This window comes from Malaclemys terrapin, chromosome 1 (genome assembly GCF_027887155.1).
Source record: "Malaclemys terrapin pileata isolate rMalTer1 chromosome 1, rMalTer1.hap1, whole genome shotgun sequence".
Classification (NCBI taxonomy): Eukaryota; Metazoa; Chordata; order Testudines; family Emydidae; genus Malaclemys; species Malaclemys terrapin.
This window is the reverse complement of record NC_071505.1, coordinates 148,593,085-148,733,637: the sequence shown is the minus strand read 5'-3', so window position 1 is coordinate 148,733,637 and position 140,553 is coordinate 148,593,085. Positions and strand designations below refer to the sequence as shown.

Sequence of the window (140,553 nt, the reverse complement as noted above, 5' to 3'; positions counted from 1 at the left end):
TGTCCCTCTAACATTTCTCCTCCATGCACTGGTAAACCCTGTCCCCACGAACCTTTCTCAAGCCTTTGTGCAACCTGCCCCCACGCTCCACAAAGAACCCCAGTCTGACCCCTTCTCCCTGGGCTCAGTCCTTCCCTCTCCTTGCCCACCTTGTACCTGCTTTAGCCAAGCACAAGTTATTGGATTCCATACAGGGCTAAATGGGTGAAATATAGGGGCCTGTGACAAACAGGAGGTCAGACTAGATGACCCAATGGTCACTGCTGGCCTAAAACTCTATAAAGCTATGAATAAGCCACCAGCCTGCCTCTTGGAGACATCTACACTGCTGTTGGAGATGTGATTGCAGCGTGGGTTGGCATAGCTTTAATCTAGCTAACATGGCTAAAAATAACAGTGAAGACATGGCAGCACGGGTCTCAGCACAGGCTGGGAAGATGAGTACATACCCAGAGGAATGGGGCGGACTTGTACAGCCCAAATCTCTGCAGGTTCATTTAGCTACTTTTAGCCACGCTTGCTAGATTAAAGCTAGCGCAGGTATGGCTCCCCAGGGTACAACCACACCTCCGATTGCAGTGTAGATGCACTCTTCCTTGACACCCGCAGATGTGTGCTCCTGGTTTCCACACTTCAATGGCAGGAAATAGAAAAGTTAAGGCTGAACATGTGATCTTAATGCTTCCTGTAGGTGTGCATACCTTGTGACAATCTTTCAGTATGAACAACGAGGAGTCGTTGTGGCACTTTAGAGACTAACAAATTTATTTGGGCATAAACTTTTGTGAGCTGTAACCCACTTCATCAGATGCATGGAGTGAAAAATACAGTAGGTAAGTAAGCTTATGCCCAAATAAATTTGCTAGTCTCTAAAGTGCCACAAGGACTCCTCATTATTTTTGCTGATACAGACTAACAGGGCTACCCCTCTGAAATCTTTCAGTATGCAATCACACTTTAAAAAAAAAAAAAAAAAAAAAAAAACTTGACTGCAGCTAGGTATCTAAAATAATTGGTGATCTCTTAATTAGAGCCAGCAGGCTACTGCCTGGTCACCCACTGGCAGACACAACAAACATCCCAGGGGAGATTCTGTTTGAGTTCCCTGGGATCAGTGCTCTCAGCTGGCAGCCATTCTAATTCCACAAAGAAAATCTGATTAAAACTCTCTAGGCAGCACCAGCCACAACCTGCTCCTTTAATCTCAGTAGGGAGAGGCAAGGGGGGTAGCCAAGTTTCACACCCCTGCCAAAACTCCCTCTTGGATCAGTGTCCCCAAGACCCAGCGTTCCCACAGGTGCACTGAGAGTTGGAGATGAAAGGACTGCAAAATGCAGACAGCAGTCCCTTCCATGATTGCTGACAGTAGGCCAGGATTTAGGGTGACAGCACAGGCTGTGTTAGTCAATCTGGGAGCTAAAGAGCTAGAAAGATCCGCAGGGTCTGTCTGTGTCCAGTGGCCTCAGTGAAGGATCTCCTCTGTATTCATCACACCCAAGTTCTGCCTCTTCTCTACCCCACAGGATGCTACCACACTAAACAACATCGGGGAAGCTGCTGCCTCCTGAAATTGGGCAGGTCAAGATCTTGAGGAGTCTGGGGAGATGCTCCCTGGGAGCTGGCTAGCAATTTTTGATCCCCCATCCCTTATTTCATAATTGTGTGATTAGTTTTTTATGGAAAGAAATAGTCCATAAACCAGACAACAAGGGACAATGTCTCATGGCTTGTGTATATTCTCAAATACACACCCGCATTGCTAAGACTACTCGTGACAAAAACAATGCCCTTATTTTTAATAGTGCTCCCCTCTTGCCTAAGCACTTGTGTCTTTTTAGTTCCTCCCCGTGCTTTCCATAGCCTGATTCTCTCAGGCTTGTGTGAACCTTTATTCCAAGCTGACCTTGTAGAGAGGGCTTTGCTGCTCCCCAGGCCTTCCCTGGTACATGGGAGGTGCCCTGTGCTGCTGCAGGTGGTTCTGCAACCAGTGCATGGTCAGAGGCAAAACAGGACCAGGACCAGGTTGTGGGCTTTCCTCCTGGACACATGAAAAAACCCAGGGCACAGGGCGCATAAGAGGTTAGTGGTCTATTACAGGAGTGAGTGACGTTCTGTGGCCTGCGATGTGCAGGAGGTCAGACTAGATGATCATGATGGTCCCTTCTGGCTTTAAAGTCTATGAGTCTGAGAAAGAGAAAGCAGGGCAGTGCTGCTTTAGAGAGCACCCCTTGCAGTTCAGGCACAGAAACCGTAGCTCCAGGGAAAGTCGCTATGGAGACACCCAGGGATGTTGTCTGCACAGTGGCCTGTTGCTTCTGGACATCAGTTTATATGTCTGCAGGGGCCAGCTGGGGCAGTTAAGCTTGGCACAGAGAATTACACAACCCCTATACTATCTGGATAGAGAGGGGTCTTGGCGTTGGTGTCTCACCTTGAACCAGCCTGTTGGGGAGTGTCTCTTTCATTCAGTAGGAGGTGCAAGCACCCATCCCACCTGTTCATCCAGCTATTGCAAACTCGCCAGACCTCCTACACCACAGTCGTTCTGTGGCCCACCATCTCAGACTAGAAATAGAGTTATGACAACACCTTCACTAGTCATATGCGTGGGAAATAGGGTTATGGGGGGTGCTGCACTACAAGATGGGGCAGGATAACAGTACGGGGAAGGGTCATAAGATGAGGGTACAACCATGGTGCCACCATCTGGGGAGTGCCTGGTGCCCCACGTCATCTTAATTCAGCCCTGAGAGCAGCATAGTTTCGGATGGGAATGGAGAACAGGCAGCAGAAATGATCTCATGCTGCTTTGCTGCAACACACTGTGGGGTGCATCTTGTTTCCTGTCCTGTCTTCAGGCCTAATGGGTGAGAGCCTGGAGATGCACCATGCTGGCAGTTCTCCACCAGCCCCTGAATTAAACCTTCTGGAAGGGGCCTATCTGCCCAAGTCTACAGCTTGACGGCTTGAAGCACTAGCACAGAGAGAGGCAAAAGCTGCCCCATTCATCTCAATGGGCATCACCTCCGAAGCTTAACGATGACCACGTGAACCATTTAATGTCAACGTTGCTCCGGGGCTGTGGCCGGTTCAGGTTGAAGAGAGACCACTGCTTTTTCTGCCACTTTGACCCCTGCAAGTAAGGAACAGTGGATGAGAAGGAGAGAAAAAGAGAGAATGAGGATGAGCGTAAGTGCAAAATGGGGGAAGCAGAAGCAAATGAAACAAAACACAGACATCACCCCCGTTGAAAGGGACTCAAGTGCAGCATCTCGGCTGCCACTTGCTGAGCGTACAGTGTCATTGAATCCCGTGCCTGGCCGGGGGAAAGCAGCCCTGTAACTGTGCATTGTGATGGTGAAGGAGGATAGAAGGGCAGCTGATCCCAGTTGGGTCAGTATTGCCCAAACGCTCACAGGCAGGCCATTGTTCCCGCCGCTGGGACAAAGAGCTCTGTTCTTGCCTTACTGGAGTCAAGTTGTTCATTGACATGCCGTCACGGCACATTGCCAAAGAATAAATCAATTACAGCTCAGATGACATGGCCTTTCCCCTCCTGCCCCCACCTCATCTCCTGCCCCCTTTGAAGCATGCTTGTACTGTGCTGGAAAGTCATGGATCCCAGCTCTGACCTCCCTGGAGAGACTCAGGCTAAGGTGTATCTTGTTATCGTGGAGTAAGGCTGCTCTGTGTTTGGAGCCCATTGTTACTAAAAGGCAGGTTGCAAACCCTGCACTGACACTGGATCCCCTATAAGGGTTTCATGCGCCGAGCTCTGAGCATATAAAATGTTAATCCAGACACACTGCAATTTCTTGTTTCTCTGCTTTCTCCTCTATGATCTCCTACATCAGCTCTCTAGATAAGTGGATTTACTTGCCCCTACCAGCAGGTGGCTATAAAGAAGTGAGGGGGAATCACAGACTTCTGCTGATGTGAGCCCTTCTTCCCACATCAGACTTTACAAAGCCACAGCATTGCCTCTGCCAGCAAGGGAGCCAGCGTTGCAGCTACTTATTAACTCCAGTTTAAAGTGCTCACCTTTCAAGATGGCATCAGAAGAGGCAGCTATGTCCAACCTCAGGAAGATGTTTGTGCGAATGAGTGTAGGGGAGACCCAGGTGGCTGCTCCAGCCCTCTGCTCTCTCTGCCCACAAAACGGCAACTGCCTGGCTGAAATGCACATTCACCACCGCGTGGGGGAGCGTGGTGACTCGTGTCTAAGCTGGCCTGTGTAATGTAATTGCCTTCTTCCAGCCAGAGAGAGGCCATGCCCTTCCATGGCCCCTGAGTCCATCTTGGAAGTCCTCAAAGAGGACAAATAGGTGGCTCAGTCCTTCAGAGCTTCTCACATCAAGCTGCTTCTCCTCATTCTGGGCATCTGGGACTGACCACAGTGGAGCTTGCTAAGTGGGCCCAGTTAAGGTGGCACAGAGATCCTGACCTGACCTGTGGGGTGGAGGCTGGTTCTAATGGCTAAGCGGCCCTGTAACCCAGCTAAGGGAGCTCCTGAAGGACAATGCCTGAGTTTGCTCCCTACTTCTGGCAGAAGAACAGGCTATTCGGGAGGCAGTATATTCTTGTGCTTAGGGCACATGACTGAAAGTCAGCATTCAAGAGTCCTGGCTTGTTCTTTGGCCTTGGAAAAGTCACCTAACCTCTCGTTGCCTCAGTTACCTCATCTGTATTAAGGGACACCTATTTCAGGAGCAGTGTGTTGAAGCTTATTTCAATAAATGCTTGTAAGAAGTGCTTTGAGAGCCCCAGAGGAGAGGTGCCATGAATTACTGTCATTATTTCAGAGTCTGCCATATCCCCATGGCACAAGATTAGAGCCTGACGTGAACACTGTACTGAAGGCCAGCCACCTCCCTGGCACCACCTTCAAATCCTCTTTTGGCACATCTGCTAAAGGAGACTATCATAAAGTGAGATCGGCTGCCCTGCTGTGGGGGCGCCATGGCAACAGAGCCAGAATCCAAGGCCTGGCATGAGAGCTCTTCATTTCCTTGTGGCTCACAGCTGAGGCTTCACATCCTGCATTGTGAACCCTGCTGGGACCCACAGTCGACACACAAGTGTGAACTTGGAATTTTGGTCATTTGCCAACAGCTGAGTGGAATGATTTTTTCAGGAAGGCAATAGCAGAAGAGGGGAGTAAATGTTATTGCTGCACTATGGGGACCTTGCTGGGATCTGGTATTCAGACCAAACCTTGGAACAGGGAGATTTTGCTGCTTGATTGAGGTTGGCAGCTAATGAACCCATCGCTGCACATACAGTTACATGGAGAACATGGTCAATGTGTCAAAATTTGACTAATTAAAGGAACATTTACAGACCTATTTTATATTATCCCAGCCATTTTACAAGTACCATTGTTTTGTGCTTAGGGGAGGAAGGGAAACTGCACAGCTCTGATTCGTCTGAGGACAGACAGGATTGTTCCAGCCACATTTGTCATAGTCTTAAATTTGGCAGATTGATGGCGTGGAATCAAACAGGAAGGAGGAATAGAAGAATTAAAACTATTTATTACACTTAGCTGTATAATACAGATCTGCAAACACATGTGCCCCCAAATGCACACAGGAACCAAAGTATACATGCCCAGAAAGACTGCTCAGAGACGCATATACAGAGGCACACAAAGTTGCCTGCTCAGAGATGCATATGCAGCATGTATGCACAGACACATGTGTACACTGGCCCACACATACATGTACCCGCACAGCCAGAGGCATACATACACACACACAGACCCACCCATACAGAGCGGCACTTGCACCAAAACACATACTCATATGGGGTCAGACTGATAGAGACAGACAGGCACACATGGCACTCACTGGGATCTCAAAGAAGTCTTGGCTCTGTTGTTACTCCAGGGTGGAATGGTATGAGTGGAGACCAGAATGTTAGGTAGTGCATTTCAGGACTTTGCCAAGACTTCCTGGAAAGGGACAGCCCCTTTTAAAATATTTGAAAGCAGCGGAGGGACTGCCATGGTGGACTGGTCTGAGTGTGCCATTTGGGGGGTGGCATGTGTTTGGACGAGCCTAGAACAGACATTAAGCCGAGCCTGCTGTGGCCTTGAACCCTGACCAGCACTCAGTGCTAAAACCACACCCAAGAGATCTTCAATCAAGACAAACCACCATCAATGCGTGAGACTGGTTTCCCCTCTGAAATGCACCCAGACCCATCCCCGGAACCTGCATCTCCATGCCCCAGTCCAGTCAGAGACGTTACCGCACCAATGCAAGGAGTCTCCTGTCCCGAATAGAGTAGGAAGCTTAAGGGACGGAGGCAGGACAGGCCACATTCCCTGGTTGCCAGCAGGAAACAGCTGCTGCCGACTTGACCACATCATACAGACCCAGAGCTCCGAGCCCCTCCTCTCTCTAGAGCTGCCTCAGAACCATCATTTTTCTTGGGTTGTATCTGTGAGGCCAGAAGACCCAACCCACTTTAAGTGCTGCAGGCACATGCATGTGCATAGCAGGATGACTCAGCTTCTGCCCTGAAGCCTTTGTAGGAAACCCTGGCACCCATGGCACAATAGCTCCTTCTCTCCTCCTGGCCCCCACTATAACCCTTTGGGGCTTTGATCCCTATCCTTTGAGTCACCGGATGGGCAAGGTGTAGATGTACAGAGCATTTTGTCCAAAAAGCAAACCTGGGAGAACATTGAGAGAGAGAGGAAGACAGGAGGGAGAGAAGGTATTTAGTGAAGCAATAGCTCCTGCTCTGGAAATTACCCAGGCATGTTCATTTCACCCACCTCTGTTATGCTGGCAGGCTGGGCTGGCCAGCGCCTCATCAGAAGCTGTAATAACATGTCCACTTGCATCCAAGAATGCACAGATGTGCCAGCTGCAACTGGCGGTGCTGAAAGGATATGTTTCCTGGAGGGATCTGCCATAGCCTGCAGAATTTACTGGTCCAGGAAGAGCAAGAGAAGCCTCCACTTCTTGTTTACTCTCCTTCTAGATATAGGTCTGAACCAAGCTAGAACTCCAGAAATAGTCAGACCAGGGTCTGTATTCTGCAGCACTGTCTGCACCAGGCCAAACAAAAATCAGCAATCTGCCCCTCCCTGCCATATCGTGGGGAGTTTGGATCTGGAGCCTGTCTGGGGGTGGAGGATCATCTACAGCATGGCTGGGCTAATTTAGTTGTCTGCAAGGAGTGCTGTAAAGCTGAGATGAGGACAAGGGGTACAGGTATGGGGGAAAGGTATGTTTTGGGGGTGGTTACTGGGAGATGGGTCGGAGGAGATACAGGTGTGACCCAGAGAGGGTATTTATAGCAATGGGCTGGGGAGAGTTTACACAGCTCCAGGTCTTCCTCTTACTAGTGAAAAGGTGCAGGAAGGGAGAATTTACTTGCCTGCCTCCGTTCTGCCATATTGTCCCCTCTCAGAGGCTGTGGCAGTGCAGATCTGAGAAGGATCTTGGGCTGCCGATTGCACAGAGACCAAGGATCTGTGGGATTAAGAAGGCTAAAGCTTATGGATCTTGCCCCATCCACCTGCTAGGAGCCTGACTCCATACATGCACCCTGGCCTGTCAGAAGTGCCTACCAGCTGCAGCACATACAAGCCCACCGAGTCTCCCCAGCTAGGTACTGGCATTTCTAGCCCATGCTGACCTCTGTGCCACTCCAGCTTCACTGCTATTTTGAGCTGTGCTAGCTGGATTAAAGCTAGGGTGGGTGTTCCGCCCCAGGCTGCAATCCCATCACCAACTGCAGTGTAGATGTACCCAGAGACAAGGCTGGGAACAGAACCGAGGAGTGTTAGCTCCCAGTCTTCTGTCCTATCCTACGTGACATCCCCCCTCCTACTCCCCAACCTAGGAATGGAATCCTACCTCCCAGTGCCCTCCCCTAGCCAATACCCACAAAATCCATCCAAACAGCCATAACATCTAGCATTAGGTACAACTAAGACCGGCTCTGCACCTAAAACTTAGGTGGTTCTAGCTGTATAGCTCATGTTTTCACACCCCCGAGAGACATAGTTAAACTGACCTAAGCCCCAATATAGGCACTGTGAGGTTGCAGAAGAGTTTTTTCATTTGTGACCCTGGCAGACCAGGTGCCAGCTCATGCCAAAGCCACTGGGCCTTGCTGAACACTGACAAATTCATAGCTGGAAACCAGTCTGGCTCACCTGTGTGTTAGTGTTGTTAAAATAGATTTTAGAGTTATAAGAATGTGTTTAGACTTTATGAAATGCTTGTAGGATGCTGCATGTATTGATCTTACTTCCAATACCTGTATCCCATGGTATAAGGTAACGTGTAAGGGTTTGCTCCGTAACTATTAAAGTGTTTGCTAAAACTCTAAAACCACCCCCAGCAAGGAGAAAAGCATTACCAAGTGTAAAATACTAGTTTACCACAAGAGGCGTCATCTCCTCCCCAACAAAAGAAGGCCTACAGCCACCAGACAAACCACTGTGGAACATCAGTGGATAAAAGACGTTGTGGATTGGTCCCCACACACCTATGAAGAAGGGACCTGCACAAGCCCTCATCCCATCACAGATTGAATGCTAGGGGAAGGGAATAAAAATCCCTGATAAGGAGAAATTGTATCCCGATGCTGCTTGAACTCTGAGGGGTGAAGATTTCTAAGCATAAGCAAGGGGTCCCTAGAGGTTTAGCTTGGATTATCTCTAAAGGACATATAAAGCATATATACCAGCTACTATCATCTTTTGGAACCTAAGACTGTAAATCATTTGTGTGTGCGTGTTTACCTGCTTTAACCTTGTAAATAACTCTAGTTCTTCTTCCTAGTTAATAAACCTTTAGTTAGTTTATTATAGGATTCTCTTTGGTGAGAGATCTAGGTTGCACTTGACTGGGGTAAGCGACTGGTCCTTTGGGACTGGGAGTAACCTGAATATTAGTGTGCTTTTTGGTGTAAGGGACTCTCTATCACAAAGGCAGGCTCGCCTGGGTGTCAAGACAGACTGGACTGTCTCTGACTCCATGTTAATGCTGTTATAGCCCTTGAGGAGTTCACAGACGATACTTGGTTGGTGAAATCTAAATAGAGAACTCACACCCAGTTTGGGGTTCATGCCCTGTTTCTTAACAGTCTGCCTGGAGGTTGGCACTTATGGTCATGAGCCATTCCAGACAGTGTGACACCATTGACCTAGCTACCGCCTCTTAAGTGGGTGGATTTACTACAGTGATGAAAAAAAAAAACTCTCCATCACTATCACAGGTTTCTAGATGACAGCAGCATAGCTGCAGCTGTCTAGACATAGCCTTAGTCCAAGCACAGGTTAACAATCACAATAAAACCCACAGCTAAATTTACACTAGACAGCTCAAGGTGCCAGTGCTACATATTAAAGCCCTGGGGACATGCCATGCTGTAAACCCCAGAGTCCCATTCACGTGCTTTTCTACTCCTTCAGTGTAAAACTGTCAGTTCCTTTTCATGAATGCAAATCACAGTAGCAAGGAACACGCTGCAGACTGACCGTATTCCAGCTACATCAGGAGAACAAAGCCCAACTAGACGGACAGTACCCAGATTGGATTATTACCTAACCCATTTATAAACACTGTGACAAGCCCGTATGTGTGTCTCTCTGTATGTTCTATGTCTCTAGCACAGCTGAAAGGCTTCCTATATTGACAGCCTGGAAGATTAGCAACCTGCCCTTAGCCACAGAAAGGGGACAGAATGGGCAGTAGCAAGGCAATCTCCCCCATACACACCATCCCCGTCCCCCAGCGAGCCTCCCTGGAGGGGATCCTCTGTTGGGTGAGGGGGAGCTCACTCTCCACAGCCCTTTTCAGTCCTGGTTGGAGACCTGATTCCTGGGGGGGCTATTGGTCGTAGGGTGTTTTTGTGATGTGGATCCCTGGCCACTGGGTATTGAACTGATTTTATTTCATTCAATCCAGTGAAACAGGCTATACTCAGAGTGCCATTGGCTAATTAGGAATGTGTCAGGGCACTGAGTCAGTCCCTGATCTCTCCTACTAACGGGTGACAGAAGGTCGCTTTGTCCCCAGAGAAGGCAAAGACCACTGAGCCTGCCCGCCTGGAAGCATTTATTTTTAATCTTCGCTGGTCCAGGGGTGTATCTGTGCCTTATTCATTGCCCAGGAGCCTGCCTGGCCCCTGGTGCTAGTCAGTTTTTTTTCATTTGAAGAAAAAAAAAAAGATGAAAAAGGGCTATTTTAGGGAAATGAATTTTTTTTCATAGAAAATCATCATTTTGGCCCACATTTTCCAGGTTTTTGACAAAAAATAAACAAATTTTATCCGTTTTTCCAACAACAACAACCCCAAAAATTGCCATGAAAATGTTTAGGGGAATAAAACCTCCACACATTTTTAAAAAATAATTTCTTATAGATATTTTCGAGGAAAATAGTTACCATTTTCCAACCATGCTCTGACGGCCCATATCAGCGCTGACTTTCACCGGTGTAAATTCCGTGTCAATTGATTGACCTCAGTGGATTTACTCCAGGGTTATATGATGGTAATTACAAACAGAATTTGCCCCAAACTAAGGCAGGGCTGATGCTGTGTCAACAGGCCTGGGTGCCAGCAGAGAAGCTGTTTACATATGCAGATTCCCACTGGGACTTATTTACAGCGTGCTACCAAGAGCCATCCAACTAGCTCTACAGCTCTGGAGACCATCCATATCCACCTCCCCAGACCAGCAATTAACGGATTATGGAGAGAATAAAATACTGAGCTTTCAAAACAAGGGCCTCTGATCTTGAGCTGAACAAACAATTCCCCTTGTCTATGTCAGCTCCTCCTCCACTTTGATTTCTACCACAGGGGCCGATGGCTCTAGTAACGACACCCACACTGCTAAATTGTCTTCCTGCTTGCCAGCAGCAGCTCCCCAATGCTTGTAGTCCTGCCCTCTCAGTCAAGTCACAGTGAAAGTGCCTTTGGCAAGTAGTAAACACAGAGAGAACTCAGAGGTGGGTCTCCCGGCTCCGATCTCATAACCTCACAATTAATCCTTACATACACACAATGATACATCTCCGTGGTTGGAACATGTGATCGGAAGGAAGGGCGCTGACCGTCGAGGCAGCTGACCGGAACACAGTTGCGTAATGTGACAGCAATGCTTAAAACACCACAGAAGCTAGAACTGGGTTTTCTCACAATGGGAAAGGGCCTCTAGATGGAGGCGGGTTAGTTGCATTTATCTGTACGTTTTTCAGGCTTCTTCATGAGTCAACCATGCAACTGCTGCCCACGCAAGCAGCACACAGGGATCTCATGATATACCAGCTGTAGGGGCATTCTGTATGGAGTGCCCTCTAGTGGTAGTTCTACTTACAGTACTTCTTAGTACAGGAAATGCCTACTGCACTATGAACAAGGAGTACTTGTGGCACCTTAGAGACTAACAAATTTATCTGAGCATAAGCTTTTGTGGGCTAAAGCCCACTTCATCAGATGCATGCAGTGAAAAATACAGAAGGAATATATATATATATATACATATATACAGAGAACATGAAAAAATGGGTGTTGCCATACCAACTCTAATGAGACTAATTGATTAAGGTGGGCTATTATCAGCAGGAGAAAAAAAAACTTTTGTAGTGATAATCAGGGTGGCCCATTTCAAACAGCTGACAAGAAGGTGTAAGTAACAGTAGGGGGGAAATTAACATGGGGAAATAGTTTTTATTTGTGCACTATGTCACCCAGAATCCTGGGAGTGCAGCTGGGCACGTCCGTAGACCGAAAGCATAAAGCACAGTGGATGGTTAAAACTCTGTGTCTTTCTCTATACAAATAAAATCGCACCCATAGCCAATATATATCACTCCATGCAGCCCCCAACCCCACCCCCAGGGCTCCATTCACAAATGATCAAATCTCGCTGAAAAGCCTTCTCAGCGGAGCCCTTAATTTGGGTGCATTCTTGCGTAGCTGAGTTCACCAGAGCCCGTATGCCACTCCAGCCTCTGCAGCGGCCGGTGGTTCATAAGCTCCCTGCCGTTGGGAGAGCAAAGTCCTGTTGAGCGGGGCACTGGCTCTTTCTTCCTTCGCTGATAGCAAGAGATCGACAGGAGCGAAACTTGGCAGCCCTCCAGGAGCCAGCAGGAAGCTGGAACGGCAGGGCTCTGAGCCTGTGAGGCATGGCATTGTTGCAAGTACAGTGCACTGCTCACAGTGAGATGAAGACATTCATAATCAGCTCAAACTAATATTTGTTCCTGTCCTTTCTGGCTAGTGAAAGAACCACATTAGAGGGTCACTGGGCAGGATTCATCACTGCAGTGACCTCAAAGATGTCACGGGAGTAACACTGTGGCTAACTTTGGCCCATTATATTTGCAAGCCAGAACAAACCACTATTCCCATCGCCCATTCAGGGTATGTCTATACTGTGACAAAACCCATGGCACGGGAGTCTCAGAGCCCAAGCCCCACCCCGAGCCTGAACATCCACACTGCAATTTGATAGCCCGCAGCTCGAGCCCTGCACGCCCGAGTCAGCTGACCAGGGTCAGCCAAGGCTGTGCTGCGGGTCTTTTATTGCAGTGTAGATGTTTTCTGTCTACTTGGGCTGAATCAACAGGGCACGTACAGTGCCCGAAACTAAGGAATTCTAGAGACCCTAAATAAAGAGGAAGGGGAGCCCAAGTGCACACAGTTTTATTCCACTCTGTTCCGTTTGCATACTGAATAGCATCACTGCATCCCAACGCAATGTCCAACATTTGCCATATGAAACCTTATGGGCCCTTGGATCCACTACAGCTGGGGGGATTAGAGGCCAGGTCTGTTAAGCTCTCCTCTCTCTCTCACACTCTGGGGATGTCTACACTTGAATTCCCAGCTCGAGGAGACATACCCCAACGAGCCAGCGCATTAAAAATAGAGCGCAGCCATGAGGAGTGAGCGGTGAGAGCGGCTAACCACCCTGACTATCTACCTGGTGTTTTGGAATTTACATCTCCAGCTTGGAATGTAGACATACAATGGTTAGTGGACAGAGGTAATATTACTACTGGCTTGTCTACTCCTCAGTCCCGTTCCTGGACTCCACCATGGTGCAGCACTTAGGAAAGGCAGGATCATTCACTCTCCTTTGCTTCTGCCATTTCCACTCTTTGATGAGAGTCATAGCTCTGGTCAAATGCCCCGATAAAGCTAAGAACCTTGCCCTGGCGAGCAGGGAAACAGGGCACGTACAGTGCTTTGTGCCCGGGCTCACTCCATCATACTGCTGGGGAAGGAGAAACAAAAGGAGGAACAGATGAACAGAACAGGTGACTCCGCAGAGCCTGGAAAAGCCTGTGTAGTCTGCCATGCTCCAGGCCCTGTTCCATACCTTCCTTCTACACTCCCCCCCCACCCAATCTGTGACCCAGCATAGCCCATCCAGTCTTGCAGATGGGCCCCGGGTCAGTAACGCCATCAGCTAATTTGCTCTGTACGCTCCCCTTTGCTCGTATCATCTACTGTCTGCTCAGCCTTTTTCATTGCTTTCATTGCTACCATTGGATTGGTAGTTTCAGTGTCCACACTGTAATAACTCCATCAACCATTGAGGCATACAGCTTGTACCCAAAGCACTACTCAAACTTACCATGTGCTGTATTGTATTCACCACATATCCCCTAGACATTAATCCCTTGCCCACAGGCTATTTACTTACTATTGGTCTAGGCTGAACTGTATTTTTCATATGCTGCTTAATCCTCCAAACAGCCCAAATCCTTTGGAATCCGATTGTAGTGTCTGTCCCTCATTATGTGCTTTGTCACCAAGTTTAGCATTACCTCCGGGCCTTGTTTTTAATATCTCCCTATACTCCCATTTCCAGCATAAACAATTTGTTTTTTCTCTGCCCTATGCTCGTAAAACAGTTCTCTCCCCAAACTAGGGTGACCAGACAGTAAATGTGAAAAATCGGGATGGGGGTGGGAGTCCTATGTAAGAAAAAGACCCAAAAATCGGGACTGGCCTTATGAAATCAGGACATCTGGTCACCCTACCCCAAACCAACACCCTGTCCCATCCAAGGCTCTTCACCTCAGCTGCTGATCTCATTTACCTGTCATTCGCTTGTGGAAATTCTAAGTCTACAAGATTCATCAAATTGAGTTTATAACCTCACAGCAGGCGTATCTTTGAAGCCATGGGGAGGTGTAGTTCCCAGCTTGGGTAGACATATACACGCTAGGTGCTAGCTAGCACAGGGCTAAAAATACCCACATGTCTGCGGCGGCACAGGCAGTGGTTTGGGCTCGTGGCCAGAGGACAATCCTGCTCAGCTTCCTGGGTATGTAGTCAGGTGGCTAGCCCAGCCCACCGTCGGGCCAGCTTGGCCACATGGCTATTTTTATGTGCTAGCTAGAGCAGAGGTAAAGCAGGTACATCTACTTGAGATGGGAATGACCTCCCAGAGGCTGTGTGGACATATCCCTGAAGTTCTGGCCCTCCCATCTCTACCTACCAACCAGCACTCCCTCCTTTTAGACAGTGTGTTAAATGTCCATTAAAGATTAACCGATTTTGTTATTCTCATTTTGTGGGTGGGGGTTACCAGGACGTGGTGCTTTGTCCACTTTCAGTGCAGCGAACCTGTTTAGAACCAGCTCGGGTGTTTGTTCACTGCTGAGCTTGCCAGTTATTGACTTCCCTGAGGAAGCACTCCACTGCTGCCTCCTTAAAGACGGGAACAAGGTAACCATTGAATAACTCATCCCCCAGTATAAACTCTCTGCACTCATTTTCAAGAGGCCCAATGGGCTTCCTTTGAACCTTTAGCGGGTGCCCAGCTAGCTGAGCAGTAGGTCAGTACCTGCGAATTAGATCTGTATCCAACACTAGCGGTTGAAATTCACACTGAACAAAGGCTGGTTCTTCATGGCAGCCGAGCCGTCGTGAAGGCGCTGTGAGGCACCAAGGAATCAGTGGGGAACACTTTCAATCAAGGTTGCACAGAAAGCCCTCAGAGCCAAACACAGCCCAGACTTAGTGTCCCCAGAGCTCTCCTCCCAGCATCGATAAAAAACAGCTTCAAGCGCATGCTGTGTATTGGCTATTTCCATAACATTCAGAGAAGCAGCCAGTCTCATGGTTAGATCAAGGGACTTGGGAGTCAGGACTCCTGGGTTCCATGCTGAGTTCTGCCACTGGCTCACTGTGTGACCTTGCCCAAGTAACATCGCCTCTCTGTGTTTCTGTTTCCCTTCTATGACACCAGGCTGGTAGTAACCCCGGCCCAGCTCAGAAGGCACTCGTGAGGTTTGCTATACAGAAGCGCAGTGTCAGTCGGGATATAATTGAGGTTACCTCCATGACCCTCCCAGCCTCACAACACAGGGTCTCTTCAGTTTGGCATCACCCATAGGATATCCCTCTGCTTTGAGAACACCAGCACAGGGCCACTTCAGTTTGGCATTACTCAACTCAGTATCCTGGGGATCTCAGTTTTGTGTCACTCATCTATGATTCTTCCGCCCACCTCAGATTATAGGCACAGGGCTAGTTAAGCTTGGCATTATCTACCAAAAAAAAAAAAACCAGGAAGCCCAGCACAATAATTCTGCAGGTGCAAAGAGCCGGTCATCCAAGGATCTCATAACACAAGCCCTAAGGAATTAAATCCTCCCCAGAAAGGGCCACCCTAGGTGGGTATCTCCCATCTGTGACCTCTCACCTCTGCCGACACAGAGAAAAGAAAATGCCCAAGACCTTAAACTGGATTGAAAGCTGCTGGCCCCTGTGTAGCCTCTCCCTTTCTCCACCCTGCAGCCAGGCTTCTCATTCGCCCTGCAAGGTTGCTGCTTTACAGCCTGCCGGGGCCTTTGTACCCAATACAGAAGTTAATATTTCATCTTGAGACTAGGAGAAATTGTGTTAGCCTTGAAATGCCAAAGGTAGGTTTAAAATATTCCCTGGTTGGCTCATAAAGGCTCCTATTAGGAATGTACTTTCTGATAAGGAAATGGCTCAGTACCCGGAATAACAGCTCGGGAGGCTAGTTGTGAAAATCAATGTCATTTGCATATCTGTATCATTTTCATCTGGCTGCTCCAGTCTCTGCTTTTATGGAGAGTAATCTGGTTACTCAATCAGCTGCAGGGAGCGGCAAAGTGCAAACTGTCCCAGCTCAGGGCAGCTTCCCAGCAGGAGGAAATCAGGTCACGGTAAATGGACTTGCTTGTTCCTATTGCACACGGATCCCATCTCCGCTCCCCAGCAGATTTATATGGAGATCAAATTATAAGGATGGGATGAATAATTAAATCTCCCTGTAAAATAATTAAGCACAACCTGTTCATTTACCGAGCAGCATTCATTCAGGAGAACCCCGAAGGACTCTACTGAGTATTAGGCAGTGGGAGTTAGAGAGGTAAGCACAGAACAGGGAGTCAGGAAGTCCCAGCTTCTAATCCTGGCTCTTCGGCTGACTTGCTGCGTGTCCTTGGCCAAGACACTTTGCCCCTGCCTCAGTTTCTCCATCAATAACATTGGATTGATCGTAACACCTGCCTGCCTCGTGAAGAAATATTTGTACAGCACTTTGAACGTGTAAAGCACTACATATGTTCAGAGTACTATCTTACAGAACCACTCAGCATCCAAATGCAGCCACCGTTGGGCTGCGTCTGTATCCAGAGGACTCCACGGGAGGAGTTTTAGAGAAGAAGAATTCAATCTGCCAAATAGGAATCTTGCAAGAAAACCAGGACTAAATACCCCTACTCTTGCCCAAAACTCCATAGCACCTTTAATGACCCTTGTGACCATTGTCTTAGTATTATCTGAACGAATGTGCTTCCAGCAGCACCAGCACCCCTGGGGGCCACCAGTTTTCTACTGAATTAGAGTGACCACCATGGGGCCTTCCAGCAAAGTACTAACCAGGCTCAAGTACTAACCAGGCCCAGGCCTGTTTAGCTTACAAAATCAGAGATGATTACACATCAAGAGGAACAATCTAGCAGCAAGGCCCTGTGCTACAAGTACTGCAGGCAATTCCTCCAGCTGCAGTGATGTTCTCTGGTTAAGGAGAGCGGATGTGTTTGACCTCTGTCATCTGCACATCTCCCCATCACTACCCTCACCAAAAATATAGTCTGACAGCCCATCCTGCCAGTAATGTAATTCCACATGGAAATTGTCCATTCAGTCCAACAGATTTTCTACTGAGTTACTGCCACTGGGAAACAAAGAAACAATCCAAGCAGATACCAACTGGCACCTCTGTCAGTACTGCTCACTCACCACAAGCAGGGTATGCTACAGGTAGGGTGACCAGATGTCCCAATTTTGTAGGGACAGTCCTGATATTTGGGGCTTTTTCTTATATAGGCTCCTATTACCTCCCACCCCCGTCCCGATTTTTCACACTTGCTGTCTGGTCACCCTAGCTACAGGGGCATCATTGATCGTGCTGATTCTAAACCCACCCCAAACCCGGGTGTATTTGTAGTTCTGTGGCAACCTCAAAACTCAACCCAGATCAATGAATGTGGAATGAACTTGGGCTGATGCTGCTCACACACCCTGCACCCGCTCCCATTCTCCAAGCACTGGTTCCCCCAGCCAACCCCTGCCACTTACATTTCTTTTCTCTTTCGTGGGGCCTATTAGCTAGATCCCTCATCCCTGCTAATTCCCTGGCCCTTGGGTCCCCCTCACTGTTTGTCAGGGGTGCCAGATAGCTGGTCCCTATATCTTGAGGCTTCTGGGGTGCTGCCAGGTAAACATCACTGCCCTACTAAACAAGCTCAATAGACTGAAGCAGGTTATTCTGTGTCTAGGTTTGGAAGCCTGGTGGATGAATGTAAAAAGTGAAAGTGAAATTGGGACTGGTTGGGGTTCATTCTGCTAAACCTCATCAGCTGGGGTTTCGTTTCACACCCCCCCCAAATCAGGAATGATGTAAAGCCAGGACCCAAAATTCCAGTGTTTTTTGGAGAGGTCAGAGAAATGATTCCAGTTCAGGCTCAGATAAGGAGGGACAGAACCAAAGATCAATTTGATTCTGTTACTGCAAAATGTCTTTGGTGGGGGGTTTAGTTTTGGGGCCAGATCAGGATCCTACTTTCACTAAACTACAGGGGGAGCAGTGGCAGCCGGAATGAGAAGAGAACTGCAGGAAGTGGCCTAGAAAAGAAGGACCCCCCTAAGCTTCACCCCCAACCCACTGCCCTGATGCAGGTTTTATTTTCCATGTGACTGCTGCATATTGTCAAAGAGCCGCCTCTATTTATCAACCATGTAACCTTCCAAGGCCAATCCATAAAGCTGACACCGCAGGCCCACGCACTACTGGCAGGGCATTAAGGTTTTATGGCTAAACCTTTTCTGGTTAAGTCCTAGAACAAGCAAAGGTTTCAGGACCTTTTTCTCCCAGGCCCGTCAAGTTCAGTGATGCGCGTCTAACCCCTTCATTGAGTGAAGGCCGCCTGCATTCCTGCCTCCCTCATGGGACCCTTACATAACTGCCATCTCTTTAGTTAATGAGTGGCGCTTGAGAAATTTCCACTGCCCGGGGCCCTGGGAAGCTCACGTGAGCGCAGTCTCCGCCTCTCGTGTGCTGGCGTGGGATTGGCCTGAGGATTAGCGCAGCACAATGGACTATATTTTTGCTGCTCAAGAAGTTAATAAATAAAATTCTATTGTGGCAGCTCAAGGAATAAAAGAGAGCCGGAGGACACAGGAAAATCACCTGGCTGCCTATTAAGAATGAGGAGAGAGCAGACTGGTTTGATCAGGCTGGGCTCTCATCTGCGCCTACGAGCGGAGCAGGCTCAGGCTCATTCAGCCCTTGGACATGAGGTTGCTCTGAGAAGCCCAGGGGTTACAAAAAGTGACGCTGGTTACTCAGTAAGTTCATAGAATGATGATTCTATGATAAACACCTGTACCATGTCTACCTTAGGCCTTCAGTAGCTATGCTGGGGCTAGTGCAACAGTGAGAGATGTCCTACACAAAGTGCTTTTGCAAGCACTGGGTTTGTGGAAGCTAGAAATGCCAGATTACTAGGAATGCAGCACTTGCTGGTCCTTGAAAATATACATTGGAACCAAGGTGTTTGCATGGGGTGCCAAGGTGAGCGTCTTAAAGGAGGAACCAGAAAGCTTATAGATTTGGGGCCAGATCCTCATCTGGTGTGAATTGGTGCAGTCCCAGTGAAGTAATGGCACTATGCTGATTTACACTAGCTGACGATCTGGTCCTTGGGCTATCATGGCAGACAGAGTTTGGAGGTTAATATTTGCTGGGCACCCTCCAGTGCCTGGCTGCAGCTGGTTTGTGGTGTCATTTTTACTTGTGTTTGATGTGAGAGAAAATCCAGTTTATATGCACCGGTAGCCTGGCTGGCTGTCATTGCTATTCTGTATGCAATGGGGAGTGAATATTTAACCGCTGGAGGAACATTTCCTTCCAGGGATGGAAGCTGCCAAGTTAATCAGTTTCCACAATACAGTAAAGACGCAGATTACAGGAGGATAAAAGTTCAAAACCTTGAGGATGTTCAAAGTCTTCCACCACCACGTCTGGAGCAGTGATGGGTATGACAGCTGAGCGCTAAAAGAAGGCACAAACCACTGGTATAGAAATTATGATGATTGACTCTCCCAGCGGTACATGTCAGAGAATGGAGGGGCAGGAAAAGGACTCACCTGATGGCCAGTTCAAAAGTCCTCCCTGCCACCCTCACTGGTCACTCATCACATCCCACTGGATCCCTATGACAACCAGTGAGGTTCTTCTGATCCCATGTCATATACAATGAGGGTTATTAGCCACTGGGACAGTTTGCCAAGGGTCGGGGTGGATTCTCCATCACTGACGTGCACTAGTACATAGGGAATTATTTGGGGGAAGTTCTATGGCCTATGTTCTACAGGAGGTCAGACTAGATGCTCAGAATAGTCCCTTCTGGCCTTGGAAGATTCAGTCTTCGGTTCCTCGCCAGGACTTTGGACAATCTAAAGTAGAGAGAGATGCTGAAGAAGCAACAAGTTGGGACAGGCCACTTTGACAGCACTTAGCCAGTTCTGTGTAGGCATCCAGCCAGGCAGTTCTTTACCTTAATATATATACAAGATCTCCTATAGTCATTGAGATCCTTGGGCAGAAGGTATGATTGGCTGCAGATCTCTTTGCATGTGCAGGGGTGTTCAACTTCTTTTGTTACACAATCACGTATTTATTATTTAGATCCAATATTATTAAATTGTCTGTGTCTTTCTTTAGCTCACAGAGCTGATCTAATTCCCATTAAACACCATGAAACAGATGGGAGCAGGCCAGGGTTATATATGTCAGACATTTACATTGAATCAGACTCCTCCAGGGAGATATCCTGGACCCACAGGAAGGCCTATGGCACAGAAGTCTGCTTTAGATGGTGTACTTAGTGTCTAGCATTTATATAAGTCTGTGTTGGGGTCTGCTCCCTAGCAGCTCCAGTTTGGAGAAGGGTTGTACCACTGAGTATGAGATGCCCTGCTTCAACTTGAGGAATGGGTTGACTTGCCAACCTGAAAGGGGCACCGCTTAATGATATTTGGATAGAAGAAATTACATGATTTAGAAATTATGTTGCCCATGGCCCTTCTGTCAAACCACACTCCATTCCCTAATGCACGTGTCCTTTGGAAGTATGGGAGAAACGGGCAGCTGCACTTAAGCATATTTGGATTGCGATTCGTCAGTAATGAGCATCACTTAAATGTTTCAGCCGAGAACACTGCATTTACTTTAAGTCATTTTTACAGGTAGGAAGGTAAAGATTTTGCTACCTCCTAGCGTATTGGCCGAGGCTAAACCCCTCATCCAGCAAGGACAGACTGGAAACCATGGCATGGATACCATAGACAGAAATCGCTGTTGTTACTATTTCTCTTTAGATTTAGGTACATAAGATACTATGGACAGAACAGTCCTAGGCAGGGTCAGAGCAAGATGCTCAGGTGCTGTGTAAAGTTGTTCCTGAAATAAGAGGAGTGAGGTCAAAGGCCCAAGATAATCTGACTGACATGGAGTTGCTGCTTTACACTGCTACAATGGGAACGTATGGGTGATCAGTGAGGCTTCCTGCAGGGGAATGGGGATGGGGGAATGACCGGAGAAGCCAGACAAAGTAGGTTAGCATTGATGCAACCAAAGGAAGAATTTTAACTCCTGGAGCTGCACTGGATGCTTCTAGTGGAGATACAAGATCAAATACAATTTTAATTCAGTATTTCTCCTCAAACACCATTTTCAGTCGGCTCCACCCATAAATACATTCTGGGCCATTGATCCAGCTGGTTCACCACTTCAGAGGGAGTTCTGGCCACCTTCAGAGCTCATAGCACTTCCTTAACGAGGTGCTAATGGGCAATCTTATCTTCACTGAGCCTGTTATCTTCCTGAAATTGAGGGCATGTCTACACTACAATCTTAAATCAAGTTACGTTATTATATTAGGTAATTACTGCGGTGGCAGATGTCCACTCTACCCTCCTGTCAGTGGTGTGTGTCCTCACTAAGAGTTCAGAGTGGTAGCCGTGTTAGTCTGTATCAGCAAAAAGAACGAGGAGTCCTTGTGGCACCTTAGAGACTCACATATGTATTTGGGCATAAGCTTTCGTGGGCTAAAACCCTTCACTAAGAGCTTCCACAGACTGAAGAGGGGCAGTGTGGGGTGCTGAGTGTCAGGGCTTTCAGTTCCGTGCAGCTCCCCACCAGGAGCCCAGCTACACCCCGGGCTTCTGACCTTCCCCCTCCCAGCCAGGAGCTGGGGGAAGCCACTCTCTGGTGGGGAGATCTGCACCTGGAGTCCTGTCAGCTGCCGTGCTCCTGGTGGGGAGTGGGGAGCCAAGAGCCCAGGGGTACAGCCAGGGACGGTACAAGGAAGTTTCGCGCCTTGCCCCCCCCCACCCTGCAGCAGCTCCCCGCCCCACCCTGCCATGAGGCACCCCCCCCATGGCAACCACCCCCTCTCCCCCCACGGAGCTGTGCGGCAGCTCCCCACCCCAGCTCATCTCTGCTCCGCCTCCTCCCCGAGCACGCCGTCCCCGCTCTAATTCTCCTCCCCTCCCAGGCTTGAGGCGCCAAACGGCTGATTGGCGCCGCAAGCCTGGGAGGCGGGAGAATTGAAGCGGCGACCACGCGCTCGGGAGGGGGCGTAGGAACGCGGTAAAAAAAATTGGGGGCATCGCTTTTTGGCACCCCCAAATCTTGTGCCCTAGGCAACCGCCTAGTTTGTCTTAATGGAAGAACCGGCCCTGGGTGCAGCTGGGCTCCCAGCCAGGAGTCCAGAACCTCAGTGCAGCAGGACTCCCAGCATAGAGCCAGGACCCTGGGAGGCAGCAGGATTCCCTGTGGGGAGCCTGGGTGGCAGCCAGGCTTGGAGTGGAGACCTGGCAGCAGCCCAGATGGGGAGCTGGGAGCCGATGTAAGGATCCCAGTGTCTACACAGACCCTGCGTTGCCCTAACTATGCCAACATAAGCCCTATGCCTCTCGTGGAGGTGGAGTTATTATGTCAGAGTAGTGGGGCACTTACATAGGCGGGAGGAAGGCTGTAGTGCAGACACTGACGTAATTAGGTTGACATAAGCGGCCTTATATCAACCTAACTGTGCAGTGTAGACCAGGCCTGAATACCACTATCTCAGGCCTGGTCTACCAGTATAATTAAAGTGGTACAACTCTCCTAGTGAAGATGCAGTTACATAGGAATAAAGGTGCTTATGTTGGTAGAGCTATTCCTGTAAGGGAAGGAGAATCACTACTGGTAGAAAGCACCTTGATACCTGTATAACTGCGCCCATATTAAGGCTTTTACCAGTATAATTGTATGAGTAAAAACCACCCCCTCAGGGGACACAGATATACTGGTGTAACTTAAGTGCAGACCAGCCCGCAGAAATTACATCCAGCCTGCCTCAAATCAACCGAACACTGGATTCTGGTAACTCATTCAGAGGATTTATCTGGCATCTGGCTGCTCAATTCACTCAACCAACTTCTGTGATTTTCAGCTCCACGTGGTTATTCAGCAGACAGCAACTGCATCAGTTCAAATAGCAATCCCGCCCTTGTCCTAATCCATCTAGTGACCTTAGGGCCCTGCCTCAAGCCTCCTGGCTGTGACGCTCAGCATGATAAGAGTGCAGCGCCACGGGCTGAGGTACATTCCCCTACCCGTGCAGCGTGAGTTAGGAAGGATGTTAACAATACTACACAAGCAAACATGCCTCATGCACATGGGAAGCACAACTCATTCTACATAGTCGTGTGCCTGCATTAGACTTTCTCAGGAAACCTGCTAGGGATGCAGCTGCACCAGTGGTAGCTATGGTGGAGGAACTAATCGTACACAGACATTTTGTGCCATCATGTCACCAGAGCAGGGTTAGGCACTGGTGATGCTGGTAAAAACATCAATGGCTGCAAATGTCTGGTCTACAGTGACCCTCTACAACTGGGGCTGCATCAGATAGGCCGTGAAAAATGCTAGTGCAGACAAGGGCGGCCTCTGGGATGTCCAGCTACTGACTGCGGCAGGAAAGCAGGAGTGGCAGACCTGAGTGACTGGCCCAGCTGATGGAAGTGTTTCTAAAAAAAGCCATCGTCTCATCGGTGGACAAGGCTCACAGTTACACAGCTTGTGTGTATAGTTAGCTGGTGAACAGAGACAAGGCTGGCTTTGTTGATGTTTCCTCACTCCTGTGCCAAAGCAATGGGAAAGCCACAGCGTCAGCAGGTCCCACGGGCGTAAACTGCACTGGGCTGCTCAGTGGCTAGTCTCCCTTCCAGTGCGTTACTAAGGACTTTGCCCAGCTAAAGCCCTTCCCCGCTGAGGGTCTGAGGGCAGGACAGACTTTAATTAAACTTCACAACCTCCTGTAGAGGGAGATTGTTATTGTTTCCTGTTAGGAGCTGGGGAACCCAAAGCAGAGAGAAGTGATGTGATTTGCTCTAGGTCACACAGCAAGACAGCTAAGGATCAAACCGAGAAGCCTGTGATCCCACTCTCTTTGCTCTAACTACCAGACCGCACTCCTTCCCAGAGCCAGAAAACAAGATCTGGATTCCTAGTCCTAATCCCTTAGATATTCTGCATGTACCTGCCACCAGGGTGGCTAGTCTCCCTCTCTAACCACTAGGCCACGTTTCCTTGTGCCAAGAGAAGGGAAAGAGAAAACTAACCAGGATTCCAGCAGGACCCTCTGTCTGGGCCTGTTATTTATGATCCTCAGCTCCCAGTTGCAAGGTTAAACCATAAAGGGACCATCAGCACAGAGGTGGGAGGGATGACAGCAGCTCCAGCCCACTTTAATCTCACAGCCTCATTTTTCCACCCCCACCCCTGATTCACTGATCTCATCGGGGCAGAGAGCATGTGACAGGGACTGGGCTCTGACTCAGTTGCTAATCTGGGAGGACAGAAATGGTATTGTTCACACAAAGATTCAGGCAGCCAAGCATCCGTGGTGAGGTATGTGGCTGGCTGATGGCCCTCTCTAGCCAGCTAACTAACGGGGTCACTTGATAATCACAAAGTACTGGTCAAGAACCCAGAGAATCAACTAAGGCCTGGGAGGCAGAACTGGTTTCTATTCCTAGCTCTGCCACTGATTCGCAGTGAGCTTGAGAGAGTGCAGCAGGGTGGACTCACCCCCAGGGCACCTCCTGCTGGTCTCTCAGGGAATTAGCTCGATTTCCAGCCCAGAGCACCCTCTGCAGGCCAGTGATCCACTACCGCTTGCCCCCCGTGCCCCTCCCTGGACTCCGGTGCCCTGTTAGCTGGGGTGCTGCCCCCTAGCAGTAACCCCTCAGCCTCAGGGTTTCCCCACCCAGGGGAACCCCCACCCCCTATCACCACCTTGCCTCAGTGTAAGGCTACTGCCAGTCACAACAGTCACCCTGTTCCCTGGGGCAGATGGCAGTGTACAAGTCACTCATCACTGGCAAGGGGGGTTTGGCCTGCTGCCTTCTTCCACCCTCAGTACCTCTATGGGCCTAGAACCCGGCCCTACAGCCTGGGGAGTCACCAGCCTGGAGCTCCCCTGCTCCTCTGGCTTTTCCCCAGCCCTGCCTCACTCCCAGGTACCTCTCAACCAGCAGCCAGTCCTGTCTCCCTCCACAGCTAGAGGAGAGACTACTGAGCATCTGGTTGCCCTAGCCTTCTTATAAGGCCCGGTCAGTCTGTTTGGGGCATGGCCCCAGCTGCAGCCACTTCCCCCAATCTGCCGGGGTTTTGCTCCCTTCCCCAGCCCCAGCCCTCTCCAGGGCTTTTCCAACCCCTTCCAGGCTAGAGCAGGTGCCCACTTCCCGGAACCCAGTAGGTACAGGGAGTCATTGTAATCTGTCTGTGCCTCTGTTTCCGCATCTGTGAGTGCTAGCAGTCTGTGCTTTACCTACCCATGGGCTGTAGAAATGATGTAAATCAGTGTCAGCTCAGCCACTGTAATGAGACTGATAGGCCCTGTTCATCCACTGGAAAGTGGCTCTGGGCTTGTCTTCACAGCAACAGTTAGCTTGAGTTAATTACACTTGAATTAGCTCGAGTTAATTACACTTGAATTAGCTCAAGTGGGAATGAAAACACTGCAGAGCAACACTCCAGCTTGGCAGGCTGACTAGCTTAGAGGCTGACCAGTTGTAATTTGAGCTGCAGCATCCCCACTGCATCACTAGCTCCAGGATCAACAACAGCTGAGGTCCAACCCAGCTTCTCCCGACAGGCCAGCTAGCTGCCGTTTAAAGCAGCAACTTAACTCGAGGTAGAGATTTCGGCAAGTACATTTACACTGCAGCTGAGAACGTGCTTCCCTGCTCAGGCAGACAGACAGGCACTAGAGTGCTAAAACTAGGGTTACCATATTTAAACAATCAAAAAAGAGGACAGGAGGAGCCCCGCCCCATCCTGCCCTAGCCCAGCCTCTGCACCTTCCACTCCGTCCCACTTCCCGCCCCCCTCAGAAGCCCCAACCCTCCCCCTCCACTCCTTGTCCCCTGACTGCCCCCTCCTGAGACCCTCCCCCCATCCTAACTGCCCCCCTAGGACCCTACCCCCTACCTGTCCCCTGACTGCCTCAACCCTTATCCACACCCCCACCCACAGACAGACACCATGGACTCCCACGCCCCAACCACTCCCCACCCCGACAGCGCCCCCCCAGAACTCCCGACCCATCTAAACCCCTCTGCTCCCTATCTCCTGACTGCCCCCTCCTGGGACCCCTGCTCCTAACTGCCCTTCAGAACCCCACCCCCTACCTAAGCCTCCCTGTTCCTTGTCCCCTAACTGCCCCCTCCTGAGACCCCCCCCACCCTAACTGCCCCTCTAGGACCCTATCCCCTATCTGTCCCCTGACTGCCCAAAACCTTAAACCCCCAACCTCCAGACAGCCCCCCCAACTCCCGACCCATCCAACCCTGCTCCCTGTCTCTTGACTGCCCCCTCCAGAACCTCCCTGTCCCTTCTCCAGCCCCCTGGCCCCCTTACCCTGCCGCTCAGAACAGAGTGCTGCGGAGCGGCGCACTGGGCAGCAGGGGAGGGGGAGCAGGGGGAGGAGCTCCAGACTGCCGGAGGCCCAAGGCGAACGGCCCCGGCGATCTGCGAATGCAGGGACGGGGAGGGAGGGAGAGAGAGGAGGGGAGTGGTCTCAAGTTGCAGGGGAGAGGAGGGGAAAGCGGAGGAGCGGCTCTGGCTGCTGGAGCCCCGTGTGAGTGGCAGGATCCGGCCCCATGGAATTGGGCCTCATAAACGAGATTGTTCCCTGGGGCTTCAAAAGGGCAGGGTACCCATCAAGTGATCCATCCCCTGTCGTCCAGTTCCCGCATCCATCAAGTGATCCATTCCCTGCCATCTAGTTTAATATCAAAGAACAGAGATTCAAGAGACAATGAGTAAGAATACTGGGAACAAATGGTTATCTATATATAAAAATCATAACACACCTTCTAGAGACTAAACTAACAGGTTAACCTCCTGTCTAAAGAAGCTTATCTGAGCCAAAGTGCTCTGCAGCGTTTTCAACCAACCCCAGTTGAGGGGCCCTTTTTCAAAAAGCAAACTGGCTGTTCATTTACTTCCGCAGTGAAGAATGACGGGGCGTCTTCTTTGTCTCCCAAATATATGACAGCCAGCCTTTGATGTGCACCTCAAGCTAGGGCTCTCCCCTGCTGTTTGCTTCTGCCTGTTACTTTTTTTTTCTCTTTGAAGTTATCACAATCTTTCAGTAGAATTCAGTTCAGACTGGTGAGCTAGACAATACTTAATTTACATGTCAACACCCAGCCAGATAAACATTGCTAGTCTGACAGGAAACCTGTTTTTCACCTTTGCCCATGATCAATCCCTAGAAACAGACTTTAAGAACATAAGTTTCAGTGTAGACACACAACTCCTTACACAAGGTATGTAATGTGTGTTTTGTGAGGATATCGATGACCAGTGTGACACCAGCTTTTATTAGAGACCTCACACAATGCTTTAGTGAGCTTGAAAGTACGTACTAGACCTGGGAGACCCCTGTAACCCCTCTGCACCCCCATGTGGTTGTCACTATGAGGTTCTTGGGTCACAAGAGGCATAGGTGCTGTCAAGGCTGATACCCCACTCTAGCACTTCGAGTGCGGAAGGTGGGGGCCTGCAAGGATTCTAAAAATTAATACTGGCCACTCCAGGCTTGTATTAAACTCCCAAGGTTACAGCTTCTCTCTGACCTCGGATGGGTAGATGCTGCCACCACCCAAGTGCAGAACCCCTTTGAGAGCCCAGGAAGGTGCACTTGGGAATTCCTTCATGTGGGGTACCCTCAAGCCCTTTCACCCTCCCTCGGGGAAGAGCTGGGGGGGGGAAGGAAAATCAGCTGTTGCCACCAGCTTATTAAACATGTGCACAAACCTCTTAAGACACAAAAATCCAATTCTGTTCTTAAAAAAGGTAAATTTTATTAATTAAAAAAAAGAAAGAAAATACATCTGGGAACTCAGGCTGTTGCTAGATTTTAAAAGAGCAACTACAAGGATTAAGCATCAAGAATAGTTTTCTTGAGGCCCAGCTTAAAGGTTTCAAGCAAAACAAAAGCACCTGAGGTTAGCACAGGGGAATCCACAAGCTATAATGAAATAAAAGGGGTAAACCTAATTGTGTCTTCCTAGACATTTCCTGGTCTACTTACATATCTGGGGTTTTAAATGAATAGTTTCTAGGTATGATTCTGATGATTTTTTCATACCTGGCCCAAGTTTCTTACAGCACAGCTCTGCCCTGTCCGTCTCTCCCGGGGAGAACAACAACAGACCGACAAAAGGGGAGTCTTGTTTCAATTTTAAACAGCTCTAGCCTTCCCATTGGCTCTTTTGGCCGGGTGCCCATTCACTTGCTTTTACCTATGCATAGCAGTAAGATTTTTTAACCCTTTACAGGTAGAGCAATTAGAGAACAGCTACTAAGAGGGATTTTATAGCTACTGGCTGGCTTGATGTCCATAAAAGGGAGCGACCTCCCCCACCCCCCTTTCCATTTATCACAAGCACCTAGGGAACTTTTACCCTGAAAACTGAGTTTAAGTGCCTACAGGGTTCAGCAGGAGTTTTTAACTGGGATTTAGGCACCTAAGCCCCTGATTTAGGTGCCTAGGTATCTTTGTGGATCTGCCAAAGTGATGTGCCAAAGGTCACACAGTTTGTGGCAGAGTTGGGATTAGAATCCAGGAATCCTGACTCCCTGCTTTAATGAACTATGCTTCCTCATGGGTTAATCCACTCATGTTTGTAAAACACTATAAGGCCCATGGAAGAATACTCTGGCAGTGTAATAGTATCCAGTGTTTCTCGAAGCATCAGTGGCTCTTTAGTGCCTGTTCATGGCTGCATGAAGGCAGTTTCAAATTGCGGCTCACAGCCATCCTCATAATGCAGAGATGCAAGCTGCAGAGACGAAAGACCCAGCATGCAATGCTCCACCTTCATATGAGTGCTGCTTATCACTTTGTTTTGTGAAAGAAGAGAAACTCCCAGGCTCCTGGCAAGTGGCCAATGCCCCCCTCAGTTGAGCAAAGTTTGTGCATCATCCCAGAGCTAAAAGGAGGGAGTGATCTGAAGAGGGGATATGAGAAAGGACTAAAGTGCTGTAGTTTGGGAGCTGGGAAGATGAGATTGGAGGCCAGTGTTCAGGGCTGGATTAAGTCTCATGAGGGCAGGGCCAGTGCTACCATTAAGGCAAACTAGGCGGTTGCCTAGTGTGCCAAGATTTTTTTTTTTACCACGTTCCTATGCCCCTTCCCCGAGCATGCCGTCACTGCTCCACTTCGCGCGCCAATCAGCTGTTTGGCGCCACAAGCCTGGGACGGGAGGAGAATTAGAGAGGGGGTGGCGTGCTCGGGGAGGAGGCGGAGCAGAGGTGAGCTGGGGTGGGGAGCTGCCACACAGCTCCCCGGGGGGGGCACCTCAGGGCACGGGGGGGGAGATGTCGTGGGAGGGGCGCTTCATGGCGGGAGGGGGGCGGCGCAAGGTGGAAGTTTTACCTAGGGCGCGAAACTTCCTTGCACCGGCCCTGCATGAGGGCCTGGGGCTGTCATAGTTTTGGGAACCCCTTTTTGCACATTCAATTCCTTCCCTTCGCTGTTTTACTGCCGCCCATGCCCAATGTCAAACCCACTATTGTTGAATTATTGCTTATTTCAATTCTGGTTTTTAAATGTGATGTGCCATTTGTAAAGCTGGATGCAAGTAAAACAAAGAACAGCATTTTAATTTGGGCACATAACTTGCGATAATACACATAGTGATGGCATAGCTTTACATTTGCTGGCAGGCTGGATAAGGGAATGCCCAAATCTTAGCTCTCTCTAGGGCCAAAGGGGTGTTTGCTCTCTCGTGAGCCTGCCCCTGGTCAAAGGTCACAACCTTTCAAGAGTGGCGTGCTGGATTCTATTTATTAATCTAAAATAAGAAGTTGAGCGTGCCAGCAGACAACATTTCAGCAAATCTTGCAAACAAGTAATTATACAAATACACAGCACTGCTATTAAAACAGCATGCCATTAATATTAATCTAATAAAACTACAACATTAATGTCAGAAGTTAAACTCCCAGGAAATGAACAGACATCTAATTTTCCTTTCTAATTGTCTGAAATTTTGACTCTTGCTCACACTGCCTTTCCCCCCACCCCCACCGAAAAGTATTGCGCAGAACACAGTCAAGTTAACTAATGAAATCAGTTCAATTGCTCATCGCTTTATGTTGCGTAAGCATGTGACTAAGTACCTGATTCAAAGGTTACCACTAGGGTGACCAGACAGCAAATGTGAAAAATCGGGACGGGGTGGGGGGTAATAGGAGCCTATATAAGAAAAAGACCCCAAAATCGGGACTGTCGCTATAAAATCAGGACATCTGGTCACCCTAGATACCACTGTCAGTTGAAATGTACTCACACAGTCTAGCGCAGGGTTTCTCACAACAAAGTTTTTGGTGGCCTCAGAGTGCGGCCATCAACTCTTGCTGGTGGCCACACTCACAATTTTTCCTAAAATACTTAATGAACTTTTGGAAAAACAAACACATATGCACATCTACATGTCCAAATCATTGTAATTTATTTATGTAGGGTTTTTTTTTTTGCAGACTCAATATTAAAAATAATGTACAGTTGTCTTCATTCTTTACTGGACCTAAACAGCATAGAAACACAAATAAGGTGCTTCGCACGTTCTTGCCTGTTTTCTTGTTTCTTTTTCTTTTTTGGTTGCTTTTTTAAAGACTTGCTAGAGTGTAAGTCTCTTGTGAAAAGTGCTATTAACAAACACACAAATATCACTTTTCACAGCAGACTTTTCACAGCAGTCTCGGCAAGCCTGGGGACAAATTAAGCCCTGGATGGGGAGGCGGTTACGGTGGCAGCAGAGACCAGTGACGATGGGTCACTAAGGGAGCAGCAGAGGCCAGGGTGATGGGGGGAGGGTGTGAGCTCGGGGCCAGAGCCCGCCACCACATGGCCAGGGAATGGAGCCTGAAGCCCCATGGCTGGAGCCTGCCACCCAAGAGCTGAAGCCTGTCCCCACTGCCCTGGGGAAGGTGAGGAACTCACTGGCTGCCTGCTTCTCCAGCTTTTGTCTCCAGAGGAGGGCAGGGCCCAGCCACTACTGACGGCCCATGTGTCCCCCTCCCCCATCACTGTCCAGGAGGCTGTGGCCGCAAGAAAAGCCCCCGGTGGTCGCGTGCGGCCATGGTGGCTGCATTTTGAGAAACACTTTTTCAATGTAATTGAAGAGTTCCCAACTTAAATACACAGTATGATGGTAAACAGAGGGCAAATAAACTGCAGTTCTTCTGCCCAGCCCCCATCAATCCAGCCCCGCATCTGCCCAGCTCCCAGCCCCCCTTATCTGTGCCCTGCCCAGCCTCATCTCTGCTCCTACAGAGGTTCTTCACCCCTGTCAGACTAGGGGGGTGGATCCCCTATCCCCCTTCCAGACAGGAGGGGGGAACCTCCAGGGGTTCTTCATTCCCCCCCCCCTGCAGCCAGGTGTTACAGGGAGGGGTGGAGGGGGGAGGTGCTATCTCTACTCACAGGAGGGGGGTGGGGAAGAGGGAATGGAGCCACCCTGAGCTCTTGGGCTCTTTCTGCTCCCTCCTCCCCTCTTGTGAGCAGGGACAGCTCCTCTGCTCCTCCCTCCTGCTGAGAATAGGCTGGACTTCCAAGGGGAGGGGAGAAAGCGCTGCTGCTTCCTGGACAGCTCTGATTGGCTGCTGCATCCCAGGAGTCAGGAAGGAAGAGCTGATGCCTAGCAGTGGGTCATGGCCTTTGCATGGGATCTGGCCCATGGGCGCCAAATGAAGAACATTGCAGTCATTTATATATGTGTATATATATATATATATAAAATAAATGACTGCATTTTATATATATTGTGTATATATATATATATTGGCTGTCAAGCTATTAAAAATTAATCACAGTTAATCGCACAATTAAAAAAAATTAATTGCACTATTAAACAATAATAGAATACCATTTATTTAAATATTTTTGGATGTTTTTTACATTTTCAAATATATTGATTTCAATTACAACTCAGAATACAAAGTGTACAGTGCTTACTTTATATTTATTTTTTATTACGAGTATTTGCACTGTAAAAAAACAAAAGAAATAGTATTTTTCAATTCACCGAATGCAAGTACTGTAGTGCAATCTCTTTATCATGAAAGTTGAAATTATAAATGTAGAATTATGTACAAAAAAACCTCTGTATTCAAAAATAAAACAGTGTAAAATTTTAGAGCCTGCAAGTCCACTCAGTCCTACTTCTTGTTCAGCCAATCAAGTTTGTTTACATTTCCAGGAGATAATGCTGCCTGCTTCTTGTTTACAATGTTACCTGAGAGTGAGAACAGGTGTTCTCACAGTACTGTTGTAGCTGGCATCGTAAGATATTTATGTGCCAGATGTGCTAAAGATTCATCTGTCCCTTCATGCTTCAACCACCATTCCAGAATACATGCGTCCATGCTGATGACGGGTTCTGCTCGATAACAGTCCAAAGCAGTACAGACCGATGCATGTTCATTTTAATCATCTCAGTCAGATGCCACCAGCAGAAGGTTGATTTTCTTTTTTGGTGATTCGGGTTCTGTAGTTTCTGCATCTGAGTGTTGCTCTTTTAAGACTGCTGAAAGCATGCTCCACACCTCATCCCTCTCAGATTTTGGAAGGCACTTCAGATTCTGAAATCTTGAGTTGAGTGCTGTAGCTATCTTTAGTATCAGAGGGGTAGCTGTGTTAGTCTGGATCTGTAAAAAGCAAGAGAGAGTCCTGTGGCACCTTTAAGACTAACAGATGCTATCTTTAGAAATCTCACATTGGTACCTTCTTTGCGTTTTGTCAAATCTGCAGAGAAAGTGTTCTTAAAACAAACAACATGTGCTAGGTCTTCATCCGAAACTACTATAACATGAAATATATGGCAGAATGCGGGTAAAACAGAGCAGGGGGCACACAATTCTCCTCCGAGTTCAGTCACAAATTTAATTAACGCAATATTCTTTTAATGAATGTCATCAGCATGGAAGCATGTCCTCTGGAATCATGGCCGAAGCATGAAGGGGCATACGAATGTTTAGCATATCTGGCATGTAAATACCTTGCAATGTTGGCTACAAAAGTGCCATACAAACACCTGTTCTCACTTTCAGGTGACATTGTAAATAAGAAGCAGGCAGCATTGTCTCCCGTAAATGTAAACAAATTTGTTTGTCTTAGCGATTGGCTGAACAAGAAGTAGGATGGAGTGGACTTGTAGGCTCTAAAGTTTTACATCGTTTTGTTTTTGAGTGCAGTTATATAACAAAAAAAAATCTACATTTGTAAGTTGCACTTTCACAACAAAGAGATTGCACTACAGTACTTGAATGAGGTGAATTGAGAAATACTATTTCTTTTATCATTTTTACAGTGCAAGTATTTGTAATAAAAATAATATACACTTTGTATTCTGTGTTGTAATTGAAATCAATATATATGAAAATGAAGAAAAACATCCAAAATGTTTTTAAAATGTCAATTGTTATTCTATTGTGTAACAGTGCGATTAAAACTGCAATTAATCGTGATTAATTTTTTTAATCACGATTAATTTTTTTGATTTAATCGCGTGAGTTAACTGTGATTAATGGACATATCGATATATATTGGGGGGGCATCAAAACCCAAGGCCCTGGGCTGCAGCCCCTAAAGCACCTGCATTAATCTGGCACTGAGTGGAGTGAGTTATAGTCTGCACAGTTTTAGAGGCAGGCTGTGCACTTGTGTTGAGTATGGAGGTGCAGCCCTCAGCAACTACAGGTGCGAGATGCAATACTCTAGGCTGCATTGCATGCTGGAATCTGGAATCTTCCATAGCAAAACCTCTCTATTAAAGCCGAAGGGCTGCCACACTATTGGGCTGTGTGCAGCCTGTTGGCCATGCTCTGGGCACCTTTGCTTTAGCACTGTCAGGGTGTAAATCCCAGGTGATGCTCTGCTCTCAGTGCAACCCCACTGCACTCAGGAGGAATTGCACAAGCACAGCCCAGGGCAGACGGTGGCCCCGCATCTGTTGCTTGGCTGCACTGTTTTTCCATTGCGAGCACAGCGCCAGTCTGCCATTACCTGATGCTCCAGGCCTGCCAGATCCACCCAAGCCAATGCTTTTCCTGTATTGTGAAACACTCTAATGATGTCCCCTAGAATTGAAACAATGCTTATTTTGTTCAGCGGAGAGAACCTGGGGCCAATTAACTCTGCTATCAACAGCAGGTGTCTCAGATGGCAACAAAAAACCAGCATCAATAATGGATAGGACAGGGAATGAGATGCAATGAAGTGGGGAGAGGGAAGCCAATCAACTTAATGAAATAAGGAGCATGGGTAACGAAGGGCTATTTATAGACGGCCACTTGTTCAGCCTTGTGCACTTAGATTCTAGCTCAAACTGGCTCCTTAACAGCACTAATAATCATTAAAGAAAAGAAAGGGGGGGCGGGGCGGTGAAAGCTTGGAAAAATTTACTGCCGGAGGTAAATCTTTAGAGCCAGGGCTGGCTGGAGTCAGCAGTAACTGCATTACAGAAAGATTGAAAGGTTAATAGGAAACCAGCTGACACTGAAAGAGAACAATTAGAGAGGTTAAGGGGCTTAATATTAGATTAATGGCTGCCTGGAGGAGAAAAATCAGAGATTCCAAGAAAATGGAGCTTGCGCAGAGAAAGCTTCTCATAGACAACCCTGTGTCTGCTGCTGTCACCACTCCGCAGGGCTGAGGTGGTTCTCCTCCTCTTATTCAGTCTCCCCAGTCCTCTTTCTCTCCTTTTCCTTCTGTCTCTCTCTGTCTCCCTCTGGGTTTCTTCTTCTCTCCTGCTCACTCTCCATCTTACTTTGCTTTCCTCTCTCTATCTTTCCCCTCGTATTTTTCCCCATCTCTCAGTTTCTCACTCTTTCTTAGATAGGAATAAATAACAAAGTAACACTTAGCCCTTCTGTAGCTCTTTCCATCCAGAGATCAGAGTGTCACTCTTCCAGGTGGGTCAGTATCACTCATCTCATATTACAGATGGGGGAAACTGAGGCACAGAGAGCAGGAGTGAATGGCCCAAGGTCAGTCAGTGGCAGGGCCAGGTCTCATCTCCCAGTTCTGTGTCCTAGCCTCTGCCTCCCTCTGTCTGGCTGTGCGTACTGACATCATGCATCTCCAGAAGCCCTGAGTGTTGGGCTACCTGTAGTTGTTTCCGAAGGACCCTTAGCAGGAATGTGTTTGCCTATGGCCTGGGGCACTGCCTTAGGAGAGGAGAGGGAGAGAAGAAACCAGATAGCATATCCACACCAGGAAGGGGACATTGGGATACTAAGGGGGGAACCTCAGTGCAGGGGTGGCTGCAGAGAAGAGAGAGACCATGGGGCAGCCAGGGAAGCGATCACCAGGACAGGATTCAGATGGGTATGCTCACATAAAAGGACAGAGTCTTGCTAGAGATGGGCCTATCTGCGTGCTGTCACTTGGCCCTAGCAGAGACACAAAGGAGACAAGGTGTTTAAATGGGCCTCATGGAGGCAGACAGCAATCTGAGGAGGGATTTTCATAAGGCTTCAAGATTTGCTTTGGCAGCTTCTCTGAGACCCCATCGTATCCCTTTGCTGTAGGAACCCTGGCTGACAACCTCATGGTAGATTTTGGTGTCTCTAGCACAGTCAGCCTTGCAGACAGTCTCTCTCCTAGTTTTGCATTACTGGTGCCATTGGTATTGTTAGCACCTACGTGACTGGCGCTTTTCCTGAAGAAGGTTAACTTGGGCTTTTTCTAACGTCAAAAAAGGTTCAGACTCAGTTAAGTTCCCAGTGATGGGTAAGGCTCAGCCAACTCTTGCTAAACCCACTGTTCCTTTCTATATCAAACTTCAGACAGCTCAGGGCCTCTGCTCAGCTATCGCTGCCTGAAAACTCCAGTCCCCTCTCTTACCCAGGGCTCCGGCTGGATTTCACTCTCAGGGTCAAACCCTCGGGAACGGAGCAAAGCCAAGAGAAAGGGCTTTGCTGTATGGGTGGATGTTCTGGAGCCAGGCTGTGGGCGCGGCTACCAGTTGTAAGGGCTTGGGTAGCAGATGGGCTTTGCTGCTTCCCCTGCCCTATGCAGGGGTTTGGCCTGGCAGATCTGTACTGTTCAGAGACCCACCGGCCATGCTCCTGGCTTGCCCATGTTCTCTCCATCAACAAGAAGCAATGGAGCATTACTGTGGCAATTTTCCCTCAGCTGCTTTGCCCTGCCCCCTCTGCCCATCCTGACACAGCGTTTAAGATGTTACTGGGTCTTAACTGCCCACAGAGGGCACCCCAGGATTCGGTTCAAGTTTTGGGCACATCAAAGGGAGAGTAGCGTCCTAGGGAAGCACCTCCAGACCCATAGCATTCATCCCATCCCAGGGTTGGATTTTACACAGAGCTCAGTCTACGCTGGGCAGGGCTTTAGGGGAGCTCAGCCAGGTGCTGCAGGGATGCCCCTGCAGTGTAAATAAGACCAATAACGCGGATAACTCTGTATTTCATGGGTGACTCTCAGCCTTGGTTCAAGGAGGTCCCAGTCACTTGGCACAAACCACCCGCTTCTGCTCTGTATTCCCAGGGTGATGTTCAAAGCCCCACAGAGAGTCCCCCCCACCGCCCCTCGTATTTCAACTCCCAGGAATTCTTGAAGGACAATGTGAAATTCTTTCCCACTCTGCCACCCCCAGCCATTGTGTTTAAGAATCTCTTGGGTTGCTTGTGCTCCTCCCACACAGCAGAAACCTTGCCCGAGTGCCTAGTACTTGCCTGCCACTAGCAGATTCAAACAAGCGCAAGCTGGCTGAATCCAACTAGTTCCTAAGCAGATTCCTGAGGCGTACAGCCTCACCTACAGAAAATCCTGCATGCAGATTAGAGAGCAGTGCCGTGCAGGCGGCAGGTCCTTCCTTGACTGCTGAATCCAGGGCAGAATTTACACACTGTAACTACACAAGATTTTTTTCCCCTAAAATTTCCCACTCAGTGAGGAAATCAAGGTTCTGAGACGTACCAGAGCTTTAGTGTAAACAGGCTGCAGGTTATTGTTGGCATGTCAGCCACCATGTCATCTAGGCTTCCTGGGTGCAGGCTTAAATGACATGGTGCTTCAAATGCTGCTGGCTGGTCAACATGGCTGCTACCCACTGTTGCCACTAGTGCTGGGGCTGTACAAGTGGTGGAATATTTTAAGAAGAAAAGGCTAGATACAGCTAAGGAGACCCTATGTGGGGCACTGCTGGGCAGCACAGGCTGTGTTAGTCTGGGAGCTCAGCTAGAGAACCAGAGGGTCTGTCTGTGTCCAGTGCCCCACTGAAGAATCTCCTTTATATTTGTTGCTTCTGAATTATGTCTCTTCTCTACCACATGTGACACGACAAAAAGAAATATTGTTGCTCTTCTCTCTCCAACATCTTTCAGGGATTCCTGCTTAGCCTCCACATCTTCATAGGGATAGAAGAAGGCATCTGAAAGGATAGAATTTCCTCCATTTGTTATTTTCTATTTTGCATAAAATCATTTTCCAATTGTAAGACCTGACACCAAACAGAAAGTTGTTTTCATTTACATTGTTACATTGGCACTGCGCCTGAGTTAGACGTTTCAGATCCAGAGATGATCTTCCCCAAAGCTGGGGTGGGTTGGAGGGGAGAGTGAGCAGGATGGGGGATGTTGACTCATCCCCATCCTGATTAATTAATAATGTTCTTGCCCTGGAGACCACCTTTCACTTGAGGATCTGAGTGCCTTGCAAACATCCATTAATCCTCAAATCATCCCCAGGAGGCAGACAAATATTTCTTTCTTGTATATATTTTACACTTTATCCTATGCACCCATCACACTGTCTTTTGGGGCAGATACAAAATGTAAAACAATACACACAAGTTCATAGCATATGGTAACAAGTGACTCCAGCCCAACCATTAAGCATGTTACGTTCCCTGTAATCACCCCCTTTAGGCAAAAACCTGAGAAAAATCCTAACAGCAGCAGTTATTATTTTACCGATGGGTAAGTAGTAGTGGCACTGAGAGGTTACGGGACTTTCCCAAGGCCACAAAGCAAATGACCAAAGAAAACTGAGATGAGAACCCAGGAGTTCTGGCTCTTGATCTCATGATACTAGATATTCTCCCTCCCTTCAAGGCAGCCTCCAAAGAAAAAGAAATTGAGCTTGTTCCCTTGTTTTTTTTAGAATGGTCTGAAAGTGGTTTGTTTAAAAAAATAAGTTGCATTTTTCTGTTTGCTTTCTTCCATGAGAAATGCAGGACTTAAAGAGCCCAGAAGACTTAAGTCTATCTAGCCTAGAAAACTCCTGAAATTGTATCAAAATGAGAGAAGAGTGAAAGCCAAGCAACAGCGAGGAGAGGGAATTTTTGTACTCTGCCAAACTCTTATTTTTTTGTTTTGTTTTGTAAATGGCACTTTAACCCCAATGCCTAAGCAACACCGGTGAGAAAGGATGTCTTCATTAAAAGACTCGACACTACCTTCCTTTCAGATAAGGTATGAGGGCTCCCAATATTTATGTCCTCCTGAAAACACCAATAGATCTCCCAGAAAAACATGGGAATGTCAGATATCCCTGATATTTCTAAGATAAAAATAAAGCGGACACCTCCCCTCTCCCTTCCCCCCACCGCCCCATGTAGCCTCCTTTTATCCACTACACAGAAGCCAAAAAACATTTTTTTTAAAGCTCTTTGCAAATTACGTTTAATTCATCCCATGGTTTGATCTGTGGAGAAAAGGGGACAGTTTTCAAGGTCCATTTCTTTGCTTATCATCACTCTGGCAATTGGGGCTCTGGCAGCGCATTCGGTTTGCTCCATTGGCCAAAGCAATGCATTAGTTGCCTTTTGTGATCCAGACAGTCAGTAATAATTCAGCTGAACTATAAAGCCTGAAGCAGGTCTTTTCTTTATGTAATGGGGGATTTGGCAGAGTACATCTCCATCGTGTGCAATTAGTTTCTTTTGCACATGGCCATTTTCCAGCCTGGCTCCGTGTGCAGTTATCTTACTGAAAGCAGAGCCTAAAATGAAAGAGGTGGCAATGGCAAACAGTTAGAACAGGAAAGTAGGACTTGGTGCTCTCTCTGGCTGTACCTCAGATTCAGTGTGGGGTGTTGGCCATGTCATGTACCCTTGATGGGCCTCAGTTTTCCCACCTGTAAAATGGGGATGATACTGACTAAACTACCAAACAGGAGACGGATATTATTATTATTCAATATACAATATAAAGTGGAACACCACCTGTGTGTAGACATGTAAAGCATGGTGGGATCTTAGGATTGAAGGCGCTATAGAAGCACAAATATTATTGTTTACATGAAAGGGCCTTCTCCAGCAAATGTACTGCCATAGTTCTCTGACCAATCCATTACCGGGGCCTTTTAGCAGGAAACCTTTAAAAACTGGTCTGTAAAATTAAATCCATCCCCACCCCACCTCTCCTAAAATCCCAGGTGTTATTTTTATCTCCTGAAATACAAAAGTGCAGGAATCTTCAATGACATTTGTATTTAATCCCCCACAAACACCTGTCTTCAGAGCAGCACCTGATAGACACACACCCCAGAGCTGCCCAGGTTTGCTCTCATTGTGAGCTAAGAAGGAGCTTAGCACAATAGAAAATCAAAGTTTGTGTGGCCGAGTAATTATATGAAAAACAGCACCACTCCCTGTCCTGAGAAACTACAGCAGGCAGCCTCTCACATCAGAGAGATGTCTTTTGCCAGCTACGATATGGCTGCAAAATAATCACTGATACCAGTGAGACCCCTCGTGGACAGTTGTATTATAGGCATCACACAACATCGGCACACAGAAGTGCACAAACTCCTGGTTGAATTTATGAACAAATTCCATTTAATTTGGCAAAAAAAATTGCAAGAGTTGCAAAGGCCGATTTCTAGCTGACACCAGTTCAGTCCTTGCCAGAGATCAGCTCATTAGAGTTCCTACCTGCTCAAAGGGAGGAGGACCTGGGCTCAGACCAACTCAGCATGGTTTCTATTTACTCAGCCAGGGGGATGCTCCCAGCTCAAATCTCTGCTGTGGTAACTTACTGGTGATCTTTGTTCTAGGGGTCTGGCTAGCAGACGCTAGGTTGCCCAACCAGATGATGTACTTAAGTATTATTCCTATTTTAGAGATGGGAAAAGTGAGTAAGAGAAGTTAAGCCCCCCACCCAAGGCTACAGAGAGCTACATTCAGAACTGGATAGTCCTGGAATTAAGACTAAGTTGGACTCAGAAAACCTGGGTTCAATTTCCAACTAACACAAATGCCCTGTGTGACATTGGGGGCAACTTAGTTAAACTCTCTGGGGCTGATTTACACATCTATAAAATGGGGTTGATAATACTGCCTTTGTCCATTTATACTATAAACTCTTAAGGGCAGGGACAATCTCTTACTATGTGTACATACCCCTCTAATTTCCCCCCACATGTGCAGAATTAATTTTGTTATGTGCACCAATATGGAGGTGAGCTGTGACACATCACCTTCGTATTGGTGCACATAACAAAATTCACGGGGTGGGGGTGGGGTTCGGACTGTGGGAGTGGGCTCAGGGCTAGGGCAGAGGGTTGGAGTGCAGGGGTGTGAGGGCTGCGGCTAGGGGTGCAGGCTCTGGGCTGGGGATGAGGGGCTCAGGCAGAGGGTTGTGGGGGATGTATGCGGGGGTGAGGGCTCCAGCTGGGGGTGCGGGCTCTGGGGTGGGGCTGGGGATGAGGAGTTTGGGGTGCAGGAGGGTGCTTTGGGGCTACAGCAGGGAGAGAGGTCTCCCCCCAGCTCTCTCTTCTCACAGCAGCATCTGTGCTGGGGGGGGGGGGCGCCCTCTCCCCGCCACAGCAGCTCCGGGGCTGGGGCTGCGGAATAGGCACCCCTCCCCCGGGAGGTCCGGGCCAAGGAGCTGGCTGTGGGCCGCCCCTGCCCTGGCTGCGGCAGGTCCGAGGCTGAGTTGGGGCCGGGGGAGGGGTGCCCCTCCCCCAGCCGCGGCAGGTCAGGTCCAGGCAGGTTCCCTGAACACCTGCATGGCACTAAATAGGCTGCTGCGTGACTGCGTGGCCGCGCAGCTGTGCAGCTTATAGGGAACTTAGCATACAATGCCTTGTGGTAGGGCCCTGATCTCATCTAGGACGTCTGGGTGCTACCATGAAACAAAGGCCTGGTCTACACTACGAGTTTATCTCGAATTTAGCAGCGTTAAACCGAATTAACCCTGCACCCATCCACACAACGAAGCCCTTTACTTCAATATAAAGGGCTCTTAATATCGATATCTGTACTCCTCCCTGACGAGGGGAGTAGCGCTGAAATCAGTATTGCCATTTTGAATTAGGGTTAGTGTGGCCGCAATTTGACGGTATTGGCCTCCAGGAGCTATCCCACAGTGCACCACTGTGACCGCTCTGGACAGCAATCTGAACTCGGATGCACTGGCCAAGTAGACAAGAAAAGCCCCGCGAACTTTTGAATTTCATTTCCTGTTTGCCCAGCGTGGAGAGCACAGGTGACCACGCAGAGCTCATCAGTAAAGGTAACCATGCAGTCCGAGAATCGAAAAAGAGCACCAGCATGGGCCATACGGGAGGTACTGGATCTGATCGTTATATGGGGAGAGGATTCCGTGCTAGCAGAACTACGTTCCAAAAGACAAAATGCCAAAACATTTAAAAAAATCTCCAAGGGCATGATGGAGAGAGGCCACAATAGGGACTCACTACAGTGCCACGTGAAAGTTAAGGAGCTCAGACAAGCCTACCAGAAAACCAAAGAAGCAAACAGAAGGTCCGGGGCAGAGCCACAGACATGCCGCTTCTACGCTGAGCTACATGCAATTCTCGGGGGGGGCCGCCACCACTACCCCACCTCTGACCGTGGATTCCGAGGCAGGGGTAATCTCAGCCATACCTGAGGATTCTGCGGACGGGGAAGATGAGGAGGAGGATGATGACGAGCTTGCGGAGAGCACACAGCACTACATTCTCCCCAATAGGCAGGATCTTTTTCTCAGCCTGACTGAAGTATCCTCCCAATCCCCAGACAATGAGACCATGGAAGGGACTTCCAGTGAGCGTACCTTTGTAAATATAAAACACGGTTTAAAAGCAAGCGTTTTTTAATGATTAATTTGCCAAGGACTTGGGATGCATTTGCGGCCAGTACAGCTACTGGAAAAGTCTGTTAACGTGTCTGGGGATGGAGCGGAAATCCTCCAGGGACATCTCCATGAAGCTCTCCTGGAGGTACTCCAAAAGCCTTTCCACAAGGTTTCTGGGCAGTGCAGCCTTATTCCGTCCTCCATGATAGGACACTTGACCATGCCATGCTAGTAGCAAGTAATCTGGTATCATTGCATGACAAAGCCTGGCAGTGTATGGTCCCGGTGTTTGCTGGCATTCAAGCAACATCCGTTCTTTATCTCGCTGTGTTATCCTCAGGAGAGTGATATCGCTCATGGTAACCTGGTTGAAATATGGGAATTTAATTAAGGGGACAGAGGTGGCCGTTCCTACTGAGCTGTTTGCCTGTGGCTGCAAAGAAATCCTTCCCTGCAGTTAGCCAAGCGGGGGGAGAGGGGGATCATTGATGCTGAGCTTTTCGCGTTTGGCTAGCAGGGATCTTCCCTGATATCAGCCACGCAGTGGAGGAAGGGGTAAAGCAATGGGGGGGGGGGATTAGTTGGTTTCTGCAGGGATCTTCCCTGACACCAGCCACATGGTGGGGGGTGGGGGAGGGATAAAGCTATCATCCCAGAGAATTGGATGGTGGGGGGGGGGGGGGAGAGGTTGGTTTCTGCTGCTGCACGTTAACAGGAAAACCACAGCACTCAATGGGCTTTGCTTGGTATGTGGGAAAGCAGGGCGCTGCTTTTCTGAAGGCTACAGAAGCCGAAAGACAATGGCTTACCATGGCCACATGCAAGCTGAATTCTGTTGCCCGGACCTGCATCTGTGCTCTCGAATACCAAAGCCGCAGGCACTCAATATTAAGATGCAAAATATGACCTTGTACCGAAAACACGTGCTATGTAATGTGAATAGTGTTGTTCACTGTGAAAGAGTATAAGCATTATTCTATAAAATGTATCTTTTAAAATACTTCTCTACCTTTTTTCCCTCCCTCCCGCAGCTGCAAATTTTTCAAGCCTCCCTCCTCCGTCCCGAAGGTTATCTCCGATAGGGTAGCAAAAAAAAAGGACGAGAGACTAAATGTTCTCTGAAATCATGGAATGGACCCGCAATGAAAGAGCTCATCTGAATGTGTGGAAGGACGCGGTATCAAAGTACAGGAAAGATGCCAGTGAATGTGAGGACATGAGGGATCAACGTGAGGAAAGGAGAGATGCTCGAGATGAGAAGTGGTGGCAGGAAGATCAGAGGAGGCAGGATGCAACGCTGGGGCTGCTGCGTGAGCAAACGGACATGCTCCAGCGTCTGGTGGAGCTTCAGGAACGACAGCAGGATCACAGAGCGCCGCGGCAGCCCCTGTATAACCACCCTCCTCCATCACCATGTTCCATAGCCTCCTCACCCAGACGTGTAAGAACGCGGGGGGGAGAGGGGGGGGAACTCCGTGCACCCTCCCACTCCACCCCAGTGGACAGCCCAACCAAAAGGCTGTCATTATTTTAAACTTTTTCAGTGGCCTTTTACTTCCCTCCTATCCTCCTCCCAAACCTCATCCGGGTTACCTTGTCGGTTCTCTCCCTATGTTTATAATCAATTAATAAAGAATAAATGATTTTTAAATGATAGTGACTTTATTTCCTTTGAAAGCAAGCTGTGATCGAAGGGGGAGATGGGTTGCTTACAGAGAATGAGTCAATCAAGGGGGCGGGTTTTCATCAAGGAGAAACCAACAGAACTTTCACACCATAGCCTGGCCAGTCATCCCCAACAGTTATTTTCTGGTCCGGGAAGTAAGTCCCTTGCTGCAGCCGTTTAAACAGAGTAGTGTTCCTGAAGACGCGAGCATCATGAACCCTTCCCGGCCAGCCCACGTTGATGTTGGTGAAACGTCCCTTGTGATCCACCAGTGCTTGCAGCACCATTGAAAAGTACCCCTTGCAGTTTATGTACTCAGAGCCCAAGACCTCACTTCCCTCTTGTTGAGAAACTGAGATATTTAGACTAATAGTGTTAAAAGTTAGTCTGCACGACTGGTTTATGCACAGGTCAGTTAGAATAAAGAAATTATGGTACCTACTTACAACAGTCTGTGCCTGCAATGAGGATCGTTAAGCATTAGTGTACACTGTGCACATGTGGGATTTTATTTTTTGTATAAGAACCCCCCAGAGTTTAAAATTTGCTACTAACAATCCACCCGTGTTTATACTTTCAAACTCCTGGCACACGCCCATATGGTGCGAGCAGCTCTCACACTTTTAGTGCCAGGGTCATGGTGTTTTTCTTAAAGCCCCAGCTCCTGGAGTCCTGCATAAGGATCTCAGCTTTCCTGTAAAAAGACTAAACATGTTTCTAGCTCCAGTACTTGCAGACAAAAGGTTGGAAACAAACACTAAAGGCTCAAACACCAGAATGTAAATAAGCCCCATCCCCAACATTTAAAAGAAAATCTAGTGATTTTTAAGCCAGTCGCATGATTTTAGAAGGCGTTGGCAACACAACTTCCTGTGAAAGATTCTAGGTAGTGTAGTCCAACAGGCATTCAGTTTGAGGGCTGTAATTGCACCTGTCACCAGGGGGCACTAGATACATTATGTGTGCATATTACTACAGCACACACACTGCCACCCAATAGCTATGAAAGCGACATTGCCAACTAGCCAGCCCCGCAGCTGGTGTCAATTGGGGTAATTCCGCTGATTGTGCTGGACCACTGATGGTTTACAGCAGCGGAGGAGCAGGCCTGGCATTTCAATACTGTTCTGAGTTCTTTTTTAACGCTTTACAAACCCAAACACAACAGCAGCTGCTATTGCAGGGCAGGAGTTATGAAAATCAGAAAGTGAAACTGAGCCATTGCACTGTCCAAACAGAGTGAGAACACACCCTAAAAACAGCACAAGTGGTGAAACGTATACTGCATTTTACAATGCTTTAAATTGTAATTATTTTGGACGTCACTAACAACAAAGACAGGAAGACTTGTGTGTTCAAGTCATGTTGGCTCTCTGTGCCTCTGTTTCCCCATTTGTAAAGTGGAAATAATAATATTTAAATGGATTAATCAGTGAATGTTTTTAAAGTGTTTTGATGATAGAAGGCACTATATAAAATGTTAAGTAATCAACAATACAGTCTTATTTTGTATTAGGTTATTTTTGCGGTGTCCCTTTACTAGCCATTTACAAAACCTTTGATCATTTTGTTTGGCTTTGGACCCCTCCCTGCAAGGGAAGCAGCATAGGGCAGTCAGGCCAGTGGACAGGGCACTAGACAGGAAGTCGTGATGAGAGATTAATTCTGTTCTTGGCTCGCTCATTGCATGACCTTAGGCAAGTCACATCACCTCTCTGTGGGTTAGTTTCCCCATCTCCATTAATGCAGGTCATGTGATTATATGCTATAAAACATCAAGTGTACATGACACTAAGGAAATTGGCAAAAATCAGTGGAGGAAACTCTAAATACTGTCCCAAATGTTATATACAGGTGGATACATCTTTCCACGGATATGCAATGCAAACCACAAATATGACCAAGAATTTCAAAAATGACTAGTGATTTTGGGCATTCCACTTGAAACACCTTAAAGGGGCTTGATTTTCAGAGAGTTGGTGCTCAGCTGTTTCTGGAACTCCAGCCCTTTTAAAAAGTCTCAAGCTGAGCACCCAGAATCACTAGTCACTTTTGAAAATCTTGACCAAGATTTTTGCCACATTAACAAAAGATGACAGGTATTGAAATGCCAGCCACACCAGAGCTACGTATACTAACCATGATGGCTGGGAAATGTTTGGATGTTGGAGCCTTTGCATCTCTCTCCCTCTGTTAACAACCAAATGAGGACTTGCTATGCACCTGATGAGAATAAATGGAACAGGTGACATACAAGAAAAGAACTAGTATGGGAAGATACCCTCAAATATGGCCCAAGTTCACAAACTATCTTATGAGAGAGAACAAAAAATAATTATTACGACTGGTATGGGGAACAACAATGGAGCCTGGCTCGGGATTTAAACTGCACTTTGATCTAAACCTGAGAACACCGGGATAATTTAAATATGGACAACTGAGGAAACACAATGTGTGGTCTAATTCGTGACATTATAAAAGAACAGGACAAAAACGGATGAAGATCAGTGTATAGTACCGTAGCACCAAGAGGTCCCAACATGCTGGGTGATGAACAGACACATACAAAGAGACAGTCACGGTCCCCAAAGAGCTTACAGTCTAAATAGACAAGACAGACACAGCGAGGAAGGAAATAGAAGCCTGTGAGGGACAGAACCAGGAACAGAATTCATCTCTCCTGATTCCCACTCCAGTGCCTTATCATTGGATTATGCTGCCTCATTTTATGTTATAGGCAGTGCGGGTAGCGATGCCTGTAGTAAAAGGCACCTAACACTTTTCATTAGAAGTAAGGCTACGATTCTGTCACAGATTCCATGACTTTCTGGGACTTCTGGGACTTCTTCTGGGGCAGGGCTGGAGCAGTTGTCAGCCCCAGGAACAGCTGACTGGCGACCAGCCAGGGTGTCGCAGGTCAGCTATTTCTGCGATCCAGGGGCTGGCTTCTGGTCAGCTGTTCTGTGACCTGGGCTGGCTGCCAGATAGTTGTTCCTACGGGCAGCCAGAACAGCTGACAGGCGGCCAGCGACAGGGCCACCAGAACAGCAGTCCCTGGCCTGCCAGAGAAGCCACTGGTTTTGGGTCAGCCCCCCCGGGGCTGCAGCAGCAGTCATCAGCCCCTGCCACAGAAGCAGCAGTGGGGCTGGAGCAGCGCTGTTTGCCCCCTCTCCCAGGCATTGTAGTAAAAGTCAGGGAGAGGTCCCAGGCTTCAGTGAATTTTTGTTTGACTTTTACTAAAAATACCTGTGACAGAATCATAGCCTTAATTAAAACACCCTGTTTTCAATTGCTTATAATTTTAACAACCTTTAACATCAAGCTGAAATTTTCCATGCTGGGTGTCTGCCTCTGCCTGGTTAGGGGCAGGAAGGAAGGGTAGGGGAATAGAGACAGACTTAAGGGGTGTAAGGGGGACAAGGACAGAAGGGTCTATAACCTCTTGAGCACACTGCCCTACAGATCCTGGAACAGAACCCAGTAGTCCTGAGTCTCTGCAACCCTCTGCTGTCAGCAAATAGTTGTGAAACTCAGCCTACTGCTACTACCAGATACGCTGACAGCTCAACTGGGCAAGGTCGATGTTGTGGCTCTAAAGGTCTGAACCCCCCCAATGACCCAAAATGGGGGTCAATGTGTTTCCATGTGATGGAATTTCTGTTGTTTTGAAAAACTTCAGAAATTACATCCTAAAGACACCTACATTACAAGAGCACTAAGGTTGCATTGTCAAAGAATCCAAAGTTAGGAAATGCCAGCACTGAGATTGCCCGTGAAACTTTAATTCAGCCCCCGTGTTAGAGTGCATTATGATAGTCTTAACTGCATGACCACAAGCTATTTTTTCCCCACAGAAAACCCTGACTCATTCAGTGCACAGGATGGACAGCGATAAGGGTTGGGTAGTGGCTGTTGTCCGCAGAACTTGCTGTATTAATTGAGATGGAATATAGGGCCCAAAGATGTTAAAATAACCCAGTCACTGTCCAACATTAAACAATGTTAAACTAGGTTTGGGATTTTATAAACCGAGACCTCAGCCTGCTTCATACCACAGCAAACACGTCATTAACAATTCTTGTAGCCTTTTATTAAAGATAAAAATAAGGAAAAAAGCAACAAAGCAATTGAAACGTAATTTTAAATAAGGCTTTCATTTAACAACATCCTTTGTTCCCTTTAGCTGGAAAGGGATTTTAGAAGAAAAAACCCCCAGTCTCTTAGATGGTATCAAAAATAGTAATAACTGTCTTTCTGGGGAAAAGAGAATAAGTTAGCTGAGATGGGCTGGAATTGTTATTAAAGTCTGATTCTGTTTCATCAAAGCTGCTATTTGGGATTCAGCTGGAGGTAGGAGAGGTGGTGATGCTTTCTCTGTGGCAGACGTGTAAAACTCATTCACTGCTCTAAAGGTGCGTCTGTACAGTATACATATAAACAAAATCTACTGCATTTCAGCAAGCCCTCTGCTGGGATGAGAGTACTCACGTGACTACCATCTCTGTGACATAATACATCGTCCAGTGCTTTTCCTTGCAAATGAAAAAGGGATGTTACCGTGGTATTTGCGTCTGGGTCAGGCTTTGGGGTGCGAGACTGTGGCAGAAAACTGGAAAACTTGGGAAACTTTGAGCTTGTGAAACTTTGGATGCTGGCAAAGTTTGTATGAAACTGGCAAAAGCCTTCCTCTCAGGTAGACAGAGCCTGCAAGTGGCTGGAGGCCAGGTAGTATGGTTCTCACCCACAGGGTCAGATGACCTGAGTTCAAATCCTGCAGGTGTTGGTCTCCAGAGAGTTCTCCAGGAAAAGCAAAGATGTTCCTTTGCAGACAGCTGTACGGTTCCAGCTTGGGAGGTGATGTGTTTTATTTCTTGTGTCTGTTGTGAAAATGTCTGTCAAACTATCAACTGATAGAGTGTGTCTGATTTCCAACTGCCTAAAAAGTAGTTCTCAACTGCTTCCCAACAGCAAGCAATGTCTGTGTGGAACACACATAGAACTCATCCACTGCTGTACAGACATGTCTGGGTGGTACACATGAAAATCAAATCCACTGCATGTCAACAAGCCCTCAGCTGGGATGAGAGCATTCACATGACTTGAAATAGTACGTAGTATGAAATAGTACATCAGACACACTTTTCCTTGCAAAGACCAAGCACGATGCCTCCATGTATATAGGTCAAATTCAGGCTGTGGTGGTGTGAGAACCTGCCAGAATGCATTCCTATGCAGCCAAACTTGGGGTGCTGCTCAGTTTTTAAAGGGCACTTTCTACCTAACTGGCGAAGGCCTTCCCTGGAGTAAGAAAGTCCTGCCATAAAATATCCAAATGGCCTAGCTCTCCCCTACAGTGCATTTTTTCATTCATAATTTGCCACTCAATTTTCCACTGCATATTTCTGACAATTTTACATTCTTGATTTTTGACACTTAGGTTTTTAGATTCACTTTTACATACTCCCATTTTTGACATTTAATTTTACATTTTTGATTTTCCACACACAATTTTTCACATTTGATTGTTCTGTCTCCATTTATAACATTCAATTTTTGACCATCCATTTTCCATCTCAATTTTTGACATTCCACCTGCACACTGTAGATCATAAGCTCAAGGGGATGTTTCCGAGGAAGCCCCTAATTAAAATAATGACAGCATATCACTAAAAATAGTCAATGGGTAAGGAAGAAATGTGGTGCAGTGTTAGCGTGCTAACCTATGAGTCAGAAGATGTGGGTTCTGTTTCTAGCTCTGCCACCAATTTGCTGTGGGACCTTTGGTAAGTCATTTGTGCAAGAATCCCCTAAAGCAGAGGTTCTCAAACTGTGGTCCATGGGCCACCAGTGGTCTGCGAGCTCCATTCAGGTGGTCTGTGGATAGTTCCCTCTAAGGTGCACGCCTGGGCGGCCACACATGAGAAAACAAAGGGCCACCCACCTAATTAGTGGAGCCGCTAATTGGGTGCCTGAGACCCTGGAGAAGACGCACATGTAAGGTGATGTGGTGGCCTTGTGGGGAATAGGGGTAGGTGGGAGGGGGCAGTGGGGTGAGAAGAGGAGTGGGGGGAATTTGGGACGTGTAGGGCTGCAGCGGCCAGAGAAAGAGGCAACTTTCCCCAGCTCCAGGGCTTCGGCTGCCAGGAGAGGCGGCCCTCCTTCCCAGCCCCAGCTTGAGGGCGAGAGGGCACATCCATTGCATTAGAAAGGTAAAAGACTACTGATATTAAAATATGAGTTGTGTGCTTTTATTTGTAGCACAAAAAAACACCTTACTAATTTTTTTTATATAGTTCTTTTAGCCAAAGCACTTTACAACAGTTAGCTAATGGTACAAACAACATTTGGAAAGATCATTAAGTGGTCTGCCGAGACCCTCAGCAATTAACAAGTGGTCTGTGGGGAAAAAAAAAAAAAAGTTTGAGAACCACTGCCCAAAAGTATGTAGATTTTTTGGGTCCCTAACTTCATACATCAAAGCCCTGACTTGCAGAGATGCTGAAGTGAGAGCTGTGGGTGCTCAGCATGTCTGAAATACTAAGCCCCACGTATCTCAAAAGGGCACCCTAAATTTGTGGGATCTTTGGAAAATACAGAATTTTAACTTTTTTGCCTCTCTTTTCCCATCTGTAAAAGGGGGATAATATCGAATTCCTGTATAGCATCTTTAGATTTTCAAGTGTCGTGCAAAAATGGGTGAGCATTAAGTAAGTAACCAGCTCTATAATCACAAAGGAGTGCATCAAACAATCTCGTTATTAAACTTGGGCACCCTAATGGCATGAAAGGTAAGATGTGTACTTTTCCTAGAACGTTAGCAGTTGAAAGTCTTGCTTATAGGAAAGGATAACCTAGGTTTGCACTATGAGTTTGACTTTCTCTTATGACTTCAATATCATATCAATTTGGACACTAATTTGGTTCGTTGTCAAGTTAAAGCTCATGGGCTATAATGCAAAGCAGCTGGAACATACCAATAAATCTGGCCTTATTTATAAAAATTCTTTATCGGTGTTACTAAAAACATTTTAGAGTAATAAAATGAAACAATATTAAAAATGGAATGCATTTCTCCTGGTCAGTTGCTGTTTCTTTACTTTTTGCACAACATCCAGTTGGAGGGACCAATGCAAGTGGGTGCCACTATTTCTTAAGAAAGTGACTGTTAATGGTTTCCTTCTTTGGGAAGAAGATTACAGAGGGAAAAAAGAACAGGAGTACTTGTGGCACCTTAGAGACTAACAAATTTATTAGAGCATAAGCTTTCGTGGGCTACATCCCACTTCTTCGGATGCATATAGAGTGGAACATATATAGAGGAGATGGAGTCCTCCAATTGCCTTGACTCTGGTCACACCAGTTTGAGACCTGGGTTTGGCACAGAGACTGTAGTGATTTCATCGGTTGATAATCTCCTTCTGATAGTGAATGAAGTGTCTGTGCTGATGCTTTTAAATCAGCTGTTTTGACACAATTGTGGGTGCCACAGATGCAATTGCTCGACACTTACCCTAGAATCTGAGGATACATTGTTTGGCTAACAGGGGTTCTCAAACGTCATTGCACTGCGACCCCCTTCTGACAACAAAAACCGAAGCCTGAGCCCTGCCTCCTTGGGTGTGTGTGTGGGGTGGGGGGAGAGACACTGTAACTTGAGCCCTGCTGCCCAGGGCTTCAGCCCTCGGGCTTTGGCTTCAGCCCCACTCCTGGGGGGAGGGGCGCAGACTTTGGCTTCAGCCCTGGGCCCCAGCAAGTCTAACGCCAGCCCTGGCGACCCCATTAAAACAGGGTCGTGACCCACTTCTGAACCCAACCGACAGTTTGAGAACCGCTGGGCTAGAGTACATAGCGGAGTTGATACCATCTCCATTGAGCAAGAAGGTGTGCCTGCCTTTTGCTATTCAAAAAAAAAATCAGAATTTGGTGGTGATGGTGGTGCTTTCTGGAAGGACAGATAGAAACAAGAGCCAGGAAAGCTGTTGCTGATCTATGCATGGACAGTGTTGTTATGGCCTTTTCTTTCAGATAGGGAGGCGGAGAAAATGAGAGTTGCCCTTCTGAACGCTCTTCTCTTCTGAATTTAAATAATGTTACAGTTAGAGTTTTATATCATGTCCATTCGTTTTTGATTTGTCCACATTCACTTGTGTTAGTTAATATCTGGAAATATTGACATAAATAAACCTGGATCCTATGTTTCATGTTCGCTTGCTTGTAAAACAAAAGTACAAAAAGGAGCACGGATGCAAAAGGATTTGCTCCTTGACTCACTCTGTCCATTTTCAAAATAACTGACATCGAAGAAAGAGGACATCTGACCTGGAAAGATAAAAGTGGGCATTGGTGGAAGGGATAGTTCAGTGGTTTGAGCATTGGCCTGCTGAACCCAGGGTTGTGAGCTCAATCCTTGAGTGGGCGATTTGGGGATGGGTCCTGCTTTGAGCACGGGGTTGGACTAGATGATCTTCTGCCGTCTCTTCCAACCGTGATAGTCAATGAAGCTTGAGAACAAATAAATGAATCTTCAAAACACATCTGTTAGGGAGAACTCCAGCACTCGTGGACGACAGCCACAAGATATTTCTTCTCCCAGGGTCTTTTGTCACTCCGCAATGGAGTTTAGTCCATAGCGTTGTTAGTCTGTCTCACTTTCCAGTTTAAGATCTGGAATAAAAGATGAATTCATTATATTTTTTATTTTAGTTTGCAATGTTTTATCAGTTACCCAAGACCACTGCAGATTATAAACACTAGCAAACAATAAGTATGAATTACTAAGATAATGTAGCATTTTGCTATGTCATCTTTGGTTTATGTTAGTAGCAGCATCAGCTGATACTCGGTGTCGCTCCTGGGTATAATGCTGCAAGGATTTTTTTTCCTATGGTAACATTATGCATTTCTGAAGCGTCTTTCATCTGAGGATCTCAGAGCTTTCCTAAGGCAGGTAAATATCATCATTTTACAGACAAGGAAATTGAGGGACAGAGAAATTATAATGAAAAAGTGTCAAGACAGAATATCTAAAGTATTTACATCATGTGATGGGCATCTAAATAAAACCAGGCTGATTTTCAGAAGGGATACTTCACTGCCACTTAAGTCAACACTTCCTTCTTAGTGCACCGGACACCAGCAACACGGGGAGACCAGTCTGTAGGCACCAAGGCAGACTGTGCCTCTCCTCCCAGGGCACCATTCCTCCCACCCCAAATCTCAGCCCAGTACCATTTCCACCCACTCCAGACCCCAGCAGGGGAGCTAGTCTAGAGACCTGAAGCAGCTGGCACAACTCTACAGTTGCACTGGTACTTTTTTGTTGAGCTCAGTTACGCTACATTGAATAAGGGGAAGTAACTCCTGTGTTTGTTACATTTCCAAAGTAGCCTGTGTCTGAGATGTTATCCGACTGTATGGGTGGGTGGTTTGGCGTTGGTGGGGACTGTGGTTATTTAGATAAGGGAAATTCCCCCCCTTCCCCCCGGAAAGGTGAGACCGCCAGGGCAAAATTTCAAAAGGGAACATTTTAAATTATTTTCTTTGCAAAAGTTTGTATCCCAGATCCATAGCAGCTTTGTCTGCTCTTGTCATGTCCAATGAGGCCAGTCTGAACACAGGACAAAAGAAGGTGATGGAGCAGCGTAACAAAACAACAACGTGGGAACCTCAGACTTGGTGTTTCTGGTGTCGGATGTTTTTCAAGGCCCAAATGGTAGGGTGAAGATCCCCTCCAAACATGGAACTAATGCACGTCTCCTGCCTACAGCTGTGACAGACAGGGTCAGTTCTTACACTCCCCTAGGTAGTTCTGACAGGTCACACAGCCTGTGAACAGCACTGAATCAAATGCTGCTGCTACTGATTCGTTCCTCTGTGGTGAGATGTAACAATAATGCAAGTAGAACGGTTACTTACCTTCTGTAACTGTTGTTCTTCGAGATGTGTTGTTCACGTCCATTACACATTAGGTGTACGCGCGCCGCGTGCACGGACGTCGGAAACTTTTTCCCTTAGCGGCTCCCGTCGGGACGGCGGGCCCCCCTCTTCCCGCCAGAGCGGCGCCCCGCTCCAGGGTATATATATATCCCTGCCGACCCGACCACTCCGGTTCCTTCTTGCCAGAGACTCCGACAGAGGGGAAGGAGGGTGGGAAGTGTAATGGACGTGAACAACACATCTCGAAGAACAACAGTTACAGAAGGTAAGTAACCGTTCTTTCTTCTTCGAGTGATTGTTCACGTCCATTACACATTAGGTGATTCCCAAGCTTACCATTGGAGGTGTGAAGGAGTCAAGATACAACTGACTGTAGCACGGCCCGACCGACCATCGCGTCCTCTCTGGTCTGATGATGGATCGCGTAGTGGGCTGTGAACGTGTGCACCGACAACCAGGTGGCTGCCTTACAGATGTCCTGGATAGGGACCTGCGCCAAGAAGGCCGTTGAGGACGCTTGGGCTCTAGTCGAGTGGGCCCGGATCTCCGGGGCCGGAACATTGGCGAGCTCGTAACAAGTGCGTATACACTGCACAATCCATGCCGATAAGCGCTGTGACGAGATAGGCAAGCCTTTCATAGGTTCCGCAATAGCAACAAACAGCTGGGGCGATCTGCGGAACGGCCTGGTCCGTTCCAGGTAAAAAGCCAACGCCCTGCAGACATCCAGGGTATGTAGGCTGCGGTGGTGAGGGTCCGTATGGGGTTTAGGAAAATACACCGGTAGGCAAATGTCCTGTCCCATGTGAAACTGTGTTACCACCTTTGGGAGGAATTTGGGGTGCGGCCTCAGTTGCACCTTATCCTTATGGAGCACTGTATAGGGTGGTTCCGAAGAGAGGGCTCTCAATTCCGATACCCTTCTGGCCGAAGTGATGGCCACGAGAAACGCCACCTTCCACGAGAGGTGCGTAAGGGAGCAAGTGGCTAGGGGCTCAAAGGGGGAACTCATGAGTCTTGTTAAGACTAGGTTCAGACTCCACGTCGGGACAGGAGGGCGCGAGTAGGGAAACACCCTTTCCAGCCCCTTGAGAAATCGGGCCACTGTGGGGTTGGAGAACACTGACACTCCCAACTCTCCCGGATGGAAGGCCGAGATTGCAGCTAAGTGAACCCTAATAGAGGCGGGCGCAAGCCCTTGATTCTTTAGGTGCAGAAGGTAATCCAGGATCGACGGAACCGAGGCTTGTAAAGGCTGCATGCGATGAGGCTCACACCAGTGGGAGAACCTTTTCCACTTTGCCAGGTAGGTCGCTCTTGTCGAGGGCTTCCGACTATTAAGGAGGATTTGCTGGACTTGGTGAGAGCACCTGTGCTCTGCATCATTCAGCCAGAGAGATGCCATGCCGTGAGATGTAGCGAAGACAGGTTCGGGTGGAGTAGGCGACCTTTGTCTTGCGTGACTAGGTCGCGATGGAGGGGGAGGGTGATTGGATCGGCTATTGACAGCTCCAGCAGGGACGTGAACCAATGCTGGCGTGGCCAGGCCAGGGCGATAAGTATGATCGTCGCCCTGTCCCTGCGGATTTTGAGGAGAACCTTGTGTATGAGTGGGAATGGAGGGAAGGCATATCCCAGGCTCCCTCCCCATGGAATCATGAAAGCGTCTGCTAATGACCCCCGGCTGAGGTTCTGGAACGAGCAGAACTGAGGGCATTGGCTGTTGTCCCTGGTGGCGAATAGATCCACCCGGGGAAAGCCCCACCTCCAGAAGATCGAATGCAGGACGTCTCGCCTCAACGTCCATTCGTGCATTCGGTAAGATCGGCTGAGGCGGTCTGCTAAGCCGTTTTGAATCCCCGGAAGATACGTCGCGATGAGGTGTATCGCATGGGCTATACAGAAGTTCCATAATTCTAATTGACTATTGCTAAGGGACACTCTCAGACGAGAGACAGAGTTGTTCCAACGCCGCCACGGATGGTAAGAAGGAACTGGAGTGGTCGGGTCGGCAGGGATATATATATATACCCTGGAGAGGGGCGCCGCTCTGGCGGGAAGGGGGGGGGGCCCGCCGGGAGCCGCTAAGGGAAAAAGTTTCCGACGTCCGTGCACGCGGCGCGCGTACACCTAATGTGTAATGGACGTGAACAATCACTCGAAGAAGAAACAAATAATGCAATTGTATATTACAAATCCCCAAACCCCTGAACATGGCTCAAACACCACGACAAACCCCAATGGCCAAATAGAGCATCCTGTATAGAACAGAAAATCATAATAGCCCATGATCTAGCAACAGCCAGCAAACCTCACAAAAACTTACGGCTTCAGCCTCACACATCAGGCTCACTGACAGCCTCTGGGTCCCCGTCTAGCTGATCCAAAATGCCACTGCTTAGATCAGCTTCCCCTTCCAGCCACTTGGACCATGTCACTGGCCTGCCTCAGAGTGTCACACTGCTGCCTCTCTTCGTGTGCATCAAATTCAGGTTTCTCACCCTGTCCCTCACTTAGGCCTGGTCTACACTCAAATGTAGTTCAACTTCCAGGCCTCTGTTTCAGCCCTGCCTACACCTTCACTCTCATTTCTCTCTATTCCCCCTCACTAGCTATCCTCCTAAGCCTCCCTTTTGACTGCTCCCTCGGTCTCCAGCAAACACGGCTTGGTTGGTATTAAATAGAAGAGAAAACTCTGCATATTTCTGATAGCCCCTCCACCCAGATTCCTGTGGAGCCTAGGAAGCTTTAATGTACTATCAATGTCATGGGAAGGGAGAAACCCTTATAAAAAAAAAAAAAAAAACAACCATACCACAGTACTCAAGGCTTGTACAGACACACACTTGAACTATACCAATACAATAAAAACAGTGCAACCCTCTACTATGAACTCAGCAACACCTTTTTAAACCTCAGTGTTTTTGATCCACTCCCAGACTATTCCCATCTAGTACCTGATCTTTAACTGTTTGCACCGTTTCTGTCGAAAATGCAGCAGAGCCTTTTTCTTCCCATGTTTTTGGAGAGCCCCAGTATCTATGTGGTGCTATATAAATACGACTCAAGGGCTAAATACTGAGCAACTTATTCAGAGTTTTACTCAGGTCTCATTGAGACAGAGTCAATGGGAGTTCACCTGAGTAAGAGCAGAGTTACATGTTCTGGGACACTGTCAGGCTGTTTAGAGCTCACATTTAGGCTTTAGTTGTAGCTATTACAAAACCTAGTGTTAATACAAATACTTTGTGAAATAACTTGCATCTCCCCCTTATATACACTAGAAAGGGTTTGCTAGCATAGCTGGACAGATCTACCAATATTGGCAAATCCTACTAGTGGAGACGCAGCTTATAACAAGTCCCTGAATGAAACAAGCTATACAGGCAAAAGGAACGTGCCAGTATAACCGCATCTACACTAGGGTTTTTGTCAACAGAGTTATGTCAGTTAGGGTGTGTGATTTTCTCACCTTCCTGCCAGCCAGCAAAACTTGTGCGTGTAGACCAGGGCTCAGTGTTTTCAGCCCCAAGCACTGTGGCTTTGGATTAGTGCCTGACAATCAGAATGTGATACTAATTAGATATACGAGTGAAACTCATTAGTTTGTTCTTGGACATGTTCTACACTAGAAAAGTTTTACTGGAACAACTATTGATTAGGAGGCTGATTCTTTACTAATATAGTAGACCCAGTATAAGCCTGTGCGTGGATGCAGTTATGCACAGATAAAGGTGCCTGATAACAATATCATTTATTTTGCTTTGTGAACCAGAATAAACTATACCAGTATGAGCTCTTTTATACGGGTATAAGTGAATCCACATAAAGGATCTGTTTTGTTTTTTTGCCCACTTTAACAATGCCAGTATAGTTAAAGCATGAAGGCTTTCTAATGGAGACAAGCCCTTGTCCAAATGGAGTAAAATGCAAAAAACAAACCACCAACGTAAATGGAGAAGAGAACCTTGATTACTAAAACCTTAAACTCTGAAGTGTTCTTAATAAGACTGGGAAGGCAATTTGTTTGTTTTTTTTTAATGGTATACTCTTTCTTTACTCTCAGGAACTCCTGCGTAAAAAGGGATAAAAAATGTGACACATGGGATAGCATCCCACGGAAACCTGGTTTAGTAGCAACCTAATCAGCGATTTTGTGATGTGTGGGACATGTTTGTTTCGGTGCACTGCTACATAGCTCACTTGCATTGAGTGGAAAGGCAGGGCAGTAAATTAACCAGCCCTGACTCATTAGTGCTCTACATTAATGTAACCTGACTGCACAAAAACCCGAACCCATCAGAGTTGATGCCCAGGTGTAAGACACTGACTGAAGAGGCCAGCATTCAGGAAGGCTGGGGGGTGGGGGGGTGCTACTCTACCCAAAGGAAAAAGAGATGAGACTTTGAAGGAGGTTAGTGAAAACAAGCTACTCATAACAAGAGCATGTGACCGGCTTAACAAAAGATAGAGTCACAGAGACAGGAGATTCCAACTGCCCTTTAAGGACCCATCCAGCTACCACTGGTGGCAGCAGGAATCTTTCCAATGACTTTACTAAGAGTTGGATCAGCCCCTGAAGGAGTATTAAAATGTGCAAGACAATGCACGACCACAACCTCAACTATTATGCACAGCACTGGCAGGATAGTTCTTGGAACATACCACTGGTCTGCCCTGTTACACCCCCATCATACCTCCAGGTGCAGCTCCCTCTAGTCAGGGCAGGATCCCAGCAGCTGGGCCAGACACTCCCTGATGGCTTCAGTAGAACTGTGCTGATTTATACCAACCTGAGATCTGGCCCATTGCTTTTAAAGCGGTTTCATTCAATTTATGTGCTTGTTACACTTTCTTGTTACCTAGTTTGTATAGTCAGATGTGTCATTCAATGAATGCTAAGGGATCTGGTATCCAATATCAAAAGAGGAAAGCAAGTTTTGTGGTTATGGGTGTCAAGAAATCTGGATTCTGTTTCTGGGTCTGTCACAGACTTTACATGTAACTTTGGCAAGTCACTTTGGCTTACATTTTAAAAAGTGGCCACTAAGTTTAGATGCTTCAAATTTTAGGTTCCCAACTAGGGCCAGATTTTCAGAAGTGCTGATTACCAGCAACTCAACCAACATTCAATGGGAGCTGAGGTGTTCAGCACATCTGAAAAGAAAAAAAATCAGGCCCAAAGTGTGTCAAAGTGCATGAAAGTAGAACTGAAGGGAAGAGATTTTACTGGATTATTGACATGCCTTATTTAGGTGATGTCATATTGCTTATGGTACAGATTTGGTTTTTGATTCATGCTTTGCAAAAAACAAGGAAAATAAATACATTCCTTTCTAAGTCTGCTTGGCAACTTTCATGGAGCTCACCAGCACCCCTTTTCCAGCAATGTTCTCAAGCCATCACTTAGTGTGGTGAAGATGAGATTTCTCTTTCTAAAACTTCTAAGGTGATGTCTCCACTGCAGCTGGCGATGTATCTTTCCAGCTCGGGGAGATATGATTGAGCTCAAGAGCTCCGATTGACCTAGCACACTAAAAAATAGCAACACAGCTGTGGCCATGTAGGCGGAGAGATGGGTTAGCTGCCCCGAGTACGTAGGTAGGCTCTCAGACAGGACTGTACTCAGGAGTCTAGTCCAGGCCACCGCCCATGCCACCGCAGGTGCACTCTATTTTTAGCTAGCTAAATCGATCAAAGCAAGTGAACGCATGTTTATCCGAGCTGGAAATTACACCTCCAGCTGCACCATAGATGTACCCAAAGAAAAGGGAGAGTATAGCATGGCTAATGCACTGGACTAGGAGCCAGGACCTATCATAATACTTTATATTTCCTCTTTCACTGGAGGTTCTCTAAGCATTTCATAAAGATCATTTTATTATCCCCATTTTACAGACTGGGAGTGTGAGGCACACATAGAAGTAGAAACCTACCTAATAAGATCACACAGTGAGCAAGTGATAGTCAGGAAGAGAACCCAGGTCTCCTGATTCCCAGTTCTGTGCACTGATTCCCAGACACACTGTCTGCCTCATCTGAGTCTAATCTAAGGTGCCACAGAATTGTAAAGAGCTGTTATTAAACCTTTGGAATGCTGCTTTATGAAGCACCACACATTTATAACAGATTGCACATAAAAAAAAAACCACCAATAACCCTTAAACCTCCTCTCATTCCTGTTTCTCCACTCCTTGCTGAAACCCAGGTTATTGGTATGGATAAAGAGTAACTGCTCTTTCTTTGCTAAGCAGCCTACCCTTCTCTTTGATTCACCTGGGAACAATCTTCAGCAATTGCACAAAAATACACAGGCTGTAGAAAAGAATTACAGCGAAAGTACATGCCAGTTACTTGGTAGTTTCATAATCTTTTAAAATAATTACTTTCCAGAGTGTGTAACAAGTTTGTGCCCTTTCTCACTTCATTATGATGTATAATGGGGGCCTGATTTTTTTTTTAATTCCACATGTTAATTTACATGGCACATTCAGGTGGAAGAATTTGTAGGATTATGGCACCATAGACACCATGGAAGTGAAACCCAATCATTAGAAGAGTGCTTTTCCCCCCAGACTGTTTAAAATTGGTTGCTGTTTGTATTAACTAAAACATTTTGGCACAAAGCTCTCATGTCCTAATATCACATCACGCCATGCCCCTTTCCCAGGGCAGGTTTTCAGTCTGCACTCTTTAGAGGGAGAACAATATTGTTACCAAATTGAGCCAGCCCAACAATGCAATGCAACATGTTCAAGCACTGAAAGAACTTCTAGTGAATTCAATACCTGAGTCACCTCATCCCCTCCCAACACTTCACAACCATTTCACTCCACTGGCCACTTCACAGCCATGCACATCTTCTTCCTTGGCAAGCAGCTAGTCATTGCCAGGCAGCACATGTGCCTCACTTCCCCCACTTAACTCTGGCCTGAGTGTGATGGCCACAAACCTGGATTCTCTTGATTGGAGCGAGGGTCAGGCAGGTTCATTGATTTAGGCTCGAGTTCTTCTCTTCCTCTACACGGGGGAGAAATAATTGTATAAACTTCAGGTGTACATAACATGATACATTTCAACAGGATTAAGTAATTTCAGCCAGACCATTTGCTGTGCATTAGATATCATCTGGGATTATTGAACCTATCAGCTTCTCCCAGATGGTTTAAGTCCCCAACAAACACCCCCAACCAGCACTGATGCACTTGGATGTTCTCTGGACAGTTCACATGAAATTATCTGGCTAAAAAGAGCTGTGACTATTTTCACATTTTACAACTTCCATGCCCGATAGTCCCTGAATAGCTTCACAAAGGATCTCTGTGCAGAGCTGCTGAAACACAGCCACCTCTGGGGTGGACAACAGCAACCCACCAGCATACAGACAGTTGTACAACAGTGGAGTAAGGAGGGGAAATTTTGAGCTGGGCTGGGAGGAGAGGGAGTAGTGCAGGCTGCCGCCCCAGCCAGGCTCTCAGGGAGCAGCCGCACTGCACAGAGTCAGCGACTCAGAGTAGCCAGCTTCAGCTGGCGTAAGAAGCGTCTCCCCCCCGCACCCTGCCCAAGCCCAGCTGCCAGGGAGAGCGGCTGAACATGCTGGGGGACTGAGAGAGGCGGAGACGCAGTGAGAGGACAGAGTCCCCTCTCCCTCGCAGGTAACACTGGTGGGGTAGGGAGACCGCAGCGGCCTCGGGCTGGGCACAGGGCAGGCGAGGGCGGAGGTTGTTGGGCAAAGGAGACATGTGGGGTGGTCACGTGTCCCCCCCCCCCTTTTAGATTTCTGTCCCCATCCCGCCCCCCAGTATCAGGAGGTACGAGTCATCTATGGCTAGAGCAATACTGTTACCAAACTGAGCCAGCCTAACCATGAAACACAACATGGTCAAGTACTGAAAGGTGCAACTTTTAGTGAATTCCATCCCTGATTCATGATTTAATCTGGAATTGGAACGTGAGAAGCCGAGGTTTAACCACTTCATCTACAACCACTGATTTGCCAACCAATCCCAGTCCTTATATGGATGTCTGTGTTAATCTGCTATCTACAGCTCCAACATTTAGGGCTATTTGGCACCTATGAGACACGCCTCCATCAGACAGCATTTACCACTGAAAGCCACGCCAACCGTGAGTACTATAACCTGAGGAGATATGTGCACATGTCACATGTATGGTCTTGAACGTTCAGGGATGTTTGGAGCTTTTAACTGTGGACCGACTCTAGCAACCCAACGTACTTTCCCCACACGTGATCATACTGGGGTCTAAAACGTTCCTGTACTTTTCCATACCTGGCTTCTGAGTCTCCTTTGAGATATTTTCATAGTCTGAAAAATAAGATGCGAGCGAATTGGAGTTAGCACCAATTATTACACACATCATTCATGGTCATCATTTAGGGGGTAAAATGCTTTCCTAACCTATCCAAGGAGCACTGGGGGAACAGAGGGGTAGTGGCTAGTTGGCGTCTTCCTGGTACAGAGCAGGATGGGTCATGGGAGAGCTGAAGCATAACGTGCTAAAATGCACCCCTTACTGCTACTCCAAAAGGTAGCAGTGCTCCTCTTCCCCCTCAGCCCTTTTCCCAGGGCTTGTTGCTTACTGCAGCTTCCAGCCGGGGGCCTAGCGGCTTGCTGTGTCCCCCAGCCAGCTGTTCAAAACCCTTGTGACTCTTGCAGTGTGAACAGCACAACCACCAACCCCCCACTTAGCCTTCAAGAGAGCACCAAGGCCCACGTCCTGAAAGGTATTTATGCTCCCAACTGCCACTGAAATAGGTGCCTAAATACCTTTGAAGATCTGGGCACAGGAGTCTGTCCTGGCTGAGGATGTTATAGGTATAAGAGGGCTTAACCGAGCACTGCTCTAGTCACCCTCATTTTAACATTTTGCCTGAAATTTGCAGGGCAGCAATCATACATCTAGTCCAACATGGTGTCTGGGAAGTGTGGTATTGTCATAAGATGACTGAGACGGAGAGGGGTAGGCTAGTATTCTGAGCACAAGACTGGGAATCAGGACTCCTGGGTTCTATTCTCTCGGTGATACTCTGTGGCTGATTCTCTACCCATTTTCACCCTTGTAGCTTACATGGAACCACTAGGATGATTCCTGATTGACAGCAATGTGAGTAGAGACTCGGGTCCTGTGTGGCTCTGGACAAACCATTTCACTGCTCCGTGCCTCAGTTTTCCCAGGTGTAAGGAGGAGATAACACCCACTCTGAAAGGGCATAACGAGGTTTATGCAGTAATGTTTGGATGGTGTTTGAGGATGGACGTGCTGATGATTAGAAATGGAACGGTAAAACAGAGGCTGATGGGCAGGGAAGTGGCGCTCTACAAGTGCCCTGTGTGCACAGAGGAGGAGCACATCAGCAAGTAACCAAGTCATTATGCACAGCAGAGGGCAACCCGAGGCAGGCTGGAGAATAAAGAAGATCTAAAATTGTTCTGTAGGAGCCTCACAGAGAATTCTCTTTATTCTCCTTTTGCAGAAAATCTGTCTCCAGTCCTCACCCAAAGTCCTCACTTCCAGCTACATCAGCAACCTTCAGGCTCCCTTCATTTCCCCTGTGAACAACAAGCGACTCTCCAGCCAGAGACCCCTCCCTCCTTCCCCCAGCTCCTGTGACAGTGTCTCTGTCCTACTCTCCTGTGTGTGCAATGGGCACCTCATCCCGTCCCAACACTTTACAACCATTTCCCTCCACTGGCCACTTCACGGCCATGCACGTCTTCCTCCCTGGCAAGCACCTAGTCACTGCCAGGCAGCACATGTGCCTTGCTTCCCCCACTTAACTCTGGCAGAGTGTGATGGCCACACACCTGGATTCTCTTCATTGGAGGAGTTGTCAGCCTGGCTCGTTGATAAAGTCTCTTCTGAGTTCTTCTCCTCCTCTACAAGGGGGAGAGAGAATTGTATAATCTTCAGGTATACATAACACGATACATTTAAACAGGAATAAATAATTTCTGCCAGGCCATTTGCTGTGCATTATTTATCATCCGGGATTATTGAACCCATCAGCTTCTCCCAGGTGGTTTCAGTCCCCAATAAACGCCCCCAACCAGCACTGATTCACTTGGATGTTCTCTGGACAGTTCATATGAAATTATCTGGCTAAAAGGACCTGTGACTATTTTCACATTTTACAACTTCCATGCCTGATAGTCGCCGAAGAGCTTCATAAACTATCTCTGTGCAGAGCTGCTGAAACGCAGCCACCTCTGGGGTGGACAACAGCAACCCACCAGCATACAGACAGTTGTACAACAGTGGAGTAAGGAGGGGAAATTTTGAGCTGGGCTGGGAAGAGAGGGAGTAGTGCAGGCTGCCGCCCCAGCCAGGCTCTCAGGGAGTGGCCGCACTGCACAGAGTCAGTGACTCAGAGTGGCCAGCTTCAACTGGCGTGAGAAGTGTCTCCCTTCCGTGCCCCGCCCATGCCCGGCTGCCAGGGAGAGCGGCTGAACATGCCAGGGGGCGGGAGAGAGGGTCGCAGTAGGACGACAGACTCCCCTCTCCCCAGCAGGTAACTCTGGTGGGCTGGGGAGAGTGCGGCAGCCCCGGGCTGGGCACAGGACAGCAGAGGGCAGAGGTCGCTGGGCAAAGGAGACATGTGGGGCAGTCACGTGTCCTCCCCTTTAGATTTGTGTCCCCACCCTGCCCCCAGGATCGGGAGACATGAGTCATCTATGGCTAGAGCAGTGAAATTATCTGGCTAAAAGGAACTGAGAATATTTTCACATTTTACAACTTCTATGCCTGATAGTTACCGAAGAGCTTCACAAACGATCTCTGTGCAGAGTTGCTGAAATCCAGCCACCTCTGAGGTGGATAACAGCAACCCACCAGCATACAGCTAGTTGTACAACAGTGGAATAAGGAGAGGAAATTTTGAACTAGGGCACCCAGGAAATACATGCATCTGCTGCAGCAGTTACAGCAGGATTGTAACTGCCTTTGTGGAAGGAAATTCTCAGTATATTTTTGAAGTTTAGAGTTTTACCTCTTTCCCTGATTTAGTCCGTTTTCTGACATATGCCTTTAGTTCCACCAGAGTTCAACAGGAGTTGAAATTCTGCTTCAGATGAGTCCAAACACCCTTATGTCATATATAGCAGTCTTTTTGCTCTCAAAGTGACCGTTTTTAAACTTAAATATTCTTAAAGGAAGTCTTTAAATTTAAACAGTCATCCAATAAAACACTGTCTCTTCTTAACAATTCTTGAAGAGGGGACTCTTGTCCTTCTGACTTCTATAAGGAGTTGCTTAAGTATCGCCAGATACTATTTAGTTCCCCAATATCACTATTCTATACCCAAATGGCTTCTTATTTAATAACCAGCTCTAGCATTAGATGACCCTGCTATATTGTACATAAACATCTTTCCATTCACATAGCAATAATATTAGGAAATTACATTAGATGCTTTACAAAACATTTGCAATAAACATTACAAAAAGAGCTTTGATCATCTTAAGCATTTAAGGAATAAACAAAGGTTTTCACCTATGAGTGGATACATGAATTTAGAAGTAGCAAAGATCTTCTATAAAACATTTTCCAACTGTAAATGTTCTCCTTAACAGTTGAAGGATAAAGACTTTGAGCATTTATAAAAAAATTAAACTAACAGGAAGTTTTCTAGAATCCTTTGTGAGATGGAGGCTTTGAAGCAAGGCTTTTACATGCAAAGGGGGGTTGTTTAAAAAAAGCCCACTTTATGATGTAGTTTTTGGCTCTTGGTAACACATCCCTGAACATTACTTCTCTGAAGTATTCTGAATACAGCATCCTTACTTTTTTTTTTTTTTTTTTAAAGTCAGGACTCTTTCTAAAATAAATATCCTACAAAGTTTGTTCGCCTGGGATAGTCTTATCTCTATGTCAGACCTGTAGCTCATACCAGAGGGATGTGCCTTGGTCTTTGATAAGACAATCTTGTTAGAGTGGTTTGCCTTTTTGACCAAAAGGTCCTTAGATTTAACATCTACCATTAGTAGTACATTTACAACTTGAAATTAAAGATTTCTATCAAATATTCTGTACAAAGCATGAATCACAACAGTTATATACATCTTTCAAAAATATAGTATAAAAAGTATAGTGTGTTAAAACAAAATAGAAGTTATAAGCGACATTTCAAAGCCTGAGTAAACACATTTGAGGTAAAAAACACCATGTTATTTTCCATTGACACTCTGGGATCCTGTTACTAGTTCATAGAAAGCAGATTTCCTAGGAATCTCCTTAGCATGAACATTTCACATAATTAAATAAGCAAAACAAACAAACAAACATGGAAGTTGTCATATTCTCCAAGAATAATGTGTATAAAAATAATTGTACATCTCTCTCAAAATTCAGTAAAGGTACTGGGAAATTTGTAATGACCTGACATAAGAATAAATTATAATTTTATTAATTTTGCAGTCTCCTATCTACTGCCTCTAGAAAGCCTACGCAGCCAGTCTACTCTGGGACCCGATTCTCTGCTGCTCTGCACCTTGTGCTACCACTTACACCTGTGCACAGTGGGTGTAAAGTACTATTCGTTCTGATAGATTGTGTTTTACAGGCACTTTGCACAGATGCAAATGACTACACTAAGGGGCAAGACAGCGAAGAATCAAGCCCATTACCTTCCACACGACTCTGGATCTGACAACCACCACAGAGAATAACTTCTCTAAAGACAGAGGCGATCTCCATGCCTGGCAGCACAAACCTAGCAGCTTTCCCCTCCTTCCCCCTAAGCATTCTGGCTAGGGCACAGCAGGCTTTATCCCTGCTCAGCAGTTCCTAGTCCCCTCCCTGTATCTTCAACTCCTCAGCAAGTGATAAGAGCCCACCGCTGATGGAGGAAGTTAAAGGAGCCATCAAGCAGCCGGGAAGTGCAGTAGGCTGGAAGGTCCTCGGTTGCCTTAAAGCAGAGAGATGTTTTATGCTGACATGATGGCTCAGATTCAGCTGCCAGTGCATCTGTGGGGGCAGGTGAGTGTCCAGCAGAGAGACACACCACATCATCTCTTTGCATTTCAGCCAGCCTGAGCTCATGACAGGTGCTGGGCTGCTGCCTGCTAACTGTACCCTGTACACCTCACGGATAGTGAAATCAAGAGGGGAGGTACTGGATCCATTGTTGGGGCCTCCATACCTGAGAGTAGGGGGCTAGATTCCCTCAAACACAAACGTGACATTTGGGGTACACAAGACAAATCAGACTCCTGAACGGGGTCCAGTAATCTGGAAAGGTTGGGAACCACTGCTTTAGCTCCATCTGTGGAACGGATGGTGAAAGCGACAGGGTAACGAGCAGAGTAATAATGCTCCAGAAATGCCCTGTACACCCAGAGCAGAAGCACATCAGCAAGTAACCACATGAACACACCAGAGCAGAGAGGGGAGCAGAGACAGGCTGAAGAAATCAAAGAAAGTGCAGCACTGTACGATAGGCACCTCCCGTAGAATTGTCTTGTTTCTTGTTTTGCAACTTGCCTTCAAACCTCCTCTCCTAGTCCCCACACCCAGCTTCACCATCACTGACCTTCATGCTCCCTTCCCCTCATTCCCTTGCTGAGCAACAGGCCACTTCTCTCCCAGCAATGGAAACCCCCTCTCCTCCCCTTCTCCGATCTGCAAGGACTGGAGCCACAAAGGGACAGAGGGGTGGCAACACGCAGCTGTGCAACCATTAACTTTTAGGGGCCTAGAAAAATCACTGAAACAACGACGGGCTCAATAGAGGCTGAGTTAGGCACCCAGGCATCGTACACAATGCGTGGGGAGAATTCAAGAACGGGAGCCACAAAAACCAGCATGCCAGGTGGAGGGGGGAGGCTTAACCTAGCCAATGGGAGATGGGGAGAGAGGGCTGTATCCTAAGCCACACCCTTCTCAACCAATTTGGCACCTACATCCAGGCAGCAGGGAGGCCGCCTCTCCCTGCTTGCAATCCACAGACAGGAACCCCTCTTCTAGTGTCAGAGGGCTTAGGTGCCCTATAGGTGGCAGACAGAGGCGGGCAGTGAACCAGTGAGTACCTTAACCACTGGGCTAAAGTTTATGAGGACGGACACTGCCACTTCCTCCCCACACCCATTCTGAGTAGAGCTTGGATGCTCAGAGGCAGAGGCAGCTAAAACCAGGACTTTGGTGGCTAAACCCTAGTTACAGGCACCTAAGCCCCTTTGTGGATCTAGCCCAAACCCTCCCTCCCACTCCGCTTTGCAACAGTGATAGTTTCATCCCCTCCCATCCCTTCACAAGGACCCTATTACTATCTCTACAACCCTGGGCTTCTCTCCCTGGCTGCTCATTCCCCCACTTCTGGCCAAAATTTGACAGCCACACACACCTTTCTCAGCTTGGCTTTCGTTACTGTCTTGGAGGCTCGTTCGCACACCTTGTTGTATCTCCTCCGACTTTGCTGCTTCACCTGAAAGGGGAAAGACAATGATATAAACTTCAGAAGTACAGAACACTAACAGTTTCAATGGCAACTATGATTTCTACCTCGGCCACCTGCTGGGGACTGGTTACCAGTTGGGATTAATGAACCCACTAATCTCTCCTACTTTTCAGGCCCCAGGAAATGGCCTTGATCATTGCTGCTGCACTTGGCCATTTCTTCACAGTTCATATGAAGTAATTTGGACAAAGGAAGCTGTTACTATTTTACATTTACATTCAAATGTTGTATTTGACATGCCTGAAAGTTCCGGAAACCCTTCACAAATTACACATGTACTGAAATGTAGCCACCTCTGCGGTGGAGAGTGGCAATTAGTTAGCACACATCATCTTGCATGAGTTGTGGAAGGAGGGGACATTTTGGCCTATTGTACCTGAGCTAACCCGTTCTTACCAGAATTGCCAGGTGATCTTTTAAAGTGTAGTTCTATTCTACAGAGCAGCTAACAATGGCATTTTGGGTTCCATGTTTTAAAGATTCCTAATCAAATCCTCTCATTTTACATGACAAGGGCTCTGGGTGAGATCCTGATACTCGCACCAGCCCCCCTTTAGCAGGGCTACAGTGGTGTAAAGGAGTACTACCCCGCCACCCCCCATTCTGAATCGAGGAGAATTCTCCTGATTTAGGTACTGCAGAGTGCAGCCGTTCGGCTGTCCTTCAATCATGTTCTCTCAGGCCAGAAGCCTGAAAGCCCTGGGAGAGTCGACTAATGGGGGGGCTCGGCTCCCAGTTCTGTGTGCCCTCACAATGAGCGGCGGGGGACACCTGCCAGCTCATAACAGGACCGGATGCACGAAGTGATCCGGTTGGAAAGCTTCTAGGTGGAGATCGTCTGGCCCCTCGCGCGCTCAGCCGAGGCGACAAACAGTTCCTGAATGGCTTAGTCCACTCGAGGTAGAAAGCCAAAGCCCGCCGCACGTCGAGCATGTGGAAGCGGCGCTCCTCACTGGATGCGTGAGGCTTGGGGCAAGGACCTGTAGAAAAATGTCCTGACCCATGTGGTATGCGGAGACCACCTTTAGGGAGGAACGCGAGGTGCAGGAGGAGCTGGATGTTGTCCTTGTGAAAGACCAAGTACAGGGGTTCGGAGCTCAGAGCCCTGAGCTCCGAGACTCGTCTAGCCAACATGATAACAACCAGATATGCCACCTTCTATGAGAGGCGAGACCAGGAGCACATGGCCAATGGTTCAAACGGGGGCCCCATGAGACGAGCTAAGACCAGGTTTAAGTCCCACTGTGGAACCGGGGGTCTAGAATATGGGAAGAGGCGTTCCAGACCTTTAAGGAACCGGCCAGTCATAGCGTGGGAGAACACCGTGTGATGGAAGGCGATATGGCTGCCAGGTGCACCTTGACCAATGAGGGCGCCAGGCCCTCAGGTGGAGGAGGTAATCAAGGATAAGCTGGATGGGGCGCACACCGGGGAGACTCCCTGGTCCGTCACTTAGAAAATCGTGACCACTTAGCCAAGTAAGCGCGGCGAGTGGAGGGACGTCTACTTTCGAGGAGGACGCACTGAACCTGTTCTGAGAACGCCCTCTCCTCTCCCCCTAACCATTGAGCAGCCACACCATGAGATGGAGAGCAGTTAGGTTGGGACAGAGGAGGCGGCCCTGGTCCTGTGAGAGCAGGTCCGGGCGGAGCGGTAACAGCCACGGCGGAGCTACCACCAGGCTCCTGAGGGTCCCGTGCCAGTACTGCCTGGGCCACGCCGGGGCAATCAGGAGGACCTGGGCCTTGTCCAACTTTATCTTTTCCAGGACCCTGCTGATTAGAGGGAATGGGGGAAAAGGCGTAGAGAAGCCTGCCTGACCAGGACAGGAGAAAGGCATCGGAGATAGTGCCCCTCCCCAGGCCCCCGGGAGCAGAACCGGTTCTGTCGAGTCGTGAACAGGTCCACCTGGGGAGTTCCCCATCTTTGGAAGAGCTGGTGGGCCACTTCCGGGTGGAGGGACCACTTGTGTTGCGAGGAGAAGTCCCTGCTTAGGTGATCCGCCTTCTCGTTCCGGGTGCCCAGTAAATGGAAGGCCTTCAGGTGGATATTGTGGGCTATACAGAAGTCCCACAGCCTGAGGACTTCGTGGCAGAGGATCGGGCCTTGCCTTGCCTGTTGATATAGAACATGGAGGCTGTGTTGTCCATGAGGACCTTGACTACCTTGCCCTCCAGACATGAGCGGAAGGCCATACACGCCAGCCGCACCGCCCTGAGTTCTTTGACATTTATGTGTAGGGTCAGGTCTTGAGCTGACCACAGACCTTGGGTCTGAACGCTCCCCACGTGGGCTCCCCAACCCAGTTCCGACGCATTGGACACCACCTCCAATGACAGGGCCTTGTCCTGAACTGGACCCCTTGGAGCATCTTGCTTGGGGTGGACCACCACCTCAGGGAGGTGATCACCAAGTCTGGCACTGTGAGGACCTTGTCCATCCCGTCCCTGGCTTGGGAGAAATTCGCGGCCAGCCAGAGCTGGAGGAGCCTCATCCTGAGTCTGGCATGACGGACCACGTATGTGCATGCTGACGTATGACCGAAGAGCTGCAGGCAAACCCTGGCTGTTGTAACCGGGAACCTCATAACTGAGTCGATGAGACCCTTTAGGGTCTCGAACCTGTCTGGCGGGAGAGAGACCCTGGCCGACTCTGCGTCCAGGAGCACCCCAATAAACTCTATGCATTGGACCACGACTAACGTGGACTTGGTGTTGTTTACCAGCAGGCCCAAGGCGGTGCACATGGACAGGAGGAGCGCCACATGATCCCTCACCTGCGACCAGGAGGTGCCCTTGACTAACCAATCGTCCGGATAAGGAAATATCTGGACCCCCCGCCGTCTGTAGTAGGCTGCTACCACCGACATGCATTTTGTAAACACCTTGGGGACAGAGGGCAGTCCAAACTGGAGGACAGTAAATTGGTAATGATTGTGTCCCACCACAAACTGGAGGAAGCGCCTGTGCCCCTCGAATATGTGCATGTGGAAGTACGTGTTCTGTAGATAGAGGGCAGCATACCACTCCCCGGGATCCAGGGAGGGGACGATGGAGGCCAGGGAGACCATGCGGAATCTGAGCTTCTCCATGTGCTGGTTTAGGCCCCGTAGGTCCAGAAGCTCCGGCCACCGAGTGAGCTCCCACCGGGGGCTGCGTCGGAGGCCATGGTGCCCCCTGGTACCACTGAGCCGGCCACTACACTCAGTGCCACTGCACTTGCTGTGGCACCGGCAGGGCCGGCTGTCCAGGTTCGCCAGTTTGGCTCGTCGAAGGGCGGCTACGAACGGAGACCTGGCTGGTGTAGGATCTGCTGCTGTCACTCGACCGAGAGGTGCGGCGGTGCCGGGATCTGCGAAGGTCACGGGACTGCGATCTCCACGTGGAGGACCAGTACCGACAGTAATAGCTGCTCCGCAAACGGCCTTGACTGGCATACCCATGACAGCGAGACACCAGCGATCAACGCCTGGGGCTGCCATGTCTCAGCGGAGACTCGGAGCTGGAGTCCGAGCAGGAACGGCATCGACAACCGTGCCATGACCATGGTACCCTCTCCTGGATGAGGACTGACGATGACGTCCGCTGTGGTCTCGTCGATATCCGCTCTCTGAGGAGGACTGATGAAGCAAGTCCCGGCCGGCCGGAACCCAGCCGACAGTCTAGCCACTGTTGGGGGCGATCCACATGTACTCTGCCCCGAGCGAACACTGGGCGATGATCGGTGTCGGAAACGTTCCCTCCACCAAGACCAGTACCGAGCCAGGGGCAACATCGGTGGAGATCCAGGCACCGGCATGGACATGACGTCCTGGACCGCCTGGAGGGCTTCAGGTGTAGAAGGAATCCGGACAGGCCTGTTACTAGTTAGCACACAACATACTGCACAAGTTGTGGAAGGAGGGGACATTTTGGACTCACGTACCTGAGCTAACCCTTGTTCTTACCAGAAGTGCCAGAGGATCTTTTAAAGTGTAGTTCTAGTCTACAGAGCAGCTAACAATGGCATTTGGGTTCCCTGTTTTAAAGATTCCTAATCAAATACTCTCCTGACATCGGCAGGACTCCGGGCACCGGCATGGACATGACGTCCTGGGCGACTTCAGTTGTAGAAGGCATCCAGACTTCCGGACAGGCCTGTTACGAAGGGGCCGGGCTACTCCACTCTATGTGAGTCGGAGGCCTGGGGCCCGATGGGGATCGAGGACTGCCGAACATGGGCCTAGCCTCTTTCCCAGACTTCCCTCAGTGCCGTTGCGAGGAGGGACTCTTCTTGGCGTGTCCCGTGGACGGGGAGCGGTGCCGACAGGTTGATGGCACCGGCTGATCACCGCGTACCGACACCGCAGTGTACGGTACTGGCTCGGAGTGGCGTGCCGGGGTCAGCGCCGACTCCAGCAGAATGGCCTGGAGCCTCAAGTATCTTTCCCTTTTGGACTGGGGCTTAAACGATTTGCCAATTTTGCACCTTTCGCTGTTTCTCCCAAACAGCGCAAACAGTCTGTGTGCAGGTCGCTTCTTAGCATACAACACTGACAAGAAACGCATGACTTAAATCCTGGGGCTCGGGGCATGCCCTGGCCCGGGCTCACTGACTAACTAAACTAACTACTCAGCTAACTAACTACAGGTACTAAACAAACGACCAGTTCTGGTGACGAGCTTCAGTGAAGTTGGGGCAGGGCAGTTCCAAAGCACCTTCACTGGCGGTAAGAAGGAACTGAGGGTGCGGGGAGTGCACAGCTCCCCTTATACCGTGCCCGGCAGGCACCACTCCAGGGGCAGGGGACACTCCCCGGGCAGGGGACACTCCCCCCTATGGGTACTCCTATGGGAAAAACTTCCAGCACAGGTGCACGTGGCGAGCACGCACACCTACCGTGGAATACACATGAGCAATCACTCGAAGAAGAACCACTGCTTTAGTGGACAGGCTAATGAACAGTAATGTTCCAGAAATGCCCTGTACACACAGAGCAGAAGCACATCAGCAAGTAACCACGTGAACACACCAGAGCAGAGAGGGGAGCAGGGACAGCCTGAAGAAATCAAAGAAAGTGCAGCACTGTACGATAGGCACCTCCCGTAGAATTGTCTTGTTTCTTGTTTTGCAAGAAACTTGCCTTCAAACCTCCTCTCCTAGTCCCCCCACCCAGCTTCACCATCACTGACCTTCATGCTCCCTTCCCCTCATTCCCTTGCTGAGCAACAGGCCACTTCTCTCCCAGCAATGGAAACCCCCTCTCCTCCCCTTTTTCCGTCTGCAAGGACTGGAGCCACAAAGGGATGAAGGGGTGGCAACATGCAGCTGTGAAACCATTAACTTTTAGGGGCCTAGAAAAATCACTGAAACAACAATTGAATCAACAGAGGCTGAGTTAGGCACCCTGGCATCGTACACAATGAACGGGGAGAATCCAAGAATGGGATTCACAAAAACCAGCATGCCAGGTGGAGGGGGGAGGCTTAAGCTAGCCAATGGGAGATGGGGAGAGAAGGGTGTATCCTAAGCCACACCCTTCTCATGGATTTGGCACCTACATCCAGGCAGCAGGGAGGCGGCCTCTCCCTGCTTGCAACCCACGGCCAGGAACCCCTCTTCTACTGTCAGATGGCTTAGGTGCCCTATAGATAGCAGGTAGAGGCAGGCATTGACCCAGGGTCTCCTACGTTCTGGGTAAGTACCCTAACCACTGGGCTAAAGCTTCCGAGGATGGACACTGCCACTTCCTTCCCACACCCGTTCTGAGTAGAGCTTGGCATGCTCAGAGGCAGTGGCAGCTAAAACCAGGACATTGGTGCCTAAACCCTAGTTACAGGCACCTAAGCCCCTTTGTGGATCTAGCCCAAACCCTCCCTCCCACTCCGCTTCGCAACAGTGATAGTTTCATCCCCTCTTATCCCTTCATAAGGACCCTGTTTCTATATCTACAACCCTGGGCTTCTCTCTCTGGCTGCTCATTCCCTCACTTCTGTGCCTCAATTCTGGCCAAAATTTGACAGCCACACACACCTTCCTCAGCTTGGCTTTCGTTACTGTCTTGGAGGCTCATTCGCACTCCTTGTTTTTTCTCCTCCGACTTTGCTGCTTCACCTGAAAGGGGAAAGACAATGATATAAACTTCAGAAGTACAGAACACTAACAGTTTCAATGGCAACTGTGATTTCTACCCCGGCCACCTGCTGGGGACTGGTTACCAGTTGGGATTAATGAACCCACCAACCTCTCGTACTTTTCAGGCCCCAGCAAATGCCCTTGATCATCGCCGCTGCACTTGGCCATTTCCTCCATAGTTCATATGAAGTAATTTGGACAAAGGAAGCGGTTACTATTTTACATTTACATTCAAATGTTGTATTTGACATGCTTGAAAGATCCGGAAACCTTTCACAAATTACAGTAGCAACTAGTTAGCACACAACATATTGCACAAGTTGTGGAAGGAGGGGACATTTTGGACTCGCGTACCTGAGCTAACCCTTGTTCTTACCAGAAGTGCCAGAGGATCTTTTAAAGTGTAGTTCTAGTCTACACAGCAGCTAAAAATGGCATTTAGGTTTCCTGTTTTAAAGATTTCTAATCAAATACTCTCCTGACATCAGCGGGACTCCGGGCACCGGCATGGATATGACGTCCTGGGCTACTTCAGTTGTAGAAGGCATCCGGACATCCGGACAGGCCTGTTACAAAGGGGCCGGGCTACTCCACTCTATGTGAGTCGGAGGCCTGGGGCCCGATGGGGATCGAGGACTGCCCGACATGGGCCTAGCCTCTTTCCCAGACTTCCCTCAGTGCCGTTGCGAGGAGGGACTCTTCTTGGTCCTTTTGGCATGTCCCATCGACAGGGAGCAGTGCCGACAGGTCGATGGCACCGGCTGATTGCCGTGTACCGACACCGCGGTGCCCGGTACTGGCTCGGCGTGGCGTACCGGGGTCAGCGCCGACTCCATCAGAATGGCCTGGAGCCTAATTTCTCTTTCCCTTTTGGTCCGGAGCTTAAACCATTTGCCAATTTTGCACCTTTCGCTGTTTCTCCCAAACAGCGCAAACATCTGTGTACTGGTCGCTCCTTGGCATACAACACTGACAAGAACTGCACGACTTAAATCCCGGGGCTCAGGGCATTCCCTGGCCCGGGCTCACTGACTAACTAAACTACCTATGCAGCTAACTAACTACAGGTACTAAACGAACGACCAGTTCTGGGGACGAGCTACAGCGAAGTTGGAGCAGGGCAGTTCCAACGCACCTTCACTGGCGGTAAGAAGGAACTGAGGGGGGGGGGGGGGGGAGGAGTGCGTAGCACCCATTATACGCCGCCAGGCAGGCGCCACTCCAGGGGTCACGGGGGATGCTCCCCCGCTACGGGTACTGCTAGGGAAAAACTTCCGGCACCGGTGCACGTGGCGAGCACGCACACCTACCGTGGAATATACATGAGCAATCACTCGAAGAAGAACTAGTAGGATTAGGGCATCACAGACACCATGGAAGTGAAACACGATCATTAGAAGTGAGTATTTTCCCCAGACTGTTTAAAATTGGTTGTTGTTTGTATTAACTAAAACATTTTGGCACAAAGCTCTCATGTCCTAATATCACATCACGCCATGCCCTTTTCCCAGGGCAGGTTTTCAGTCTGCTATCTTTAGAGTGAGAGCAATACTGTTACCAAACTGAGCCAGCTCAAGAATGAAATGCAAAATGTTCAAGTACTGAAAGATACAACTTTTAGTGAATTCAATACCTGAGTCACCTTGTCCCCTCCCAACACTTCACAACCATTTCCCTCCACTGGCCACTTTACAGCCATGCACGTCTTCCTCCTTCACAAGCAGCTAGTCATTGCCATCAGCATATGTGCCTCACTTCCCCCACTTAACTCTGGCAGAGTGTGATGGCCACACACCTGTTTTCTCTTGATTGGAGGAATTGTCAGCCTGGCTCGTTGATTCAGTCTCTTTTGACTTCTTCTCTTCCTCTACAAGGGGGAGAGAGAATTATATAAACTTCAGGGGTACATAACACAATACAATACAAATTTCTGCCAGGCCATTTACTGCTCATTATTTATCATCCGGGATTATTGAACCCATCAGCTTCTCCCAGGTGGTTTCAGTCCCCAACAAACGCCCCCAACCAACACTGATTAATTTGGATGTTCTCTGGACAGTTCATATGAAATTATCTGGCTAAAAGGAGCTGTGACTATTTTCACATTTTACAACTTCCATGCCCGATAGTCCCCGAAGAGCTTCACAAACGATCCCTGTGCAGAGCTGCTGAAACGCAGCCACCTCTGGGGTGGAGAGCAGCAACCCACCAGCATACGGCTAGTTGTATAACAGTGGAGTAAGGAGAGGAAATATTGAGCTAGGGTGGGGAGGAGAAGGGGCGGAGCTGGCTGCCACCCCAGCCAGGCTCTCTCAGGCAACTGCTGCACTGCACAGAACCCAGAGTGGCCAGCTTCAGCTGGCGTGAGAAACATTTCCATCCCTCACCCTGCCCAGGCCTGGCTGCCAGGAGAAGAAGCTGAACATGCTGCAGGGGGGAGGGGAGCGGGAGGCACAGTAGGACAGAGTCCCCTCTCCCCCACAGGTAACTCTGGTTGGGTGGGGACAGTGCAGCGGCCCAGGGCCGGGGAGGGCAGAGGTCACTGGACAAAGGAGATATGTGGGGAGGTCATGTGTCCTCCCCTTTACACGTGTCCCCATCCCACCCCGCCCCCCAGGATCGGGAGGCACAAGTCGTCTATGGCTAGAGCAATACGGTTACCAAACTGAGCCAGCCTAACCGTGAAACGCAACATGTTCAAGCACTGAAAGGTGCAACTTTTAGTGGATTCCATCCCTGATTCATGATTTAATCTGGAATTGGAACCTGAGAAGCCGAGGATAATTAGACACATTAACCACTTCATCTACAACCACTGATTTGCTACCACAAGTGCTGTCAACCAACCCCAGTCCTTATATGGATATCTGTTAATCTGCTATCTACAACTCCAACATCTAGGGCCATTCAGCATCTTTGAGATACCCCCCACCATCAGACAGCATTAAACACCGAAAGCCACGCCAACCGTGAGTACGATAACCTGAGGAGCTATGTGCTTATTGCAGCTTCCAGCCGGGGGCCGAGGGGCTTGCTGTGTCCCACAGCCAGGTGTTCAAAACCCTTGTGACTCTTGCAGTGTGAACAAGAACAACCACCAATCCCCCCCTTAGCCTTCAAGAGAGCACCAAGGCCCAGGTCCTGAAAGGTATTTAGGCTTCCAACTGCCACTGAAATAGGTGTCTAAATACCTTTGAGGATCTGGGACAAAGAGTCTGTCCTGGCTGGGGGTGCCATAGGTATAAGAGGGCTTAACCAGACACTGCTCTAGTCACCCTCATATTAACATTTTGCCTGAAATTTGCAGGGCAGCAATCATACATCTAGTCTGACATTGTGTCTGGGAAGTGTGGTATTGTCATAAGATGACTGAGACGGAGAGGGGTAGGCTAGTATTCTGAGCACAAGACTGGGAATCAGGACTCCTGGGTTCTATTCCCTCTGTGACACTCTGTGCCTGATTCTCTACCATTTCACCCTTGTAGCTTACTTGAAACCTCTAGGGTGATTCCTGATTGACAGCAATGTGAGTGGAGACTCGGGTCCTGTGTGGCTTGGACAAACCATTTCACCTCTCCGTGCCTCAGTTTCCCCATGCGTAAGTAGGAGATAACACCCACTCTCAAAGGGGCACGAGGATTTATGCAGTAATGTTTGGATGGCGTTTGAAGATGGACGTGCTGATTATTACAAACGGAACGGTAAAACACAGGCTGATGGGCAGGGCAATAGTGCTCTACAAGTGCCCAGTGTGCACGGAGTAGGAGCACATCAGCAAGTAACCAGGTCATTACGCCAAAGCAGAGAGGGCAAGCCAAGGCAGGCTGGAGAATAAAGAAGTTCTAAAATTGTTCTGTAGGAGCCTCACAGAGAATTCTCTTTATTCTCCTTTTGCAGGAAAGCTGCCTCCAGTCCCCACCCAAAGTCCTCACATCCAGCTACATCAGCAACGTTCATGCTCCCTTCATTTCCCCTGTGAACAACAAGCGACTCTCCAGCCAGAGACCCTCCCTCCTTCCCCCAACTCCTGTAACAGTGTCTTTGTCCTACCCTCCTGTGTGTGCAATGGGCACCTCATCCCCTCCCAACACTTCACAACCATTTCCCTCCACTGGCCACTTCACAGCCATGCACGTCTTCCTCCCTGGCAAGCAGCTAGTCACTGCCATACAGCACATGTGTCTCACTTCCCCCACTTAATTCTGGCCTGAGTGTGATGGGCACACACCTGTTTTCTCTTGACTGGAGGGAAGGTCAGACTGGTTCATTGATTTAGTCTCTTTTGAGCTCTTCTCTTCATCTACAAGGAGGAGAGATAATTATATAAACTTCAGGTGTACATAACACAATACATTTTAATAGGAACAAAAATTTCTGCCAGGCCATTTGCTGCGCATTATTTATCACCTGGGATAAATGAAGCCATCAGTTTCTCCCAGGTGGTTTCAGACCCCAGCAAATGCCCCCAACCAGCACTGGTTCACTTGGATGTTCTCTATACAGTTCATATGAAATTATCTGGCTAACAGGAGCAGTTAAAATTTTTACGTTTTATAACTTCCATGCCTGATAGTTCCCAAAGAGCTTCACAAACGATCTCTGTGCAGAGTTGCTGTAATCCAGCCACCTCTGAGGTGGACAACAGCAACCCACCAGCATACAGCCAGCTGTACAACAGTGGAGTAAAGAGAGAAAAAATTGAGCTAGGACATCCAGGAAATACATGCAATCTGCTGCAGCAGTTACAGCAGGATCGTAACTGCCTTTGTGGAAGGAAATTCTCAGTATATTTTTGAAGTTTAGAGTTTTACCTCTTTCCCTGATTTAGTCCGTTTTCTGACATATGCCTTTAGTTCCACCAGAGTTCAACAAGAGTTGAAATTCTGCTCCAGATGAGTCCAAACACCTTATGTCATATATAGCAGTCTTTTAGCTCTCAAAGTGACCATTTTTAAACTTAAATGTTATTAAAGAAAGTCTTTAAATTTAAACAGTCATCTAATAAAACACTGTCTCTTCTTAACAATTCCTGAAGAGGTGACTCTTGTCCTTCTGACTTCTATAAGGAGTTGCTTAAGCATTGCCAGATACCATTTAGTTCCGCAATATCACTATTCTATACCGAAATGACTTATTTATGTGAGAGTTTGAAACCAAGGCTTTTACCATGCAAAGGGGGGTGGTTTAAAAAAAAGCCCACTTTATGATGTAGTTTTTGGCTCTTGGTAACACATCCCTGAACATTACTTCTCTGAAGTATTCTGAATACAATATCCTTACTTTTTTTTTTAAGTCAGGACTCTTTCTAAAATAATTATCCTACAAAGTTTGTTTGCCTGAGATTGCCTTATCGAAGACCAAGGCACATCCCTCTGGTATGAGCTACAAGTCTGGCATAGAGATAAGACTACCTTGTTAGCGTGGTTTGCCTTTTTGACCAAAAGGTTCCTTAGATTTAAGATCTACCATTAGTAGTACATTTACAACTTGAAATTAAAGATTTTTATCAAATATTCTGTACAAAGCATGAATCACAACAGTTATATACATCTTTCAAAAATATAGTATAAAAAGTATAGCGTGTTAAAACAAAATAGAAGTTATAAGCGGCATTTCAAAGCCTGAGTAAACACATTTGAGGTAAAAAACACCATGTTATTTTCCCTTGACACTCTGGGATCCTGTTACTAGTTCACAGAAAGCAGATTTCCTAAGAATCTCCTTAGCATGAACATTTGACATAATTAAATAAGCAACAAACAAACATGGAAGTTGTCATATTCTCCAAGAATAATGTGTATAAAAATAATTGTACATCTCTCTCAAAATTCAGTAAAGGTACTGGGAAATTTGTAATGACCTGACATAAGAATAAATTATAATTTTATTAATTTTGCAGTCTCCTATCTACTGCCTCTAGAAAGCCTACGCAGCCAGTCTACTCTGGGACCCAATTCTCTGCTGCTCTGCACCTTGTGCTACCACTTACACCTGTGCACAGTGGGTGTAAAGTACTATTCGTTCTGATAGATTGTGTTTTACAGGCACTTTGCACAGATGCAAATGACTACACTAAGGGGCAAGACAGCGAAGAATCAAGCCCATTACCTTCCACACGACTCTGAATCTGACAACCACCACAGAGAATAACTTCCCTAAAGACAGAGGCGATCTCCATGCCTGGCAGCACAAACCAAGCAGCTTTCCCCTCCTTCCCCCTAAGCATTCTGGCTAGGGCACAGCAGGCTTTATCCCTGCTCAGCAGTTCCTAGTCCCCTCCCTGTATCTTCAACTCCTCAGCAAGTGATAAGAGCCCACCGCTGATGGAGGAAGTTAAAGGAGCCATCAAGCAGCCGGGAAGTGCAGTAGGCTGGAAGGTCCTCGGTTGCCTTAAAGCAGAGAGATGTTTTATGCTGACATGATGGCTCAGATTCAGCTGCCAGTGCATCTGTGGGGGCAGGTGAGTGTCCAGCAGAGAGACACACCACATCATCTCTTTGCATTTCAGCCAGCCTGAGCTCATGACAGCTGCTGGGCTGCTGCTGCTAACTGTACCCTGTACACCTCACGGATAGTGAAATCAAGAGGGGAGGTACTGGATCCATTGTTGGGGCCTCCATACCTGAGAGTAGGGGGCTAGATTCCCTCAAACACAAACACGCTAAAAAAAAAAAAAAACCTCGCTTGATGTTGATAGTGTTGCTAATTATCATCCTTTCTCTAAGGTGGTGTTTGGGGCAAGGTTGTGTTAATGGTGACAGCAAGGCAACTTCAGCGCCATCTGGAATCCTCTCGTGGCTTTCTTCAGGATCCGGTTGGGTCTCCTCCCAGCAATAGACAAAGCTCAAGTGTCTATGCTGTAACTTTGATGCTGTTGACCACAAGGTTTTGTCTCAACTGTGGAGTCTGGCTGGGGTAGACTGTATGGTAACTCACCTTCCCTTTAGGTTGTACGCAACATTCCCTTTAATTTGGTACCTACCGCGCATCTCACATGGCTAGGAGCACAGCCAGCACCTAGAACAGCTCCTCTTGGTGCTGGGGACCAGCAGAAAGCCTTGAGCAAGCAGGGAGGAGGGATAAGGAGCAGAGGTGAGGGAGGAGCCAGCACCTGGGTCCCATTCTGTTTGACAGGCCCCATGACAGAACCTCTCAGAGCTGCTGGAAGCTTCAAGCCAACAGGGAAGGGTGAGGGACTGAGTGCCTTTCTGTCTAACCCCAGTGTGTTCTGAAGAGAGGTAGAGGAGCACCTGTCTTGTGTGTCCGGCCCGATCTGACCCGATCAATGTTCCCTCTAATTTTTTTCGTCCATGTGTGGAATAAATTTCCCTCTTTCTTGTGGCTTCCTGTGAAAAAATAAAAATTAAATATAATCAGAATTTATTCCACTCAAGTACTAGTTCAATTGATGGTTCTATAGAAGTGACAATGTAAAAAAAAGTTAGGGTGTGATTTGAAAGGGGACAACCATTTGAGCTGTTTTTGACCAAAAGCTACACACATCTGTTTTTAACTAGTGGTGCTTCCACTGTTCAACCCATTTTCATAAGCCTTCATGGAGCTTCCATGCACATGAGCAAGAATTCAGACTGACCTTTCCACCCCCCTTGGGATTACAGGGATTGAATTTTGCCCTCCATCCTCACACTGAAGAATTATGTAAGCCCCATAACGGATATGATTGGTAGGCCTGGCACTAAAGAGAAGACTACATTTGGGAGTCTGCTCATCTCATCTCATCTAGTGGTACCAGAAGCCTCCAAAATCTCATGCGTTAAGAGAGTCTACAGAGACTCCTGTGTCATCTCCCCATCTAAAAATAGGGGATAATAATAATGACCTCTGACCAAGGAAAGTGATGAGGTCATTAATGAGACATTAGTATTTTGACCATGCTTTCAGGATGTAAGTACTGATTAGTTCTTTCGTTCAGTGGTTCCAAACAAGGGGTACGCGTCTTCCAGGGGCTACACCAACTCATATAGATATTTGCTGAGTTTTACAACAGGCTACATAAAGAGCACTAGCAAAGCCAGTAAAAACTAACAAACATTTCATACAGACAAAATGAGACAGTAAGTAATTTTTCAGTAAAAGCGTGCTGTGACATTTTTGTATATTTATGTCTGATTTTGTAACTAAGTACTTTTTAAGGGAGGTGACATTTGGGGTACACAAGACAAATCTGACTCCTGAACGGGGTCCAGTAATCTGGAAAGGTTGGGAACCACTGCTTTACCTCCATCTGTGGAACGGATGGTGAAAGCGACAGGGTAACGAGCAGGGTAATAATGCTCCAGAAATGCCCTGTACACCCAGAGCAGAAGCACATCAGCAAGTAACCACATGAACACACCAGAGCAGAGAGGGGAGCAGAGACAGGCTGAAGAAATCAAAGAAAGTGCAGCACTGTACGATAGGCACCTCCTGTAGAATTGTCTTGTTTCTTGTTTTGCAAGAAACTTGCCTTCAAACCTCCTCTCCTAGTCCCCACACCCAGCTTCACCATCAGTGAGCTTCATGCTCCCTTCCCCTCATTCCCTTGCTGAGCAACAGGCCACTTCTCTCTCAGCAATAGAAACCCCCTCTCCTCCCCTTCTCACGTCTGCAAGGGCCAGAGCCACAAAGGAAGGGAGAGGTGGCAACATGCAGCGGTGCAAACATTAACTTTTAGGGGGCCTATAAAAATCACTGAAACAAGGATGGGATCAAATGAGGCTGAGTTAGGCACCCAGGGGTCCTATACAATGAATGGGGAGAATTCAAGAATGGGATTGACAAAAACCAGCAAGCTAGGTGTGGAGGGGCTTAAGCTAGCCAATGGGAGATGGGGAGAGAGGGCTGTATCCTAAGCCACACTCTTCTCATGGATTTGGCACCTACATCCAGGCAGCAGGGAGGCCGCCTCTCCCAGCTTGCAATCCACAGCCAGGAACCCCTCTTCTAGTGTCAGAGGGCTTAGGTGCCCTACAGGTGGCAGACAGAGGCGGGCACTGAAGCAGGGTCTCCCACATCCTCGGTGAGTACCCTAACCACTGGGCTAAAGCTTCTGAGGATGGCACTGCGATTGGGAGCGGTGCCGCAAGTATGACCAGCGCTGCGATGGGGAATGGTGCCAGGACTCCGAGCAGTGCCAGGACCAGGAGCAGTACCAAGGCTCGTCCAACAGAGCCTGTGGTGCCGAAGGCCAGATGAACGCCAGCTTGCCTCGAGATGGTGCCATCTGCTGAGGCGCCGGAGACTTGGCATGGAGCAGAGGAGACCCCGGTGCAGTCATGGTGACGAGGTCCCTCACAGCCGCAGAGGTGTCCGGGGTGGAAGGCAGCTCGATTTCCACAATGCTGTGGGATGGGGCGTCAAGCAGCACCTGACTCAACGGGTCACCCAGCGGGGCCGAAGTCGATGGTGCCGCATCCATGACCTTCGCTCCCGGGAGCTCCCCTCCGGGACACACCAGTGTCTTGGCCAGGGGGGCGAGTCTCTGCGAAGCAGAGCCACACTTCTCCGGCTTCCAGTGCCGGGTTGATGTTGCCGGCTTTGGTGCTGGGGAGTGGCAGTGCCGTGGGTCTCACCCAGAGTCCATCCAAGGTGCCGCCTTGGTGCTGTGCACCGAAGAGCTTGGTGCCGGGTCCTGCCGCGCTGAAGGAGGCTGGGGCCTAAGAGCCGCCTGCATAAGGAGTTGCTTCAGGCAAAAGTCCCACTCCATTTTAGTCCGAGGACGAAACCCATTGCAGATCCTGCACTTCTCGGCTTGGTGAGCCTCCTCCAGACAATTTAGACAAGAGTGATGGGAGTTGCCCATAGGCATGGGCATAGAGCAGGACGTGCTGGGCTTGAATCCCGGGGACTTGGACAAGAAAACAGTCGAGGTGGAGGGTAAACCCCCCAACCCAACTACCACTAACTACAACAAAAACAAAGAACTACCAACAAAAGCAAAATCTACAACGCTAGGAAAACGTGGAGAACTTGCAGAGCAAGACGCCACAGTTCCAACGACCGTCATGGGTGGTAAGAAGGAAATGAGGGGGCACCAGGTCGGCAGAGTCATATATTGAGCACCATGGAAGCGCCACTCCAGGGGGCTCCACAGCCAACCCGACGGATGCTGCTAGGGGAAAAACTTTCCAACGGCCGTGCACGCGGCGCGCACACCTAATTGGAATAGATATGAGCAAGCACTAGAAGAACCACCCCCTCTTCTAGTGTCAGATGGGGTAGGTGCTCTATAGGTGGCAGACAGAGGCGGGCAATGAACCAGGGTCTCCTACGTTCTGGGTGAGTACCCTAACCACTGGGCTAAAGGTTATCAGGAAGGACACTGCCGCTTCCTCCCCACACCCATTCTGAGTGGAGCTTGGCATGCTCATAGGTATTATACCTAAAATCAGGACTTAGGTGCCTAAACCCTAGTTACAGGCACCTAAGCCCCTTTTTAGGTCTAGCCCAAACCCTCCTTCCCACTCCGCTTTGAAACAGTGATAGTTTCATCCCCTCCCATGGACCCTGTTTCTATCTTTACAACCCTGGGCTTCTCTCTCTCTCTGGCGACTCATTCCCTCACTTCTGTGCCTCAATTCTGGCCAAAATTTGACAGTTACACACACCTTTCTCAGCTTGGCTTTCGTTACTGTCTTGGAGGCTCACTGGTACATCTTGTTGTATCTCCTCCAACTTTGCTGCTTCACCTGAAAGGGGAAAGACAATGATATAAACTTCAGAAGTACAAAACACTAACAGTTTCAATGGCAACTATGATTTCTATCCCGGCCACCTGCTGGGGACTGGTTACCAGTTGGAATTAATGAACCCACCAACCTCTCGTACTTTTCAGGCCCCAGCAAATGCCCTTGATCATCGCCGCTGCACTTGGCCATTTCCACCATAGTTCATATGAAGTAATTTGGACAAAGGAAGCGGTTACTATTTTACATTTACATTCAAATGTTGTATTTGACATGCTTGAAAGATCCGGAAACCCTTCACAAATTACAGTAGCAACTAGTTAGCACACAACATATTGCACAAGTTGTGGAAGGACTCGCGTACCTGAGCTAACCCTTGTTCTTACCAGAAGATCTTTTAAAGTGTAGTTCTATTCTACAGAGCAGCTAACAATGGCATTTGGGTTTCCTGTTTTAAAGATTCCTAATCAAATACTCTCCTGACATCGGCGGGACTCCGGGCACCGGCCTAGACATGACGTCCTGGGCGACTTCAGTTGTAGAAGGCATCCGGACAGGCCTGTTACGAAGGGGCCGGGCTACTCCACTCTATGTGAGTCGGAGGCCTGGGGCCCGATGGGGATCGAGGACTGCCCGACATGGGCCTAGCCTCTTTCCCAGACTTCCTTCAGTGCCGTTGTGAGGAGGGACTCTTCTTGGTCCTCTTGGCATGTCCCATGGACAGGGAGCAGTGCCGACAGGTCGATGGCACCGGCTGATTGCCGTGTACCGACACCGCGGTGCCCGGCACTGGCTCGGAGTGGTGTGCCGGGGTCAGCGCCGACTCCAGCAGAATGGCCTGGAGCCTAATTTCTCTTTCCCTTTTGGTCCGGAGCTTAAACCATTTGCCAATTTTGCACCTTTCGCTGTTTCTCCCAAACAGCGCAAACAGTCTGTGTGCTGGTCGCTCCTTGGCATACAACACTGACAAGAACTGCACGACTTAAATCCCGGGGCTCAGGGCATTCCCTGGCCCGGGCTCACTGACTAACTAAACTACCTATGCAGCTAACTAACTACAGGTACTAAACAAACAGCGCAAACAGTCTGTGTGCTGGTCGCTCCTTGGCATACAACACTGACAAGAACTGCACGACTTAAATCCCGGGGCTCAGGGCATTCCCTGGCCCGGGCTCACTGACTAACTAAACTACCTATGCAGCTAACTAACTACAGGTACTAAACGAACGACCAGTTCTGGGGACGAGCTACAGCGAAGTTGGAGCAGGGCAGTTCCAACGCACCTTCACTGGCGGTAAGAAGGAACTGAGGTGGGGGGGGGGGCAGGCGCCACTCCAGGGGTCACGGGGGATGCTCCCCCGCTACAGGTACTGCTAAGGGAAAAACTTCCGGCACCGGTGCACGTGGCGAGCACGCACACCTACCGTGGAATATACATGAGCAATCACTCGAAGAAGAACTAGTAGGATTAGGGCATCACAGACACCATGGAAGTGAAACACGATCATTAGAAGTGAGTATTTTCCCCAGACTGTTTAAAATTGGTTGTTGTTTGTATTAACTAAAACATTTTGGCACAAAGCTCTCATGTCCTAATATCACATCACGCCATGCCCTTTTCCCAGGGCAGGTTTTCAGTCTGCTATCTTTAGAGTGAGAGCAATACTGTTACCAAACTAAGCCAGCTCAAGAATGAAATGCAAAATGTTCAAGTACTGAAAGATATAACTTTTAGTAAATTCAATACCTGAGTCACCTTGTCCCCTCCCAACACTTCACAACCATTTCCCTCCACTGGCCACTTTACAGCCATGCACGTCTTCCTCCTTCACAAGCAGCTAGTCATTGCCATCAGCATATGTGCCTCATTTCCCCCACTTAACTCTGGCAGAGTGTGATGGCCACACACCTGTTTTCTCTTGATTGGAGGAATTGTCAGCCTGGCTTGTTGATTCAGTCTCTTTTGACTTCTTCTCTTCCTCTACAAGGGGGAGAGAGAATTATATAAACTTCAGGGGTACATAACACAATACAATACAAATTTCTGCCAGGCCATTTACTGCTCATTATTTATCATCCGGGATTATTGAACCCATCAGCTTCTCCCAGGTGGTTTCAGTCCCCAACAAACGCCCCCAACCAACACTGATTCATTTGGATGTTCTCTGGACAGTTCATATGAAATTATCTGGCTAAAAGGAGTGGTGACTATTTTCACATTTTACAACTTCCATGCCCGATAGTACCCGAAGAGCTTCACAAACGATCCCTGTGCAGAGCTGCTGAAACGCAGCCACCTCTGGGGTGGAGAGCAGCAACCCACCAGCATACAGCTAGTTGTATAACAGTGGAGTAAGGAGAGGAAATATTGAGCTAGGGTGGGGAGGAGAAGGGGCGGGGCAGGCTGCCACCCCAGCCAGGCTCTCACAGGCAACTGCTGCACTGCACAGAACCCAGAGTGGCCAGCTTCAGCTGGCGTGAGAAACATTTCCATCCCTCACCCTGCCCAGGCCTGGCTGCCAGGGGAAGAAGCTGAACATGCTGGGGGGGGGGGGGGGGGAGAGGGGAGCGGGAGGCACAGTAGGACAGAGTCCCCTCTCCCCCACAGGTAACTCTGGGGGTGGGGACAGTGCAGCGGCCCAGGGCCGGGGAGGGCAGAGGTCACTGGGCAAAGGAGACATGTGGGGCAGTCACATGTCCTCCCCTTTACACGTGTCCCCACCCCACCCCGCCCCCCAGGATCGGGAGGCACAAGTCGTCTATGGCTAGAGCAATACGGTTACCAAACTGAGCCAGCCTAACCGTGAAACACAACATGTTCAAGCACTGAAAGGTGCAACTTTTAGTGGATTCCATCCCTGATTCATGATTTAATCTGGAATTGGAACCTGAGAAGCTGAGGATAATTAGACACATTAACCACTTCATCTACAACCACTGATTTGCTACCACAAGTGCTGCCAACCAACCCCAGTCCTTATATGGATATCTGTTAATCTGCTATCTACAACTCCAACATCTAGGGCCATTCAGCATCTTTGAGATACCCCCCACCATCAGACAGCATTAAACACCGAAAGCCACGCCAACCGTGAGTACGATAACCTGAGGAGCTATGTGCTTATTGCAGCTTCCAGCCGGGGGCCGAGGGGCTTGCTGTGTCCCACAGCCAGGTGTTCAAAACCCTTGTGACTCTTGCAGTGTGAACAAGAACAACCACCAATCCCCCCCTTAGCCTTCAAGAGAGCACCAAGGCCCAGGTCCTGAAAGGTATTTAGGCTTCCAACTGCCACTGAAATAGGTGTCTAAATACCTTTGAGGATCTGGGACAAAGAGTCTGTCCTGGCTGGGGGTGCCATAGGTATAAGAGGGCTTAACCAGACACTGCTCTAGTCACCCTCATATTAACATTTTGCCTGAAATTTGCAGGGCAGCAATCATACATCTAGTCTGACATTGTGTCTGGGAAGTGTGGTATTGTCATAAGATGACTGAGACGGAGAGGGGTAGGCTAGTATTCTGAGCACAAGACTGGGAATCAGGACTCCTGGGTTCTATTCCCTCTGTGACACTCTGTGCCTGATTCTCTACCATTTCACCCTTGTAGCTTACTTGAAACCTCTAGGGTGATTCCTGATTGACAGCAATGTGAGTGGAGACTCGGGTCCTGTGTGGCTTGGACAAACCATTTCACCTCTCCGTGCCTCAGTTTCCCCATGCGTAAGTAGGAGATAACACCCACTCTCAAAGGGGCACGAGGATTTATGCAGTAATGTTTGGATGGCGTTTGAAGATGGACGTGCTGATTATTACAAACGGAACGGTAAAACACAGGCTGATGGGCAGGGCAATAGTGCTCTACAAGTGCCCAGTGTGCACGGAGTAGGAGCACATCAGCAAGTAACCAGGTCATTACGCCAAAGCAGAGAGGGCAAGCCAAGGCAGGCTGGAGAATAAAGAAGTTCTAAAATTGTTCTGTAGGAGCCTCACAGAGAATTCTCTTTATTCTCCTTTTGCAGGAAAGCTGCCTCCAGTCCCCACCCAAAGTCCTCACATCCAGCTACATCAGCAACGTTCATGCTCCCTTCATTTCCCCTGTGAACAACAAGCGACTCTCCAGCCAGAGACCCTCCCTCCTTCCCCCAACTCCTGTAACAGTGTCTTTGTCCTACCCTCCTGTGTGTGCAATGGGCACCTCATCCCCTCCCAACACTTCACAACCATTTCCCTCCACTGGCCACTTCACAGCCATGCACGTCTTCCTCCCTGGCAAGCAGCTAGTCACTGCCATACAGCACATGTGTCTCACTTCCCCCACTTAATTCTGGCCTGAGTGTGATGGGCACACACCTGTTTTCTCTTGACTGGAGGGAAGGTCAGACTGGTTCATTGATTTAGTCTCTTTTGAGCTCTTCTCTTCATCTACAAGGAGGAGAGATAATTATATAAACTTCAGGTGTACATAACACAATACATTTTAATAGGAACAAAAATTTCTGCCAGGCCATTTGCTGCGCATTACACTGCTCTACAACCAAAATGCTTCTGGAATAAATGTAGTCAAACTTTACTAATTCTGCGTCACTGAGAATGAAAATGATGCTTAAAATTGTTGATTGGCTCTAGTTTTCAAGATATGCTATTGGGTCAGTATATACGACCCTTGACTTGGGCATGGCGGAGGATAAGTGAGTTATAAAGGGAAGGGATCTCAATTTAAACCAGAAATGACTAAAATACATCTTTGACTGGATCTATGAATAAATCTATGACTGGGTTTGGACAGTACTTGCTTTTTAGGCAAAACAATGAATGATGCAATCTGAAGCTGGTATTGCATCATACATGATATGAATTGCATCATGTTATTCCTAGAAGTCATGGATGATGCAATCATAACGAAGCTTACATCACTCTGCTGAACAAATTGCCCTATATCAGCTCTAGAAATCATACAGTGTCGTGCTCACTTATTTGTCAGTGTTTGATTTTGCAAAGGGACACATTTCTGTTTAGCCAAAGTGAGCAGAGATGCCTCGTACTTGTGTGAACAGTGCAGATAACTTCTGCTATGTTTGTGGTGAAGTGACTTTTGCATCACAAAAGCGCAGTATAACCACTACGGTTAAGAAAGCCTATCACCTTTATTTTGGCTGCAAAATTGGAGATCAGGACAAGAGGTGGGCCCCACACATATGCTGCAACACTTGTGTAACAAATCTTCGCCAGTGGTTGAACAGGAAAAGGAAATCTATGCCTTTTAAAGTGCCAGTGATTTGGAGAGAGCCAACAGATCATACCAGCAATTGTTACTTCTGCATGGTGCCTCCAGTTGGGAAAGGTGTGTCAAAGAAGAAAAAGTGGACTGTGCATTATCCAAACATTCCATCAGCTATATGCCCAGTACCCCACAGAGAAGGACTGCCAGTTCCTGATGCACCAGAATCATTCTCACTTGAGTCAGACGAGGACGAGGAAGAGGATGAAACTTCTGGTCCTGAACCATCAATGTCACAGGACCCACATTTTCTCCCATCCTCCTCCTCTGAACCACACCTCATAACACAAAAGGCGAACTGAATGACCTTGTCAGGGATTTGGAACTACCCAAGATTAAGGCAGAGCTATTGGGCTCCAGACTACAGCAGTGGAATCTCCTGGCAGGTGATGTTAGGGTTTTCGTGTTCCGTGACTGTCAAAAGGATCTTGTCCCATTCTTCTTCATGGAAGGTGATCTTGTAGCCTGCAACGACATCGATGGTGTGATGGCAGCCCTCAACATCGTTCACGATCCAGATGAGTGGAGACTGTTCATTGATTCATCGAAGACGAGTCTTAAAGCTGTTTTACTGCATAATGGCAATGTTTTGCCATCAATTCCGGTTGGTCATGCAGTCCATATGAAGGAAACCTATGACAACATGAAACAAGTTTTGAGGTGCATAAACTACGACCAACATCAGTGGCAGCTTTGTGGCTATTTGAAGGTTGTTGCTCCTTGCTTGGTCTGCAGACTGGATACACAAAGTACTGCTGTTTTCTCTGAGAATGGGATAGTCGTGCAAGAGATTCCCACTACATCAAGAAAGATTGGCCACTCCGACAGTCATTGGAACCTGGGAGGAAAAGTGTTCAGCATCCACCACTTGTTGAATCAAGGAAGATTTTGTTACCACCCTTACACATCAAGCTGGGTCCGATGAAGAACTTTGTCAAGGCCATTGACAAAACACAAGCAGCTTTCAAGTACCTCCGTGGAAAATTTCCAAGGTTAAGTGAAGCTAAGATAAAGGAAGGTGTCTTTGTTGGTCCTCAGATTCGTGAACTTCTTCGAGATGATGCATTTGACCATGCACTGCGTGGCAAGGAAAAGACGGCATGGAAAGCCTTCCAGTTAGTGGCAATAAATGTTCTCGGAAACAACAAGGCAAACAACTACAGGTTGTTGGTGGAAAACCTCCTCAAGGCATACAAAAGCCTTGGTTGCAACATGTCACTAAAGATACATTTTTTGCACTCTCATCTAGATTTTTTTCCACCGAACTGCGGAGCAGTGAGCGACGAGCACGGCGAGCGATTTCACCAGGACATTGCACCAATGGAGAAACGCTATCAGGGCAAATGGAGCCCATTGATGCTTGCAAACTATTGCTGGACAGTGATAAGAGATGCTCCATTTAATGAATACAAGAGACAAGCCAAGAAGCGCCAAGTAGACACTGAATAGGACTAAACTATGTACATAATAGTTTTTTGCCTTTTGTTTCATAATAAATTTTATTTATATAACCCTTTTGCTGATTTTTAAAGTGTTACATAAACAGGACAGGTGAAATATTATCATGTAAAGCAACCATAAACACCTAGGTTTACAATTTATGATTAAAATTCTACTATCTAAACAATATACATAGACATAAAATGTAAAAACTGAAATATCTTAGAAACAGTAGCCAATCAGTTGTTTTAATTGTCATATTTGAATTCAGCACATCAAAATACATAATAAATAGCACATTTTATCTCTGAAGCAGATGACTTCTCAAAAATTGTAGACCAGTGTTATTTATCATCTGGGATAAATGAAGTCATCAGTTTCTCCCAGGTGGTTTCAGACCCCAACAAATACCCCTAACCAGCACTGGTTCACTTGGATGTTCTCTGTACAGTTCACGTGAAATTATCTGGCTAACAGGAGCAGTTAAAATTTTTACATTTTATAACTTCCATGCCTGATAGTCCCCAAAGAGCTTCACAAACGATCTCTGTGCAGAGTTGCTGAAATCCAGCCACCTCTGAGGTGGACAACAGCAACCCACCAGCATACAGCCAGCTGTACAACAGTGGAGTAAAGAGAGAAAAAATTGAGCTAGGACATCCAGGAAATACATGCAATCTGCTGCAGCAGGTACAGCAGAATTCTAACTGCCTTTGTGGCAGGAAATTCTCAGTATATTTTTGAAGTTTAGAGTTTTACCTCTTTCCCTGATTTAGTCCGTTTTCTGACATATGCCTTTAGTTCCTCCAGAGTTCAACAGGAGTTGAAATTCTGCTCCAGATGAGTCCAAACACCTTATGTCATATATAGCAGTCTTTTTGCTCTCAAAGTGACCATTTTTAAACTTAAATGTTATTAAAGAAAGTCTTTAAATTTAAACAGTCATCTAATAAAACACTGTCTCTTCTTAACAATTCCTGAAGAGGGGACTCTTGTCTTTCTGACTTCAGTAAGGAGTTGCTTAAGCATTGCCAGATACCATTTAGTTCCGCAATATCACTATTCTATACCGAAATGGCTTATCTATGTGAGAGTTTGAAACCCAGGCTTTTACCATGCAAAGGGGGGTGGTTTAAAAAAAGCCCACTTTATGATGTAGTTTTTGGCTCTTGGTAACACATCCCTGAACATTACTTCTCTGAAGTATTCTGAATACAATATCCTTACTTTTTGTTTTCTTTTTTTTTTTTTTTTTGAAGTCAGGACTCTTTCTAAAATAATTATTCTACAAAGTTTGTTTGCCTGAGATTGTCTTATCGAAGACCAAGGCACATCCCTCTGGTATGAGCTACAAGTCTGGCATAGAGATAAGACTACCTTGTTAGCGTGGTTTGCCTTTTTGACCAAAAGGTCCTTAGATTTAAGATCTACCATTAGTAGTACATTTACAACTTGAAATTAAAGATGTCTATCAAATATTCTGTACAAAGCATGAATCACAACAGTTATATACATCTTTCAAAAATATAGTATAAAAAGTATAGCGTGTTAAAACAAAACAGAAGTTATAAGCGACATTTCAAAGCCTGAGTAAACACATTTGAGGTAAAAAAACACCATGTTATTTTCCCTTGACACTCTGGGATCCTGTTACTAGTTCACAGAAAGCAGATTTCCTAGGAATCTCCTTAGTGTGAACATTTCACATAATTAAATAAGCAAAACAAACAAACAAACATGGAAGTTGTCATATTCTCCAAGAATAATGTGTATAAAAATAATTGTACATCTCTCTCAAAATTCAGTAAAGGTACTGGGAAATTTGTAATGACCTGACATAAGAATAAATTATAATTTTATTAATTTTGCAGTCTCCTATCTACTGCCTCTAGAAAGCCTACGCAGCCAGTCTACTCTGGGACCCAATTCTCTGCTGCTCTGCACCTTGTGCTACCACTTACACCTGTGCACAGTGGGTGTAAAGTACTATTCGTTCTGATTGATTGTGTTTTACAGGCACTTTGCACAGATGCAAATGACTACACTAAGGGGCAAGACAGCGAAGAATCAAGCCCATTACCTTCCACACGACTCTGGATCTGACAACCACCACAGAGAATAACTTCTCTAAAGACAGAGGCGATCTCCATGCCTGGCAGCACAAACCAAGCAGCTTTCCCCTCCTTCCCCCTAAGCATTCTGGCTAGGGCACAGCAGGCTTTATCCCTGCTCAGCAGTTCCTAGTCCCCTCCCTGTATCTTCAACTCCTCAGCAAATGATAAGAGCCCACCGCTGATGGAGGAAGTTAAAGGAGCCATCAAGCAGCCGGGAAGTGCAGTAGGCTGGAAGGTCCTCGGTTGCCTTAAAGCAGAGAGATGTTTTATGCTGACATGATGGCTCAGATTCAGCTGCCAGTGCATCTGTGGGGGCAGGTGAGTGTCCAGCAGAGAGACACACCACATCATCTCTTTGCATTTCAGCCAGCCTGAGCTCATGACAGGTGCTGGGCTGCTGCCTGCTAACTGTACCCTGTACACCTCACGGATAGTGAAATCAAGAGGGGAGGTACTGGATCCATTGTTGGTGCCTCCATACCTGAGAGTAGGGGGCTAGATTCCCTCAAACACAAACGTGCTAAAAAACAAAACAAAAAATCTCGCTTGATGCTGATAATTAGCAACACTGGGAAGAATTCAAAAATGGGATCCACAAAAACCAACAAGCTAGGTGTGGAGGGGCTTAAGCTAGCCAATGGGAGATGGGGAGAGAGGGCTGTATCCTAAGCCACACCCTACTCATGGATTTGGCACCTACATCCAGGCAGCAGGGAGGCCGCCTCTCCCTGCTTGCAATCCACAGCCAGGAACCCCTCTTCTAGTGTCAGATGGCTTAGGTGCCCTACAGGTGGCAGACAGAGGCGGGCACTGAAGCAGGGTCTCCCACATCCTGGGTGAGTACCCTAACCACTGGGCTAAAGCTTCTGAGGATGGACACTGCCTCTTCCTCCCACACCCATTCTGAGTAGAGCTTGGCATGCTCAGAGGCAGTGGCAGAGACACTGCGATCGGGAGCGGTGCCGCAAGTATGACCAGCGCTGCGATGGGGAATGGTGCCAGGACTCCGAGCAGTGCCAGGACCAGGAGCAATACCATGGCTCGTCCAACAGAGCCTGTGGTGCCGACGGCTAGTTGAACGCCAGCTTGCCTCGAGATGGTGCCATCTGCTGAGGCACTGGAGACTTGGCATGGAGCGGAGCAGAGGAGACCCCGGTGCCGTCATGGTGATGAGGTCCCTCACAGCCGCAGAGGTGTCCGGGGTGGAAGGCAGCTGGATTTCCACAATGCTGTGGGTTGGGGAGTAAAGCAGCACCTGACTCAATGGGTCACCCAGCGGGGCCGAAGTCGACGGGGCCGCATCCATGACCTTTGCTCCCAGGAGCTCCCCTACGGGACACATCAGTGTCTTGGCCAGGGGGGCGAGTCTCTGCGAAGCAGAGCCACACTTCTCCGGCTTCCAGTGCCGGGTTGATGTTGCCGGCTTTGGTGTTGGGGAGTGGCAGTGCCGTGGGTCTCACCCAGAGTCCATCCAAGGTGCCGCCTTCGTGCTGTGCACCGAAGAGCTTGGTGCCGGGTCCTGCCACGCTGAAGGTCCATGGCCCTGGGGTAGCCCCACAACCCCAGAGTTTCCAGCCTCCCTGACATGGAGCCAGAAGCCTGAAAGCCCTGGGAGAGTCGACTAACTGGGGCTCGGCTCCTAGCTCTGCAGCAGGGAGCCTGAAAAACTTGAGGGCTCTCAGGGCTTCCAAGCTCCCTGCCTGCCACACAGCTGGGAGCCTGGGGGTCCTCTGACAGCCACCCAGGGGCTGTGGCTCCAGGACACTGACTGCCCAGAGCTTCCAGAATCTTGGGCCAGCTGCTCCAGAGCATCAAACCCTTAGGGTACATCTACACATGGATAAAACACCCACGACTGGACCAAGTCAGCTGATTTAGGCCTGCAGGGCTCGGGCTTGGGGCTGAAACAGCTGTATAGACGTTCAGGCTCAGGCTGCAGCCTGAGCTATGGCACTCTGTGAGGGGGAAGGGTCTGAGAGATCAGGCTCCAGCCTGAGCCAGAACATCTACACAGCAATTTTTTAGCTCTGCAGCCCAAGTCTGAGTCAGGTGACCTGGGCCGGCCACGGCCCTGCCGCAGGTCTCTTCGCCCAGTGTAGATGTGCCCTGGGAGACCTGGGAGCTGCTAATGGAAAAAGACATTCTTGTCAGTTTCACAACAGCTATGAAGAATGTCAATTTCACTCTGCAGCTGCCCTCCCAGGGAGCTAGTTTCATTTCGTATCTGAACTGAAATCATAACAGAATTCCTGACTCATGAGAAACTTCAAAATGCTGAGATTTCTCACGAACTGGAAATCCCAACTGCCAGCCAGCTCCAGTGTGGCATTTTGGAACCATGGTGATGGTGAGACAACTTCAGAGCCATCAGAAATCCTCAGATTTCCTCAGTCTCTTGGGGCTTTGCGCTGGGTCCAGCACAGAGACTTGTCTTTTTCCTTTAGGATTCCCTCCTAGCAATGGACAAAGGTCAGGCATCTATGGTGATTAGTTTAGATCTGTCTGCAGCGACCATGACAATGCTGACTATGCAATTTTGTCATGACTGCACGGCCTGGCTGGGATAATCTGTGTGGAAACCGTTTTGAAAGCAGCTCTGTGGATTCCTCTCAGAGTTTACAGAGGGTGTCACTGGGAAATTGTTCATGTGTCACACAGAGTTTCTCATACAGTGTCTTAATGGTAATACCTTGCTCTTACGTGGCTTTGAGATCTAGGGATGCAAAGTGCTCTTTACAAAGAAGGGCAAGTATCATTATCCTCATCTTAAAGATAGAGCAATTGGGGAATGGAGAAGGGAAGGGATTTGCTCAGGGTCGTGTAGGAAGTCAATGGCAGCGCTGACAATAGAACGCAAGTCTCCCGACTCCCACTCCAAATGGAATTCTTTACACTTTAAGTCTCCAGATGCACAGTCTGACTGCCCTTGTTTTTCACTCCTCTATAGCAAAACCTCAGTACCTGATTGATGACCTGCAACTTCAAAATCAACTGGATTTTTACATTCAGGATCTGCAGGTGTGTAACCTGGAGAAAAAATAAAAAGATACAATGGTTAGCAAGTTTTATCAGTGTTAAAGATATAGTCAGGTTCTTCAGAGCAAACTCTCTGGTTTGGAACACCAGGGAATGATCTCCACTGGCTTAAAACGCAGGTCTATCAACTTTGGTGATCCCACCAAAACAACCAAAGGCCTGCCCCTCAAACCATGTGTATGTAGTAACCCTGACCCGGGCACTAGTACCTGCAGCAGCTGTGATGCAGCAGCTCAGAATGCTGCCTGGAGGGGGAGAGAGCCAGTGCCAGAAAGAGGGGGCCTGGAATCTGCCCAAAGAGGGTAGTTGGAAAAAGTTGTGAGAGGGGGAGTAGGGAAGGAGAAGAATTGAGGTGCTGAGTTAGCAGGTGAACAGGAGCTGGGGTGAAAAATAAATGAAGGACAGGAGAATGTAAGTAGGGAACTGGGAAGTAAGAAGGAGAAAAGAAAGAAAACAGGAAAGGTTTCAGGTTAGGAGAAACAGAGGAAGCATAGATCCGGGTATGTAAGCAGGCACTATTAGAGAGGGGAAGCTGAGGGAAATAATATTTACAGATATACCATGGGGGAGGAGGGAAGAGAGGGAGAGAAGCAAAGCAGGGGAAAAACCAATTGGTGAAAAAGGGAATTGATCAAAAAGCTGTTAGATGAAAACAGATTATGAAAACAGTTAATGAGAAGCGCATGCACAAAGGACATAAAGTAAATGAACAGAGAGAATAACTGTGTGAACTATATATGACATAAGAGTGTTTGGACTCATCAGGAGCAGAAATTCAACTCCTGTTGAACTCTGGTGGAACTAAAGGCATATGTCAGAAAACGGACTAAATCAGGGAAAGAGGTAAAACTCTAAACTTCAAAAATATACTGAGAATTTCCTGCCACAAAGGCAGTTACAATCCTGCTGTAACTGCTCCATACCTACACTCCATACCTGAGTGTAGGGGGCTAGATTCCCTCAAAAACAAACGTGCTTAAAACAAACAAAAAAAAACCCAAACCTCGCTTGATGTTGATAGTGTTGCTAATTATCATCCTTTCTCTAAGGTGGTGTTTAGGGCAAGGTTGTGTTAATGGTGACAGCAAGGCAACTTCGGCGCCATCTGGAATCCTCTCGTGGCTTTCTTCAGGATCCGGTTGGGTCTCCTCCCAGCAATAGACAAAGCTCAAGTGTCTATGCTGTAACTTTGATGCTGTTGACTACAAGGTTTTGTCTCAACTGTGGAGTCTGGCTGGGGTAGACTGTATGGTAACTCACCTTCCCTTTAGGTTGTGCGCAACATTCCCTTTAATTTGGTACCTACCGCGCATCTCACATGGCTAGGAGCACAGCCAGCACCTAGAACAGCTCCTCTTGGAGCTGGGGACCAGCAGAAAGCCTTGAGCAAGCAGGGAGGAGGGATAAGGAGCAGAGGTGAGGGAGGAGCCAGCACCTGGGTCCCATTCTGTTTGACAGGCCCCATGACAGAACCTCTCAGAGCTGCAGGAAGCTTCAAGCCAACAGGGAAGGGTGAGGGACTGAGTGCCTGTCTGTCTAACCCCAGTGTGTTCTGAAGAGAGGTAGAGGAGCACCTGTCTTGTGTGTCCGGCCCGATCTGACCCGATCAATGTTCCCTCTAATTTTTTTCGTCCATGTGTGGAATAAATTTCCCTCTTTCTTGTGACTTCCTGTGAAAAAATAAATATTAAATATAATCAGAATTTATTCCACTCAAGTACTAGTTCAATTGATGGTTCTATAGAAGTGACAATGTAAAAAAAAGCTAGGGTGTGATTTGAAAGGGGACGGCCCTCAACCATTTGAGCTGTTTTTGACCGAAAGCTACACACATCTGTTTTTAACTAGTGGTGCTTCCACTGTTCAACCCATTTTCATAAGCCTTCATGGAGCTTCCATCCACATGAGCAAGAATTCAGAGTGATCTTTCCAACTCCCTTGGGATTACAGGGATTGAATTTTGCCCTCCATCCTCACACTGAAGAATTATCTAAGCCCCATAACGGATATGATTGGTAGGCCTGGCACTAAAGAGAAGACTACATTTGGGAGTCTGCTCATCTCATCTCATCTAGTGGTACCAGAAGCCTCCAAAATCTCATGCGTTAAGAGAGTCTACAGAGACTCCTGTGTCATCTCCCCATCTAAAAATAGGGGATAATAATAATGACCTCTGACCAAGGAAAGTGATGAGGTCATTAACAAGACATTAGTATTTTGACCATGCTTTCAGGATGTAAGTACTGATTAATTCTTTCGTTCAGTGGTTCCAAACAAGGGGTACGCGTCTTCCAGGGGCTACATCAACTCATATAGATATTTGCTGAGTTTTACAACAGGCTACATAGAGAGCACTAGCAAAGCCAGTAAAAACTAACAAACATTTCATACAGACAAAATGAGACAGTAAGTAATTTTTCAGTAAAAGCGTGCTGTGACATTTTTGTATATTTATGTCTGATTTTGTAACTAAGTACTTTTTAAGGGAGGTGACATTTGGGGTACACAAGACAAATCAGACTCCTGAACGGGGTCCAGTAATCTGGAAAGGTTGGGAACCACTGCTTTACCTCCATCTGTGGAACGGATGGTGAAAGCGACAGGGTAACGAGCAGGGTAATAATGCTCCAGAAATGCCCTGTACACCCAGAGCAGAAGCACATCAGCAAGTAACCACATGAACACACCAGAGCAGAGAGGGAAGCAGAGACAGGCTGAAGAAATCAAAGAAAGTGCAGCACTGTACGATAGGCACCTCCCGTAGAATTGTCTTGTTTCTTGTTTTGCAAGAAACTTGCCTTCAAACCTCCTCTCCTAGTCCCCACACCCAGCTTCACCATCACTGACCTTCATGCTCCCTTCCCCTCATTCCCTTGCTGAGCAACAGCCAACTTCTCTCTCAGCAAAAGAAACCCCCTCTCCTCCCCTTCTCACGTCTGCAAGGGCCAGAGCCACAAAGGAAGGGAGAGGTGGCAACATGCAGCGGTGCACACATTAACTTTTAGGGGCCTAGAAAAATCACTGAAACAAGGATGGGATCAAAGGAGGCTGAGTTAGGCACCCAGGGGTCCTATACAATGAATGGGGAGAATTCAAGAATGGGATTGACAAAAACCAGCAAGCTAGGTGTGGAGGGGCTTAAGCTAGCCAATGGGAGATGGGGAGAGAGGGCTGTATCCTAAGCCACACCCTTCTCATGGATTTGGCACCTACATCCAGGCAGCAGGGAGGCCGCCTCTCCCAGCTTGCAATCCACAGCCAGGAACCCCTCTTCTAGTGTCAGAGGGCTTAGGTGCCCTACAGGTGGCAGACAGAGGCGGGCACTGAAGCAGGGTCTCCCACATCCTGGGTGAGTACCCTAACCACTGGGCTAAAGCTTCTGAGGATGGACACTGCCTCTTCCTCCCACACCCATTCTGAGTAGAGCTTGGCATGCTCAGAGGCAGTGGCAGAGGCACTGCGATCAGGAGCGGTGCTGCAAGTACGACCGGTGCTGCGATGGGGAATGGTGCCAGGACTCCGAGCAGTGCCAGGACCAGTACCAAGGGTCGTCCAACAGAGCCTGTGGTGCCGAAGGCCAGATGAACGCCAGCTTGCCTCGAGATGGTGCCATCTGCTGAGGCGCCGGAGACTTGGCATGGAGCAGAGGAGACCCCGGTGCCGTCATGGTGACGAGGTCCCTCACAGCCGCAGAGGTGTCCGGGGTGGAAGGCAGCTCGATTTCCACAATGCTGTGGGATGGGGAGTCAAGCAGCACCTGACTCAACAGGTCACCCAGCGGGGCCGAAGTCGATGGTGCCGCATCCATGACCTTCGCTCCCGGGAGCTCCCCTCTGGGACACACCAGTGTCTTGGCCAGGGGGGCGAGTCTCTGCAAAGGAGAGCCACCCTTCTCCGGCTTCCAGTGCCGGGTTGATGTTGCCGGCTTTGGTGCTGGGGAGTGGCAGTGCCGTGGGTCTCACCCAGAGTCCATCCAAAGTGCTGCCTTGGTGCTGTGCACCGAAGAGCTTGGTGCCGGGTCCTGTCGCGCTGAAGGAGGCTGGGGCCTAAGAGCCGCCTCCATAAGGAGTTGCTTCAGGCAAAAGTCCCACTCCATTTTAGTCCGAGGACGAAACCCATTGCAGATCCTGCACTTCTCGGCTTGGTGAGCCTCCTCCAGACAATTTAGACAAGAGTGATGGGAGTTGCCCATAGGCATGGGCATAGAGCAGGACGTGCTGGGCTTGAATCCCGGGGACTTGGACAAGAAAACAGTCGGGGTGGAGGGTAAACCCCCCAACCCAACTACCACTAACTACAACAAAAACAAAGAACTACCAACAAAAGCAAACAACTATCTACAACGCTAGGAAAACATGGAGAACTTGCAGAGCAAGACGCCACAGTTCCAACGACCATCACGGGTGGTAAGAAGGAAATGAGGGGGCACCAGGTCGGCAGAGTCATATATTGAGCTCCATGGAAGCGCCACTCCAGGGGGCTCCACAGCCGACCCGACGGATGCTGCTAGGGGAAAAACTTTCCAACGGCCGTGCACGCGGCGCGCACACCTAATTGGAATAGATATGAGCAAGCACTAGAAGAACCACCCCCTCTTCTAGTGTCAGAAGGGGTAGGTGCTCTATAGGTGGCAGACAGAGGCGGGCAATGAACCAGGGTCTCCTACGTTCTGGGTGAGTACCCTAACCACTGGGCTAAAGGTTATCAGGAAGGACACTGCCACACCCATTCTGAGTGGAGCTTGGCATGCTCATAGGCATTATACCTAAAATCAGGACTTAAGTGCCTAAACCCTAGTTACAGGCACCTAAGCCCCTTTTTAGGTCTAGCCCAAACCCTCCTTCCCACTCCGCTTTGAAACAGTGATAGTTTCATCCCCTCCCATGGACCCTGTTTCTGTCTTTACAACCCTGGGCTTCTCTCTCTCTCTGGCGGCTCATTCCCTCACTTCTGTGCCTCAATTCTGGCCAAAATTTGACAGTTACACACACCTTTCTCAGCTTGGCTTTCGTTACTGTCTTGGAGGCTCACTGGTACATCTTGTTGTATCTCCTCCAACTTTGCTGCTTCACCTGAAAGGGGAAAGACAATGATATAAACTTCAGAAGTACAGAACATTAACAGTTTCAATGGCAACTATGATTTCTATCCCGGCCACCTGCTGGGGACTGGTTACCAGCTGGGATTAATGAACCCACCAACCTCTCCTACTTTTCAGTCCCCAGCAAATGCCCTTGATCATCGCCACTGCACTTGGCCATTTCCTGCACAGTTTATATGAAATAATTTGGACAAAGGGAGCTGTTACTATTTTACATTTACATTCAAACGTTAGATTTCTCATGCTTGAATGATCACAAAGCACCTCAGAAACTACATAGCTACTAAAATGTAGCCACCACTGGGGTGGAGAGTGGCAACTAGTAAGCACACAACATGTTATACAAGTTGTGTAAGGAGGGGAAATTTTGGCCTATCGTACCCAAGCAAACCCCTGTTCTTACCAGAAGTGCCAGGGGATCTTTTAAAGTGTAGTTCTATTCTACAGAGCAGCTAACAATGGCATTGTGGGTTCCATGTTTTAAAGATTCCTAATCAAATCCTCTCATTTTACATGACATGGGCTCTGGGTGAGATCATGATACTCGCACCAGCCCCTCTTTAGCAGGGCTAGAGTGGTGTAAAGAAGCACTACAGCCCCTCCCCATTCTGAGTGGAGGAGAATTCTCCTGGCCTAGGCACTGCAGAGCACAGCCTTTAGGCCGTCCTTCAATCATGGTCTCTCAGGCCCCAGCATAGGGAACAAAGTGGTGAGATGGACGCTTTGGTGGAGGGGCCATTTTGGGCCATGCTGTGGCACATAGGGCAGCCCCGGGATGCAGCCAGAATGGACGGGCTATCTCGGTTATGTCAGTTCCATTATGGCCATCTGCCCCAGGACAGGGGACTCCAGGCTCCTAGGGTCCATGGCCCTGGGGTAGCCCCACAACCCCAGAGTTTCCAGCCTCCCTGACATGGAGCCAGAAGCCTGAAAGCCCTGGGAGAGTCGACTAACTGGGGCTCGGCTCCTAGCTCTGCAGCAGGGAGCCTGAAAAACTTGAGGGCTCTCAGGGCTTCCAAGCTCCCTGCCTGCCACACAGCTGGGAGCCTGGGGGTCCTCTGACAGCCACCCAGGGGCTGTGGCTCCAGGACACTGACTGCCCAGAGCTTCCAGAATCTTGGGCCAGCTGCTCCAGAGCATCAAACCCTTAGGGTACATCTACACATGGATAAAACACCCACGACTGGACCAAGTCAGCTGATTTAGGCCTGCAGGGCTCGGGCTTGGGGCTGAAACAGCTGTATAGACGTTCAGGCTCAGGCTGCAGCCTGAGCTATGGCACTCTGTGAGGGGGAAGGGTCTGAGAGATCAGGCTCCAGCCTGAGCCAGAACATCTACACAGCAATTTTTTAGCTCTGCAGCCCTTGCTCTTACGTGGCTTTGAGATCTAGGGATGCAAAGTGCTCTTTACAAAGAAGGGCAAGTATCATTATCCTCATCTTAAAGATAGAGCAATTGGGGAATGGAGAAGGGAAGGGATTTGCTCAGGGTCGTGTAGGAAGTCAATGGCAGCGCTGACAATAGAACGCAAGTCTCCCGACTCCCACTCCAAATGGAATTCTTTACACTTTAAGTCTCCAGATGCACAGTCTGACTGCCCTTGTTTTTCACTCCTCTATAGCAAAACCTCAGTACCTGATTGATGACCTGCAACTTCAAAATCAACTGGATTTTTACATTCAGGATCTGCAGGTGTGTAACCTGGAGAAAAAATAAAAAGATACAATGGTTAGCAAGTTTTATCAGTGTTAAAGATATAGTCAGGTTCTTCAGAGCAAACTCTCTGGTTTGGAACACCAGGGAATGATCTCCACTGGCTTAAAACGCAGGTCTATCAACTTTGGTGATCTCACCAAAACAACCAAAGGCCTGCCCCTCAAACCATGTGTATGTAGTAACCCTGACCCGGGCACTAGTACCTGCAGCAGCTGTGATGCAGCAGCTCAGAATGCTGCCTGGAGGGGGAGAGAGCCAGTGCCAGAAAGAGGGGGCCTGGAATCTGCCCAAAGAGGGTAGTTGGAAAAAGTTGTGAGAGGGGGAGTAGGGAAGGAGAAGAATTGAGGTGCTGAGTTAGCAGGTGAACAGGAGCTGGGGTGAAAAATAAATGAAGGACAGGAGAATGTAAGTAGGGAACTGGGAAGTAAGAAGGAGAAAAGAAAGAAAACAGGAAAGGTTTCAGGTTAGGAGAAACAGAGGAAGCATAGATCCGGGTATGTAAGCAGGCACTATTAGAGAGGGGAAGCCGAGGGAAATAATATTTACAGATATACCAGGGGGGAGGAGGGAAGAGAGGGAGAGAAGCAAAGCAGGGGAAAAACCAATTGGTGAAAATGGGAATTGATCAAAAAGCTGTTAGATGAAAACAGATTATGAAAACAGTTAATGAGAAGTGCACGCACAAAGGACAAAGTAAATGAACAGAGAGAATAACTGTGTGAACATCTATTGAAAGAACAGAGTTCAAAGACACCTAATGGACAGGTGAGGGCCCACTAGGTGAAGAAATCCTTCTTGTGGATAAACTGAAAAGAAATAAAGCCACAGGAACATCGAATGTAAGGAGCACTATACGCCGAAGAGAAGCAAAGAAAAGGACAGCAAGGGTGGAACAGGACTTACAGCCAAGTAGAGGAAAAGTTGATTCTTCTCTGAAGTCACTTATATCTCCTTTGTTCTTTTCAATAACAATGCATTTGGTATTAACTGCACAGAGTAAGGAAGAGTAGTATGTACAAGCTTGCAATGGTTAATGTGTTGGTAATCTATAGTTTGTTATTATTATTATCAGTAATAAGTACTTGGTAATGTTCTATATTATTTATACGCCAGGTACAATTTTGGGGTTTTCCTTTATAAAGTTCTAAACATTTAAAAATTATCCCTTCTGTCTTGGTTTGCCCCTGTCTCTCCTCACAGAGAACATAGCCTAGCCTAGTCAGGTCAGTGCATGTATATGACAGGTGTACATTTTTATCCACATACTATCAGTGGGGATTAAGACAGTAGAAGGAATAATGTTCTCAAACTCACAAAGGGGAAAATTTAGACATTAGGAGACAAAATAATTTATAATAATACTAATAATTATTAGAATTTTCAAAAGGGAGCGTTTGTATTTCTATGAATATATTTCTATGAATAATGAGACCATCTATAGTGGCATTAGGCAAGATAAAAATTAGAAGGGATATAAACCCTTATGCTTCAGGGCATTAGACAACCTCTGATTTATGAGGTCAGGAAGTAACTTTCCCCATGGGCAAGTATTCTGTAATCAATCATCCATTATGGGCTTTCTTCCCGTGAAGCATCTGGTACGAGCCATTGCCAGAGACGGCATTCTGAACTAGATCAGCACCAAAGCTGGGTCTGATCCAGCCTCGCAATTCCTGCGCCTACATTTCTATCTGTAGGCCGATTTATAACTCAAAATTCCAGTGGAGCAGATCTGTATGAATTTTTTTTTTTAAACTTTATTTGCTCCTCAGCTGAGACATTGGGACTGAACCTGCTCACAATGAAGTCAATTGTGACACGAGGCAGATGAGGCCCTTTGTATGTCAGGTTCCAGCCTGGAGCAGTTTTTACAGATGATTTATAAATCCCTAGACAAAAGGGTTTGTACGAGAAATGCTAACAGACCATTAACGATAGCAGTGTGGCCAGTACAAATATATTATACTTCAGCACTTTCTCCTTCTTTCTGGCCACTTTTATCTATCATCTTCTGTAAGGTGTTGTTCCTCAGGCTTACATACAGCTAAACAAATGAAGTACAAACTTGCATGTATAAAAAAAACCCCAAAGCACATCAGCATAAAAATGTCAAAAACCTCAAATCAAGAATTATTTAATTTTCCATTCACAAAATGAAACCAATTATATGAATCAAGGAGGAAACTCATAATTCAGTAAAATACTACACTAATACAGAAAAAAAGACAAGATCCAAAAACAAAACAGAACGACCACCTCTAACCCACCCACCTCAACCTCCAGAAGCTGAGTAAAAAAATGGATCTTGCACCAACAAACTTAGGCTCTGTCAGACCAGCTGAAGTGAAGCTGAGGGCCCTTCACTGGGAACAAGCCACCTCCTCCCCAGAAAATTAAAATCTACTCATGTGCACTAGCTGATCTCAACTTCCATGATGATTCACAGAAAGAGGAGTGGGCATCCATTTAGTTATGTACTTATCACTGTAACAGTTGAGTGGCTCATAAATATGGCTTTATCCTTGCAATACCTCTCTGAGGTAGGACATAACTGTCTCCATTTCCCTGATGGGGAGCTGAGGACATCAGCGACTTTCAGACACAAGTTTGCCCCCTGAAAGCAACCCACCCAGTTTGAATCCAATCAAACTTGACTGTTCAGTAAATAGAAAATTCTTCACAGCATCTTAATGCAGGCAACCGAGAACCACGAGGCTTCAACCACCTGGGACAGTTACGCCAGATGAATGCGAAGGCTAAGAAAAAGTTCTGCCTCCATTCCAGCCTCAACATGGCAGCTCAGACATTCTCAGTGATGCAATGGAACAGTGTGCAGTTTCTGTGCCTGATGCTCAAACTCCTACTTCGTATATTGTATCTGGTGTAGGTCACGTGTACACCAAGATGATCTGAGCATATGATGCAAACAAAGAGGATGCTTTGGAGACTCAGTACTAATGGGTGAGGGAAAAAAAGTGATTATGACACCCTATTGGCACATTGCTAGAATGAGCCACTAGATATGGAGTATTCTCCTGTAGAAAAACCTGAAGCAGGGTCCAACAGAGGCTGATGGATCTGAAGGGAACATGGACTGGCCCTGACCTCAAACTGCACATGGTCATGGTCTGATCCTAACAAAGGACTAGCTTTCACCCTCGGTCTCCAAACAGGATCCAAAGTGCCCAGCCCCATGTGCAGAGCCAAAATCTCGTGACAGAGGCCTATGATTGACATGCCAAGCATGAGATTCCAGCAAAGCTCACAAAAGTCATCACCAATGTGGACAGCAAAGTCACCTAAGAGATGTGCCTTGTTAGCGGCTCTCTCAAATCAATGGCAATACTGTGGCTTTCAGTATGATGGGTACTGCAGCAGCCAACATCACACAAGACGCTGCGGTTGTTTGGGAGTACAAGACCCTGGCCACTCCAGACCTGCTGATACACCAAGACCTCAATTCACTGCCACTCTCCTGACTCAACTCCAAGAAGCCCTTCTGGATCCATGCATCAACACTACAGGCCAATGAAAAGAACACTAGTTCTTGCTGGCTTGAATCACGAGCTGCTTGTGACATCGCAAAAAATATAAATAAATAAATAAATAAATAAATAATAAAAAAGACCTGATTGAAGATCTAATGAACAAAGTCCTGGGGTTGTGTCTTCCCCAGAGGCAGTGGACTGCACCCAACCACATTCAGAAAACATACAGAAGGTGTGGGTATCTCCTCCACAAATGGAAAATCAAAGAATAACCAAATTGTGACTGTGGTGAGGTACAAACCATGCGATACATCAGACAATGGTCCCACTCACGCACAGGGTGGCACAAGGGGGATCCATCTAGCTACCCCAGAAGCATTAGAATGGCTTTTGTATCTCAAGATTCAATTATAATCCCAGCCCATTGCTTTTCAAATACAAAAGCAGCCTGGGCAATCCCAGGGCCAGAGCAGACAAGAACTCTTAGCTCAGGAAAAAGTTCAGAAGTCCAATGAGGCACCCTGTACACCTATTCCCAAATTAACCCCTCTCTCGTGTTTTACCCCAAACAACTCTCTCTCTTTCCTTCACGTCAGTTAGGCTCATACCCACCAGCAACCCCGTGCCAACTTGAAACCCGATACAAACAAAACAGCGACACCCATCCGAAGAAGTGAGGTTTTTACTCACGAAAGCTTATGCCCAAATAAATCTGTTAGTCTTTAAGGTGCCACCAGACTCTTTGTTGTTTCCATTCCTACCATTCATTCCTAGCAGGCACTGAACGCCTGTCTGGGGAACTGAGCTAGCAGAGAGCCAGATGAATCATCCAGCCAGTGCTTGTGAAGGGCATTTATCAACCACAGACCACACATTAAATAGCATCAACCAAAGAGTAGGGTTCCTGCCAGCCAATGTCCTGTCCTCCCAAGATGAAACCCTTTGATGGGCTCAATAGGGAAAATAAAAGTTCTCGAACTATAAGTCTATGTCTCAGGAATCTCTTAGCGTCTCTCTCCATGCTCTTCATAACAGGAACACAAGAGCCCAAGGGCCTATAAAGAAACCCACAACAGTGCATCAACACATTCTGTTCCCAGCAAGAATATTGTTGCAAAGCCTCAATTATGAAGAGCTGCACACAGTGTATAATGAGCCCATAAGGTTAGCAAAATGTTTACCTGCATGCTTTCTGGATATCCGACGGTGAATGTTGGCAAACAAACCTTCAGGGGGAAAAGAAAGAAAGAAAGCTGATGTGTCATTTGTTATTATTCTTGACATTATTGTAGTGCCTAGAAGCCCTAGTCATGGAGCAGGACCCCATTGTGCTAGGTGCTGTACAAACACAGAACAACAAGGCAGCCCCTGCCCCAAAGAGCTCATAATCTAATTTTTTTGGCAGGGAGGGTGCTGTAAATGAGACAGACACACACAGTAGGGTAAATTCTGGCTTAATAAGTGCACATCAGATAAAATATAATTGACTGGAAGCAGCAGAGCAAATGGTAACTGCCTTCATTCTGGCTCAAGCTAGCAAACGTAGAGACATCTCCATGGGTCTTCCCCTTTTGTTATGAGAAAGGGCCCAAAATGGGCAGCGATCAAGAGAGAGAATACGGTCCATAAGCAATAAATATCTACATACTGTATTTGGAGATCCATACCTAGAGCTCCTGCTCCAAACACACACTGATCATTTGATTCCTCCTAGGAGTAAGTTGCACGGAGATTGTCCTTGTTGAGGCCATTGTCAGACAGAATGAGAACGGCGATATGTGCTGCTTTTGCAGCCAATGAGCTCAGCACTGGCGCTCCTCTGCATGCTGAAGTCCCACTGAAGTCAATGAGCGCTCTCCACACAGAGCACCTCTAGGATCGGTGCTATGTCTGTGCTTGCTTCTGAGGGGTGGCCAGGGAATGGGCATCTCTTTTCCAAGCCAGTATTCAGCCCATAGTATTAATTAAAAAATAATTAGCAGACAGGGGTGTGTGTGTGGCTAATGGCCAAGTCCTGCCTTTCCTGCTACAGACAGGTAATATTTAACTGGCAGCAAAACAAGTACAGTCTCTCTGCACAGCCTCTACCAAAAAGGGTAGTTCAACCCTCTGCACGTGAGGGTCCACACACAAACACCTGTAAGGATGATGGCGGTCAGAGACATAACAACTACCCGGATCTACAGGCTGACTCCCCAGACACGCATGCAGACAGGACACAGAATGGCCACAGATTCTGGTAAAGCAGCAGCTCCAGAAGAACTGCACCTATTCACACACAGTCAGGATGTGCCTGTTGTGGGATGTGTACAGAGCCCAGAATTTAGCCCTAAGGAAGTTAAAGTAAATTTGTTCTCAAGTCCTCTACCCCTATAGAGATATAAGATGCTGGGCTTATTAATTACTAACTAAAATGCATTTTGATGCACAAAAGCTTCTGTTCATCCTATTGAAACTTAGAATGCAGCAAAATAGAGCGCTACATACCTCTTTTCCACAGAACGACGAGTGCTCCCACGAATAGAAGGAGAAGAAGAAGAAGAACAAAAAATGCTATTAAACCAGCTCTACCCCTTGAAAGACTTTCAGGACCTTAAAGGAAAAAAATGAACAATTAGCTAATAAAAAACATTTCAATGTGCTGTAAACAACCCCATTAGAGTCAAAAGTCTATAGAGAAAGTGTGTTTAAAAGGCACATACAAATGTAAAACTTTTTAAAAAAAGGAATAATTTGAAAACAGTATTGGGCCAAATTCAGTCACTGGTGTCGCCCCCACTAGCTCCAGTGGAATTACATCAGGGATGACTTTGGCCCAATGATGGTATGTTACATTATGCTTAAGCTATCTTAAAGGCTTCCTATCTTTAGAAAGTTAACAAAAGCTTCTATTTTTTAATGTAGGAATTGTCATGCCAGATCACAGTACACTGTCCAGCCTGCTGTTTTTACCAATGGCTTGTTCCTGATGCTTCAGAGGAAGGGACATAAATCAACATGCTGAACAGCCATGGAATAACCTCCCATAGAGGAAGTTTCTTCCTAACTCCTGTCAGTTAGTAATTGGCTTATGCCCCTAAAGCAGGAGTGGTTATGTTCTATATACATGTAGATATTCTTTTTATTCCCATAAATGTCTAATCCTGGCCTCAGGCCTAGTCAACATCCCTGAGAGACATAGTTAAGCTGACCATAGCCCCGGTGTAGACACCGCTAGGCCAATCGAAGAATTCTCCCATTGACCGAGCAACCACCTCTGGAGGGAATGGGTTTACTACAGCAACGGGACAACCCTTTCCACTGCTGCAGCATGTGTCTGCACTACAACAGCATAGCTGCAGCACCATACCTGTGTCTCTGTAGTGTAGACAAACCCCGTATGACATTCTGTGGCCCCGAGTTTCACGAGTTAATTAAAACACAGAATTTGCACATGCGACGATGAGAGAAAATATTTCCATCCCCAATTTTCTAAAACACCAGTGCAAATCCAGACCAGGTCAGTAGTGATTGAAATCATTAGCCTCTGATGACTGCTTGGCAGGTTATGTGAAATGACTCAGTCCAGTTCTTACAGGACACAACACAAGACCACCATCATAATTGACATTAATAAACCCCCTTATTGGCAGGTTCAGCAGAGAGGCCAAGATTTACTCTATCCGCAGAGACTGAACTCATTCTTCTCCCTTAGTAGTTCATTCCCAATAGCAGTTGTCAGCTTACACTACTGCTACCCCTGCATTATATGTTCTGTGCAATGGGCTAACTATCAATCTGGCACCTTTCACCAGCTCTAAAGTCACTTTTAACACCATACAGACTCTGCTACAGTGACTTTTGCATTTTGTTTCCTTTTATGCTCTATGCATAATTTCCTGAAACATCAAGGGAAACACTGCAGTCTGAATTAACATCCCATTTCCCAGCTCGGTCCCTGGTCCCCTCTCACGTTATATAGACCTTTTTACCCACATACTTACTTTCTGGGATACATGTGCTCAGAGAGATTGAGTTGTTGATTTTTGTTTTGGAGACTTCTCTGACACACAAAACTTTCTCTGAAGGGTTGACATTTTCTTTAAGTTCGAGAACAGGACTATTAGCGTCAATTTTTCTGTCATCCCGATACCAACTGTAGCGCACATCCTTTGAGAACTGTATCTCACATGATATTCTAATCTGACCATTAGTGACGCTGCAATTTAATGCTGATGGTGGAGGAGGAGCTGGATGGGGAAAAAAAAATCTACATTAGTTTGACTTCACATTGTTTTGCATTTCAAGAGCACTTTTTCTAGCTGTTTGTGGGTGTAAAGTTTAAAACATAATCCAGCTGCATAGGGGATATTTGGTTCAGTCACCAAGCAGCAATAACAATACTTACAGTTCTGTAACACACACAACAAACTTAAGTGTTTAGACTATATTGGGGGCACAGCTCTTTTAACAGGACACCAGCTTTCAAAGTAGCAGGTTCAAGTGCAGATGTTGCTATTTTTTACTTCACAATAGGACCAATCCTACGAGTGTTTCCAACCTGTGGAAAGTGCAGCCTCCCCAATTATTTCCATGGGAATTCTTTTGTAGGGAGGCCTTGATGGATCAACCCTCCACTCTTTAAAGGCCTAAGGTGAGACTCTGCTTCTCTGCCCTATAGTGCTGCTTTCCCTTGTGAAAAGGTACAACAACATTCTATAGTAATGGTATACAGCATAGGTACAAGACATCTTACAATAGAAATTACTATTATTATAAATTATTACCTCTACTGCCTCAATTCTGTAAGTTGATCCTTGGAGGTGGACCCCTGCATCTGCACAGCAGACACTAAAGTCAATGAGTTTTGCAAAGCTACAGAGAACCACCTACACGGAACTTGTAGGATATGGGCCTCCAGGCCCAAAGTGTGCTAAGTATTTTACTAACCAATAAGGAGAAAACGTTGCTGCTGACTCTGCAGTTCTCAGATGCTAATGATCGAATACTATTTTTATAAGCTTTTTTTTTTTTTTAAATGCTGGAGCAGCACCATCAGATGCAAAATGTGGCACCCACCATTTTAAGCATGCAGCTGAGAACGGTAGGTACAAAAGTGCGTGGGTGCTGTTGCTGCCGCCCACTAGTGACTGGGTCCACAAAAAGGATAAGGGATTGACTGCTACTAGCATCTAGAAAAGCTTTTCTTTAGTTCAAGTGGACCTGATGAACATGTGTGTACGATTTATTTATTAAATCAGGCCAATTTCTGTCTCAGTCACATCACTGTAAATACAGAGCAATTCCCTTCTGCTTAGTTGCTACAGATTTTCACCTGTGTATCTGAGATTACAAACCAGCTCAGTTTGTCTCTTGTCCAGTGTAAAGATTCACTACAATAACAAAGGTGTGATCACCACCAACCTAAGTCACAATAGTGGCACTGAAAAAAATCAGGTTGTGTATGTGAGTGCAAATACCCAGCAGTAGATGCCTCAAGGAAGTGATCTTGAATATAGTCAGAGTCAAAATCACTCAGGACTTTAAAACAAAACAAAAACAACCAATGGCAGTTCCATCACTTTCTAGACAGCTACCATAAAGAAAGCAGGGTGGGAGCACTTTATGACCAGTGGTGCTCAAAACTCTGCCAGTTGCTGTTGTGAGGATGTCCTAGCTGCAGACTGCACAAATGGAGCAAGTGAGAAATCAGCAATCACAGAAACAGATTTCTTGGCAGTTTAAAAAAAAATTCCTACAAATCTGCTCCACTGGAATTTTGAGCTTTACATTTCTCATTTTCCCATCTGTCTCTTATCTATAGCTCTGTCATAATTTTTGTTGCAAAAAATAATCTGTTTCAAGTTGCTGGCTGCTGGGCCCAGAAAAGTTACTTATTACCTTTGTATCAAGTGGGTCAAGTTTCATAATCCGGCAGTCTTGACTGAGACACCCTGTCACTGGTGCTGGGGAGAGGTGTGACCAAAAGTGAAAGCAATTCCTCAAGCTAATCTCCAGAGAAACCTGGAGGAAGTGCCAGTCCGGTGGTAAATGATGCATTCCATGGCAGGTGAATACCATTTGGTCCTGGTAACTTACTATGGTTTAATTTATCAGTTTGTTCCAAAACCACCTCCAGATTGAGGTGTCAATAGAACAGTTCCTCAGATTTGTCACCTTAAAAGAATGGCTTGTGTGGGAATCTCCCTCTCATCCTCCACAGTGAATACTGAGGCAAAGAATTCATTTAGCTTCTCTGCAATGGCCTTGTCTTCATCAAATGCTCCTTTAGCACCTCGATTGTCCAGTGGCCCCACTGACTGTTTGGCAGGCTTCTGAGATACTTAAATTTTTTGCTCTTAGTTTGTGTCTTTAGCTAGTTATTCTTAATTCTTTCTACACCTGCCTTATTACACTTTTACATTTGACTTGCCAGAGTTTATTAATACTTTCTATTTTCCTCACTAGGATTTGACTTCCAATTCTTAAAGAATGCGTTTTTGCCTCTAACTGCCTCTTTTACTCTGTTAAACCATAGAGCCATTTTTGGTCCTCTTACAGTTTTTTTTATTTGGGGTATACATTTAGTTTGAACCGCTCTTAGGGTGCTTTTAAATAGTCTCCATGCAGTTTGCAGGCATTTCATGCCTTGTGACTTTTCTTTTTAATTTCCTTTTAACTAGCTTCCTCATTTTTGTGCAGTTCTCCTTTTGTAATGCCATTCTAGTCGGGTTTCTTTGGTATTTCCTCCCCTACAAGGATGTCAGATTTAAGTACATTATGCTCATTATTACTGAGGACTTCAGCTATATTCACCTCTTGGGTCAAAGCCTGTGTTCCAGTTAGGATTAAATGAAGAATTGTCTCTTCCTTTGTGGGTTCCAGAACAAGCTGCCCCAAGAAACAGTCATTTAGTGTGTCTAGCAAACTTTCTCTCTGCATCCCCTCCTGAGAGGACATGTAGCAGTCAATATGAGTATAGTTGAAATCCCCCATTATTATTGCGTTTCCTGCATTCTTAGCCTCTCTAATCCCCAGAACATTTCACAATCACCATCACATCCTTGTCAGATGGTTGGTAGCATATTCCTACTGCTATACACTTATTGTTCAAGCATGAAATTTCGCTCTATAGAGATACTATAGATAATTGTGTTGAGTATCTGGTCACCATCAACCTTTTTAGCGAAGACTGAAGCAAAATAGGCATTAAACACCTTGGGCTTTTTGATGTCATTAATTATTAGCTCTCCTTCTGTGCTAAATAGAGGATTACTCCTGGGGGAATTCTGTATTACTGCACATGTGCAGAATTCATCTCCCATGCAGAATTTTTTTTTCTCTGCGGAAAATACATTCTGCCAGAGAGTAGCTGCAGTTACGTCTTTCGCCGACCAGGGGTTGCTGGGGTGTCAGAGCACAGAGCAGCCGCTCCCGAGCAGGAACAGCCCCAACTGTGGATAGGGAAGAGAAGAGGCTGCATTCCTCACAGCACCCTGCCCATGGGGCCAGGTCAGGAGGCATGGGATGGGGGGGACAGACAGCATGGGGCATAAGAGGTTACTGAAGGGTAACAGACTGGGGTTCAGAAGGGCAAGTGGGGGCAACAGGTCCACAGGGGTAGGAGGTCCAGGGCCACATGGGGGGAGGAGGGTGGCTGAGTGCAGGTGCAGGGAAACAGGAAGGTGCGAAGACGCATGGGGACGGGGGGGAAATATGAGAGTGGTTAGGGGTCAGCCAGGGTCTGTATGGGAGAGGCTCCCTAACAATCCCCCCCCCCCCACACACACACACACAGAAAAAAGAACCATGTTCCATACTTCTCCCACTCACACCCAGTGACCCTCCAAGTTCATACCCAGGCTCCTTCCCAGCAATTGCTTCCCTCTCCCTCAACTCCTCGGTCAGACCTGACTCCCCCAAGCCTTACACTGCTTCTGAGGGGTGAGGGAAATAAGTTTATATAATGTAGTTTAAATGTATTATTACTCAAAGTTCTGTATTAATATGCCTAGGAAGGAATCTATTTGTCAAAAAACATTTGAATCTTTTTTGTTGTCTATATTGTTACAAACACACTTGCAGACAGGTATCTTGAAATAAAATTACCAAAATAATTGAAGCTGGCGTGATTATATTTTGTTATTAGGACAATTAAAATATGAAGAATTTAATTTTTTGGTGCAGAATTCCCCCAAGAATAAGAGGACCTACATCAGGAGCAAGAGCAAGACGAACAAAAGGGTATTTCAAGAACCTCTTATTGCCTTTTATGTCCCTTGCTAGGTATAATTCATTTTGTCTCTTAGCCTTTCTAATTTTGTCCCTCCATGCTTATGCTATTCTTTCCTACTCCTCCTTAGCAGTTTGTCAAAATTTCCTCTTCTTGTAGGACTCTTTTTTTGATTTTCAGGTAATTAAAGAGCTCCTGCTGGAGCCACATTGGCCTCTTACTATTCTTCTTATCTTTCCTTCACATTGTGATAGTTTGCAGTGGTCACCTTAAAAAGTGAAAAGTTAACAGTTGCAAATTGTTTTTGCTACTTATCCACCACTTACCCAATACGGCAAGTACAAATTTTGTGTATTGGAGCTGGTCAACGCCAACAGGCAGAACTTGTGCCTCATACTCTGCAGTATCACCAATGTTTAACTTTTTGATGGTCAAATTGCCAGACGATGTCTCAAGCACTCCTCTTTCTGCTAAGCTATAATAATACACAGGTGACTTAGTATCATGTTCCCATTCAGCCGCTTTATCTTTGTTTTTCATCCAGGTAATTTCTCTTATAGTTCCGTTTACTTTTGGTGAAAAAGTAAAATCTTCTCCCACAATGGCAAACACAGACTCACGATCTTGAGAGCGGGTGCATACTATGCCAAAAAAGAAAATACATTTAATCAGTCACAGTTATCTAAACTACTGTTCGAGTCATTCTGTATCCATTATATATCATATTACACACACAAACGATGGTAAAAGAACATTAAGACTGCAAAGTCAAACACACAAAAGTTAGGAAGTCCTCAAATTAAGGTTGCCCAGGCCACCTTAATTCAGCCTCCTTGTGAAGGTGCATTACAAGACGGTCTCCATTTTCCTCCCCAACTCCCAGTCTCCTCTGCAGCCAGCCTTCAGTCCCCTCAGCTTCTTGTCCCAATCTACTCTTCTAAAGACAGACATGCAGTTCAGCTCTTCACCCTTCTACACTCAAATCAGGCATCTTACTCCTCCATGCTTCCTGGGCGCCAACAAGGGAGCATTGAGAGCACAGAAGGGACCCCTGCTCTCAATTCCAGTAACTAGATCTGGCCTGTTCTGGCCCAAGTACATAGTAGCAATTGCAAGGAAAGTCCTGCTCAGCCCCTGGCTGAAGCATGCTTAGCATGGATGGAATTTTCAGAGTTTTTAGTTGCAAAGCTCTACCAAGTTCGTACTGAGCATGAATTGTATGAATTGTGATTTTTTTTCCCCAAAGGCTTATAACTTGGCCAAATTCAAGCTGATTTTCACAAGGATGTAAAAAGCGCATCCCTGACACAAAGGCCCCCCTCTCCCCTGCCAAATTTCAAGTCCCTGCTCCAAAAGCACGGGGCACCAGCACTGTTCAAAGAAAAGGTCACCAGAATTTAATATGGGCAAAACAATGCATTCTCCCCCGCCAGCCTTGTTCTCAGAAACATCTGAACCATTTTGGCTAAAATCTTCCAAATTTTTTCATCCTGAAGCAGACACCCATGAGGTAATGTGGCATTCCTGAATTCTTAAAGTTTGGCCGAGTTTCAAGCAACTGAAAACAGGATCTTATAATGGGAAATGTGTGGCAACCTTAGTAATTGATGATGCTCTCAAACCTGCCTATAATTCTATTTAAATACTAAAAACAAAGACTCCTGGAATATGTTTGAATCAAAACAAGGCTGAAAGAGAGAGGATGGGAGATTTTCCCCATATGTTGCTGAAAAGTGTTACAAAAGAGACACAAAAACCTACCTTGTTCACCATTGTAACAAAATGAAGATGAGATGGCAGTGGTTACAAAACCGATTCTATAGCAGAGTTTGGTAAGACAGCTACTGACAGTCACTCCTAGCCACGTGGCTAGAGCAGGTTCAAGGAGGGGCAGGTGGGAAGGCTACTGGAGGCAGGGCTGTCCCTAGGGGTGTGCAGGGCCTGTGACAACCCCCTACCCCCCCCAGTGCCAAGGTCCTGCCCCCACTCCACTCCTGGCCCCGCCCCTTTCCACCCATGCTCTGCCCCCATTCCACTCCTTCCCCCAAACCCCTGCTCCACCTCTTTCTGGCTTCCGCCCCCTCCCCCCAAGCAACGCCAACGGGGCAGGGCAGAGCGGTACAGGCTGGAGCCGGGTTATTCACTGCTGCTGGCACAAGGCCCCCGTAGCCTCCCCCAGGCCACCCTGGACCCCATGTCCCAAAGCACGGGGGCCCCCAAAGCATGGGGCCCGGGGCAGTTGCTCCAATCTGTCCTATGGACAGGACAGCTCTGACTGGAGGCATGCTGCCTTCTCCCACAAATGAGACAGAATCCCAGGCTCCACCTTCAGGCCCAGATCCTGCAAAAGCTTACGTACAGGTTTTAACTTTACACACACAAGTAGTCCCACTGAGCCCACATGGAGAACTGTTTGCAGGATCAGGGTGTGCATCCAGCTTCCTGCTACTCTCCTCCTCTCACCCCATTTAGAGGCATCTTAAATGTATTTAAATTGTCCCCAATGTGACCTCGGGGGCAAATATAACAATAAATAAAACACGTACAAAAACAACAAACTGAGAAAACAAAAAATATTTGCCTCAGCAATAGCTACATGTTTACCTCTTCCTCTTCCCCACCTGTGACAGTAGCACTGACTACTAGGGTCACAGGAGTACCACAGCATATGTCTATATAAATGTTGATACTACATTCAAGTCCTGTGTGCATCAAGGACTTGATCCTGCTCCACTGTAGTCAACAGGAGTTTTGTCGTTGACTTCAAGAGCTAAATGAGGATCTATTGCAACCAAGTAACATTTATTTAAGACTCCCAGTGCACAACGGGGAAGTTTCCCCTTTAACTGTGATTATGGTTAGAACAAGTGACTCAGAGTCTTAGAATTCTGCAGAGGACAATGTCTTTAAGCGTAGCAAACCCCCAGCTCCCCCCACCCCTTCTGCCCATGGCATTACTGCCAAAACTCCACAAGCCCTTTCCATGCCATGTCCCATGGGCTGGCTACTGTGAAAGGCAAGGAATGGGAGATAGCCTGGAGAGGACCCTCTCAATGCTCAGTTCTGGCAGTCAATTGTGGTTCCGGTAGTTGGTTTCCCTGTGCATTTCTGTTTCCCTTCTCTATGCCTCATATTTCCCCTATGCAGGGTGGATAAAAATCAATTTTTTTTTTAAATCAGATTTTTTTGATAAAATGCTTTTAAAAGAAAAAAACCTATCTAAAGATAGTTGTAATTAAGAAACAAACATAAGAAAGGCCATACCGGGTCAGACTAAAGGTCCATCTAGCCCAGTATCCTGTCTATTGACAGTGGCCAATGCCAGGTGCCCCAGAGGGAGTGGACCAACTGGCAATGATCAAGTGATCTCTCTCCTGCCATCCATCTCCATCCTCTGACAAACAGAGGCTAGGGACACCATTCCTTACCCATCCTGGCTAATAGCCATTAATGGACTTAACCACCATGAATTTATCCAGTTCTCTTTTAAACGCTGTTATAGTCCTAACCTTCACAACCTCCTCAGGTAAGGAGTTCCACAAGTTGACTGTGCGCTGGGTGAAGAAGAACTTCCTTGTATTTGTTTTAAACCTGCTGCCTATTAATTTCATTTGGTGACCCCTAGTTCTTGTATTATGGGAATAAGTAAATAACTTTTCCTTATCCACTTTCTCCACATCACTCATGATTTTATATACCTCTATCATATCCCCCCTTAGTCTCCTCTTCTCCAAGCTGAAGAGTCCTAGCCTCTTTAATCTCTCCTCATATGGGACCCGTTCCAAACCCCTAATCATTTTAGTTGCCCTTTTCTGAACCTTTTCTAGTGCCAGTATATCTTTTTTGAGATGAGGAGACCACATCTGTACACAGTATTCAAGAGGTGGGCGTACCATCGATTTATATAAGGGCAATAATATATTCTCAGTCTTATTCTCTATCCCCTTTTTATGATCCCTAACATCCTATTTGCTTTTTTGACCGCCTCTGCACACTGCGCGGACATCTTCAGAGAACTATCCATGATGACTCCAAGATCTTTTTCCTGACTTGTTGTAGCTAAATTAGCCCCCATCATATTGTATGTATAGTTGAGGTTATTTTTTCCAATGTGCATTACTTTACATTTATCCACATTAAATTTCATTCGCCATTTTGTTGCCCAATCACTCAGTTTTGTGAGATCTTTTTGAAGTTCATCACAGTCTGCTTTGGTCTTAACTATCTTGAGCAGTTTAGTATCATCTGCAAACTTTGCCACCTCACTGTTTACCCCTTTCTCCAGATCATTTATAAATAAGTTGAATAGGATTGGTCCGAGGACTGACCCTTGGGGAACACCACTAGTTACCCTCTCCATTCTGAGAATTTACCATTTATTCCTACCCTTTGTTCCCGGTCTTTTAACCAGTTCTCAATCCATGAAAGGACCTTCCCTTTTATCCCCTGACAACTTAATTTACGTAAGAGTCTTTGGTGAGGGACCTTGTCAAAGGCTTTCTGGAAATCTAAGTACACTATGTCCACTGGATCCCCCTTGTCCACATGTTTGTTGACCCCTTCAAAGAACTCTAATAGATTAGTAAGACACGATTTCCATTTACAGAAACCATGTTGACTATTGCTCAACAGTTTATGTTTTTCTATGTGTCTGACAATTTTATTCTTAACTATTGTTTCGACTAATTTGCCCGGTACCGACGTTAGACTTACTGGTCTGTAATTGCCGGGATCACCTCTAGAGCCCTTTTTAAATATTGGCGTTACATTAGCTAATTTCCAGTCATTGGGTACAGAAGCCGATTTAAAGGACAGGTTACAAACCTTAGTTAATAGTTCCGCAACTTCACATTTGAGTTCTTTCAGAACTCTTGGGTGAATGCCATCTGGTCCCGGTGACTTGTTAATGTTAAGTTTATCAATTAATTCCAAAACCTCCTCTAGTGACACTTCAATCTGTGACAGTTCCTCAGATTTGTCACCTACAAAAGCCGGCTCAAGTTTGGGAATCTCCCTAACATACTCAGCCGTGAAGACTGAAGCAAAGAATCCATTTAGTTTCTCCACAATGACTTTATCATCTTTAAGCGCTCCTTTTGTATCTCAATCATCAAGGGGCCCCACTGGTTGTTTAGCAGGCTTCCTGCTTCTGATATACTTAAAAAACATTTTGTTATTTACCTTTGGAGTTTTTGGCTAGCCGTTCTTCAAACTCCTCTTTGGCTTTTCTTACTACATTCTTGCACTTAATCTGGCAGCGTTTATGCTCCTTTCTATTTGCCTCACTAGGATTTGACTTCCACTTTTTAAAGGAAGTCTTTATCTCTCACTGCTTCTTTTACATGGTTGTTAAGCCATGGTGGCTCTTTTTTAGTTCTTTTACTGTGTTTCTTAATTTGGGGTATACATTGAAGTTGGGCCTCTATTATGGCGTCTTTAAAAAGCGCCCATGCAGCTTGCAGGGATTTCACTTTAGTCACTGTACTTTTTAACTTCTGTTTAACTAACCCCCTCATTTTTGCATAGTTCCCCCTTTTGAAATTAAATGCCACAGTGTTGGGCTGTTGAGATGTTCTTCCCACCACAGAGATGTTGAATGCTATTGTATTATGGTCACTATTTCCAAGCAGTCCTGTTATAGTTACCTCTTGGACCAGCTCCTGCGCTCCACTCAGGACTAAATCTAGAGTTGCCTCTTCCCTTGTGGGTTCCCATACCAGCTGTCCATGAAGCAGCATTTAAAGTATTGAGAAATTTTCTCTCTGCATTTCGTCCTGAAGTGAAATGTTCCCAGTCAATATGGGGATAACTGAAATCCCCCACTATTATTGGGTTCTTAATTTTGATAGCCTCTCTAATTTCCCTTAGCATTTCATCATCACTATCACTGTCCTGGTCAGGTGGTCTATAATAGATCCCTAATGTTATATTCTTATTACAGCATGAAATTTCTATCCATAGAGATTCTATGGAACGTGTGGATTCACTTAAGATTATAGCTCAAAGATATCTCATCATGGAATAGGGATTATAAATTGTAATTCTATAGTATGAGACAATATATTCATGTAATGCTTAAGAAAAGTTTTGTGAATGAGTTCCAATAGTTCATGGATTAGGGACACAATCTTATGGGGTTCCAGGGGCTTCTGTATAGATTGTTTAGGTTAATCTTTCTATCTACCCAATGGGACTCAGTGCTCAGTCTAGAAGATACCATCAGAGATGCTTTGTTTTGCAGTTCTCAAACTGTGGATTTGTGTCTCCAGAAATAATATGCTTGTTAACAGCAAAACAAAAAAAAATTAATACATAAATAAATAATATATAGAGGTGAGAAATAACAGACCTCAACCCTATTGTTCCTATACAAATTTGTGTACACAGTCAATCCCTTATCTCACTCTAAAAGTGCAAAGTTTCAAAAAGTTCAATGAATAGAAGATTGTTGGGGGGCAGAATAGATCTGGACAAGGAGAAGAAGTCTGGAGATAAATGTGAGAAGGAAGGGAGTAGAAACAAAAGTCAAACTGTTTGAGCAGCATATTCCAGAAGTCTTGAGGTCTTTCTGAGTGTAGCCATCATTGATTTGAGATCTACCATACCATTCTCTCACTAGAAGGGAAAACCTACAATGGCAGCAGGCCGTAAAAGAGACCCAGTTTGGGAATATTTTAATGAAGTTCCTCTACCTGTGGGTAAGACAGGCATGCGTGCAAAATGCAAACGGTGCAACAAAGGAATGCAAGGCCTGGCTGCCCAAATGAAACAACATCATGATAAGTGTTCCTTCTCAGGAGGAAGCTGCGATGAAGATGATGAAAGGAACATGTCTGAACATGCAGGATCTTCAGGTTGGTAAACTTTTTTTATTTCATTCTTCTTTCTTAAAGACTGCCTGTCTTCCTTCTGGACTATTCTTGAATTCTCATGTTTTAGCAAAAAAATATAGCTGTTACTGTATGGTCCTATCATTTTATAGGCAGTTGTGATAAAAAAATAAATAGCTGAAATAGGCAGATCTTCCTTTTATAATTTCATCTTTAAAGTAGTACTGAGTATCAGTGAATGCAATGAGTAATACTAAATGAACACTATGGTAATAATAATTAAATAACTGCATTGACTTATTTTGTTTAGAAGAATCCATCCTCAACATACAGGATTCTGAAGACTATCCACCTTCAAGATCATCATTTTCTATAGTTTCAGAGTTATCTGCCAATTATAGTGTTTCAGTCACATCATGTATGTCACACAGCCACAGAATATCACCTGTAGCAAAAAAAAAAAAAAAAAAAAAAAGTCCATCATCCAGAAACAACCATAGATAAATTTGTGATAAGAACCAGCAGATTACAAAAAGAGGTAACTGATGAAAAAACTGCTCAGTTTGTCAGTTTGTTTATGCAACAAACTCTCCTTTCCATATGATTGAGAACCCACACTTCATTAACATGGTTTAGTCATTAAGACCGGGATACAGTCCACTCAACAGAGCAGATGTCACAGGCAAATTGCTGGATAAAGTGTCAGAAAGAGAAATTGAGCAGTGTGCAAAAGGTCTAGAAGGTAAAATTGTTAACCTGAGTCTTGATGGGTGGAGCAATGTCCACAATGATCCTGTTGTATGTGCTTGTGTGGCAACAGAAGAAGGGAATGTCTTCCTTACAGAAACAATTGATACACCAGGAAATGCACACACAACAGAATACTTACAAGAAGTAGTAGCAGTAACAGCTATAACAAACTGAAAAAAAATTCAAATGTCTAAGTATGCAGTTTGGTCACAGACAATACTGCAAATGTATCCAAGATGAGAAGAAATTATTTAGAAGAGAGTCCCAAGCTAACAACATACTTTTGGAGTGCTCATTTGACGCACCTCCTAGCCAAAGACTTCAGTGTTCCAGAAATAAAGGCTAATCTTGTTGAAATTGCAAAATTCTTCCGTAACAATCACTTTGCAGCAGCTGTCCTGAAAAAAGTGGGAGGAACCAAGCTAACTCTCCCACAAGACGTACGATGGAACTCAGTAGTGGACTGTTTTGAGCACTATATCAAGAACTGGCCTAATCTGATGACAGTTTGTGAACAAAATTGTGAAAAAATAGATGGCACTGTCACAGCCAACGTTCTCAACATTGGGCTTAAGAGAAATGTTGAACACATGCTGAGTACCCTGAAGCCTATTTCTGTAGCCTTCAACAAAATGCAGGGAAATAACTGTTTTATTGCCGACGCTGTTGAAATTTGGAAGGAACTGAGTGAGATCTTAAAAAGAGAAATATGCAATGACAGAGTTAAATTACAAACATTAAAAAAAATGAATGGGACAAGCACTATCTCCAGCTCATTTTCTTACAAATATTCTCAATACTCAGTACCAGGGTCAAACCTTAACTGCTGAAGAAGAGGAGTTGGCTATGACATGGACATCCAGCAATCATCCCTCCATAATAATAAACTTCAGAGCCAAACATTCAAGAAATAGTTGTTTGCTGATGACGTTTTAAAGAAAGTCACACCAGTGAACTGGTGGATGTTACTTAAGCACTTGGATTCAGAGACTGTTGAAGTGATAATCTCACTTTTAACAGCAGTAGCTTCTTCTGACAGTGTAAAAAGAATATTTTCTTCCTTTGGACTAATTCATTCCAAATGCAGAAATTGTTTGGGACCTGAAAAAGCAGGAAAGCTTGTTTTTCTTTTCCAGATTATGAACAAACAGGAAAATGAAGGTGAAGATGACTGAGTTAGCTGCAGAAGCCAATATTTTAAGTTTCTCATGTTGACCTGGCTGACATAATTGATTTAATTTTTTTTTTTTAATTTCATTTAACTATATTAGTTAAAAACAATTTTAACAAAAACAAACCTGATTTAAAAAAACATGAATGTTTAACTGAATTCAAAAATTCATATGCTTGTTTTGTTAAAATAGGCTATGTTTGCTGTTGAAGAAAAAAATCCAGAATATATAAGGTTGTTGTTTTAGTTAAATAAAACAATTTAAATGTCTGTCTGGTGATGTTTTCCTCCTAATACAGCATAGCAAGAAAATCCTCCAAATATTAACAATTAACCTGTTGAATTGGAGATAGTTCACCTCCCATTGACTTCATAAATATCCTTTGGTAAATGAAATAACCAATCAATCATTCATTTTCTGATATAGCTGTAAAACTCATCCGAAAAGTTTTCAAAATAAATCACTGTTTAAAAATGTATAGTGTGTACCTTCTAAAAATGAAACCTACATCTATCTCGGAGTTGTGAAGAATATGTATTAAGGTTATAACAACCAACAAGAATGCACTTTTATTATGTAGAAATCCATGATTAAATTGAGTCTTCCTAATTCAATCAAATCCACCCTGCCCCTAAGGCCTTTTTAAAATGAGGTGACTAACTCTGAACACAGAGCTCAGGTAGAGTATATGCCACTGCTTAATCCCATGCCATTATAAGATTTCCCATATTTTTCTCCATCCCCTTCATACGGTTGTCACATCCTATTTGTTTTCAAGGACCAATGCTGCCCATTGAGTCAAAATGGTCATTCAACCAAGGCATCTTACATCAGCCTAATTATGGCAGTGAACACACTACAGCCTTGCTCCTGCCCATGTAAGTGCTCTACTACACCAACATAATAACTCCACCTCCATGAGGTGCAGTCAGGGCAACACAGCCTCTGTGTAGACACTGCATTACTTGCATCCACTGTTGGCTGTCCTTGTCAATTTCATAGCTCCCCTCTTCAGCAGGGGGCTCACAGCTGGAGCTGTGAAATTGACAAGAAAGGCTGGTAAACTGTGCTGTGAACCCTGTGCCAAGCTCACAGTTCGGGCTGTCACCCAGAGTGGATGGGGGCTCCAGTTGAGTGCCCGGCTACCACCTAGGCTCTCAGCTTGCCGTGAAGCTAACCACCTGGAGTCCAGCTGCTGGGGGAGCTGAGAGCCCAAGCTCTCAGCCACCCACGCTCACCCACAAATCAGTGCAAGTGCTCCTGATGAGGACACACACCACCAACAGAAGGGGGATAGAGTGGACACGAAAAACTACAGTCATTACTGTGGTGGCTGTATGTCAACCTAAGTTTGTAGTGTAGACATGCCCACAGCGTAGTAGACGCTCACAGCCCCGAAGAGTTTATGATTAAGCAGACAATACAGACAAAGGGTAGGGAAAAGCTCAGTAAATTGTATTTGCCAGCTCTCCTTTTGTCCAGAGTCCATCCCCGCCACGTAACTTCCTTCTCCTCCTTGAGACCCATTAAAGTAAAGGGGGAGAATGGGAGCAGGGGGAAGGGAGGGACTAAAAGCAGAGGGACAGTTTCTCTCCATGGCCTTTCCTTGGCTTGCAGGAGCTCAGCTCTCCTCACAGCATCTTCTACTCCTTGGCTGGTGAAAGGAAGACTCACCAGGCAGTGGAATCTGAATGGGGAGGGACAGAGGGAGTGTCTGAGGCTCCCAACCTTTCCTGCCAGCGGCTGAATTAGCAACAGGACCAAGCTGGGGAAGATGGCATCCTACCAGTGCTTCTATATCGTGATGCCAACTTTTTCCAAACTAGCGCTAAAAATTTCCCAAATCTGGTGAAAAATTCCCAAAGTTTTTTTTATAGTGCTTCTATATCCTGGGAAATTTCCCCAAACCTGGGAATTTGTGAGTAAAATGTTTCAACTTGGGAAACTGGGAATTTTCATTCAAAACATTTTCCTCAAAAATTCCCAGATTCTGGGAAATTTCCCAGGATATAGAAGCACTGATACCAGCTGGGAAATCTCTATTCACCCTCAGAGATCTCCCACTTCTGCCCCCCCACCTCCCACTGCCTCTTTCATCCCTAAAGGGAGAGGGACTAAGACCTGCCACTCACTCCTGCCAGCCCCCTTTCCAAAGACAAACAACATATAATACTGAGATGTTGCATAAAATCCCTTTAGAAATGACTGATCTATAAAATGCAGTACATGACATCAAGTATTTCAACATTTTCCACAGAAGAACAACCGCCCATTTCTATTTGTTTATACATCAGTAGAAATTTTCCATCCTGGTCAACTTCTCTATTACAGATGAAATGAAGCCACTAACTCTTTTTATAGACCTTCTAATGCAGAGATTTTCAAACAGTGGGGTGCACCCCCTAGCAGGACACAGAAGAACATTCAGGGTGGGAGGAGGGGAGTGGTGATACCAGGCAGCTCGGGCCAGCCCCACATGGCAGGGCTCAGGGAGGGAGCACCACCTCCACCACTGACTCATCTCAGCAGGCCACCTAGCCTGTGGGTCAGTCTCAATCTCCACTGAAGCCACCATTTTTGTCTGGGTTGGGCGGTGGGGAGGCACAACCAAAATTGTAACTCAAAGAGAGGGGCTTAGCTCAAAAAGTTTAAAAACCGCTATTCTAATGTGTGTGGTGGTTTGCCGTTTTTTTTCCTCTTCACACACACACAGAAGTGTAGATTAATTTTTTTTCTGATGTATAATTTTGGGGGGAATGTTATCTAGACACCATTGAAACACACTTTTGGCTTTAACTTAAAAAAAAAAAAAAAACAAGGTGGGTGAGATACTTTTATTGGACCAACTTCTGTTGGTGAGAGAAACACGCTTTCGAGCTTACTCAGAGCTCTTCTTCAGGTCTTTAGAAAAACCCAGCAATTTTATCATGAATTTCCCTGTTTATTTTAATGAGTACCAAAAGTTTAAATTGGATTGATGTATAAAGGCAATCGGATGAGGATTCCTGCTCTGCAAACCTTATGAGATACAAAAACCGGGCTTTTATGCCTAGCAAGTCCACAGGAGGTGGTTGGGTGGTGGGGAGGTATGCCTTGGTAATAAGGGCTCCATGCACACAGAGATCTACCTGCCAAAATTTGTCAGCTCGGGGTCTCACTGCCCAAAGTGTGCTAAATGCCTTACTAACAAATAAGGAGAAAAAGTTCCTGCTGACACTGCAGTTTTAGGACAATTTCTGTAGAATACTATTTTTATCAGCATTTTTTTAATGCCATAAATGTCAGCAGAGCATTGTCCCCATACCAGCCTTCAACCAGGAGCTGGTAAACCACAAAATTAATTTAAAAGAGAGCACAGAAAATAAAGGTTGCTTTTTAAAAAAATATTAAAATTAGGAATGTATAAGAATACTAACTATTTTTTCATTAAATCTCTTGCAAAGACATTGGCGGTTACATGATGGGCTATTTTCCAGCCCAAACCATTTCAGTTTCAGTGGAAGTGGAGGGGGTGTGGTGGTAGGGATTTGTGCTTGGGTGATATGGAGTAGGGGATGGTAGTTTTTAACATAGATAATTGACTCCTTTTCCCTGTCCTCCATGTCTCCCCGTCTTCTGAACCACCCAGGCATCTCCAGCCTCCCCCTACCACCCCTCCCGCCATTCTCCTACATGCTCCCATCCATTCCTCCTTCAGTCTCCTGATACCCTATGCTCTCCTTAGTCCCCTCCACCCCTTCCATGTTCATCGCTGCTTCTTCTTTTAATTAAAGATTGGTTATTAAAGATGACTCATAACAACAAAGTCAGAAATCTTCTGTATTTCCATCTCCAAAATAAGAGACCAGTCTGATCCAAATTTTGCAGCTCACTGCTAAAATGACCCCCAAACAAGACCTCTGAAGTCAGGACTCTGGGGCAGTTTGGATGTAGATCTGAACTTTGAAGCTTGAGCCGCTTTCTATTAGTCTCTATATTTTTGGCTTTTTGTTCCTTAAACATTTTCTTAGTTTTCATTTCACATCTCCACTAGGCTGGATTTCCAGGTTTGAAAGGACGCTTTTTAAGATTAACTAACTCTTGTGCCTTTGCCCTTTAACTCCACCTTTACTTCCTAGTTGTTCTAACTGCCCTCGTTTTAAAAATCCCCTTCCTGATGCTCAGTGCTCTAGTCTACCCTCTGGGCATAACCACTGTTGGGTCTCGTGTACATTATGGATTTTTTAACCCTGACATTTCTCACTGTTACCACCGGTTTCACTCCAGCAGCGCTAGCAGTGTGAGACAAGGCACTAGGCAGCTGACAGCATTTAGCCACTGTGACGTCTAGACACTTGAGCAATGTTAGATGACACAGAGGCTAAAATGTTTGTCTACACTAGCACTCTCACTGTTGCTATCCCTGGAAGTGCTACCCCAGTGCTAGCCCCGCAGGGAATTCTAGGGAACAAAGGCAAGTGTGGACACAGCCTTATTGCCACAGCCTCACCTACCTTCTGTGATAACTCTATTAATCAGAATTAAGCCAAAATTAGTATCTCCTTTGTTTGCCTTAGAACAAGCTACACTTCAAGTCACCCATTATTAAAGTTCTAACAGAGGCCTGATTGATCTAAACACCCTCACACTTATTATTATTACATTGTATCTTTATGACCGGAGAGTTTTAGCCCTGCGTACTCCACCTCATGCTCTCACCACCAAGAAAAACTCTGTGTAAGGTGCTGCACCTCACCGCAACCTTATTACTTGTTATTCATTCACAATTAATTAGAAATTATTGATGTAATAGTTCCCTCCCCCCACACTAGAGGGAGCTCTGTGAAACGCAGAATCTTGTCCTTTCCACCAACAGACAGTCCAACAAAAGGAATTACCTCACTCACCTTGTCTTATCCTGGGACTAGCACAGCTACCACAATGTTGCTAACATTTAAGCAGATAGGCAATGAGGTCCTGGGGAGTAGCTATCTTGTGTGTCTACACTGCATTTTGGAGTAAGCAGGAACAAGCCTCACAGACTGGCTAACAGACTCAGGCTAACGGGGCTCATGCCTGTAGCTATAGAGACAGCTCTTTTAAGCTGTGGCTCAGGCTCGAGCTTGGGCTCTAGAGTCTAGGGAGGGGAGTGGGCTTCAGATCCCAAGCCACAGCTTCCAACGCTGTCTATACAGCTATTTTAGAGCACTAGCACACGTGCCAATAGCCCGATTCTGTCGACCCAGGCTGGGAGGCTCTCTTTGCTCACTCCAAAATGAAAGTAGCAAGTGGCCAAAGCAGTGCTTTTGTGGCAAAGAGCTTTAACCACACTGTGAACCGGAGGGGGCAAAGATCTATATGTGCAGTTCACAAAAGAATTTGGCCCAGAGCAATTTACTCCAGAAAGGCTGGGTTAGTTTGACAATAGACATATTAACCAAATAATTAGGTTTTTTTCCTCCCTTGTCATCCAGCAAAGGGGAAACAAGGATTTATGCCCCTTTTTGCTTATCTTTTAATCTATAAAGAAGGGCTGTAAAGGTTTGTGTTTGTTTAGGGTTTTTTGTTTTTTTCCTACATTTTTTACATTAACAATTCAGGTCTTGTCTGCTCTGTTTATCCTGGAGAACTCAATGGAGAATTGATGGTTATATGGGATTACTTCATCATAGATATGAAGCAATGAAACCCGAATAATTGAGAGGGAAAGGAATTTTCATTCAACTGTGTAAAACTCTTTGGTTTTGTTAACACCTATTTAATTCAGTTGGAAGAAAATATCTGTTTAATAAAGAGTCAATTTTCCTGCCCCTACAGTTAAAAACTGAAACAACTCCCAATAGATCTGAGTCATCCAAGAAAACATCCAACAAAATCAAAGACCAGATGGTTCCTCATATTTGTAAGGTAAAACTAAAACTAAAGGTGGAACTAAAAAAAAAACCTGGACGTTTTGTTTAAAAAATTATCAGGTTTTCCTTACCTAGCATAAAAGGGCAAAGGAGGGCAGAAGACTTTTTTTTTTCTCCAGGTCTCCTTTAAATTGTGGGGAAAGAAAGTAAGTGTGTTTCCTCTACCATGAGAGCTGCCCACCACTATCCTTCTGTCCACTTATCAACACAGAATAAAGTACCTCTCTATTTCATACAGGCTGCATCAATTTTAAGAACGTTCACATCTCCTCTTCTCCAAACTGGAAGAGAAACAAAAGGAAACACTCCCTCCCACAACCTAAGTACTGAGAAAATATAGCAAAATTCAAATGATCTTAGGAAAAGACTAAGGTTTTAAATGTCAGGTAAAGACAGGTAAAATAGTCCAGGAACAATGGAGAAGAGTTTCCTAACTCTCGAGAGAGAATCCACCAGACAATGTGTCCACATGTCACACTGTGAGTGTGTGGAAACATTATTTCTTCAACATGTCTATTTACTTCTCCTCTGTAATCTTGGCATGAAACTCTGGTCCTGCTGAAGTCAATGGGAGACTTCAATAAAGCCAGGATTTCACTCTTCGTATACTCATTTGAGCCCTGATCCTGCACCCATGCAGAGTAAAATTTATTTAGTGGGGTTCTCTGAGTGTGCAACAGTCTGTAGATGAACAAGTGGCAGGAACGGGGCCTTATTTGCTCTAGAAATGCCAGTGTGCTTCTACTGTGTGTACTTGGCATTTCTAGAACGTTATCACCTTGCCTATCAACTTGCTACTTTCATCATCAATGCCATTTTGGGCAAACACTGGCAAGAGCAGGGGACAAAAATAGACAGACTCAGGAAGACAAAGCAGAGATAGTGTGGCTTTAAATTCGTTTAAAGGAGGAGGCACTTAGATACTCTGGTGTGGTGGGCCATAGAGGTGGCAGCTGGTGAGCTGTAATTTCAGTTTGTGATTAGCTAAGAATTGTGCCCATCCTACTATTTTTGTTATCCTGTCGCCCCCACCCTGATCCCCTTATTTACCTCATCCACCTGTTATGTGCTCTTTTAAAATGTAAGCTCTTTGGGGCATGGAACGTCATTTGCTATATGTTTCTTCACGATCTAGCACAATGGGGCCCTGTCCTGGTTGGCCTGTACGTGCCACTGCAATTTATTTTAATTAATAAAAACTTATTCAGATAATTTGCTATCTTTCAAAGAGTGAATAACTAAAAACAATATGATACTGGAATATAATTTATATGATGCGGACACACACCCAGATTTATATCACTGCCCAAAAAACTGCTGAACATCAAGTCAGCAGGTCTAGGGTACAGACACCAAGATCCCGACCCTGCAATTAGATGCATGAGGGTGGATTCCTGAGTACATGCAGAGCACCAATGACTTTATTTGGTGCAAGTGCAAGGGTCCATCCACATACTCCAGTTGCAGAATAGGAGCCCTCAATGGTTATTAAATGAGAGAAGCTTATCTCCAGAGACCTTATATGGAGCCCAGGGAAGGTAATCTCAAGGGATGGTTTGAAACAGTTAGTAATAGAGCAAAGACAACATCATAACAAAAGGTGACTTTGTTCTTATATCCCATTTTATATATTCAGGAAACTCCCAATTAAACACAAAAAGTCACAAGCAAGTCTCCTATGCTAAATAATTAAATTAATACATATCATGAATCAGAATTCATGTTTCAAAACATCTATTTTGGTCAAACTAGCTTAAAAGGTTCTGATAGCAATTATCCCTTTTCTTTATCAGCTGATGAATCTTTTCAAATGGGTAATTTGCAGTACAGATAGGCTTTAACACTAATCAAGTAGAAATCTGAGAGGCACCTGATATATATTCCTTATCCTGACGAGTTATGTCAAAAGTTTGTATCTCTCCAGGCAGAGGGAGGAAAATGTCACCTGATATTTAATGAGAAATATTACTAGTTATTTAAGCACCTGCCAAAATTCCAAATCTTACTTTAAAGTAGGTAAACCAGACAGAACTCTTGTGACTGATCATTTGTTTTTCAAAGAAAAGTAAGAACCCAGAATACAAAACATTCACCATTTTATCAGTAACCAAATCTAACCAAAGCCAATGAGCCAGTGCCATAGAAGGCATGAAGTACAGTTTGCCAGCCTCTGCAATGCTACTATGATCACAACAAACCTTCACCTGTTCCTAAAAGAAACCATGCAAGGTTGCCATCTGCCCCCAATTTTGTGGGGTCAACCTGAATTTACTAGAGCCATCCTGGAAATGCTGGTATCAAGCAGCCAGGAATAATTCTGTCACATTCAGTATTTTCATCCCACTCTGATTAAGAAATGCCAAATATGTCTAGAATTTCTATCAGCAAAATGCAAGGAAGTTCAACACTTCCCTAGAGTTATTACAGACAAAATGTAAAGTTCACAACAACTCTGTGTAAAGGCTATTTTTACTGTCCCGAACGCAATTGCGGGAGGGGAGGATGTGAATGAACACCACCACATTACCTCATACTGATCATTTATGAGACATCACTACATTTAATCATAAGATCTGTGACATCACCACGTGTTTCTGATGTTGCACTGCAGCACCAATGTATTTCTTCTGCTGGAAAAAGCCCAAAAGCTTATAAACCTGTGCAATTATTTAAAGTGTGTTTCTGTCCTGAAAACTGGCTCTGAAAAATTCACATCCTGGGGTCCTGTTGTCTCTCAGGATATATCTACACTACAGCAGCACAGCTGCAGTGCTGTAGTGTAATTGCTCCCTACATCAACAGAAGGGGTTTTCTCATCAATGTAGGTAATATAGAAGGAAGCTTTCCGTCGCCTAGCCATGTCTACACTAGGAGTTAGATCAACCTAACTACTGTGCTCAGAGAGTGAAATATTTTACAGCCCTGAGCCACATAGCTAGGTCGACCACAGGGCCAGATTTATACCTTACCCACCCCTAGGCACAGCATCTTCAGCACCCCGATGCCTACAGCTGACCTTTGTGTTGCACACAGTGTTATAGAGATAAGGCGCCATTAGAACGGCATTCCTAGGCATGTGCCTAATGTTCCTGGTTGGAAATCCAGCCCTGGTCGACCTAAATTTTAGGTCTAGACCAGGCCTCAGTGATTCCAGATTAAATATGCTCAATTTACAGGTCAATTTTTTTTTTTCCTCCTAAAGGTCAGCCCTGCAAAACCTCAGCTGGATTCTTTCTGCCACATTCATCATCACCAGCACCTAAAATTCTCTGAGCTAAGACAGTCCCTTAACAATATCTGTGTAATTCCATTTTCCTCAGTGGGTTTACAGAGATGTAAATGATAGAAACCTAGGCCGGAGTAGTCAATCAGCAGACAATGGGCCAAATCCGGACCTCCAGACCCTTTTGAACAGACCCTGAAATCTGATTCATAGATTCTAGGACTGGAAGGGACCTTGAGAGGTCATCAAGTACAGTCCCCTGCCCGCATGGCACGACCAAATACTGTCTAGACCATCCCTGATAGACATTTATCTAACCTACTCTTAAATATCTCCAGAGATGGAGATTCCACAACTTCCCTAGGCAATTTATTCCAGTGTTTAACCACCCCGATGGGATGTTAGATGGAGTGGGATCTGAGTTACTACAGAGAATTCTTTCATGGGTGCGGGCTGATGAGTCTTGACCACATGCTCAGGGTTTAACTGATCGCCATATTTGTTGTCGGGAAGGAATTCTCCGACAGGGAAGATTGGCAGAGGCCCTGGAGATTTTTCGCCTTCCTCTGTAGCATGGGGCACAGGTCACTTGCTGGAGGATTCTCTGCACCTTGAGGTCTTTAAACCACAATTTGAGGACTTTAATTCAGACATAGGTTAGGGGTTTGTTCCAGGAGTGGGTGGGTGAGATTTTGTGGCCTGCATTGTGCAGGAGGTCAGACTAGATGACCATAACAGTCGCTTCTGACCTTAAGTCTATGAATCTGACAGTTAGCAACTTTTTCCTAATGTCCAACCTAAACCTCCCTTGCTGCAGTTTAAGCCCATTGCTTCTTGTTCTATCCTTAGAGGCTAAGATGAACAAGTTTTCTCCCTCCTCCTCATGACAGCCTTTTAGATACCTGAAAACTGCTATCATGTCCCCGCTCAGTCTTCTCTTTTCCAAACTAAACAAACCCAATTCTTTCAGCCTCCCCTCATAGGTCACGTTCTCAAGACCTTTAATCATTCTTGTTGCTCTTCTCTGGACCCTCTCCAACTTCTCCACATCTTTCTTGAAATACAGTGCCCAGAACTGGATATAATACTCCAGTTGAGGCCTAACCAGCACAGAGTAGAGCGAAAGAATGACTTCTCGTTTCTTGCTCACAACACACCTGTTATGCATCTCAGAATCATGTTTGCTTTTTTTGCAACAGGATCGCACTGTTGACTCATATTTAGCTTGTGGTCCACTATAACCCCTAGATCCCTTTCTGCCGTACTCCTTCCTAGACAGTCTCTTCCCATTCTGTATGTGTGAAACTGATTATTCCTTCCTAAGTGGAGCACTTTGCATTTGTCTTTATTAAACTTCATCTTGTTTACCTCAGACCATTTCTCCAATTTGTCCAGATCATTTTGAATTATGACCCCATCCTCCAAAGCAGTTGCAATCCCTCCTAGTTTGGTATCATCTGCAAACTTAATAAGCGTACTTTCTATGCCAATATCTAAGTCGTTGATGAAGATATTAAACAGACCCGGTCCCAAAACAGACCCCTGCGAAACCCTACTCCTTATACCTTTCCAGCAGGATTGGGAACCATTAATAACTACACTCTGAGTATGGTTATCCAGCCAGTTATGCACCCACCTTATAGTAGCCCCATGTAAGTTGTATTTGCCTAGTTTATTGATAAGAATATCATGCAAGACCCTCTCAAATGCCTTACTAAAGTCTAGATATACCACATCCACCAATTCTCCCTTATCCACAAGACTCGTTATCCTATCAAAGAAAGCTATCGGATTGGTTTGACATGATTTGTTCTTACAAATCCATGCTGGCTATTCCCTATCACCTTACCACCTTCCAAGTGTTTGCAAATGATTACCTTAATTGCTTGCTCCATTATCTTCCCTGGCTCAGAAGTTAAACTATTATTACTTTCTCTGGAGTCTGGACCTTGACTATACCCTGACCAAGAAATTTGGACCCTGACAGAAAATAATTGACTACCCCTGACCTAGGCCTTCATCCTGCAAATGACTCCATGTGGGCACACACCTGCACTGAGACCCAGTGAAGCTAGTGGGGTAATGCCTGGGTTTGCCCCCGTCAAGTCAATTGCAGGTTTGAGAACTTAGCAAACCATTTTGCTCCTGAGACACAAGGAGGAACAGACTTCAGCTCGCAGTTGTGTCGCCTCTGTGGGACTGGCAAGCATCAAGAGCCATAAACTCCCCCCCCCCACAACTGGCACCAGATAAGACACTGGCACGGATAGGGAGCAGCTAGGCAAAACAGGAAGAAGCCATTGTCACCCTCCCTTCTTCTGGACGCAGCCCGGCTGTCCCTGTAATTGCAGTGGGAGCTGGCCCTACCCGCCACTTTGATTCAGACTGAAAACAACTTCTCCTGACTGAGAAAAGGCGTTTTAAAACAAACAATTCCAGGAAGACCCCATCCACCCACTCCCCTGAGTAACGGGGCCGGGGCGGGCTCGGCCTGTGGCTTCCCAGTCTCACCCCCGGGACCCAGCGTCAGCATTTCCAGTTCTCTCGCTCTGCCCGCCCCGGTGAAGCCCGGACCCCGGGGCAAAGCCCCCTTTGCGCAGCGCTGCCGCGGGTCGGGGCCCCGGGGTGCCCGGGTCTGCGGGGAGGTTCGCGCGCGGTCCCGGCGGCGCGGCGGGGAGGGAGCCGCCCTTACCCAGCAGGGCGCTCAGCAGCAGCCCGAGCGCGGAGAGGCGGCAGGCGAGGCCCATGTCGGCTCGCGGGGCCGGACCGGGCTGCGCTGGCCCGGGGGGCGCGGCGGGCTCGCTCCACTCTGCTCCGGGGCCGCCGCGCTGCATAAACCCAGATGGCGCCGCTCAAGCGAGGTGCAGCCAGCGCCGCCCCAGCCCCTCAGACCGAAACTGAAACTAGACAGCGATGCGCCGCCGCAGGCGGGCTCCGCTCATGGTCCAGTCCAGTTTTCCCCCAGGAATTGAAATGGGGGGGCGGGGTGTTTGAATTTACAAGTGGGGGTGTCAGGGCCAATGAGGGGTGAGACCGTGAGGGTGAAGGTGGGCTGTATGGCACCATAGTAAAAACTGAAAACTCGTTCATGACCATTTTATTAGATTTAAGTCATGTTTTAAAATCATACAAATTAAAGTTGGCTACTCAAGCATTCTATGAAGTACGACATCTACATCCTTCTTGGTTCCTTTTTATAATTTTGCACAACTCTGTTAATGAACTTCTTGAATGCAGCACGTTCATCTTTGGTAGGGTTACCATATTTCCACAATCAAAAAAGAGGAGGGGGGGAAGCCCTGCCTTAGCCCCGCCCCATCCACGCCCTCCCACTTCCCACCCCCTGACTGCCCCCCTCAGAATCCCAACCCACCCCTGCTTCTTGTCCTCTGACTGCCCCCTGCTGAGACCCCCCCACCCTAACAGCCCCCCCTAGGACCCTATCTGTCCCCTGACTGCTCCAACCCTTATCCACTTGCATGGGTGGTAGGGTTATAGAAATTTTGGTGGTGCCCAGAACCCCCCCCCACCTGCCTAAGGCTCTGGGGGGGCAGTTGGGTGGGTGGGGGAGGTCTGGGGTGCAGGTCCTGGACTGGGGATTAGGGTGCAGGAGGGGTGCAGGCTCTGGGATAGAGTTTGGGTGCTGAGTGCAGGCTCCAGGCTGGAACAGGAGGTGGGTGTGCAGGAGAGGGTGAGGGGTGCAGGCTCTGGGATGGAGTTTGGGGGTGGGAGGCAGTGCAAAGGGGGGGGTGCAGGCTTTGGGAGGGAGTTTGAGGGCAGGAGGGGGTGTGTGGGGAGGGGGTTTGGGGATAGGAGGGGATGCAGGGGTGAGGGCTGTGGGTCTGAGGATGAGGGGTTCATGATGCAGGAGGAGGCTCAGGGCTGGAGCAGAGGATTAGGGTGCGGGGGGATGAGGGCTGGGGCTGAGGGGTTTGGGACATTGGAGAGGCTCAGGGCTAGGGTGGAAGGGCAGGGTAAGGGCAGCCTGTCTTCCCATTAGTGGATGGGGGACGCTAGGACCCGGGGGCAGCAGACAGCAGTTGCTGCTGGCTCTGGCAGTACAAGCAGGCAAGGGAGAGGCAGGCAGGAAGGCAGGTTCCACGGCGGGGGATGCACAGAGGGGTGGCAGGTGGAGGCTGGGGACCCATCCAACACTCCCCCGCTCCCTGACTGCCCCCCCCCCGACTCCCCTTACCATTCTGGCTCCACGTGTAGGCAAAACACGCTGCCCGGTGGGTCGGTTTGTGTGTTACACAGGGCTGCAGACAGAGGGAGGGGAGGGCTCTAGCTGCTGGAGGCCAATGGGAGCGGCTCAATCGGCCCAGCCGCCCAATCAGCAGCTGCACTCTACATAGAAGGGAGGGAGGGAGCCGAGGGAGAAAAAAAACCCAGACATTTTAACCTTGTTACCAATTCCTCCCAGACGGCTATTTAGAGACGCAAAAGCCGGACATGTCTGGGGAAATACGGATGGATGGTAACCCTAATCTTTGGTGGCTTCTCGTGTGTCCGGTACTTCCATTCTTTCCGTTGATATGCTCATTAGTTCATTCACATGATTAGGGAGAAGGCAACTTCTTTCAGAAAGATAGTGAGCATTTGCTGGTCTTGTTCAGAACTAGTGTTCAACTTCAGGATGAACAAGTGCCAATGCACTTAACATTGGCCTCTAACTTGCTTAAAGTATGATGCCACAGCCATGTTTGTTTGCATAAACTGTGTTGTGTCTCCAGCATTCTTAACAGCCTCATTAACATGCCCCGGTCCTTGGTCAGTGGAGACTCAGAGTTCAGAACTGCTTTCACATGAGTTCACCTCCCAGGTGGGTGCAAGAAGGCACCTTGCTTGTTCCTCCAGCTGCTCACTGTTCACTCTGGCCACTCTTGTTCATTGTGCTACCGTTCACTCCATTGCTCTGTTGCCAATGGCCCTGCACTGTCACCTTCTGCGAGTTGCTCTCTGAGGTTCCACCCAGCTCTCAGTGATTTCAGCTGAGCTCTCAGTGGGAGAACCTCACTGCTAGTGCAGACTGGACTGTTTCTTCCACAGATACACTGTCCCACAGCAGGTCTAAGCACTTAGACCTGATTATCAGTGATTTCAGCTGTAGTGATCACTTAACAAAACACAAGACTATCTATGGAGCCTAATCAGCTCTGTTCTTAAACAGGGGAGAGGGGCAGGTCAAATAGTACCTGTGACTCAGGCAGACTATCAAGCAAAACACCTGTCCCCACCCTCTCTCTTGATGCCCTCAATCAGCACAGGCTAAGTACAGTTCTACTGCCCTTTACTCATACAATAAGAATAACATTTCATTTCCCCCCTCCCCGCATTCAAGTGATTTGTAACCCATCCCCAGCCAAAATCACTTGGGCAACACAGCTCTGTTTATGGATACCTAGGTAGATTAGGTGTGACTGTAAATACAATCTGGTCCTGAAGCCTTTCCCCAGCCCCCAGCTCATCACTAGCTGTCAGGGAGAGCTCATTTAGACTTTGCTTACAAATCATAATTTGAAATTATTAGGTTGGCCAATGTCACCGAAATGACTGCACTAACATTGTCATAAAAAATAACAGCTGTATAAGGAAGCTAGTCTATGTTCATACTTTTCAAATCTATTATACTTTTTCAGATATATGTAAATAAAATATATAGAGATATACTTAATCTCATAGAGCTGGAAGGGACCCTGAAAGGTCATCAAGTCCAGTGCCCTGCTTTCACTAGTACTGATTTTGCCCTGATCCCTAAGTGTCCCCCCTCAAGGATTGAGCTCATAACCCTAGGTTTAGCAGGCTAATGCTCAAATCACTGAGCTATCCCTCCCCCCAATGTAGTTTATAAAATGTATAATAAAATGTATTTTATTATACACTTTATATGCTTTTAAAGTGCGTATTAATCTTTCAATTTCAATTCAAATTTCCAAACAATCACTAAATTGGCAACACTGCATGTAACTAGTTCACAAAACTGCAGGGGGTGGGGGTGTTGGGGAAATTCGGGGGGGTATAGGGAAATCCCTGGTCTGGCCCCTACACCATTGCAGCGTCCCTGTCACCACCTCAAACCCAGCGCCTGGCTCCCCATCACACCCCAGCACCCCTCTGCTCTGCCAGCCATCTCCCCAGACAGTCCCAACCCCCTCTCTCCAACCCCCACCCCTCTCTTCCCCCATCACCCTCATCACCCCACCTTTTTCCTGGTCCCAGACCTCCCTCCATTCCTCTGCCTCTCTCATAGCCCCCCATCTCCATCAACCCTCTACCATCCTGGCTCCATCCTTGTAGCCCTATTCCCAGTAGCGGATTAACCCAGGGCCCCTGCAGGAGCACTGGCACCTGCGTAGAGCTGGGGGGACCCTGCTCCTCCTCCCCCTCCCCCAGGCCCTGCCCGTGGCCACGCTGGAGCTGGGTAGGGTTGCCAGGTGTCTGGTTTCTGACTGGAACACACGGTCGAAAAGGGACCCTGGCGGATCCGGTCAGCACTGCTGACCAGGCCGTTAAAAGTCCTGTTGGTGGTGGTAGTTCAGTGGGGCTGGCAGGCTCCCTGCCTGGCTCTGCGTGGCTCCCAGGAAGCAGCCAGCATATCCCTCTGGCTCAGGGGCCGCCATGGGGGCTCCACGCGCTGCCCCTGCCCCAAGCACTGGCTCCGCAGCTCCCATTGGCTGGCAAGTTCCTGACCAATTTTGATATAGACTTTAATAAGATGTACGGGATATGACAAACAACATACTGTACTAGAGCATATAATCAGGTTCTACAGGGGCTACTTTCTAATTCAATGCATGTAAAGTGCAATGAGCATATTGTAAGTCTGGCAACAATCAGTGGTGCATTCATTTTTCTAAAGTCGAGAAATTCACTGCAGCAATGAAAAAAATGTTTAAACACTGCACAGCTCACAAACTGTGTTCCAGACTTTCTTTGCAGAAAAAAACCAGCTTAATCCTCCTGACCAAGTGCCTCTGTTTCCAGAACTAGTCGTGACACAATGGAATTTGTGCTTTGAAGCAGTTCTTTACTGCGCTAAGCATGTAAGTGACTACGGCAAGTTTATTGAAAGTGAAATGGCGATTTCACCTGATACTCAAATAATGGACAGCCTGATCTCGCCTTTAAACGCCGTGAACTTGCTACAGTTCATTTCGGAATGCCAAACCATTGATGAAAACCATCAAATCTTTTGAGATGCGTTCTGTTTCTGTCCATCTGTAAT

General features: G+C 47.0%; 1 protein-coding gene across 3 annotated transcripts; it reads right to left on the bottom strand.

Moving 5' to 3' along the window:
- Positions 1 to 47,938: 47,938 nt before the first annotated feature.
- Positions 47,939 to 136,212, bottom strand: CD58 (CD58 molecule). 3 transcript variants are annotated; one of them, XM_054043277.1, is made up of 21 exons: positions 136,021 to 136,212; positions 115,789 to 116,103; positions 111,234 to 111,479; positions 109,738 to 109,842; positions 108,432 to 108,476; positions 103,682 to 103,747; positions 101,937 to 102,017; positions 98,520 to 98,615; positions 96,871 to 96,936; positions 89,428 to 89,499; positions 86,987 to 87,058; positions 85,000 to 85,080; positions 81,643 to 81,738; positions 78,621 to 78,692; positions 76,188 to 76,259; positions 74,291 to 74,371; positions 68,165 to 68,245; positions 63,632 to 63,703; positions 62,096 to 62,131; positions 60,757 to 60,824; positions 47,939 to 52,532 (listed from the first exon to the last, which is right to left on the bottom strand). In XM_054043277.1, exons 1-20 carry the CDS (start codon positions 136,160 to 136,162, stop codon positions 60,793 to 60,795), a joined length of 1,929 nt encoding a protein of 642 aa, XP_053899252.1. In that variant the 5' UTR covers positions 136,163 to 136,212; the 3' UTR covers positions 47,939 to 52,532; positions 60,757 to 60,792. The 3 variants fall into 3 exon arrangements, with proteins under 3 accessions (XP_053899252.1, XP_053899260.1, XP_053899267.1); XM_054043285.1 differs by lacking the exon at positions 96,871 to 96,936; XM_054043292.1 differs by lacking the exons at positions 86,987 to 87,058; positions 89,428 to 89,499.
- Positions 136,213 to 140,553: the final 4,341 nt, after the last annotated feature.

Bases quoted from the DNA above. Each gene is read 5' to 3' on its own strand.
- CD58 (XM_054043277.1), bottom strand. From the start codon at position 136,162: ATGCAGCGCGGCGGCCCCGGAGCAGAGTGGAGCGAGCCCGCCGCGCCC. The intron at 89,500-96,870 runs GTACTGAGGTTT...TCCTCCTTGTAG, and splicing joins AGTTGCAGGTCATCAATCAG to ATGAAGAGAAGAGCTCAAAA. The intron at 87,059-89,427 runs GTGTGTGCCCAT...TCCCCCTTGTAG, and splicing joins CTCCAGTCAAGAGAAAACAG to AGGAAGAGAAGAAGTCAAAA.